This window comes from Girardinichthys multiradiatus, chromosome 2 (genome assembly GCF_021462225.1).
Source record: "Girardinichthys multiradiatus isolate DD_20200921_A chromosome 2, DD_fGirMul_XY1, whole genome shotgun sequence".
Lineage (NCBI taxonomy): Eukaryota > Metazoa > Chordata > Actinopteri > Cyprinodontiformes > Goodeidae > Girardinichthys > Girardinichthys multiradiatus.
This window is the reverse complement of record NC_061795.1, coordinates 44,686,643-44,795,480: the sequence shown is the minus strand read 5'-3', so window position 1 is coordinate 44,795,480 and position 108,838 is coordinate 44,686,643. Positions and strand designations below refer to the sequence as shown.

Here is a 108,838-nt window from a genome sequence, read left to right as displayed (position 1 = left end):
CTGCCTATCAATTTTCTAACCCTCACTCATCTTCACGAGTTATGGATCAGGAATGAAAAAACCTAGATCCTGTATACAGGCTGTTAAAATGAGCTTCCTTTGTAGACTCGCAAGGTTCTGTATTGAAGATAAGCGGAGGGGCTCCATCATCAGGTGGAGCTCAGAGTAGAGCTGCTGCTCCGCCACATCAGGAGTCAGGTGAGGTGGTTCATCGACGAATCAGGGCTGGTGATCATAATGTTATGCCTGATTGGTGTATTGTCTTGCTGTTCTGAGAATGTCTTGGGAACCTGAAGGAGGAGCTGGGAGCGCTGATGGAGGGAGAGATGTCTGGATTTCCTTCCTGGATCTGTTACCTCTGCAGCTCAGTCTCAGAGAGGTGGAAGACAATGAACTGAAGGATGATGAAAACCACAGCAACTCACAGTAATTACAGAATAACATCTATAGTTTTCAGAAATCCAATTCTGAGCTTCTGAACTCTCAGAGGTGAAGTTCTTCATTCTGACTTCTCCGGATTTCCTCAGAAATCCCCCTGAAAACCTGAGAGTCAGAAGGTTTTTGTTACTTTGTGTTTTCGCCTGCGTTTCCTCACTTTATATCACTTCTTCACATTACATCTCAGTTTTTAGAGATGCATTTAAAGGGCTGTTTCCACTAAATAAAACCAAAATGTTTGCATTTGAAGTGAAAAGTGAGTCTGGCTCCTGCTTCTGCATAAAAGCTGACAGCTCATCCTTAAGTCACTGAACTATTCTCCTCTGAGGTGTGCCGAGTTGTTGTGTTTTTTCTATATTTATAAGGATGATTTTCTTCACTGATGATTCTCTATTGCTGCTTTTACACCAGAATAAATCTGGGCCAAAGACCAGGAACTAGGAACCAGTGTTGGGCATGTTACTTTAAAAAGGTAATTAGTTATAGTTACTAGTTACTTCTCCCAAAATGTAACTGAGATGCTCTACTATAAAAGTAACTAGTTAACAGGGAAAGTAACTATTGCATTACTTTTTTAAGTTTAAATATGTCAATGAATTTAGATGTTTTTCTAAGGTTTCACAAGCCAGTTGTATAAAGTGGAATTACATAAACACATACTTACACCGAACTTTTAATATTTACTTCACATGTACAGTCTTGCTTTTTACCTCAACGACAATTAAGTAGTGTTTGTACTTCCACTTTGAAAACGCAATCTTTCTCTCCAGACCCACCATTGTTGCAGCTTACAATGCAGGGCTTCCGTGTTCGTTTGTGGTTTCTATGTAAACTGAACACTGCCTCGGATTGGCTTACAATGAAAGCTTACCCTACCTTAGCCAATCATCATCACTTATGTGATTGTCTAGCTCCTCCCTTCTCCAAAGAAAAAAAGCTTAGCTCCTGTGGCTGTGAGCCACGAGGGATAACAAGAGGTTCAATGAGTAGGTTTAGTTTATAATGCGTCCCATTTAGTTGTCGGTAACGACGTTGTAACACGAAAAAGTAATTTGTTTGATTACTCGTTACAGAAAAAAGTACCGCCATTAGTAACGTCGTTTATTTTAACGCCGTTGCTCCCATCACTGCTAGGAACCTACAATCACGGTTCCTCCCTGCGAACTGTCTCAAAGGGAACGTTCTTGTAGTGCTGCCCTCTGGTGGCCTCATTAGGAATTGCAAATTTAACAACCGGAGTTGAAAACCTTTGGAGTTGCGTTTGGCTCAATTTGAGCAGATAAAGCCCGAGAAGATGAAGCACCAAACTGTTTTACCTACATGTGGGATAACCAGTGCCTGTTTGTCTTTTCTCTCTGCACTAACTGGCCCACTTCAGAGACACAGAACCGAACCTGAAAAAAGCGAACTGTGGGTCGTGTTCAGATCCTTTGGCTCGGTGCGACTGGTGCAGCTGAGGTGGTTGCCATGGAAGCGGTGTTTAGGCTGATCTGAAGAGCGCTGGGGTTAGGTCAGCTGTGGGTTAACCGGTGTGAGGAGCTTCTGGTTGTGTAGCCGACTCCGGCCCTGCAGGTTTTCCATGTTTCCTGCTCCAATTTAGTTTGATGGGTAACTTGTTTCTGCAGAAAGTTGATGAAAACCTGTTGAGGTAATTAAAAAAAGTGTTGGAGCTGGAAAACATCTATATGCAGAACATTGCCCACTGAATACATGAAATCTCTTTAAAATGTTTCATAAACTGTCTATAAAAACATGTAAATGATATCTAATTCATAGAAAAGAGAATAAAATCATGTTGATGTATGCTGTGTGTATTATTTTTAACTATCAGCTGATAAAATGGTGTTTAAGACTTTATATGAGATGAGGACAAAGGCATCTTCTCTGGAGTGGAAGGTCATTGTTGAAGAGGTAGGAGGGTAAAAATATAATCCATATTTTAATTATTGAAAACATTTTATGCTTTGTTTAAAGTAATATCCAGAACTAAGTGAAAAAGAAGCCAAAGTCCAAAGAAAAACACTGGTGATCAGCTCCACTTTAAAAGATCCTGAATTTAGCGGTCACGTCGGCCATTACAGAAAAATGTACACATGTCTCTAACTGTAGGTGTTCTTGTTTCCACGGCAACCACCTGAAGTGCACCCCTTTCAGCTGCTCCTTCAGAAAGTGTCCTTTCTTTGCATTCCAGCTCTGTGACTCTAACATTCACTGTACATACATCTTCATCATCATCACAGAGGTCTCCTGTATAAATCCTGTATGTATGTTTGTATAGGAGGTATTACCGTTTGCTGTTGCTGGGTGTAACGCCGCATGATATCTGTGTTGCAAAATGAAGAAGCTCAGACTGAAGCTGGGTTTTCTTGTCAATAAATCAAGTTTACGACAAAAATTGGAGTTCCTGGTATGCTTATTTCTTTAATTTTTTGGAGATTTATGGTCAATTTTGGTTTTTTGCTGTCTGAATGATGGCAGTTTGCCAAAAATAAGAATTTAATAGCTGTTGAAAATTTCAGAAAAAAAGGCCATTTAGTTCTGAACTTCATTTTAAATCTGGGATTTGTTTACTTGTCACACTGTAACACGGTTGTTTGAAAAATAATGTTCTGGCTTTGTGGATTTAAACAATTTTGTATTTTAATTATCAAAATAAGAATGTTAATATATTGGCTAGATTGGCTTTTGTTTGTTCAATCTGCAAAAATGAGGATTTGATTTCCAGGTCTGGTTAAGTTTGGAAAAAGAAAATATAAAAACATATTTGTATTGCTCGACTTTATTCCCTTAACTTTTCATTCTTCCTTCCATCCTTTCTTCTTTTGTTAATTTCTTTCCTTTTTCTACACTCTTCCCTCATTCCTTTCTTGCACCAACCTCCTTTGCTTTTTCATATTCTACCTCCATTCCCGTGTCCTTCTTTCTTGGTTCAACTACCCTCTCTTCCTTGTGCTCCACATTCATTCCTTATGTCCTTCCTTTCTTGTGTCCAACCCTTTTTTCTTCATGTTCTACCTACATTGTGTCCTTTTTTTCCCACCTTTTATTTCCTTCCTTGCTTCCCTTTCCTCCATCTGCAGTTCCCATAGTTCAAGTCTGCCTACTGTTCAAATATCTGACATAAATCCATACTCTTTATTGTTTCAAATTTAAAAATTAATGTTAAGGACTGTGAATTCTGGAAAGGTTAGTCTGGAAAAGCTCGGAAATTTTACAGGAATATAATTTAATAAAAGCAACAAACAAAAGCTTCTCGCAACTTCTGTATTTTCTGGACTAGAACCTTCAGCTGATGACGTCCATGGTTATATCTCTTAGAAGTGATTAAGTTATTATTATGTTATATCTCACCTTTTGGGCTGTTACATAGAAATAATAATTTCTAACCAACAATAAACCAGAAACCTGTAATTGAGGGCATTACGGCAAAAGATTTTATTATTCAGTGTGAGAGAAATTTTACATCTTTTTATAATAAAAATTCATGAATACATTGGCAGGTGAGTGATGCAGTGTTAGTGTCTTACTTTAACACCAAAGGTATAATGCAGTAGCAGATCAGAGAGGAAGAAGAGTAGCTTGTAACTACTGGCTATTTGGGATGGGACTGACCAAAAAAACCTGACATAAACATAAAAAAGCAAAGAGCATTTTCAAACATTTTACATTAATTCATATATATATCTATATAAGAACAGATAGGCTATATGTTTGTTTTATACATCCATTAAATGTTTGCTTTGTTTTCAACATTTCAATAGCGCTTGTGTTTTCCATAAATACTAGAGATGTAAAGATCTCCAGACACAAAATTAAAATAGATTTTTACATTGTAAATATTATAACTTCCAATAAAAATCCAAACAAAAGATGCCACCTCTGCATTTAAAGGTCAGCCGAAAACAGTTTGGCTGCAAATTCCAGAGTCATAGTTGGATTTTCTGCTAACATGAATATGTTCTTTTCTTTGGATTTTACTTCCAAACAGACTATTTAGTAATCTTTAACATTGTTCTACATGCTTTCTGAAGACCTTTGAAAGTTTTTATATGAATTTGGTAGCTTTTAAATTTCATTCTAGTCCGTTATGACCATGACAGCCAGCTAACATGCGGCTACATTGAAATTGCTCAATGCAATAAAAGATATACAAAATATACTCACTTATGCGCACTTTTACTTTGATGGGTTTAAATTTAAAACAGATGTAATGTTCATGAAGGCTGTGAATATGACAGCTGTTAGCTTAACACAAACACAACTGAAAAAATATTTGTAGAAATAAAAGATGATTATATTTAATAATGAATGTCTTCAAAGTTGGAAACATAGATTCTCCGGCTTTATGCTAAACTAAAATAGCGTAAATAGCCTAAGCATTAACAAGGTCACCCTAAGTAGTTTTAACCAAGCAAAGCTAAAATCTAATTAAAGTGAAGTAGGCTAATACATGCTAAATTAAACTAGCAAAGCAAATTTAGGACAGCTAAATAAGCTAGCCTAAGGTAAACTGGGGTTTGATGAACTAAGTTACACTAAGTTAAACTATACTGAGCTAATCTATTTGAAGCTGAGGCAAGGTAAATTAGGCTAAAAATTTAAACTCAGCTAAACAAAGCTAAGCTAAATTAAACTGGATGGAATTAAGTGAAGCTAAGGTACACTAAACTAAGCAAAACTAAGTTAAATTAAGTTATACTAATCTGAGCTAAATCAAGTGAGGCTAATCCTAAACTAAGTTAAACTCAAATGGTCTAAATTAAGTGAAGCTGAGAGGCTAAACTAAATCAAATTTATTCAAGCAAAGCTAAATTGGGCAGCTAGGCTAAAATTAGCTAAGCAAAAACAGATTAAACGAAGCTAAACTAAAATGAACTAAACTTAGTGAAGCTAAAGTATGCTAAACTCGGCTAACTAGTTTGAACTGAGCTAAGCTAAAATATGCTAAGCTAAATTCCTCTGAAAATGGTGAGCTACAAGATTCTGGAGTAAAAAAAAAAACGTTTAAAAAAACTTTAAAAGGCCTTCAGAAAGTCTGAGGAACCACTTATCAAGATCACTTTAACAGATCATGGAAAGCCAAGAACAGCTGAATAAGGAGCTTAGAACAAAACCGGAAAAGACAGAAAAACGTCTCTTTGGTGGCTTTGAAGTCAAGGTGGAGTCTGAACAATGTATTAGTCAGCCTGCCATCAGACTTAGATTGAGAGCTGAAACCAGTCCACAGCGTCTCACTTATGCTTGTTTATACTGCACAATAAAATGTAATGTTGATTTTGTTTGTTTTTTTAATTAGAGGGAATGCATTTATGTGCTAAAAGTAAAAGTAAACAATCCACATGTACTGAAAAATGGTTAATCTGCCCTTTAAGATAGATAGCTCTGCATCAACACACAGGTCGAGCATCAGTTTTCAGAGGAGTCCGTCTCCTCGGTGGAGCCGTCACTCTCCACCTCTATCTTCCTCCGGTGGTGGATGTTCCTGCGTGGGGAGGCCCTCCTCTGCACCTCTTTCAACCCCCCCACGGCGCTGCTGCTGCTGTTGCTGCTGGGACTCACAGAGATCTGAGCAATTCTGCATTTATTCAGACAGAAATACAAAACTCAAAACTACACCCCACAAGATGACTGGTGAGTATTTGACGTATTTATTTAGTAATTTCACCTTGGTAGATAGAGTTTATTCAATTTCACAGTCTTTTATTTTCCACGCAGTTAAAGCCAAACTGAAACAAACAGACCTGACAGACATCTTTCAGTTCTGGCTTTAATCAACATTAATCACAGTATTAATTACAGTATTTCAGTATTTTGCAACTTTTAGATGCATTCAAATCACCCGAAGAACATTTCCAGGATTAAAGGACTAATGTCCCAGCAGGATCTTAAAAAACTAATTCATGCATTTATCTTTAGTCAACTTGATTACTCCAACTGTGGCTTCACAGGTCTACCTAAAAAGTCAGTCAGACAGCTGCAGCTGATCCAGAACGCTGCTGCCCGCGTCCTCACTAGAACTAAGAAAGCAGAGCACATCACTCCAGTTCTGAAGTTCTTCCACTGGCTCCCTGAATCTCAGAGAACAGACTTTAAAATATGTCTTTTAGTTTATGAATCCCTTAATGGCTTACTATCATAATACATTAATGATTTGTAGTTGTATCAACCACTCAGGTGTTTTGGTTCAAGTCTACTCTGCATCCACAGAATCAGAACCAAACATAGCATTCAGTTCTTATGCTCCACTAATCTGGAACAAACTCCCAGAAGACTATAAAAATGTGTTTACTTTGACCATTCTATTTAAACTATTACCTGAAACATCATCAGTCTGTAGACAACTTTTCTTAACTTTCTTTTTTATGCCACTGCTATGTACTTTTTTGTTTCTTTTCTTATGTTTTCGTCATGTAAAGCACCTTGAACTGTCTTGTTGCTGAAATGCTCATTATAAATAAATTTGAATGAAATGAATGACTCATTATCAGGCCTCTGAAAATCTGAATGACTGCTGATGAGGGAATTCAGCCATTTGATTCAGGTGTGTTGGAGAAGGGATGCATCTAAAGGTTGCAGGATGGTAGCTTTTGAGGACTGGACTCGGGTACCTCTGGTTTAGTTTAAACTGGAGGATTTTGCCAACAGACAAATTCTGTCATGTTGTAGATTATCGGTAGCCTTAAAGCCTCCTCACTAACAAGGATGGTTTGTTCTTCTGTCTCCATTTTTGAGGATTATTTTCAGAGGTAGAGAACAAACTGGAATTCATATTAGTGTAAAATCTCTAATAAATACCAGTGATTACAGGCTAAATGTATGAAATTGTGTTCTGTGCATTTGTTCTCACAGTTTGTCGAGTTCCTGGTCCAACTCTGGATCAATGAGCAGCTCTTCCTTACTGGGTAACACTCCTGAGACAGTTCAGAGACAGTTTACATTTATCAGGACAGAAATGTGATAAAAAAAAAAAAGGTAATTAAAATATCCATGTTACTGTGTATGTGGGTAAATATCTATGTGAATTAAGTCAAGTTTAACTCCATAACTTAATCATAAAGGTACATCTAAAAACATTGATTATTGTGAAAAAGTTCAGCATTTTTTGTCATTCATTTCAGAAAGTGAAATTCATATATTATATAGAATAATTACATGTAGAGTGAAATATTTCAAGCCTAAAGTTTTGAAATTTTTATGATTATGGCTGACAGGTAATGAAAACCACAAATTTAGTGTCTCGGAAAATTTGAATATTACATAAACTCAATACAAAATGGATTTTTAAAACAGAAATGTCTGGGTTCTGAAAAGACTATTCATTTCTTTGCACTTAATTCTTGGTTGGGGCTCCTTTTGCATGAGTTACTGCATCAATGAAGCGTGGCATGGAGGAAATCAGCCTGTGGTTCTGCTGAGGTCTAGTGGAAGGCCAGGTTTCTTGATAGTGGCCTTCAGGTCATTTGCATTAATGGGTCTGGTGTCTCTCATCTTCCTCTTGACATCTTCCTCCATAGATCCTCTGTGGGGTTCCGGTAAGGCCAGTTTGCTGGCCAATCAAGCCCCTCAACACCATGATCATGGAACAAGGTTTTGGTACCATTGGCAGCGTGGACCGGTACCAAAATTGCCTGTTAGATGTCTGTGTTGACTTCAGAAAACCCAGGGGACCAGCACCAGCAGATGACATGGCTCTGATCATCACTGAAAGTGGTTACTTCACACTGGACTTCAAGCAACATGGATTATTTTCCTCTCCACTCTTTCTTCAGACCATGGGAACTTGATTTCCAAATGAAATTCAAACTTTACTTTTATCTGAAAAGTGGACTTTGGACCACTGAGCAACCATCCAGTTCTTTTTCTCCTTAGCCCATGCTTCTGATATTGTCTCTGGTTCAGGAGTGGCTTGACACAAGGAATACAACATTTGCAGTCCATGTGTAGGATTCGTCAGTGCATAGTAGCTCTTGACTCCAGGATCAATCCACTCCTTTTGAAGCTCCACCAAATTCTTGAATTGATTTTCCTTGACAATCATCTCAAGGCTGCGGTTATCCCCTTTACTTGTGCACCTTTTCCTACCACACTTTTTTCTTCCACTCAACTTTCTATGAATATGCTTGGATAAAGCACTCTGTGAACAACCAGCTACTTTAGCAATGACCTCTTGTGGGTTACCCTTCTACCCAGACTAAGAGACCATTTAGAGGTTTAGGAAACCTCTGCAGGTGCTTTGAGTTAATTAGCTGATCATGGCGTGACACCATGAGGTCCCAATACTTAACTTTTTCACAATATTCAAATTTGTTTTAGATTTACCTGTAATTCTGGTAAGTTCTAAACAAGACTCTTCTTTAGAGATCCATTCAGATCCACAAAATTATGTTCCACCTCTGAGAAGAACTGTCCAAATAATGGTTTAGTTTTTAGGTTTAGTCAGATAAAAGCAGACTCCTCCAGACTTCGCAGCAAGCTCTTGTGTGTTTATCTCCACCCAAATCCATCAAATCAAAATGTTTTTTTTCACCAGAATCTGACATGATTAAATCAAACCATGAGCGAAACATCACTCAGGTCAATTTTATTGGAACCAAAGTTCATGGGTCAATAGTACATCCCAGTATGAACCCTATATAAGGGGTGATTTTGACTACCAGTCATCAGCTGGTCGTTACATTACTTCAGCGCTCTTATCGCTAACCTGGAGCAGTACAGAGCATGAATGGTGGCCATCTCATTCCACAGAGGTGGATCAGAACCAATTGCCTGAACTGTGTAACTGGAAGGAAGAATGAAACTCAGTCGGGTGTTTTTCTCCCGGTTTATTGTGTTCTAGTCTGAGTTCTCAGGTTAGCTACTGTCTGTTCTAATATTAGATGAGAACCTGTCTAATGTCTCTAATGTTCTTGATCTCAGAAGAGGAACACCCTGAAGAAGAGGAGGGTAAAGACAGATCTGAAAGAAGAACTCATAGACTGAATTTTTAAGGGTCTTTTATCTATATGTGTTAAACATTTCTGGCCACTGGATCAGCTTTTAGAAGGTAATATATATTGTTTTTTAAAATCTCTGGGAAGAATCTGATGTCCCATTGTCTTTGTTTGTGGTGCAAAACCAAATCTTTAAGACTACTAATACCCTGAAGACTGATGCTCAGATGAGGGCCAAAATGTGGTTTCCGTTTATATGGTCTACACCCAAGTCAACCTGGTCCACTACACTTCTTAGATAATTGGAATATTTTTGGTTCTTAGGTAAAGTTGCGTCTGCTGAGTGAAAGCCTTTGTAAAAGCAGTGGTAGGGAAGAACATAAAGGTTTCGGTTTAACCCACCGATGGTTTGGTTGATGCTCTCATGTTTAGCTAGACTCATGAGGAAGCTGAAGTAAGAAACTTTGTCAGTCTGCTCCAGGGCTTCTCTCATGCAGGTCCTGGAGGGATAGCTTCTAGCAGAAGCACAAACATAAAACACATGAAACAGTCACAGAAGCAAACAAACACTGTAATGATCAGAAATTCTATTAAAACAAGAGGCTGGATGCCGGGGCCACTCTGGACTGTTTACCTGTGCTTGAACCTGTCACAAAATGCGTCCACACACTCAGCCAGTGTGGATGAATCCACACAGTCCTGCTCCTCCCTGTCGTTCTCCTCTGTGGCCACAGAGATGAGCTGCTCGACGGAGGAGGACGTTGGGACGATGACGGTGTTGGGACTCTTGCCGGCTAACAGATCCTGGTAGATCACCTGAACGCTCTCTAAGAACTCTACAGAAGCACAGGAGGCACTCGTCACATTCTGCTCATCGATTCTGACTAAATTACTGATCTATATGTCTATCCATCGCTCATCGAAGATAAGGCTGCAGATACAACAGCTTCAGAAGGCAAACCAAGACATCCCTATTCCCAGCCACACCCTCCAGTTCATATTAGGGGATCCAAAGGTGTTCCCATTCCAAAATGAATAAACAGTCGCTACAAGGAGTACTGGTTCTGTGTCTAGGTTTTCAGCTGTGTTCTTTCTCCCCTGCTCTCCCTGTACACATACAGCTGCACCTGTAGTCATCAGTCTAGGATGTACCTGCTGATAACACCACCCTCACTGGGCTTCTCTCAGCAGGTTATGGGTGGCAACCTTATGACCTGCTACATAAAAAACAAGCTGGAGCTCACTGCTGTAAAAACATTGGTGATTATGTGGAAGAACTCAAGCCCACCTGCTCCTATCCTCTGGAGGGACTCCCCAGTAGACACTAGAGAGTCATACTGCTTCCTGGAAACAATTATCGCCCAGGACCACCGATGGGAGCTTCACATGAGCAACAATGTAGCTGAAGAAATTCACCCTTTCAAATGTAAGGTTGGTGCACTTTTGTATATCCATGAGAGTCCATCCTCTCCCTCATCCATCTCTGCCTGGTACACTGCTGCCACTGTCAAGGACAAAGTGAGGCCCCAGCACATCATTTAATCTGCAGAGAACATCATTGGCTGTAATCGTCTCTCACTACAGGAACTGTATGTCTTAAGGAGATCAAACGATTCTGGCCGATCCATCCCACCCCGGACCTAAACTGTTGGAGCGTCTTCCCTTCTGGGAGGATGCTGCGGTCCATTAGAACCAAGACCTCGTGGCACAGGAACAGTTTCTTACCAACTGCAGCTGGATTGTTCAATGAATCTGAGCAGTCCCCCAAATCAAACAACAATGCACTTCACAAAAATGTTCCCTTAAGCTGCAGCACACAAGTAATCTTTAGCAGACTGTTTTGGACCCAGTGAATCCAAGATGTAATAAAATGCACAATGCTTTTAATTTTCTACGTAGCTTTTTATATCTGATATATATTTCTTTGTTGTTGTTCATGCTTGCTGTTTTTCTGCACCAATTTAAAAACAAATTCCTAGTTGTTGTAAGCTGAGGCACCTTGATTAGATGGAACACCCCAGCTGCCTCCTTTTGATGTGGAATGGCATAATTTTTACTCTAAGCTCCCACCGGACAACAGAGCTCCTCACTTTATCTCACTTCATCTAAGGCTAAACCCAGCCACCCTGCAGAGACAGCTAAAATCAGCTGGTTGCATCCAGGATCTGGTTCTTTCAGTCATGATCCATATCTCAAGATAATGGGTGAGGGTCGGAAAGTAAATGGACCAAGAAAACTAGAGCTTCACTTTCCTGTCTATGTGCTGCTCTGTCCCCGTTTATATTTCATCAATTAGAAGAAGATTTAATCATAAATGAGGGACATTTTGGCTGTGGTATTCAAGCTACTCAGAATGAACTCAGTGTCACCCTCAACATCTAGATAAAAAACAAAGAGACAATCTTGACATAAATGTTCTCCGACCATGAGTCGTATCAGCTGTACCGGTTGTGTTGGGTGCTGTACCTTGGTAGTAGAACTGCAGCTGGAAGGCATAAATAAAGTCAGAGAATGACATCAGACAATCAGCGGTGTCATCCATCAGAACAATTCTGCAGAATGACAGAAAGAATAAAGCTGAGTTAATGGGCTGCACATGGAAACAAGACATCAAGGATCAGAATCTTTGAAAACATCCAGAACTCTCATCTCAAATTTGTTTGGGGTCTTTTTCCTGCTGGAAGGTGAACCATCCATGTTCCTAACAGCATTCGCATTCCTGGTGGAAAAAAAGCATTCCCACAGCATAATGCTGCCACCACCATGTTTCATTATGGGGGGTGGTGTGTTCACAGTGAGATGTGAAGTCTTCTTTATTCTTTATATACATCTGATTTGATTTTAGGAAATTGAAGGCTTTATTTAATCAAAGTTTATAAATATCCTTACTGGGGTGGTAACATCTAAATATTCCCAATGCGGGATTTAGGCTGTATTCATTTGTATTTTAGATATAGATCCCCCTGAGTATTCTGCTCCGTAAGTGTTTATTTAAACGGTTAATATCTGATTTTCCTATTTCAAATTGAATATGGTTGTATTTGTTAATTTACGAATGTTTATGGGCTTTTCTATTCCCTCAACTGACTTCTGGGATTTTATTTTTCTTTCTTTTTTAACTCAATAAAGAAAATTGGACATCATAACTTTCTATCTAGTTTAGTTGTGTTGGTTTCAGCTGGAGCTTTCTTTCTGCTCTTTCTTTCTGCTCTCGGTGGAGGAGGACGCTTTTTCTCTGTCTCCCGCACCCCTCCCATATCTGCCCTGCTTCAGCTCTGTGTCTTGTCTTCTTTATGGAGCATCTTTTTGCATATCTTCCAAACTCTTAGTTATGGATTTGGTCAGCTGGTCTCTCAATGCAATTGATCAAATGTTCTCGACGAGAAGACAGGGTGAAGGAGAGCCCAACTTGTCCGGACGGGACGTTTTTCTCTGGATACACAATGGACTCCTGGCAGAAGTGGAGGATTGTGTGTTTGTCGATAATGTCAGTCGAGGATGTGGAAGATATGTATATAATTGGATGTTTGATATCAGGATTTCTGCTTTTTGGAGTCAGCGGTTACCTGGCATATCGAGAAATTCTGAGAATGTCAGCAGCTGTTCTGGCCATTGTGAGGCTGCCTGGCATGTATGATGGGATCTTCAAGGTGATCAGCACTCAGACTGAGATGTTACGTGAGCTGAATCGCAGACTGGATGTGATCCTTACACAGGATCGCAGGCAGGTTGTGGTTCCTGGACTCAGGGGTGAAGTTGGATAAATCTTGGAGAAAGTTGTTTGCTTGGATCTGGCAGAAAGACCAGAAATTTGGCTGTTTGGATTCGCCTTTGAGAAGCACCAGCGAGACTCTCAAGGCTGATGGAAAATTAAGAGTCAGCCTGACCCAAATAATTATTGTTTTTCTGAATCTGGCTCCCCTGCACGTCCTTGATGGCTGGCTATCTTCAACTTCTCCTGGAAGTTATGTAAACATGACGCTCTGTTCCCTCACTTCCCTGAGGACATCTGTGGACCTGCTCAGAACTTTGTGGCCGGTTGATGTACATTCCAACATACCATCAAGGACAATGGCCTCTGTGACAGTGCTTCATGGACTTACTTGCACACACACACATGCACAAGATAAACATATGCACCCCTCATACCACCTTCACTGTTCCCGGCATGATGTTGTTTTGTAAACTTGTTGCTTCTTTGTGTTGAGGTTTTTTGCAATCTCAAACTGTATCCTGCTAAGGATAAAGTGTGAAATATGATTTTTTTCCTCTACTTTCCAAATGTGGCCTCTTTTCTCATCTAGCAAGGGCAGCACCTGTGAGCGGGCAGCAAAGCCTCGGTGACCCGTCCCCCCCTTGTCTTGTGTCATGATGTATGTTTGGATGGGTTGTACTGGACTTCTAATGTACCCTCGGGGATCAATAAAGTATCTTTGAATTTGAATTGAATTTGAATTGAATTGAATATATAGAATATGTGTGAAAATTTGCAATTGAAAAGGACTGACTTAATGCAATAATTGGTAGTATGTAACATTTTAAGTGCTCGTACTCGTCGTCTTCCGCTTATCCAGGACCGGGTCGCGGGGGCAGCAGACTCAACAGAGACGCCCAGACGTCCCTCTCTCCAGACACCTCCTCCAGTTCCTCCAGGGGGAGCCCAAGGCGTTCCCAGGCCAGCCGAGAGACATAGTCCCTCCAGCATGTCCTGGGTCGTCCCCTGGGCCTCCTCCCGGTGGGACGTGCCTGGAACACCTCCCGAGGAAGGCGTCCAGGAGGCATCCGGTATAGAGGCATCGGTATAGAGGCATCGAGAGGAGCCACCTCAGCTGGCTCCTCTCGATGTGGAGGAGCAGCGGCTCTACTCCGAGCTCCTCCCGGATGGCCGAGCTCCTCACCCTATCTCTAAGGGAATGCCCGGCCACCCTACGGAGGAAGCTCATTTCAGCCGCTTGTATCCGGGATCTCGTTCTTTCGGTCATGACCCAAAGTTCATGGCCATAGATGAGGGTAGGAACGTAGACCGACCGGTAAATTGAGAGCTTTGCTTTTCGGCTCAGCTCTCTCTTCACCACAACCGACCGGCACAGCGCCCCCATTACTGTGGCAGCCGCACCGATCCGTCTGTCGATCTCCCGCTCCATTCTTCCCTCACTCGTGAACAAGACCCCGAGATACTTAAACTCCTCCACTTGAGGCAGGAACTCCCCTCCAACCTGAAGAGGACAAGCCACCCTTTTCCGGTCAAGAACCATGGCCTCGGACTTGGAGGAGCTGATCCTCATCCCAGCCGCTTCACACTCGGCTGCGAACCACCCCAGCGCATGCTGTAGGTCTTGGCTAGAGGGGGCCAGCAGGACCACGTAATCTGCAAAAAGAAGAGACGAAATCCACTGGTCCCCAAACCAGACCCCCTCCGGCCCTTGGCTGCGTCTAGAAATCCTGTCCATAAAAGTTATGAACAGGACCGGTGACAAAGGGCAGCCCTGCCGGAGTCCAACATGCACTGGGAACAGGTCCGACATAGTGCCGGCAATGCGGACCAAACTCCTGCTCCGCTCGTACAGGGACCGGATGGCCCCTAGTAAAGGGCCCCCGATTCCATACTCCTGGAGCACCCCCCAAAGGTCACCACGAGGGATACAGTTGAATGCTTTCTCCAGGTCCACAAAACACATGTGAACCGGTTGGGCAAACTCCCATGAACCCTCGAGTACCCTGTAGAGGGTATAGAGCTGGTCCAGTGTTCCACGGCCGGGACGAAAACCACACTGTTCCTCCTGAAGCTGAGGTTCAACTATCGGTCGGACTCTCCTCTCCAATACCCTGGCGTAGGCCTTACCAGGGAGGCTGAGGAGTGTGATCCCCCTGTAGTTGTAACACACCCTCCGGTCCCCCTTCTTTTAAGTGTCCGATGTTTAAACTCTGTATATCTATAACATATTTGGCCAGATGAACAGGCTCTAACGTCCAGATGTATTTCTTTAGTGTTTGAGATGCTAAAGATCATAGAGAGTGTTGGGGTCATTGGGAAAGAAAAGTGTCCAGAAAATTAGGGTCAATAGTAATAAATATTGTTAGCACTATTTTCAGCCGTTGTATTGCAATTGAATATCTTCCTGTAATCATGCAGATCTAGTTTCATAATTTTCTTTCTTCTGATATCTGCTTGAAGTTTCTCCTTCAGGCCCTTTCAATTCCAAATGAACATTCCTGAGTCCAACATATCTGCTGACCTGGCTACGCTCCGCACCAGCTCCAGGGGGAAGTCCGGGCACAGCAACTGCAGCAGAGACCTGTACTCCCACACGGACAGCAAGTCTGCAACACAAAAACACACACATCTTGCTTTAGCTGTATACAGTGATCCTATCTAACAATCAGCCACCTGTTCAGAGGACGTCACAGTCAGAGGTTTACAACTTTACGTAGGAACCCACATAAAACAGTCAATATTAACTATTAAATCTGACAGAGTGAACCTCATATTTTAGCATTAACCAATCTGCAGAAAAAAACGAAGGATATCAATGGGTAATTAAATATATATATATATATATATCCATCCATCAATTCAATTGTTACATTATTTATTTTAAAGAACTAATTAGTTAAATGTATTTATTACTTTTAAAATATTTTAATTGTATAAAACTACATAAATAATTATAGATAATTGATATTGAAGTTAATTTAATCTTAAAATCACATTTGATTATTACATAGTCTTGTGTTGCAGCACATCGAGAATGTATTCCATCTGTCAGCTTGTCTATCCAAGTCAGTTGATGGGGCTAACACAGTTACTTGGACTTTTCTGAATATGCGCTTGACCGTCTTGTCTGTGTGTAGCTGCTGTTGATGCGCTGACTCCAACCTTGCATCCTTGTGAAGTTCCCTACATTTTTTAATGGATTTTGCCCGACAAACCTTTCTGGAATGTGGTTATCCCTATTGCTGGTGCACCTTCCACACTTTTTCCTTCCACTAAACTTTCTATGAATATAACTTTTTCACAATATTCTAATTTTCTGAGACACAACTAATTTTTTCCTTATCTTTAAGACATAATCATCAAGGTTACATGAAATGAAAGATTGAAATATTTCATTTTATGCGTAATGAAGCTATATATGAGTCTCACTTTCTAAAATGAATGACAAAAAATACTGAACTTTTTCACCATATTCTTTGGTCTGCAGTTAAACTACTGTGCAGGTTAACCAATCAGATTTTAGGGGTTAACTGATGAGTCATAATGGAAGTTTCAGTCATTTCATTATCGATAGTAGCAAAGGAAATATGAAGCAATTAAATAAATACTGAAATATTTTATTTGGGATTTAGTCAAAAAACCATACTCAAACATATTTTGACAAATGAATATTATATAACAATTTTACCACTGAAAACTTTAAGTAACATAAATACTCAAAACAAAAAAAAAACAGACAAAGACCAGAAATAGTGAAGCTTTGTTCTTTGAACAGATGAGCTTAAAATTAAACTATCTGGACACCATAACAGAGGGCATGTTTGAATGTTTGACATAATCCAAATAAAACATTCTTGGACACAACTAGCGTCAGCTCTTACCTCCACTCTTGCCGATCTGTCTGAAGCATCTCCAGAAGACTCTGATGAAGGATGCTCTGTTGTGCTGAGTGGCTGTGATGTAGTTAAACTCCCTGAAGAGGACATGGTTGCTGTTCTTCACACTGCTGAAACTACAAACATACAAACACGTTTAGGGGTGCATGAGGGGTGAAGGTCATTCCACCCCTTTGTCATTTCATACTCTGACAGTTTTGGTCTTTATATACCCAACTTTTTCAGGTATGAAGTAGCTGTCTTCCCCTGACTATGCATCAATTTGTACCCAATTTAAAAATGGATCATTTAAAGCACTTTTCTATAATCTACTCACAGTCTATTGTAAATAATCACAGTGATATGACTCCTGTAAATAATATCTAGCAGCAGGAGGTCAATCAGAGTTATTTTGGTTTAATCAGGGATCATAATCTCTCACAGGGATCATAATCTTGTTTAATAGTTAACAAGCCCAAATGTGAATCAGAATCGATGCAAACAGGGTGTGATACAAAGTTTTCCCAAAACAATAAACTATTAAATCAAATTAAATTTGAGATTTGAATATGTCTACAATTATCGTTGTCCATAAATCATCAAAAAATAACTACCCAGACAGTTAAGCTGACATCCAGTGTTTAGGGAACCAGGTACAGACTGATTTGTTTACAAATAAAAATGGAAGGGCGTGTATAAAAATTGTTTCCCTGACCCAGACCTGAGCATGAACATAATATAAAATGAACATAGTATAACCTCTCAAAGAGAAACATATACAGACATATCAATACACCTACTAGAAACTTATTTTTTTATTTCAATCCCATGTAATCTTCAGGCTGGGACCTCTCCTCCTGAAATACATGCAGCTTTGATCTTCAGTCCTGTCTAAAAGTCCCAATCCAGCCGTCAAATATTCCTGTGTTGCTTTCTGTGATCCGATTTCTCTAAAACTTATAAAACAGGAACAGTCCTCGCGGCTTTCTAAAGTTCTTTCAGAGTGTTCCTTCGGCTGTATTTTTACTCAGTTTCAGTATCTGAGTATTTTCAGGAGAATGTTTTTGTTGTTTTTGTGTTAATAAGACTCATAATTTTGACCCTGAACCAATCAGACAGAAAGAGGACCCAAACTCCAGGGACATGAGCCAGTGTTATCTCTCCTTGTCAGCCAAGCTGAAATATCTCCAATATTATTTGTAAAATATATAAAGCAATGTGAAGAACTAAGAGAACAATATAAATTTCACTCGTGAAGCCTTCACCGTTAGAGCAAGGTGCGGCTGGTGACTCCATGTTACAATTTGTTTGGTAAATTAAATGTTCTTATCAGAGGCCAGTAACAAAAAAACAAAAACTGGTGATTATTGTATTTTCATTTTTGAACACAAAACATTACATTATAAAACAACTAGTTATCCTTTTTGTGTTCATATCTGGATGAGCTGTGTTTGAACTTGGTTTGATTTTCTTTTCAATAATAAAAACAAAATCAGCAAAGACAAAGAAAAAATATAGCCGTTTATTCATAATCCTAGACAGTGATTTTACCATGTGGGCCTATGGGTGGCGCTGTTTCTTCGGTTCGATTCAAAGTTTCCCTATTAATTTAGTAGTTAAAATAAACATAACCTAAACAGTTTTTCACATTAAATTAATACAAAGTACTTCTGTGTTTAAAGCAGCCAGGCAGTTCGGTTCTGCTGAATGTGGAACCTACTATTCTGCGAAGTATCGAACCAGGCCGAACTGGGTGTACTCCTCCTTGTGGTCCAGCAGCTGAGTCACAGCATCATTTAGGTAGAACAGAACCTGGCTGTCCGCTAGGGGGAAAAAAAACACAAACACAGTCATGTTCAGGAAAACAGAACCGAACCGACCCGAGCCAAAGGAGATGAGCAGCGGCAGCTCCCCTACCGAGGTACTGCTCAGCGGGTACGGCCGAACTCAGGCGGCTCATTCTGCTGTTTCTGTTGGGATAAACCCACTCAGATTATCATAAACTAACAGAACTTTATTAACAAACTGATTCAGTTCTGAAGACTCTGGATGGGTCCGGCTGTCATCTTTTCGGCTAACGGCGCTTTCATGTATGGATACAGGAAACAGACCGGATGTTGTGAGCTACATGAATTTGAACCCCCAGAAAAGACCCGCAAGTAAAGGTTCCGCTTCATAATAATAATAATAATAATAATAATAAGTGGAGGACCAATCTTGCCAATTTATGAAGAATACACATATAAATAAATAAATGACTCATTAAATACAACAAAAATAATAAAAAGAAGGAATTAATGCAAATATTAATAAATTAATCAGATATAAATATGTATTCTTGATTTCTATTTTCAATCATGCTTTTTTCTTAAACCTTTTAAACATATTTGTAATTTTTTAATTTAATACAAGGAGTTTATTGCTGTTTTATTTGTCCTATCCTTTCTCAAAGTTATTACCAACCAAATATATACAAAACAGTTTTGAAACAATAGCAGCTTTAGAACAACTTTCCCTGTTCTGACTCAATTTCAGCTGTAGCAATGTCTAAACAACAATAAAGCATAGGTTCATCTTGCTTGTGGATCCTGGTGGTGATGCAATAGTTTGAGGATATTTTCTTGGCACATTTTGGGCCCCCTTGTACCGATTGAGCATACCGCAACCCTCCTGAATATTGTTTCTTTTATTACCACAGTGTATCCGTCTTCTGATTCTTAATTCTTCAGGTTAATGCACCATGTCATAAAGCTCAAATCATCTCAAAATTGGTTTCTTAAACATGACAATTAGTTCAATGTACTCCAATGGCCTCCAGAGTTTCCATTATTTGAGATTCTCATCATAGATGTCCTGTCCACAAATCTGCTGCAGCTACTACGTCAATATGGCCCAAAATCTCCCACGAATTTACCTGGCACTTTGTTTAATTTATACCATTAAGAATTGATATAGTTCTAAAGAAAAAAAAAGGATTCCATCCTGGTACTTGCAAGGCATATCTAATAAATCACCCAGGGGGAGATGGACTGTTGTTGGTAAGAGAGGTGTCCATTTGATTAGCCCCGATTGAAACTTGTTTTACCCTTGTCAGTCAGTCAGTCAGTCATTTTCTATACCGCTTACTCCATAGTGGGCGCGGGGAAGCTGGTGCCTATCTCCAGCAGTCTACGGCCGAGAGGCGGGGTACACCCTGGACAGGTCACCAGTCCATCGCAGGGCAACACAGAAACAACCATGCACACACTCATTCATACACCTAACGGCAATTTAGAGTTACCAATTAACCTAACAGGCATGTCTTTGGACTGTGGGAGGAAGCCGGAGTACCCTGTGAGAGCCCACGCATGCACGGGGAGAACATGCGAACTCCATGCAGAAAGACCCCCGACCGGGAGTCGAAACCAGGACCTTCTCGCTGCAAGGCGTTTTGCCCTTGTTTTAATAAAAAAAATGTCCATAGGCTTGTTTTGAAAAAGCTGCTGGTCTGAATTGTAGTTGTCGTTTTCTTTTCAAGTTACGAAATTTGTAATAAAAACCGTTGTTCATAAAAAAAAAAACAATTTAAATGAACGTGAACAAGAAAATATCGAATCAGCCAGTCAAAAACACGGGTGTGTACACCATCAGTATGAAATAACCAATAGTAGATAAGCCTATTATAGGTAAGAGGTGGGCTTTATGTCGGAGCAGCCAATCAAGTCTCTACAAATTATGAGCAACATTTCTGTCATCAAATCCATTTGACAATGTGGGCGGGGCATTGTTTAAATGTAGCCAATCATTGGTCATGTCTTGTGACAAACAAGGAAACCTATTTGACAAATCGCAAACGACAGAAAAAAATAAAACTGCACAGTAAAAATTCCGCTTCATCTGGGATTTTCTGGTATTTTTGACTGTTTCGACTGCTCTTACGGTCACACTTAATGTAAGAAACGGATTCAGACAAGACGAAGACCCTGGTCTCCGCCCTCCCTGTCTCTCCGCCCTTGGACTCGTTTAAAAAAGGTGCGCCAAACTAGACATATACATCAGAGACCATACCGGATGTAATTGTTAAAAATAAAAGTAAATCAATTATATGCGATCCAAAAATTCCAAACGGATAAAAAACATTCCTTAAACTATAAGTAGAATGTGTGTTACAAAATAATTTTATATTTTAAGTCAATATTATGATTACATCAGCTTATTTAATAGATGCATGAGACGGTGAATCGGAGACCTTTACTTTTAGCGGAAGTTGTTTGTTGCTACGTGCATCCAGGCTTTAAAATTTGGCCAGACTTTACTGGGGTGATCTCATTATTGCTCTCATATCACTGAGTTGCCTGCATCTTTTTGTCTTACAGAGACGTCAACAGGTATTCATTTCATGTCAGTTTATTCCTCCATGTCGACCCGCAGCCCGTTTTTCCGTGTCATTGTGTTTGAGCTGCTGTGGCGGAGAAGTGCGTTGTTCGGCCTGGCTGTGTTGGCGCGGATGGACGGTTAGCTCCTAGCCGTCTCTAAGCAGCTAACGACCGTTAGAGCCACCAGCAGGCACTCATTGGGTACGCCTTCGCGGCATATAATTTTTTTATTCCGTACACAGCATTAGTAGAGCCAAATTGTTCATATTTGGTTAATTTTTCTGTTGAGGCGAATCGAATCAGAACCTCCGGGATGAGTATCGGAGCAACGACTGTTGCTAAGGTAGCTAGTCATGGCGCTGGTTGACTAGTCCTATATAAATAAAACGGCTTGGTATAATGCAGACCATTCTCAGTTTGGCGATATTAATAACAAGGATCACAGGTAACTAGAGACAGGGCTGCTGTTTGGTTTAAATGGGCGGATTTTTGGATGCAGCATTTTGTCTAGGTTAGCTTTGCTTTGCTTGGGCATTTGAATGAATTCCTTTTAAATTCAATGACGCTGAACCAAACAAGGAGACCAAACATCAACTTCAGTTGACTGTTTGTGCATCCTCCCTAACTCTAATCCGTCTGACCCGTATTGTTATGCCTTCCAGGCGGTTTCCTCTATGTTTGGTGGATGAACTGATAAAATATTATCCATGATGGTATTACTGATGCTGTTGTAATTTGTCTTTTACTGTTGTGGAGTGATGTCTGAATTAATAATGAGGTGCGTTAGAGCAGCAGTTCTCAACCGTGTTCGCCAGGATCCACTGTCTTGCATGTTTAATGTGTTTACCTTGCTGACACACCTGAGGATGCGGAGGAGATGCACTCGTTTGGAGTGGGTGGCAAAGAAGATTGATGGAAAATGTAGTCAATTGCAGTCGACTCGCTGCAATATTCAACAACAATGCTGCAGTTTAGTTTGATTTCTTTTAATAATGTACAACTCTAGTAGTTCTACTTTGAATGTGTGGATTCTCTCTGGGTACTCTGGAGAAAAGCACCAGGAACCTAAATCGAGGCTCTCAAGTTCCGAGGGTCGGGTTCCCGCAACTTTTATGTCTCTGCTTTCTTACATCTGACTCGAAGAATTAAGAATTAGCTCTCTAGCGGAACACTGTTGAGCTTGACTGCATGTTAAAGAGGCTTTTGTTTCAGTTCTGTAGGATCAGGGATCTACAAGAGCTAAATGTGCTCACAAAATTGGTGGATCTATCAGTATAATGTTTCTGTTGCTGTGGCATGTTTTCTATGTTCTGTGTTCTGCACGGTACGTCAAGGAATGGTTAAGACATGTTTGCTGTCCTAGAATTAACTTTGTTAAAATTGTTATAAAATGAGGCAAAACAGGTTTAGAATCTAATGCATGAAAGATTCCATGAATTAGAACTAGGTTATGCAAACACATGTTGCCATCTTGGTTTTAATGGGCTCTTTTTGTCATCTGATAATGTGTTTGCTTGCTCAGTTGTCGTCACATTACAAAACACAGCCAATTTTTATTGTCATCCACATTAATCCAGCGGTGATCAATGTATTCTCCATCGTATCTTTCTTCTGATTAACTTAAAACAACTAGAATTTCTAAACGATGAAAACTAATGATATAGTGTGGTATTTTGCTGTACGTTTGTGGTATATGTGTAAATACCTTGAAACCATGCTTGTTATACTCAGTTATACTATGAGGATCCTGCTGTGGCCTATTTGGTTATAACATGGGGCTGGGCTGTTTAGTGTAACAGACATTGACCATAAAACAAAAATGCTGCAGGTGCTTTGATAAAGTTACTAGTTTAGAATCCAACAGAAAATGAAGGAACTGCAAAATTGTCTACATTTTTGGATCAAAGAATGTGTCTTAAGCCTTAATCTGATTTTTACTCCGCTCCCCTCAAAGTGCATCATCTAACATCCTGTTTGTTGGTGTGTTAACAGACTGAAAAAAAAGGGGGAGTTTTGATGTATTTAGTAAATGGCCATAAACAAAAACTTTAGGTTAAGGATTTTACCCCGGTTCTCTGAAACATGAGTGAGGTATCTCACTATGGGACACGCCTCCAGCGCCTGTCCCCCAGAAGCTCTATTACATTACGCCAGTCTTGACTGGCAGGCGGAAGTGACGTCCGCTCCCATGGGAGGACTTCCTCCCAGTATAAAAGTCGACGTCACGTAGGTGATCTTCAGTTTAATAAGCACACCTCTTCCTCGCTCCCTGCAAGGAGGGTGATCTGGTGAGATACCTCACTCATGTTTCAGAGAACCGGGGTTAAATCCTGAACCTAAAGTTCTCTTTCAACATTCATTTCGGTATCTCACTATGGGATATTTCTGCTCCCGTTTTGCCAGATAAGCTCACTCGAAGACCAACAGATTGCATCTTGCATTCATGGCAATGTGGAACCCACACCCAGAACTGTGTGAGCCAGTGTGGGCCTGTTGACATCCAGTTTATAGAACCTAGTGAAGGTGTGAGGGGTCGCCCAGTTGGCAGCCTCACATATTTCCTCCACAGGTATACCCTGGAACAGTGCCCAGGATGATGCCACACCACGAGTGGAATGAGCCCGCAGACCTGCAGGGGGTGCAAGGCCTCTGCTCTCATAAGCCATAATAATAGCCCCCACTACCCAATGCGAAAGACGTTGCTTTGTGAGAGGCTTTCCTTTATGTGGTGAAGCCCATGACACAAACAGCTGCTCTGATTTATGAAAATCTGCTGTTTTTTTCACATATAACCGCAGAGCTCGTACTGGGCAGAGCGTATGCAGTCGTTCATGCTCCTGAGAGGAGAATGGTGGTGGGTAGAAAGCCATTAATTTAAGGGCACGGCATGGCAGAGCCGTAGCAACCTTAGGTATAAAGGCAGGATTAGGTTTCAGTAAAACCCTTGACTCACCCAGAAACTGCATGCAGGACGGGTTAACTGAGAGCGCTTGAATATCACTCACACGCTTAGCAGAAACCAGGGCAATCAATAAGACCGTTTTAAAGGAAAGCACTTTGAGCTCAACCTGCTGCAACGGTTCGAACGGTGCACGTGACAACGCATCGAGTACCATAGGTAAATCCCATGAAGGAGTGAGGCTCCTCGACACTGGACGGAGCCGTCGTGCACCTTTCATGAATTGACACACCAGGGGGTGCTGCCCCACTGTTTTGTCACCAAAGACAATGTGACAGGCTGAAATAGCAGCCAGGTACACCTTCACAGTGGAAAAAGCCAAGCCTTTATCCAACAGTGCCTGCAGAAAAGTTAAAACGTCCGACACAGGACTTTGCATTACGCTCACCATAGGTTTTGCGCACCAACCCACGAATGCCTGCCATTTACCCTCATACACGTTACGCGTGGAAACGGCCCTTGCATTTTGAATTGTGTCAATAACGTTCTGGGGAAGCCCACTGGCAGCCAGGTTTAACCCCTCACAGGCCAGGCCCATAGGGCCATGCGCTCTGGATGCGGATGAAATATTTCTCCGCGTGCCTGCGTCAGGAGATCTCTGCGGAGGGGAAGCCGCCATGGCTCGCCGTGTAGCATCTGAAAAATCTCCGCTAGCCAATGTTTCCCTGGCCAGCAGGGAGCTATCAGAATGAGTGAGTGTTTTCCCTCTCGCACCCTGGCGAGAGTAGGAATGATCAGTTCCAGCGGGGGAAAGGCGTACAGTAGGGCCGGCGGCCATTTGTGCGCTAGAGCATCCAGCCCATGCGGAGCTTGTTGCTCTGTCAGTGAGAAAAACATCGGACACTGAGCATTTTCCTCTGATGCGAAGAGGTCGACCTCCGCTCGGCCGTACCTCTTCCATATCTGGGTCATCACCTCGCTGTGGAGTTTCCACTCTTTGTAGCGGGGATTGCCCTTTGACAGCAGATCCACGCCTCTGTTCATTACCCCTGGCACGTGAGTCGCTCTTAGCGACAGCAAGTGTGAGCTGGTCCAGATTATCAGTCTGTATGCCAGCTCGTGTAAATGACGTGAGCGTAGACCCCCCTGTCTGTTGATGTAAGCAACCACTGTTGTGTTGTCCGCTCTGACCAAAACATGGTGCCCTTTGATAAAGGGCAGAAAGTGTCTCAGTGCCAGCATCACGGCCAGGAGTTCCAGACAATTTATGTGAGCTGTCTGTGTTTGTGGACTCCAAACGCCGTTTACCATCATCCCCTCGTGAGTGGCTCCCCAGCCTGTCAGCGAGGCATCTGTGTTAATTACCTTCCTCGTCAGGATGGTTCCCATGGTAACGCCGGTGTTGAGAAAACCGGGACGCTTCCACGGGCTCAGCGCGCGTGCACATATGAGAGAAACCAGGACGCTGCGGTGAGCATGGCGTGTGGGGCTCAAGCTGAGTGACGCCACCCACCTTTGAAACGGGCGCATGTGTAGGCGGCCGAGTGTGATGACCGCCAGCGCAGACGCCATCAGACCGAGCAGCCTGATGCATAACCTGAATTTCACCTGTGTGCCTCTGCGAAAGAGTGCCAGACAAGCCTGAAAGGCTTTTACTCGTTCCGCTGAGAGGCGCGCTCTGAACTCGACTGAATTCAGGGACAGGCCAATGAAGGTGATTGTTTGTACTGGGGTTAAAATGCTCTTTTCCCAGTTTATTGTGAATCCCAGGGCTGTCAGATGTAAAGTAAGCATCTCGGCATGCGTCCTGAGCTCCTCTAAAGACTGAGCTGCAATCAGCCAATCGTCTATATACGTCGCCAGACGCATCCCCCTTTCCCTCAGAGGCGTGATGGCTGCCTCGGTGCATTTCACGAACACACGTGGGCTCAGTGAGAGGCCAAAAGGAAGTACCAGGTACTCGTATATCTCTCCCTGAAACGCAAATCTGAGGTATTTTCTGTGAGGGGGGTATATAGGGATATGGAAATATGCATCTTTCAAGTCTATGGAGACAAACCAGTCTCCTTGACGCACAAACTTTATCAGAGCTGCGTGTGTTAGCATCCTGAACGAATACCGTCTCAGATATGTGTTCAGAGCCCGCAGATCCAATATCGGTCGCAGACCCCCGCCCCTTTTCGGCACGAGAAAGTATCTGCAGTAAAACCCGTCTCTTTTGTGCTGCAGGGAAATTATTTCCTCTTGCAGGACGCGAGTGGACTCTCCCCGAGCGTATGACTGTACTATGCCCTTGAAACGGGGTGGGGCTGTCACAAATTGGAGCCTGTATCCCTTTGATACAGTCTTTATCACCCAATCTGACGCTCCACACGCTCGCCACAGCTGAGTGTTGTTTGCTAGTGGACCTAAAGGTGCTTCCGTGTAAACACTGCGCAACACCGGCTGAGGGATCTGCTGTTCCGCTACAACTGCCAACTGCGCTCGTCCCAGGTCTGCTTCTTCCAAAGAAAAAACAGCCTGCTGTGTTAGAGGTAGGGTGAGAGCTCCCCCTTGAGGCCTCATGTGCAGCTGTGGCAAGGGTGGAGCGGGAGCTCCAGCCTGCCGCTGTGCCAAAGCTGGAGCGAGAGCTCCCCCTCGTGGCCTCATGTGCAGCTGCACGGCCATGTCCTGTCCTTGTGTTATTTTTAACATATTTTTCATGTTTTTTTGTTGGCTTGACTCTGTTCATGGTGAGAACGAGTGCAAGTTACACAACTTCGTAAGCTCCGTTAAGGTTGCAGCTAGTTTGGTGACCAGTTGCAGCGCTGCTGTTTGGCGACAGACCAGCGTTGAAAGGGACTCAGAACAGTCGAGCACAGTTATTGAGAAGCGCTCGGCGACCGAGTTGTTAGCTCGCTCTGTGAACAGTTAAGCTAGCTCAAGTTACTGTAATGACCGTCTGAGAGGTGCTTCTGGGAGCGAGAAGAGGTGTTAGACTGAAGATCACCTACGTGACGTCGACTTTTATACTGGGAGGAAGTCCTCCCATGGGAGCGGACGTCACTTCCGCCTGCCAGTCAAGACTGGCGTAATGTAATAGAGCTTCTGGGGGACAGGCGCTGGAGGCGTGTCCCATAGTGAGATACTGAAACGAATGTTGAAAGAGAACAACATTTTTTCAGTATTTGACCTGCTGATTAGGGGGAAAGGGACTGATTGGTGCACCACTGTATCTGATTTTTAGAAAATACTCTGTTCATGTTAAACATATTTAAAATGGTTTAATAATGTTCCACCAGTTGAAGCTTTAAATAATATTTGATAAATCAATGAAAATATGCTGACTCTCTTGTGCTCTGAGGCAAATCTGCTAGATTTTCCAAAACATTTTAGTTTTCAGTTCTGTCATTAAAACAGTCATGTTTTAGCTAAAAGTGTTAAAAGTGGTTAAACACAATTTAAAAAGGGGTACCATTTGTTTGAATTGATCTAAAGCCAAGGCTTACAAAATAAAGATAAAATATCCAGAATCATTTTGGTTTCTAATTCTTACTCACTCCATCGGGTTGGGTTGGGTCAGCGCTTCAGTGAAAATCCTCCTCAAATGTGTCGGATCCCATCTTTGCCTTACACTGACTCAGATTAACCTCTGGTCTAACTTAGAATGTCATTGTAAAAGCTGACTTTAATTGCTAAAGGGTTTTTGCAAAAGCTGATTTCTTTCTTTAAATTACATTTTATGTAATCTAAATCTTGAGAATATTGTAACTTGTAAGTGTAAAGATTTAGCCAGAGCTCAGTTTTGTGAAATTCTTGTCATATTTGTGGGATTTCTGTAAGACTGACTGAGCTGAAAGCATCTTCAGTCTGTTTGGATCAATGTGAAATATGAACCACCAGCTGTTCCTCTTTAATGTGCTTTGAACCATCCCATATCCTATGCTTTCACGTGGAAGCGAGCACTTATTTCCTTTTATGGAGCGCTCTTTATTGAGTCTCTTTGAAAAATGAAAATATATTCAGTTTTTTTTTTTCTGTTTGGTCTTTTGAATTTTCACAGTTTGGGTAATGTTACATTAAACTCTGAAATGAACATCTTGGACCTGAACTCTCAGCTCACAGTCATGAGGTGGAATCAGATCTTGACTGAAAACTAAAACTGGTAGCTTGTTTGTCACTAATGCTGAATGCTGTGCCTCCTAGATTACCTGTAGAAGTTACCCAACATTAACTAAACTTGCTGTATGAGAATGAAGATCTCTGCTGGAATATTATGGTACAACGAGGGCTTTCAGATAAATTTGGGAAGAGATGGATTTCTAAACTCTGAATTTATGCAGATGGAGACTCTGTCAGTAGAAATGTCTGATGCCCACCAGAATGTTGAACGGTGCTGATAAAACGGTTAAAGATTAAATGTATGATAATAATGCTATGTTTTACTTTGTTGTGTGCTTTCAGCTGAGTAACTCTAGGGGAAGCCCAGCCCCCGACCAGTAGCCATGGGGGATGATAGCGAATGGATGAAGCTTCCCATCGACCAGAAATGTGAACATAAGGTGAGAAATGGGCTGTTCTGAGTTGGGGCAAGACAGCAGTCACATTTTAATCTGTTTGAAACTTTATGTAAAAGAGACTTTAATTATTGTGACAAATTGTGCCAAGTATGTCTTTACAGTCAGACGTGATGTTTAAAATAATTAAATAAAACGAAGAGGTGGTCGAACCACATTTAGAAACACAGCTGAACTCTAACCTTCCTCCCAGTTCAGTCCTGCTGTAAAGTGATACTAGAATGCGTCTTAGGGCTGAAACTAACGATTATTTTGCTTGTCGACTTTTTTTCAATTAATCTATGAATAATCAGATGGCAAAAGGTGCTTAATAGGAGATTTATTTATTTTTTACAGAATTTGAACCAGGTGAAGTTAAAGCTGTGCTCCTTGAGGAGTTCTGGATACAGCATATTTACAGACAAATAATGTTTTTCCTACTTGAAAGCAAAATGTATAGATTTGTTTTGTACAGATTTGGTCTAATTACTGCTCTGAGTGGGTTGTTCTTTCATCAAATGGCATTAGTCAGTTTACAATGATTCATTTACTAAATTAGTTGACGATTATTTCAATAATAGATTAATTGTTTCAATCCTAATGTGTCTAAATCTGTTCACTATTGGAGACTGATGCTGGCCTGCTTGTTGGTGGGTTTTATGTCTTTATGTGTAATCATTGTCTTCACTGGCAGAGAATCCTCCTGTTTCCGTTGGTTTTGTTGGTCTACGGATGAAGCCGAACTCAGTAAAGTCACTTCGTGCTTTCTTTATGGAAGCTCCTCTCTGTGAGGAAGTTCTGTTTAACAGGGAGTAGCAGAACAATCCCGTGAAAGAATGTTTAGTCGATTAATGTATCTTGGCATGAAATTGGTGAATAATTGTCAAACATTTCCCAACATTGATCAGAATATTTCTGATTCTCATTGAAGCAATAATCCAGCGTCTCTGGTGTCTGAGGCCACCTGTGTATTGAATCCAAGTCATCGTAAAGAGAACTTTTAAACTTTTATCCGGTAGTGTGACTGTCTAACAAAACAACAGAGCTGGGTCTTTGACTGCAGCTCCACAAACGTTCCAAGTAAAGAAACAAAACCTGAAAATGAACTGGCAACAGATTTTGGGGAAGGGTTAAACTATTGGGATCAGAAGGGCTTAAAAACTAACCTGAGTCACATCCTGCAGACCTCAGGGATTTAGCTTCAGTCTCTCTGCATGATTAGATTCCTTTAGACTTGCTTACTCTGTTTGTTTGGATCCCAGTGAGGCTTTACATTCAGGATTAGACTAATACAGTTTTAGGGGGACCTGTAATCCATGGCAACAGACATCACATCAGTCCTAATATTGTGGTGTAAGTTCTACACGGGCAAGAACAATCGCAATGCCGCCAACCACTGGTTAACTAATGTTTAGCCTTATGTTGTTGGTTTTAGTTTAGAATGTTAAATGTAGTGTGGTGGGTCACCACCTTTTTGTATTTACAGGTAAATCCAAAATATTTTACTCTGTGACTGGAAAACAATATTGCACTTTTACGCAATATTCAATTTTTTTAAGGTTTTTATTCCTTGTAATTGTAAAGTTTATGGCTTACAGGTAAAGAAAACCCAAAATTCAGTGTCTCAGAAAATTAGAATGTCACATTAGACCAATCAAAGAAGGATGTTTTAAGTACAAATTTTGTCTATTCATTTATATGCTCTCAATACCTGGTAGGGGCTCCTCTTGTATGAATGACTGCATCAATGCGCCGTGGCATAAAGGCGATCAGCCTGTGGTTCTGCTGAGGTGTAATGGAAGCTCAAATTGCTTTGATAGCTGCCTTCAGGTCATCTGCCTTGTTTGGGTCTGGTGTCTCTCATCTTTTCTATGGGGTTCAGGTCAGGGCCAGTCAAGCACAGGAACACCATGGTCACTGAACCAGCTTTTGGTACCTTTTGATAGTGTGGGCCAGTACCAGGCCAGTGTGGGCCAGGCTTTTGATGCCCTGAATCCAGCCTCAGTCTACTCCTTGTGAAGCTCCCCCAAATCCTTTAATGGATTTTGCTTAAAAATCCACTCAAGGCTGCATTTCTCCCTGTTAATGGTGTACCTTTTCCTACCAGATTTCTTCCTTTCACTCAACTTTCTGATAATATGCTTGGATACAGAGCTCTCTAAACAATTAGCTTCTTCTGCAATTACCTTTTGTGGCTCACCCTCCTCATGAAGGGTGTCGATGATGGTGTTCTGGACATTTGTCCAGTCAGCAGTCTTCCCCGGGATTGTGAAGCCTATGACCCAGAGTGAGATAGTTTAAAGGCCCAGGAAATCTCTGCAGGTGTTTTGAGTTAATTATCTGATTAGGGTGTGACACCATGAGTGTCCAATAATGAACTTTTTCACAGTATTCAAATTTTCTGAGAATTGTGGGGATTCATTATCTGTAAGCCATAATCATCAAAATTATAAGAAACAAAGGCTTGGAATATATCCCTCTGTGTAATCATTCTATATAATATACGAGTTTTACTTTCTGAGATAACTGGCAAAAAATATTGCCCTTCACACACTATTAACATTTTTTGAGTTGTACCTGTATATGATATCAATTAGAAGTAAAGAAGTATATTTTACACCTTCCAGATCATGAGATTAACCCTTTTTACAGATTTGTTTTATGTATTTATATTTTTTAAGATTTTCCTGCACTAACGTGAAACGAGCTTAAAGTGGTTTTTATTTGGGGCTGTGATGGAAATAACTTGTGCAGACTGGACTGTTTCTGCTCGCTGATCATATGACTAATCTGTATCTTCCCAGACTTTGCATAATATCCCAAATATTTCCCGAAAAATCTTTTTGGGCCCTCACCCACATGCTGTAGGGCTACGCTGTTTTCTTTTTGTTTTTTTGGACAAGTCTCGAACCCTTTAGGAAAAACAGGATCCTCTAATATTTTCCACTGAATTAAAAAATACAAAATTCAGAATACTGCTAAAGCAGAACCAGAACCGCAATAATAAGCAGCCTCCTGGTATACAGACATTATTGGACAACAAGTTTTATCTTTATTATGACCTGTATAATGTTAAATGTGAGCAGGAATGTTGTGTAAGGATTAATCCTATGAGTTCTTTAGATTTTTAAACTCCACAAATAAACCTGGAAGTAAGAACGGCTGTTTGGCATCAGCTCACTGAAGCTAATGGAGGCTAATTGGGTTGAAATCGCCCTGTATAGATGCTAGATATCTGTTCTCCAGATGTAAAATTTTCCACCAAAACAGTGAAAAACCTTTTTTTTTTTCACTCATTGGATGTAAAACATCTTGGACTTTATTAACCCAACTGCCACCTGTCTTGTTCAGGTGTGGAAGGCCAGACTCAACGGCTATGAAGAAGCTCTGAAGTTGTTCCAAAAGCTAGAGGATGAGAAGAGTCCGGAGTGGGGGAAGTACCTGGGACTAATCAAGAAGTTTGTCACAGAGTCCAATGCTGTGGCTCAGCTCAAAGGCCTGGAAGCTGCCTTGGCCTTTATTGAGAATGCTCATGTGGCTGGCAAGTAAGTTCTGTTTAAAGCTGGAGATTTATCTGCAAGTTTAGGATTTGGACTTTTTTTTATAGCAGATATTCTCTAAAATGATGGAGGTGGTTTAAGATAAGTAGAGCTTTGAAACAAGGGATGTATAGTGAATCATCATTGCTCCACAAGGTTGACCTTCACGGTTAAGTTAATTCAGTCGACATAATTTCACAGTAAGACTCCAGGAACGTTTGGAGACTCTGAACTTCTCTGTCGCTCTGCTGCAGGACAACGGGTGAGGTGGTGTCGGGCGTCGTCACCAAAGTCTTCAACCAGCCGAAGGCCCGGGCCAAGGAGCTGGGCATGGACATCTGCCTCATGTATATCGAGATCGAGAAGGCCGAGGTGGTTCAGGATGAGCTGCTCAAAGGTCTGGACAACAAGAACCCCAAGATAGTGGTGGCGTGCATCGAGACGCTCAGGAAGGCTCTGAGGTTGGTTGCTTCCTCACAGCAATGAGTGGCTTCACATCTATTATCCTCTGAATGGACAGTGTTTCATTAGTTTCTGTTGTTAATGTCTGTGAAAGTATTTTTAATTTCCACCAAATTATATTTTTTACGATATCAACCTATAAAATAAATTATTTAGAAAAAAAGTTTTGGTATTTTCATTGGTCTTGAAAGATCTTTGCACATGTGGACTGAAAACAACCGTTTTACAGATGGATTTATAAAACGGAGATGAACCAGTCTATTTTTTGGCTGATTTATGATTCCCTGTTTGGACCAAACCAACAGATTTAAGATTTCTTTTGAAGAGTTGAAGTTTTGCGTAGATGTCAGAATAGCATTGGAAACATTTCTAACGTGTCCTGTGTGGGAGTAAAGACTACGCCATGTCATGCATAAGGGCAGTCGCTGTAAAACGTAAGTTTTACTAAGAGTTTAGCGCAACCTGATAGCGTTTTGTATGCTGCATTCACTGATTTACAGGTTTGGAAATTTAGGTTTCTGTTCGGCTGATTGCCGGTCAAGCCCAGAATCCTTCATGCTGTGTTTGTTTTTAATGGCTTTGCAGCTTTGATGGGTCATGGCCACAGCAACATTAAGCTGCTCACAAAAGCACTTCCTAAGTTATTGACAGACTATATTCAAGGGAAGCTTCTGTTGGGGTTAAATAGGGCAAATAAGGACCTTCTAGAGATGTCCTAAACTGATCAAGTATTGGGGTCAGATTATTCCTGCTGTGTACCTCTGATTCCTGTCATGCAACCTGACTGAACTACAGCTGCCTTGTTAGTCCAATGCTTCAACATGTTAAGGTCTCAGAGAATTAGGAGTAAGAAGCATAAAAACGTTTTGTGAAGTTTGCAGTAACTGATTTCTGTCTGAAGCGTTTTTCTCTAAAAAGCACAAAGAGGGATTGTTTCATTAAGATTGTTTTTTTTTTTTTTTTTTTTTTTATCTTCCTCACACAGTGAGTTTGGATCAAAAATAGTGACACTGAAGCCAGTAGTGAAGATTTTACCTAAACAGTTTGAGTCCAGAGAGAAGGCCGTGAGAGATGAGGCCAAGTTACTCGCTGTAGAAATCTACAAGTGGATCAGAGACGCTCTGAGGCCGCCGCTGCAGAATATCAACTCTGTACAGGTGGGAGATGTTCAGCATCACGTGTGGCTACAAACACAGGGCTGTTAAATTTACCTTGATACATGTTTGCTTTTGCTGTCCCTGCAGCTCAAAGAGCTCGAGGAGGAGTGGGTGAAGCTGCCTTCTTCTCCTCCCAAGCAGACCAGGTTCCTGCGCTCTCAGCAGGACCTCAAAGCAAAGTTTGAGCAGCAACAAGCTCAAGGAGATCAGTCTGATGGTAGGAATGACTGCTTTACAACCCGTTTTATTGTTTTCTGTTCATTATTAGATACCTACGGACTCTTCTGTCCTTCTTCCAGGAGATGAAGAGGAGGAAACTGCAGCAGCTGTGGACCCGTATGATCTCTTGGAACCTGTGGAGATTCTCTCAAAGATGCCCAAAGACTTTGACGAAAAAATAGTGAGTTTTTCAGAACACATACAGCACTTTAAAATATCTTTAAGGACAATCTGTGCAGTTTCTTTGCATATCTTTTACCTTTAGTCTATTATCAGGTTAACCAGGTATAGATGTTCGATTTATAAACTGGAGCTGCTTCCAGTTAACAAACCAGTTTAAACTGCAGCAGGACTGATGTGATGTGAACCAGGCTTCACACGACAGCGTTAAAATCACAGAAAGCAGGCCGTTTATTGAAGATTCTGAGGTTCCATTTAACGTCTCTAATGATGCGGCTTGTAATTAAAATGACAGGAATAATCTGTACATGCTGTGAGCATAATTATCTCTGGGATTTATCTCTGCAGGAAGCCAAAAAGTGGCAGGAGAGGAAAGAAGCTCTTGAGGCTATTGAAGCTCTGACAAAGAACCTCAAACTGGAGAACGGAGATTATGGAGACCTGGTCCGATCTCTGAAGAAGGTGAAGACCAGAAATCTAATTTCTATATTTTTTGCAGGAGGAAGGGGCTAAGCAAATTCAAGTTAGTTTATTTATATAGCGACATTCACAATTCCATTGAATCAGGTTCCAAGTCAAGAACATCCAGTCCGGTTGATCCTAGTTATCAAACAATGAGGTGAAATTCAGTTTATTGTTCAAACTGGTTAAAACGTTTTCTATCTAAGCAAATGCAGCAGATTGCATCGAGTCACTGACTTTAGTTGAGGGGAAAAATTTAAACTGCTTGTTTCAAAAGTAATAAAGATTAAATAATGTTTGTTAAATATTCCTAATGTTTTTTATCCAAGCTCATGATTAATCTCAGTTCAGCGACTGTTTCTGATGTTGCGCCGATCCAAAGTGTTAGATCTGGGTCTTGGTGAAAGCAGTTCTGAGTGGAATCAGTTTGTCCACTTTGCTCCTGATCTCTGATTGTAGTAGCAGATTTATAACTGGCCGGACTTCAGGCTGATGGCCGAGGACCTGGGAGTTAAAACGAGACCTTTTTATCAGATCCAAAATATTCGGCTCAAAAGCTTTACCATGCTAAGAGTCGCCAAGACTTGAAAATTTAACCCATCACCAGTACTATGAGGTGTTAAAGGAAGATTGTCTAGAAATGGTTTTGACACCAGCAATTTTATTCAGAAATATTTCCCGTCACATAAAAATAGATCTTCACCAACAATTCCGAATGGACGCTAGCTGGCCGAACCAGCTGGCCAAACAGAACTCCGAAGTTACTCGGACTTGGGTCGACTACGTCCTGACATTTAGATGCAGATTTGCCAGCTGTCTGAGCGGAGTGAAGGACCGTTCAGTCTTTCTGAACCCTGATTGAGGTTTTATCCAAGAAGGTGTCTTGTCAGAGCTGATGTGGGTTCTCTGTTGCAGGTTGTGGGTAAAGATGCAAACGTGATGCTGGTTTCATTGGCAGCCAAATGTCTGGCTGGACTGGCCTCTGGTCTCAGGAAGAAGTTTGGGACGTACGCAGGACAAGTAAGGGAGTCTTATCTTACCTCTCTCTGAGGTCTCAGGCTTTATTTGACTAATTCCCTCAAATGTTGTCCACATCCTTCTACTTTAAAATGAAGACAGTTTTCATGAACACCGACAACATTGGATTGGATCGTGTCCCTCACAGATTATTATTATTATTATTTTAGGTTGTTCCAACTATCCTGGAGAAGTTCAAAGAGAAGAAGCCGCAGGTTGTCCAGGCCCTGCAGGAGGCTATTGATGCCATCTTCCTTACTGTGAGTACAATATGCATTTTTCCATTATTATTTTAGACTATTTGATTCCACCAGAAATTTTAAGTAGCCCTGTGATGGACTGGCGACCGGTGCAGGGTGTACCCCGCCTCTCGCCCAATGACCGCTGGAGATAGGCACCAGAGCTGATTCCAACTAAAATCCAAACTTTTCCTGAAAAGACATTTCATGAGCAGTAAATATGGGAGAACCCTGCTTCAATGTGACCTCTGACTTCAAACAGTATAGATGTTCGTCCATAAAATCCAAGAAATTAGAAATTTCTTTTAGCTTTTCAACCATCCAGCTTCTCATTGCTCTGGATGAACATTTACATTCCGTCTAGACATGATGAAGCACTTTCTCTCCGGACTGATGTCTAATCAGTTTTTTACACTTACTGGGTTAAATGCACTTCCTGTTTATAAACTGACTGGTATCCACCAAGCACTTGGCTGACGCTGCAGCTCCTAATGTGTTTCAGATGGGATCCAATAAAGTAGCATGGAGATGATTGACTGATATTTTGCCTTTTCATTCAAGACGACTCTGCAAAACCTTTCAGAGGACATCCTGGGTGTGATGGACAATAAGAATCCGTCCATTAAGCAGCAGGCTTCCTTGTTTTTGGCCCGATCTTTCCGACACTGCACACAGGCCACGCTGCCAAAGAGCATCCTCAAACCGCTCTGTGCTGCCCTCGTCAAGGTGTGTATAGGACAATCGTCTTCTGGTACATCAACAAATTGAAGGCGTCACTGAAGACATCACTGTCGATCATTATGAAAAACTGATTGTTTTCTGTTTCCTCCTTTCTCCACCTTAGCAAGTGAACGACTCGGCCCCTGAGGTCCGTGATGCTGCCTTCGAAGCTCTGGGAACGGCCATGAAGGTGGTTGGAGAAAAAGCTGTGAACCCGTTCTTTGCAGACTTGGATAAACTCAAACTAGATAAGGTGAGGATCAGGACAGGAGGATCCTCCTCAGTTCCTCATGCCACCAATTTCTAACCTTACGTTTCTGTGTTTTCAAACAGATCAAGGAGTGTTCTGATAAAGTAGAGCTTTCTGGAGGTAAAAAAGGGGCGGCTGGAGGAGGAGCAGCTGTTGACAAGAAATCTGCAGCTAGAGCTCCCCCTGCAGCTGAAGCTCCTTCCAAATCCTCAGCCCCACCGAAGAAGACCCAAACCGCTGCAGCCAGCAAGGTAAGCACAGGATGATTTTACAGGAACTGCTGGCTTTAATATTCCCTAGTTGTTAAACGCCGTTTGTTTTCTGCAGCCGTCAGCTGGTCCTCCTAAAAAAGGGAAAGCTGCAGCTGGAGGAAAAACCAAGAAGACCTCAGACAGCAAAGAATTATCAGAGACCGAACTATCTGTAAGTTTACAGCCCAGATGATGTTGAAGCACCTCGTCACTGTGGCTGCAGAGTTTTACAGTCTCAGAAACTGCTCCAAAATGTGGGCTGAGTAGGAAGGTTAAAAACTGGCTTTATTTTGGAGGAACCCAGTTAATCACCAACATTGATTTTAACCTCAAAACATTACAGCTTTAAATTCCTATAATTGATGCTTTTTGTTCCCTGAGCAAAGTAAGAGGAAATGTGGAATCACTGTCAATCTGAAGTTGAAAGTTAAAAGAGAAGTTTTTAGCCTTTCCTTTCAGTTTATTGCAATAAATTCACTTTTAACAGCATTTTGTTAATTACAGCACACTATTGAAGTTAAGATGTTCTTACAAAACTGTAGAGATAATATCTATAAAAAAAAGTACATCCTCTCTGTGTATATTATACCATAGTCCCTCTTTTATTGTGGGTCAGAACAGTTGGCATTATTATGTTTTTGTTTCTGACAGTTTTTTTTGTTTTTTTTGCTGTTTCAGGCTGAAGTGTGTGAGGAGCTGGCAGCAGGGGTACTTCCTGCTTCCTGTCTGCAGCAGCTGGACTCAGCCAACTGGAAGGAGAGGCTGGCCAGTATGGAGGAATTCCAGAGGGTAATGTCTCCAAGTTTACCCTCTTAAACGTTTTAACTTGCAGCAGCCACAGGATTTCTTAAGGTTGAGCAGAAGATTTAGTTTGGATTCTTGTGTCTGTAGGCTGTGGAAACCATGGACAAGGCAGTGATGCCCTGCCAAGCATTAGTTCGGATGTTGGCGAAGAAACCGGGCTGGAAGGAGACAAACTTTCAGGTATGTCCCTGGGTAATGACCTAAAGCTCAGTCTCATTCTTGTCTCTCAACCTGGGAGATGGGGAGCCCAGATTTATTCTGCGCAGTAAAAGGATGGTGAAAGGGCATAGCCACATTCATCATGGCACATTATGAACCAAATAGATGGGAGGTTTGCTTGCAAACCCATGAATCTAAACAGCATATTTTTAGCACATTAACCACTGCAGACTAGTTTCCATAAACACAAAGATTCATAACGACTGATTTATTACCCAGGTCAGGGATAAATGTAGTATTTAAGCTTTGGTGTGCAGTCAGACTTCAGTACTTTATCCCCAATCGAAATTCCTTTTTAAATGCATTAAATTAGCAAAGTTTATTTTTCAGTTTGTGCAAAAATGAATGCTGACTGCTGTAGGCTTGAATATAAGGCGCACATGTTTACGTCTCAGAAACACGACCAATCATTTATTAGAAATATCGCATTTCACAGTCGGATGTTTTTACTGCTACCTAAATGTTCAGGGGTGGTGTATCTGGGACAAATGACATTTAGCCTAAATATGTTAACGTGTTGATGCTCTGCAGACTGACTCAGAGTTCAGCCTGTTTCCTTCTTAATGGGGTTCAGCAGCAACTTTAAATCTGAGTCCATTCAGAACAAATAGAGACGCCGGTCGCCTCATACATGTTTGAGGTACAATTAAGGCCTTTTCTCTGGCGTTGTTGGAAAAATAATTCCTTTAGTCAGTTTAATGGCTGACGTTTTGTTTTGCTTTGTTCTGCAGATGGAGGTCAGTGTTTTCATAGACTCTTTACTCAAGATGTATTTAACTGATCTGCTCCATAAAGCCACTCCCTACCATTTTAAACACAATTTAACTCTGTCTAACTTGATATATTGTATATATACAGTACAGACCAAATGTTTGGACACACCTTCTCATTCAAAGAGTTTTCTTTATTTTCATGACTATGAATATTGTAGCTTCACACTGAAGGCATCAAAACTATGAATTAACACATGTGGAATTATATACTGAACAAGAAAGTGTGAAACAACTGAAAATATGTCTTATATTCTAGGTTCTTCAAAGTAGCCACCTTTTGCTTTGATTACTGCTCCACACACTCTTGTTATTCTGTTGATGAGCTTCAAGAGGTAGTCACCTGAAATGGTTTTCACTTCACAGGTGTGCCCTGTCAGGTTTAATAAGTGGGATTTCAAGCCTTATAAATGGGGTTGGGACCATCAGTTGTGTTGTGCTGGAGGTGGATACAGTACACAGCTGATAGTCCTACTGAATAGACTGTTAGAATTTGTATTATGGCAAGAAAAAAGCAGCTAAGTAAAGAAAAACAAGTGGCCATCATTACTTTAAGAAATGAAGGTCAGTCAATCAACAATTGGGAAAACTTTGAAAGTGTCCCCAAGTGCAGTCGCAAAAATCATCAAGCGCTACAAAGAAACTGGCTCACATGAGGACCGCCCCAGGAAAGGAAGACCAAGAGTTACCTCTGCTGCGGACGATAAGTTCATCCGAGTCACCAGCCTCAGAAATCGCAGGTTAACAGCAGCTCAGATTAGAGAACAGGTCAATGCCACACAGAGTTCTAGCAGCAGACACATCTCTAGAACAACTGTTAAGAGGAGACTGTGTGAATCAGGCCTTCATGGTAAAATAGCTGCTAGGAAACCACTGCTGAGGACAGGCAACAAGCAGAAGAGACTTGTTTGGGCTAAAGAACACAATGAATGGACATTAGACCAGTGGAAATCTGTGCTTTGGTCTGATGAGTCCAAGTTTGAGATCTTTGGTTCCAACCACTGTGTCTTTGTGCGGCGCAGAAGAGGTGAACGGATGGACTCTACATGCCTGGTTCCCACCGTGAAGCATGGAGGAGGAGGTGTGATGGTGTGGGGGTGCTTTGCTGGTGACACTGTTGGGGATTTATTAAAAATTGAAGGCATACTGAACCAGTATGGCTACCACAGCATCTTGCAGCGGCATGCTATTCCATCCGGTTTGCGTTTAGTTGGACCATCATTTATTTTTCAACAGGGCAATGACCCCAAACACACCTCCAGGCTGTGTAAGGGCTATTTGACCAAGAAGGAGAGTGATGGGGTGCTGCGCCAGATGACCTGGCCTCCACAGTCACCGGACCTGAACCCAATCGAGATGGTCTGAGGTGAGCTGGGAACTCCTTCAAGACTGTTGGAAAACCATTTCAGGTGACTACCTCTTGAAGCTCATCAACAGAATACCAAGAGTGTGTGGAGCAGTAATCAAAGCAAAAGGTGGCTACTTTGAAGAACCTAGAATATAAGACATATTTTCAGTTGTTTCACACTTTTTTGTTCAGTATATAATTCCACATTCAATTCAATTCAAAAATACTTTATTAATCCCAAAGGGAAATTAAATGTCGTTGTAGCTCATATTATGAAGGTTTCTTCAAAGAGCCGTTGTAGATGCTGATGGCTGTGGGCAGGAAGGATCTCCTGTAGCGCTCCATCTTACAGCAGATCTGAAGAAGCCTCTGACTGAAGACACTCTGTTGTTGTACAACAGTCTGATGAAGAGGATGCTCAGGGTTCTCCATAATGTTCTTCATTTTATGAAGAATCCGTCTTTCCACAATGATCTCCAGAGGTTCCAGAGGAGTCCCCAGAACAGAACCAGACTTCTTTATCAGCTTGTTGAGCTTTTTTAAGTCCGTGGCTCTGATGCTGCTTCCCCAGCAGATGATGGTAGAAGAGATCACACTCTCCACTACAGACTTATAGAAGATATGCAGCATCTTGCTGCAAACACCAAAGGACCTAAGCTTCCTCAAGAAGTACAGTCTGCTCTGTCCCTTCTTGTAGATGGCTTCACAGTTGCATCTCCACTCTAGTCTGTTGTCCAGGTGAACACCAAGGTATTTATACTCCTCCACCACCTCCACCTCTTCTCTCATGATAGAAATAGTGTCTGACTTATTCCTGTTTCTCTTAAAATCTACAATCATCTCCTTTGTTTTAGTCACGTTCAAAATGAGATGATTGTTTCCACACCATGCCACAAAGTGGTCCACCACCTTCCTGTACTCAGCTTCTTGTCCATCTCTGATCCACCAACGACTGCAGAATCATCCGAGTACAGGTCCTTCTCAAAATATTAGCATATTGTGATAAAGTTCATTATTTTCCATAATATCATGATGAAAATTTAACATTCATATATTTTAGATTCATTGCACACTAACTGAAATATTTCAGGTCTTTTATTGTCTTAATACGGATGATTTTGGCATACAGCTCATGAAAACCCAAAATTCCTATCTCACAAAATTAGCATATCATTAAAAGGGTCTCTAAACGAGGCTATGAACCTCATCATCTGAATCAACGAGTTAACTCTAAACACCTGCAAAAGATTCCTGAGGCCTTTAAAACTCCCAGCCTGGTTCATCACTCAAAACCCCAATCATGGGTAAGACGGCCGACCTGACTGCTGTCCAGAAGGCCACTATTGACACCCTCAAGCAAGAGGGTAAGACACAGCAAGACATTTCTGAACGAATAGGCTGTTCCCAGAGTGCTGTATCAAGGCACCTCAGTGGGAAGTCTGTGGGAAGGAAAAAGTGTGGCAGAAAACGCTGCACAACGAGAAGAGGTGACCGGACCCTGAGGAAGATTGTGGAGAAGGGCCGATTCCAGACCTTGGGGGACCTGCGGAAGCAGTGGACTGAGTCTGGAGTAGAAACATCCAGAGCCACCGTGCACAGGCGTGTGCAGGAAATGGGCTACAGGTGCCTGCATTCCCCAGGTCAAGCCACTTTTGAACCAGAAACAGCGGCAGAAGCGCCTGACCTGGGCTACAGAGAAGCAGCACTGGACTGTTGCTCAGTGGTCCAAAGTACTTTTTTCAGATGAAAGCAAATTCTGCATGTCATTCAGAAATCAAGGTGCCAGAGTCTGGAGGAAGACTGGGGAGAAGGAAATGCCAAAATGCCAGAAGTCCAGTGTCAAGTACCCACAGTCAGTGATGGTCTGGGGTGCCGTGTCAGCTGCTGGTGTTGGTCCACTGTGTTTTATCAAGGGCAGGGTCAATGCAGCTAGCTATCAGGAGATTTTGGAGCACTTCATGCTTCCATCTGCTGAAAAGCTTTATGGAGATGAAGATTTCATTTTTCAGCACGACCTGGCACCTGCTCACAGTGCCAAAACCACTGGTAAATGGTTTACTGACCATGGTATCACTGTGCTCAATTGGCCTGCCAACTCTCCTGACCTGAACCCCATAGAGAATCTGTGGGATATTGTGAAGAGAACGTTGAGAGACTCAAGACCCAACACTCTGGATGAGCTAAAGGCCGCTATCGAAGCATCCTGGGCCTCCATAAGACCTCAGCAGTGCCACAGGCTGATTGCCTCCATGCCACGCCGCATTGAAGCAGTCATTTCTGCCAAAGGATTCCCGACCAAGTATTGAGTGCATAACTGTACATGATTATTTGAAGGTTGACGTTTTTTGTATTAAAAACACTTTTCTTTTATTGGTCGGATGAAATATGCTAATTTTGTGAGATAGGAATTTTGGGTTTTCATGAGCTGTATGCCAAAATCATCCGTATTAAGACAATAAAAGACCTGAAATATTTCAGTTAGTGTGCAATGAATCTAAAATATATGAATGTTAAATTTTCATCATTACATTATGGAAAATAATGAACTTTATCACAATATGCTAATATTTTGAGAAGGACCTGTACTTCTGCAGATGACAGCAGTCTGTCTTGTACTGGATGTCTGACGTGTACAGAGTGAAAAGGAATGGTGAGAGTACGAGTACAGTCCCCTGTGGTGCTGCTGACTACCTGGTTAGACTCACAAAATGTGTTAATTCATAGTTTTGATGCCTTCAGTGTGAAGCTACAATATTCATAGTCATGAAAATAAAGAAAACTCTTTGAATGAGAAGGTGTGTCCAAACCTTTGGTCTGTACTGTAAGTCAAAACAAAATGAAATGTTTTAATTTAAGGTTGCCTTGCCTTGAGGTTCAAACTAAAAGTAATCACCGTCCTCTAAAGCCGCTCCACACATCTGAGCTTCAGTGTCAGTTTTCACTATTGGGGTTTGGTTCTTCCGTAGCTTTGACAGAACAGGGCCTGTAGGGGGCGTACTAACCACGTGGTAACCTTTCTAATCATGTGACCTTCTGCAGGTGATGCAGATGAAGCTGCACATTGTGGCTCTCGTGGCTCAGAGAGGACAGTTCTCAAAGATGTCAGCCTCTGTGGTTTTAGACGGCTTGGTGGATAAGATCGGAGACGTCAAGTGCGGCGGGAACGCCAAAACGGCTCTGATGGCGATTGGAGAGGTGTGCTCGCTGCCGTGGACAGCAGAGCAGGTAAACATCTCCCTGACCAACAGAAGCTCACAGATGTAGAGTCTGCAATATAGATTTTTAACACAATTTGTTTGTACATCAGGTCGTCTCCTTGGCATTTGCACAGAAGAACCCCAAAAACCAGGCGGAGTCGCTCAACTGGCTCGCTAATGCCATGAAGGAGTTTGGATTTGCTGGGTAATTTCAACACCTTTCCTAGTTAAATCCTGCCAGATTAAGTATAGTAGACATGAAATGCTGTGAAATGATTGTGAAAACTATGCAGGGTAAAACTTAGAAAGCAATGTTACAGCAGCATGTAAAACGAATCCCTGTTGGGGAAAAAATAAAGGTTTAAAAGCTGAGATAAGCTTATCCTAATGGTGGCGCACCTTAATGAAGGTTGAAACAATTAAACCTTTGTGTCACTGCTTTGCAGCATTAATGTGAAAGGCTTCATCAATAACGTGAAAACTGCTCTGGGAGCGACCAACCCAGCCGTGCGGACGGCAGCCATCACTCTGCTGGGAGTCATGTACCTGTACATGGGGCAACCGCTGCGGATGTTCTTCGAAGACGAGAAGCCTGCTCTCCTTGCACAAATAGATGCCGAGTTTGAGAAGGTACCTCCCTATAGACCTGATCAGATACCTGTAGATCTTGTCTGGAAACAACCAGGAGACTTGGTTTTTCTACCAACCCCTTATGTTCAGAACAGTGACGATGGAAAATGGTTCTTTCCCTCACAGATGCAGGGTCAGTCTCCTCCAGCTCCAATCAGATCCACCAAGAAGGCTGCAGCAGAGGAGCAAGGAGAGGAGGCCACAGAGCAGGATGAAGATGGAGGGGGAGCAGGACAGGACATAATGGACCTGCTTCCCCGAACTGATATCAGGTAACAAAGTTCTGCAGCTTCATAATGAAACAAGTTGATAAAAGCCTGGAAATCACACCTGATGTATTCTAAAAGTCAAAAGGTCTCTGATTCTTCGTCTACTTTCAATGATGGTTGGTGATCATACTTTAAGTGTGAAGAAAATAAAAGGTGCACATTTCTAGTCTTAACTTTATTATTCTTTCTACTTTAAAGAGCAAACGTAATTTCTACAACGTCTGAGTTTAGGCTTGTGATAGTTTCATTCATTTCCACGTAAAACGGATGAAGGAGGATAAACATGAGCACAGGGCACCTGAGAACATAGATGAAAATGTCATCCAAGTAATGTTGAACCTTAATTTTAATACATACAGGAAAGACTTTCAGGGCAGTTAGGAGGGAGAGGAAGTCAGGATAAATGTTTTCTGGAAGCAGCAGCTCAGCAAAACAAAATTACCCAGAAAACAAAGTAATCTGAGGCCTGTCTACCTGTAAGTTACCACAGTAGGGATGACCAACTGTAACTAAAACTGTTGACTGTTATTTCTGCTCCTACTCGTTTTTTTTGTGTGGTTTTTTTCACATCTTCGGGCCAGATTTTCAATCATGAGAGTTTTACTGCACCACACACTAAAGTGGTGAAGTAAAAATGCTGATTTACAATCAGTACGGTACAGTTTAATAACATAATATTGGAACATTGAAGGTGTATAGTGACCTGATAACACTTGACTGTGTCAGTTATTTAAAAAAAAAAGTAATTTTTGTTTTGTCTTTGTGTCAATTTCTTTTCAAAGTGACAAGATCACATCTGACCTGGTGTCTAAGATTGGAGACAAGAACTGGAAGATCAGGAAGGAGGGTCTGGATGAGGCTGCCGCCATCATCTCAGAGGCTAAATTTGTCACAGCCAGCATTGGAGACCTTCCTTTGGCCTTGAAAGAGCGACTCTGCGACTCCAACAAGATCCTGGTAAGGGGGATCATTCTGAGACTGTGAGTCTCATCTGGAAGCTGCATCACATCCTGTTTCAGCAATACTTTCAACATTTTTGTGTTTATGACAAGAAATGAACTGGGGTATTTTCACTTATGCTTCTCAATGGTTTCACTGCTTTTCCTGTTTTGGTTTTTGCTGAGGAGATCATTTTTGATCTGTTGACTTTTAATTGGATAGAGTCTTAAATCATTAATATTTCATTAGATCTCAGATCCTAGACAGAATTTAACAATGTTTTCAAAAGCTGAATTCTTAATTTTCTTCCCAAATTTCTTAACACTGATTAAACTGTCAGAGGTTGGCCTCTGAGTCCAAAGTTACCTCAGGACAAGATGTCTTTCAGAAGTGATGCCCGTCTTGTTCACGGTCCGCAGGTCCAACAGACCCTGAGTATTCTGCAGCAGTTGGCTACAGCCATGGGACCTGGACTCAAACAGCATGTAAAAGCTCTGGGATTTCCTGTCATCACCGTTCTGGGAGACAGCAAGGTATTCCCCCGCTAGCAGCGGGCAGCTGCCACTGTTTATTGGTTTCCACCAACAAATGCCTTGGGTCCTGTCAGAGTTACAGCAGTTTACTTGTAATATGAGTTATAACTGTGCTCTTGTCCATCTGCAGTCCAACCTGAGGACAGCTGCCATGGCAACCCTGCAGGCGTGGGTGGAGCAGACTGGGATGAGGGACTGGTTGGAAGGAGAAGATCTGTCTGAGGAGCTGAAGCGGGAGAATCCCTTCCTGCGACAGGAGGTGCTCTCACTCCTTCCTTTCTCCTGAAAGTTGAGATGAAGCAGATCGGACTCTAACTTGCTCTTCATCCTCAGGTGCTTGGCTGGCTGGCAGAAAAGCTTCCCAGTCTCAGGACGGTCCCTGGGGACCTGATGCTGTGTCTCCCTCAGCTATTCGCCTGCCTGGAGGACCGAAATGCAGATGTGAGGAAGAAGGCTCAGGATGCCCTGCCATCCTTCATGATGCATCTGGGCTACGACAAGATGAACAAAGCAACAGGAAAACTCAAAGTACAGAGCTGTAGAAAACCTGCAGATAATCATTGTTTGAGTGCAGATGGTTGGTTGTAACATGTTTTTCACGTCCTCATCAGCCTGCCTCAAAGGATCAGGTGGTAGCCATGTTGGAAAAGGCCAGAGCAGTGATGCCAGCTAAACCTGCAGCACCAGCCAAAACAGGAGGAAAAGGTTCTGCAGAACCAAGCAGAGCTCCTTCAGGTAGGGTCACAGAAAGCTATTGATAAAAAAGACCTTTCTAGAAAATACAGCAGTCATTGGGATGTGATATTTATCCAAGGTGGAAAAACCAAACTTTTAAGGACTACAAAGAGAAGTTAAGAGCTTTAACACAATGGTTTGCTTGGAAGCTGTAGATAGTTAGATGTTTATATCTATGTGCAGCTTCTAGGTCTGCAGCAGTCAGCGACCACTTGGACAGCAAACCTGAAGCTAAGAAAGTGAGAGGAGGTGGAGGAGCTGCTGCTAAGAAGGTACTCCAATTAATAAAACCTTTTCCCTCCTATTTATTTGATAAAAGAACCAATAAAATGTCTCTTTTCCTTGTGCAATCATGTTTCTTAAATTAATGTTCAGATTTTAATCATTCAGTCAATTTATTTGTGACCTGTTGATGTTTTCTGACCACCTGTGTACATCTGCCCTCCTCCCTTGTATGTTTTTGGTCATGCCACCTTCATGAAGTATGTTTTGATGTCTTTTATTTTTACTCACCCAGCCTCCCTCTCCCTCTGATGAGGCTCCCCCTCTCTCCAAAGAAAAGGAGTGTAATGGTAGCAAAAAGCCCCCCGTCAAAGGGAAGGCTGCTGCTGGCAGCCAACAGGTAGATGAATGCTTCTTAGTGGACACCTCAGTGGACTGCCTGTCAGCTTGGCAGATGTTAACCTCTGTCTAGCTTCTCTCACTCTAATCCTGCGGCTTCAGTCACTAATGCAGCCTCGGAGCGTTCACTCAGTTGTGTTTTAAACCTGGAGATGTCAAATCTCAGAATGTTTACAGCTGTAAAACTGAGGTCATGTGGCAGCTTTACAATATTAATGTTTGTCTGCACCGTCTGTTAACCTGCACGAAAAATCTTTCCATAATAACTCTCCTTATAGCTCCTGTTTCTTCTTTCTCCCACCTTTCTGTCCAGTTCTCATTAAAACCTCTTCTAGAGAATTAAACTTCCACGGATCTCGCATCTGTTCACTCACTGCTTCTTTCTGTTTGTTTCCATCAGGGTCCAGCTGGCAAGAAACCTGCAGCTAAAGGCCTGAAGGATGATGAGGATAAGTCTGGGCCGATCTTCATCCTCATCCCCAGCGCCAAGGAGCAAAGAATCAAAGAGGAGAAGCAGCTGAAGGTAGCCTGGTTGTTCTGGTGGTTATTGGCATATATATAAACAAACTGTCCAAACCCAGCCAGCCATGTCGAATGTCGCTGTTTACTTCTTACGGTCAGGTATAAGACTAAAGTTGGCTGACCTTACTGAAAACAATGTATCTCAATTCTATATATGCATACAACAAGGATCTGCTTAGACAGCAATAAATGTTCATCAGTTAAGTGCCTTGCCTTCAGGCTCTGTATGCCTGTGATGTTTGGTTGCAGCAGCTGTTTGCTGATCTGAAACGTACTTAGAAGATAAAGAGGTGATGAGTTTGTAAATTCATGAAGAATCTACGACTAAGTTGTAATGTGAAAACAAAAGAAAAACAGTATTTTTGACAATTATCTACTTCTTATCTGAGGTCTATGTTTACTTCGAACCTGAAGCAGAATTACATTAAAACTATTTTAACAGAAGTCATGTTATGGCCACATTTATGAAAACTATTGAACATCGCGTTTTTTCCTTAATATCGTGCAGCCCTGATTTTTAATGAGGGAAAACCGCGTTGAATCTTCTGAGATACTAATTAAAACAATCATGTCCACAAGGATTGTGCATCATAATAGATTTCATGTTTGAAACAAGGCAACAGCTACGGCATCTGTGTTGTTTGCGTTCTCTGGAGAAATGATCCTTTAAAAATCTTTGCTTCAAAGCTGACTTAAGTGATTATAATTCAGTTTTCAGTGTCACCACTTTGAATTAATCACAAGTTATGGCTGTAGGACACTGAGTTTTATTCCCGATCCAAGCTCTTCATGGGTGAACATAACTGCATCTTCTTCCTGTCGAGTAGGTTGTGACTTTATATGTGAAAGACTCATCCTTTAGTTTTATTGCTGTAAATCACGTTGTTGAAGCTCTTTTATCCCACACTCTCTGAGGCTCTCAAAGGTATCGCTTTCATTCCGTTTCCAAAGCAGTAAAGGTTCTGCAGTAAGGAGATCCATCTCACTGTTCATGTCAGCAGAGTAGTTTACCTTAAATGCACGGTAATGACAAAAGGTCAGGGTAATGTAAAAAGGTTTAGATTCCAGGATCAGAAGATTTAGGGTAGCACCTGTTTAGATGATCCTGGATGTGTGTTATGTTGGCATCGCTTTCTGTGGTCTCAGGTTAGCCTGGTCAGGTGCAGATGGCGCTCTGAGTGAAAACAGATCACGGCGTCAGTGACGATGATCTAACAGCAAATGTTTGTGCCACAGATCCTGAAGTGGAACTTCATCACACCTCGGGACGAATACGTGGAGCAGCTGAAAGCTCAGATGGCCACCTGTTTTGCCAAGTGGCTGCTGGATGAGCTGTTTCACTTTGACTTCCAGAGACACGTGAAGGCCATCGGAGTCATGATTGAGGTAGGAGGCTGCTGGACCCGCTACTGCAGGCTGGGCTGCTTTTAGGAGACCAGGTTCTGCAACTAACTAATGAAATCTATCTGACAGAGGTTGAATAGTGAGAGCGATGCAACCATTGGCTGTCTGGACCTGATCCTGAAGTGGGTCACGCTCCGCTTCTTCGAGACAAACACCACGATCCTGATGAAAGTGCTGGAGTATCTGAAGCTGCTGTTCACAATGCTCAACACAGAGGGCTACCACCTCACAGAGTACGAAGCAAACTCCTTCGTCCCCTACCTGATACTGAAGGTACGCATACATGGATCTCTTTAATGAGGAATACTTTCTGAGGGTTCTTTCATCAAAGCAGTTTCAGGTCCTAATCAACGCTTGGAGAACCAGAACCAAGTCTGAGTCACGTTCTGCCTGTAAAGCAACTACCTAAACTAGGTGAGGCTTCCTGTAGCGCTGTTGTCATCCAAGTAAGCCAGTCCTGGGGTGGACCACACACAGAATGTGTCTGACGGGACATGGCAAGCCCAACTAAACCATGTCTGCAACAACCTATACTATATACTATTATAACTGTTTATTTTCTGTGAATCCTCAGCTAGAGTTGTGCAATGATTAAAAACATGACATGCATGTTATGCTCAGCCTGCTGTACAGATGAGATTCTTTCAATTCTGATTTATAAGCTTTTTATTTTTAAACATGACGTTTCTGAACACTTCTCAACCCTGTGCAGCTGATCCCTGGTCAGTGTTTATAAATGAGTGTTCCCAGTGTTGTGATTATGAATATATTATTTTATATTGAATATTAATATTTTATCTAATAATATTTGGGTCTGTTAAGGGTTGTCCTGTGAATACCAGCCCAGTAAGGCGATGGTATTAGGACAAAATAGAAAGGTGTGAGACGAGCTCAGGCATTATTAAACAGCATAAACTCTGTACATCTATGGAATGAATTCACACAATTTCTTAAAATACAAGAATTTATTAACAAAAATAAGTCAACTCAAAGTCAAACATATTTCAATCAACAAACTCTTTACTATGCTAAAATAATCCAACTAAACTACCAATCAGAATTAAAGAATAACGAAGACTAATGGGCTATGTACAATATAAATAAGTTGATTAAAGATGATTGAAAATTATGACCAAAAGAGTGATGCAACATTACCAAGCAATGTTTATGTTTGAGAACCAAGGATTATCTTGAAGAATCTGGAATTTAAGTTAAGCAATAATTGATATACCTTCAAACAACCATTCACAATGCAAAATCAGATAAAATATTACTTTAATAAAATAATATTTTAAAGAATGCTGAATAAAACCAACCTTCTGGATGACCAGTTCTCAACGGTGTTTAATTAGCTGTCTTTATATATTAAAATCATATTTAAAGAAATATTATTTTGAATAAGAACCACATCTTTGAGAAATGGGCTTAATTGTGTTGCTTAGTTATGAAGTTTAATAAAATATTTAGGGAAATATTATTTTACTAGATTGAAAACTAAGCCTTTTTGGGTAAAAGATCTTAAGCAGGCAAGCAGGTGTTCTTTGCTGTCAGCGGTTGGAGTTAACAAAAGATGCTTATAGCTTATCATCAGAATCAAACAAATACCTTTTAAAATTCCACTAATAAAAGTGTTAAAATGCATAAGCGCGGACGGCGCGTTATGGCCGATCTTCTGTGTTTAAAATCACCCTTTTAAATAAAGTTTGTCTTAACTTAAAAAAAAAAACAGAACATGTGCTGAGCAGATAATCTGCTAGCACTAAGATGGTTGAGTTTTCAACACAAACAAAACCAAACGTCATAAAACCAAAAATGTTTAGATTATTTCATTCTAAACTACTTCTCTCTCTGCCCAAAAACACAACCTCTACGTGAACCTTGCTGAGGAAAAGTTGTCCGGGCGACGAAGTTGAAGAAAGCATCCACAGTGAGCAAAGGGTTACCTTGCTAACCTCCGTAGCTGTGGGGTGGGGCGCCTTGTTCTGTCGGCCGGCCAAACTGCACGTTACTGCTGTAACCACGGTGATGCGATCCCGTTGTCCTTCCTTCAGACCGGGAAAACTGCTCCACTCGGCGTCATAGAGACAGCGTCTCTGCTGGGAACTCTCTATAACACACTTTGCTTCTGTAGATCTCAGAGAGAAAGTCAAGCAACCCCGTTCATGAATGAATACCGGAAACACAAACAGTAATTCATTCCTTCTTAACTTGGTGCAAATGACCCATGATCATATGACACTCTTGGATCCAGTTTGAAGAGTTATGTCTATTTGCCAGCAAAGAGACATTGTCCAGTTCCTCTGGGGACCTGCGTGGAAGAGGTCAGTTTGTTGTCAAAACAGGGTTTTTATTCGGACAGTGACGTCACGGGAAGTCCGCTGTTATTCCCTGTTTCTGGCTGTCCTGGAAGTAGGTTAATGCGATTTATTTTGAAAGTTCCAGAAAAGCTCGTACTGGCCCTTCATGTTGTAACCCATGGCTGTGGTCCCAACATCAGGTAACGTGAATAGTGTCCACTGGGAGCATTTGCTGCTGGGAGACTTGGCCCAACTGGCTAAATATTACATTAGGATGTGAAATGGAAATTCTCAATACCTAGAATATATTGGCCAACAGTTATTGTGCTCCAAACAGTCCTCTGCAATATGTATATTGCTTGTACTGCTATTAGGATGATAATATATTCATGAGATATTGTGCAGCCTTTGTTTTTATCAGATATTTTTGCCTGTTTTTCTATTTTCCTTTTAAAGTGGTTTTATTGTTGCCATTTACTGTTCAGCTTGTCATTTAGAATGAGGTGCTGAGATTTGTTTGTTTTCCTAAGGTGGGAGAATCGAAAGATGTCGTTCGTAAAGACGTCCGGGCCATCCTCGCCATGCTGTGCAAAGTCTATCCAGCTTCAAAGCTCTTCCCTTTCCTAATGGATGGGACAAAGTCCAAGAACTCCAAGCAGAGAGCAGGTAGGTCTGAACTTGGTTCTGAGATGGTGTCTCAAGCTTCAAACTCGTGGGGGGGGCGAAACAAACACTAGTTGGTTTGGACTTAAATCTGCTTACCAATTTATTTCATGCAATCAGGAGTGAAAGCAAGACTGTATATAAGGCACAGAATACAGCTCTGCCAGCTGATTGGTTGTCCTGTAAAATGTTAGGCGTGGCTTATTAGCCATTGATGATCGTGGTCTGTGGGCCGTTAATGGATTAACCATCTGTTCATGCTGGTTTTAGACTAGGAAAGGACTCGTGAACATCGTAAAGGTCATGATGGGGAGCGTCTTGACTTTAAAGGGGACATATCATGCTTTTAAATCCTTCCTTTTCACCCTAAATCATTCAGTTGTGGTTTATATAAAGTGGAACTGCAATGCTTAGGTTCTTGTAGCTCTACAGGCTCCAATTGTCCTCCTGTTCTGAGGTGCGTCTGAGAGCAACTCGTTTTGGTTTAAATGCTGCTGAGGCACTTCACAACCCGCCCCCCTCCAGGTCAAAGAGCGCTGCACTTTAACCCGTTCGGCCATTTTTGTAGTTTGATAACAATTATCTAGCGCCGCAGAAACGAGACCAAAACGGCAAAAACAATGAAAATTGTTTATATAATAATATTGAAAACGCGCAGAACATATCGCTAACATAAGCAGAAGGCACGATGCTACTGCTATTAGAACAATGGCCAGGACGTCATATCAACACACAATAAATTCATGTCTAAAATAAAGTTTGTTATTTACAGCTTATCGCTTTGCTGTGTTGTCTTTGCCATAGACAGAAGGAACTGAGCCCTTAATCAGATGAAGCCTTTCTTGGTACCGGAGGTGGTTGATGAAGAACCAGTTCTTGAACACAGCATCTCCTAACCAGTGCTTCATGCAGAGGAAGAGGAATTTCTCCTCTGATGTGGGAACATTTCCATGAAAAATAACATTTAACCAGGCACTTCAAAGAGGTTCTGATGCTGGGGGACGGTGTAATGAACTGCGTGGGTTAAAAGACCCAACAACGGAACCGAACTTATCTTCTTTCAGCGTAGGCATACTTGAGATTGGACCAAAAAAATCACAGCGAGAAATAAAAATAAAGGATATGCGAAATTTATCAGCTGCAAGTCCATGAACTTATTTAGCTGTTCTGGAGCAAATGCTGTGACGTAACGGTTGGAAAAACCTAACGAATAATAGAGAAAACTAAAGGCACTGAAAAATATGACCCGAACAGAATATAAGGATTTCTCCGCAACACCTGGAGAGACTAAATTCAACTTTTCTGCACTTCTACAGACTCCAAGTAAACAACAAAATGTATTTAAAGGCTAAAAAAGTGTGTTTTGCATGAAATGTCCCCTTTTTAAAAGACAAACACAGATCAATGTTAACGGTGAAGTCTTCAGATATTCATCTGTCATTTTTTTAGGTCTTATTTTTACAGCGCTGCCTTGAAAAAGACGCTGAAACATTTGAGCGTCCGCTCAAAACGTGTTCAGATAAATGTAAACGTGAAACTCTGATTGGAGGACAGGAGCTAACCTTTGTATTGATTTATTTTTGCTCCATACTGAATGTGTTTCTTCCTCAGAGTGTTTGGAGGAGTTGGGCTGTCTAATTGAGGGTTATGGGATGAATGTGTGCCAGCCGACTCCGGCCAAATGCCTGAAGGAAATTGCTGTTCACATCGGAGACAGGGATACATCAGTCCGAAACGCAGCCCTGAACACGGTGGTGGCCGTCTACAACGTCTGCGGGGAACAAGTCTACAAACTCATTGGAAATGTAAGAGAAAAAAGACACAAACCTCTGAGACAGAAATGCACTCCACAGCTTCGCTCTGAGGCTGATTTCTTTTATTTTTATTTATTTTTTTCAGCTATCTGAGAAGGACATGAGCATGCTGGAGGAGAGGATCAAACGATCGGCAAAGAAGACGCCTGCAGCTCCGGCTAAGCAGAGCGCCCCCGAGAAGACGCAGAGGGAACACCCGACAAACCCCAACGCCACCTTCCTCCGAAAACCGGTGCAGGAGGACCCTGCCAAGCTCAAGTAGGTCCCTGCTTATTACAGGAGAACAGTAAAACATGCTCACTGTAAATTTTATCCACGTTAATATAAATTTTCTTTAGGATACTGGCTTCAGATAATATCCATGACTTTACTCACACATTTTTTATTTGTCAAACACTGACCTTCAACGTGAATCTGTGCGACATAAATGACCAATATTTATGAAGCTCTGCCTTTAACCAATGGAAACTCATTGATTGCTGTAACTTTATGGCTTTAATAAGTTTGATTGGGTAATATATGGACCAAAGCTTGGTCGGATAAAAGCCTTTTCATTTTGATTTTATCTTTATGATAAATTCTTGGGTGCATCAAAGCAGTGTTTAAAACGGTAAGATCAGAGTCTAATCCTAGTTATAAGCAACGACTAAGAAATAAACTACAAAGACCTTGTAGCAGTAGTGGTTCCAGAGTGAACTGACACTTGGTGCTTGCTTTAGAACCGTTAAACAGTTAAATATCTGGTTAAGGTAGCAAATATGGGCCCCATCTGGAGGGAAATGAGGTAAACTAGACGCGGAGTTCTTGTTTCAATCTTAAAATATAGATCGATCTGTGTCCAGTATCACCACCTGCAGGTTAGATTTGCAGCTCCTGGCCGGAGTTTGTGAAACGGGTATTACCGAAGAGAATATTTTAATGACATTCTATGAGGAAACAAACAGATTTTTACACCAGGTTTTGTTGTAGCTTAAAACAGCACCCTTGAGGGCCAGTTAATACAGTATCTGCAAAATGATTTGATTTGGGGTAAACAGAAACCACCACTATGCTCTGAGAATAAAATAGTCTAACATTCATTAATACTGATACTGCTCTTGTTTATGCATTGACTTTTTATTTTTTATTTTCCAACCTAAAATATAAATTAAACTATAAATTACAAGTTTAAAAAACAGAGATGGTGGTTAAAATAAATCTGTGTGGCAAGATAAAAAAGAGCCCAACTTTTCTGTTAGGTGCTACATAAAATATGACAAAGTTCATATTTTTCTCTCTAAGCTTTGTAGTGTCTCTGTTTAGAAGTTTGTTCTGAAACTCTACACGTTTCTGACCTTTCCAGCTGTTTACCACCAGCATGCTGACCAGCCTCCTCTTTCTTTGTTTGCCTGAAACTAATCTCTCCTCATCCTGATTTCTGAGCCGTTGCATGCTGGGTTGCTCTCACAGGTGCTCGTTCAGCCTGCACATTAAATCATGTGCAGTGTGTCTGTGAAACCAACCTGCCTCTGGTTGTCTGTCTGTCTCCTAACCCTTCATCTTTCTTCCTGTGTGATCTGCTCTGCCTTCCTTCCTCTCTGGAGCAGAATAATGTATCGCACGTATAGAATGTGAGTACAAGTCCTCCTCCTCTCTGCTGTGTGTCATCGCTGTGAAAAAAACCCTGAGTTCACCCTAATGCTCGTCATACGTGGCTTTAACGAACAAAAACCCGCTGTGGGCTTTGAGTTTTAGTCGTGCTGACACAGGACGGCAGGTGAAGCACCAGACTAATGTTCAAAACGCTCAGCTGTCACTTTCCATCATTCCTCCTCTTCCTCAGTCGCTGTTTGTGTTTGAGAAGACCTGAGAATCGGATCAGACCAGCTACTGGGTTGTCTGGGTAAAGATTATTCTGGGCTTTTATTGTGGTTCTTGTTTCTCAGACTGTTTCAACAAGCAATAAGGTCTATTTTACTGCTTGTTTTTGATCCAGTTTCTGCAGGCTACATGAAAACCTTTTTGTCAGTGTTCCTCATCCAAATCGGTGAAGATGTGGAGGACTGATTTTGCTGCTTTGAATCACAAATGTCCTGCAGAATCTGCCTGGCGGCACCGTTTTCACATATGGTCTGTAGGCATTTTGTTTTCTTCATGTGGCTCAGTGAGAACTGATCGCTGGTGGTGTACCAGATGTTTTTGGGGCCTTCAGAGAAATGCCTTTATTGGGTCTCCATTGATTGATCTCAGTGTTGTTGTGACTGCTCTTCTCCTCCGTTGTGTATCACAGAGACTGATTCTCAGAGCTGGAAATGCTCTGCAGCTGCTCTTCACAGCATGCAACTCTTTAAGGTCTCTGATAAGCTGCTCCTTGCATAGTAATGATTTAAAGGGCCAGAGTGTAATGATCAGTGACCTGGCAGACAAGTTACTAATGCCTCTATTCCATTCACGGTTCCAGCATCGCACGGCTCCCCTCTGCTCAGTCTCTTTCTGCTCCGCATGAAACCTGTTGTTTCCATTGATTCGCTGACGGCTTGCGTTATGGCGTGAAGCCCCGCCTCCAGCCGTCAGCGTCTCTATTAACCCTTACTGACTTATGGCTCGGTGTCGACCAAACATGAGAAGTTCCAAGTAAAAACATGCAAAGTAAAAGTAACACTTTGTCCTTCAACAGTGATTTCCAGCCACAACTTTCAGTTTGACTCGTTTCGGCCGTGGTGGTCCTTAATATTTTTCTAGTCCATCTTGGTTTTTTCTTGGCACTGCGGTGTGCAGTAAAATCCGTGACTTGTCCTTCTCTACCTTGGCGAACACCTCATGTCGCTGACCGCCAGCTGATCACAGTCATGCCCAATCAATGAACAGCAGTCTGTTCACATTTGGGACCTGCTCCTGCTGCCAAGGAGGGACCAAGAATCCAGTACCGGGCTGGAAAAGCCTGTAATGGAAATGGTCGCAGAATGGTCCGAGTGGAGATTTTTTTTTTTTCTTTTTAACATATCTGAATTTTTGATTTACTTATTTATTTTGCTGTTCTGTAACTTTGAGCTGAGCTCAGATATAGATCTTTATTCTTACACACTGGATCTGGGGTTTGACTCTTGTCAAAACGGGAGACAGAACCAGAACTTCATTTCTAAGTGTATTAATTTTTACCCTTATTAAGCCTGCAGTTATCTTCAGGTTCAGCAGATGTTTTTTGTTTCATTAAATCCTAGCTGGTTTTTATGGAAGCAAACAGATGATCCAGTTTTAGGAAACGCTTCACTGCTTATTGTGTTCATGTTCCCTTTGTGGTCTTTGTAGCGCATAACCTCTTGTAATCGATTCAACCACGTTGTTTTCTGAGATCAGTGCTGATCGGCTCCAGTTCAGACGGACCAGCCCAACCGTAGCCTGGTTAATGATGACCTTTCCACACATCTTCACTTTGAAACAACTTCTTATGATTATGAACTGCAGGGTTTCTACCCCTAAGTTTCTTTTGCCGCTTTCCAGAAAAGCAAAACTGAATTCTTCCTAAAACTTCAAAAGCAGTTTCAGATTTAGCATTCAGATTCAGAGAAGATGCAGTTGGCCGCTTTAGTGTTTGCAGGCTCCTGCAGCATCTCCGTTGTCATGGCCGGCTGTGTCTCAGATGACAATTAAGGACGATTCCTTATCGTTTTGAACACACACATTAACCTCGGACATCCCATAACTTGGTTCCTCTTAGATGCCAGAAAGAACCATAACCAGCAGAGAGGTGATTCTTTATGAATGTGTTGATGTCTGGTAGTCCAGACTGGAGCTAAAACAGCACTGATCATCAAATAACTGAACTAACTGGGTTCCTGTCCACCTTCCTCTGCTCCCTTCATCCATCCAGTCAATCCCGTCAGAACGCCCAGCACAGCGACCATCCCTCCATCCCCAAGGAGTTCCAGTTGGACCTGGACATGATTGAGCAGGATCAGAACAGTGTGTGCGAGCTGCCGGATCTGGTCCAACACAAGCTGGACGAGCTGCTGGAGCCCCTTATGATCCCGGAACCAAAGTAAACTCCCCCACTGATCCTATGTGACCCCATTATCTCAGAAAGAAACTTTAACTGGTTTAATATTCCTGTTCATGTTTTCCCTCCAAGGATCCGCTCGGTCTCTCCACACTTTGACGACCTTCACAGCAGCACCGCCTCCACCATCAACTTCGTCATCTCTCAGGTGGCGAGCGGTGACATCGGCACCAGCATCCAGGCGCTGGCTCAGGTACCGTTTCTGGATAAATATAAAAAATGACTGAGGACAATATTTGTAACTCCAGATTTGTTTCCTGGACCCTTCGTCCAAATGTTGCGGCTGTCCTTCATTCCTCCCTTTCTTCTACGTCATGGTAAACTTTAGCATTTTATTCTGTAAAATGAACACAATGGGCTGAAATCTCTGGAAGGTTTAGTCTGAAGAAAGTCTATCTTTATAGCCTTTATATGTGAAAATGAGTAGAAACCCTGGTTGGTTCTGTTCTCTGGATCAATGGATGGTGCATCTTTAACAGAAAATCCTAAAGATAATAAGGATATTTTGTAAAACTGTTGGATGTTTGGCTTCAGACTAAATATTCACTTGGATCTTCTGTCATTGGACCTCTCCATCATGACCTCCTCTTCAAGCAGTTTTTCTCTCCTGCCTTCGTCTTTCCACAGATCGATGAGGTTCTGCGTCAGGAGGACAAGGCCGACGTCATGTCTGGACACATCGACCAGCTGCTCATCGCCACCATCATGCAGCTGAGGCTCATTAACAGCACGCACCTAGCAGACGACCGCGTGGACAAGAAGGACCTGATCAAGCTGTACAGCTGCATCATGGGAAACATGCTGTCTGTGAGTGCACATGTGGAGCGATGCCCTGCAGCTTGGCTGACAGGCGAGCGGTCACGGTGAGGCTCTAACCTGCTTCTCCTCCCGTCAGCTCTTCTCCATGGAGACTCTGGCCAAGGAGGCATCCATGGGCGTGCTGAAGGACCTGATGCACAGCCTGATCACGCTGATGCTGGACAGCAGAGTGGAGGATGTGGAGGATGGAACCCAGGTCATCCGGTCCGTCAATCTTCTGGTGATCAGAGTTCTGGAGCACTCTGATCAGACCAACATGTTCAGGTTGGTAAAAACAGATCCTTGGTGATCTGTAGTGAAGGTCGTGCTCCACTCAGCAGGGATGGGTACCTTTCACATTTGAATCGATGTGGTACCGATGCTCGGTACCTGGGAATTGATACTGGTATTCAAAGGTACCAATTTGTAGTACTTTTGTGTGTGTTTGTGGTAATTTGTTATTTCCTTTTAAAAATGAAATCTTAAAATTTTTCAATTTAACATTTATTTCTCAATATATAAACTTGAATGAATATATCAAAACAACATCCAGCTGTTTGTAGTGTAACATCTCAGTTGTTTCAAACATTTCTTCTCCCATGTTGCTGGCTGCAGACGAGTCGCTAAAGGCTGCAGGCGTGCTAATGGCGCCGAATGCAGGAGTTGTAGCCGTAGATCGGAGGCCAACAAAAATTGCTCTTCAGCCTTGAGAAAAATCTTGTGGTTAACCAGGTGCTTCCTCCAATTAGAAGTTTTCCCGCCGCTGGCCTTGCACTTTGCATTACAAATGATGCAGCGAGTGTAATCTGCATGTTGAAAAGTGGAGCCATACTTTGGAGCGCTTTTTACCAGCTATGCTTTGTTGACGGTACCAGTGGCTCCTGACGTCCTTACGTTACTGTGGTGCAATGCTGTGTTCATGGAAAATCGCCCACTCTTCCACTCCCTCAGTGTCACAATGATGCGTTTAGGTGCCGAAACATGGTACCGTTTGATTTTACGTGAATAGGTAATCAGTAGTATCGACGGAATTCGGTCAGTACCTATAAAAGTACTGAATTCGGTACCCATCCCTAATTGTTAACCTGGAGCCATCCGCTAAAGAGGTGCCGACCCAAACTTGTCACAATGTGTTTTAAACGTTCAGTTTGACCCATTCCTTCCTGCATCCACAGCGCTCTGCTGGTTCTGCTCCAGGACACGTTGGTCTCGACGGCTGGTTCTCCTAAAGTCTCCGAACTCGTAATGAAGGTGAGCTCCAGAGCCAGTACCACTGCTGATCCAGCTGATTGGTCATTCCTCTATAACCGTTTGTGTCCCCTCAGTGTCTGTGGAGGATGATCCGCTTCCTTCCAGAGAACATCAACAGCCTCAACCTGGACCGGATCCTGCTGGATGTCCACAACTTCATGAAGGTTTTCCCGAAAGAGAAACTGAAACAGCTAAAGACCGATGTTCCACACCGGACCCTGAAGACCCTCTGTCACACGCTTTGCAAGCTCACCGGGGCCAAGGTAACCCTGAAACAGGCTTTTGAAGCAGGAGTTTGGGAGGAGAAGTTATGGAAAACCATCATGTCCTGAATTGTGACATCCAGGTGAATGTATTATTCCTGCAGGTATTTTATTGATTTTCCATTCTTTACTGGGTTTCCGAACAGATTCTGGACCATCTGTCCATGATAGAAAACCGGAACGAGTCGGAGTTGGAGGCCTACTTGAGACGAGCTGTCAAACACTCAGGAAACCTGTCGGGAATGAAGAACGACCGTGGCAATGAGAAGGCCACCCATGGCATGGTGAGCGACACACAACAAACCTCAGAGTCCACGTGGAACAGGCTGTCCTGAATCCTGCCCAGAACTCTTAATCCACCCTCTGGTCCTCAGATTCTTCTTCCTGATTTCCAGGTCCAACTCTGGACTTATTGATTTTTTAGCGTTTATTAACTCTCCTTTTTAAGAACCTGTCTTTATCACTAGATCAATAGAAGACCTCAGAAGGCTAAAACTTGGTCCTTGAGAAGGTCTGTCTGTCACTCTGCTTGTAATTTACATAAAACTGTCTCAAAAATGGCCACAGCAAGGATCATGTCTCCACCTTACGTCAGTGGACCAGCCTGGACCTCAGGACAACTAGACGCGAAAGATCAGTAGATCAGAGGTCTGGAAGGCTCATAGGGCTGCAGGAGGTCAGACAGGTAAACAGGAGCCCGACCATTCAGGGCCTTATAGGTGATCAATAAAACCGATCCAGTGAAGGGAGGCAAGGAGTTGGGAGATATTTTCACGCTTTTTTGTTGGTGTTAAGAGACGAGCTGCAGTGTTCTGAACTAACTGCAGTGGTGAGAGGCCGGTCCAATTAACACCAACATGCAGAGTTCCAGTTATCCAGTTGGGAGCCGACGAAGGTGTAATTCACCTGAGAATCATTAAATAATAAAAATGTGTTTTATTTGTAGATAAAAGTCTCAGTTTGAAAAATTATCTTTTTACTACAGAATTAAACAATTTCTCAAAGTTAACATTCAAATCATGGATCACCCTAAAATAATTTTATGTTTCAAACTGCTCCAGGCTAATGGAGCATAGAAATGGAAAATAATGGGTCCAAGAACTGATCCTTGGGGAACTCCACATGCGAGAGGAGCTGAGGGGGAAAAAGATTCCAGGAGGCTTAAGGAGGAACTTCCACTGGACAAATGAGACCTAAACTAGTCCACTGCTGGACTTGAGTGGTACCAACACAGATGGATGTAGTGACGTCATGCTGGTGTCACTGACCCATAATTCCTGTTCAAGAGATAACTGGGCTTTCAGTTCACAGAACATTTGTTTAATGTGTACATGCAGAGATTAAAATAAAATGTCTTGATATTCCTGTTTAAAGCCCTGGCATGTTTGTCCTGTAGAGGTTTAATGTGTTGACTAACTGGTGTCTGCTGGGTTACAGGATGACCGCATGTCCAAGGCGAAGGTCAGCGACATCCTGTCTGAGATCTTTAAGAAGATCGGATCCAAGGAGAACACCAAAGAGGTCGGCTGCTGGCTCAATGTTTTGTTTTTGCAGTTTAAAAGTCGGACTCCAGACCTGATTTATTTTAATCTGGGGAAACTGGTTTCCTTCTCAGGGACTGACTGAGCTGTACGAGTACAAACAGAAGTACTCTGATGCAGATCTGGAGCCTTTCCTGAAAAACACGTCACAGTTCTTCCAGAGCTACGTGGAGAGGGGCCTCCGGGTGATCGAGTCCGAGCGGGAGGGCAAACCTCGGATCCCGAGCACCACAGGTCTTTATTCATTTAAACGTTGAGCTGCAGTCGGTCAGCCAGGAGAGTGTTTAACGTCGCTTTGTGTTTGCAGTGATCCCCCAGCACGGCATTGACTCCAGCATCAGCAGCAGCAATAACGAGGAGTTGAAACCTGCCGTTTACTACGAGAGGCTGAAAATCCTCCGGCAGAGGCAAGGCCTGGAAAACACCTCCAGGGTCAGTCCAAACATCTGTCTCATGGTTCTGATTTCATGATGCTACATGGTTCATACACAGCCCGGAGCAATTCCTATTCTCTCTTTCTGAAAGTGGCATCCTTTCCTCCACCCAGCTCTTCATCCTTTCACCTGTTCCTCCATTGATCCATATTCTGTCCTATCATCTCTGTCCATTCGTCCATCATTCTTCTGTTGTCCATCCTTCTCAATCTGTCATTCATCTTCTATTGTCTTCAGTCCTTTCATTCATCTGTTCTGTCCATCTGCACATTATCCATCCTTCTCTCATCCTATCTGTTCATTCAGTCTTTTGTCTGTTATCTGTCCCCCAGCCTGTCCATCCATTATTCACCCTTGTTGTCCATCCATCTGTCCTCTTTTCAGGGTTTTTTTGCAGCTTTTGTATGTAAAACCAGACCCCTGTCGAAAAATCTTCCTTAAAGTAACTGAGATATTTGTAGATTTAAGTCTGGGGACATTTAACATATTGACCTGAAGAATGATGTTACATGAATCCTCAGGACTAATAAATCATCTGAATCTGAGCAAATCTGACATTAACTCCATTCTTAAACGGGTCTGAAATGATTGAAATGTTTTTCTGGCTGCTGCCGTTAATCTCATCTTCCCTCTGACGGACCAGGGTCTCGGAGGCAGCGAGGACGAGCCTCCGCAGCGGCCGGCCATCTCCTCCCTGCTGTCCTCAAAGCCGCCTGTGGCCTCGTCCACGGACATGCTCCACAGCAAGCTGTCGCAGCTCAAGGAGTCCCGGGAGCTGTACCAGCAGGAGCACAACACATATTCCAGCTCGCCCAGTCGCTCACACACCCGCTCCGCCTCGCCCGCCGCCAACCTTGACGACCTGAAGAAACGTCTGGAGCGGATTAAAAGCAAGAGGCAATGAGGCGGCTCCCTGGTTGACCCGCTGCCCTTTCCGTTCCCTCTGCACAGACTGAAGGAAGGCGACGTCCTCCACTCCTCATCCTCACATGCAGCCTGGCTCCGCCCACTGTGCCTGTGTGATGAAAACATTTAACGAACACGTCCAGAAACCCTTCAGCTCATCTGTTCATCAGGTTGAGAGTCTGTATTATAATCATGATGTTTCTAACCTGCCATAAGTCTGTAAATATTTAACCTTCATCTCTCACAGCACCCTCTGCAGGTGGGTTTAGGTTGCATCGGGCTGTAGATACTTTTAGAGTCCTCATTAACACATCATCTGTTCAGCAGGAGTGCAGAGCCAACCCGCAGGTCGATTCTGGTTCCGACTCGCTCGGCTCTCCATCCTCCGTCTTTGTGGCTTGAAGAGCATGACATGTCTGTGGCTGTTTTTATGTTGGTGTAAATAAAGTTTGTTTTAATAAAACTGCAGTTTCCCTTCCTCACCATTTGACGACGGCGAGCCTGTGACTCAGCTGTTCGGTGACAGGATCCAATAACCTGTTTTTGTATTTAATTCAGACCTCCGAACTGCAGCCATCTTTTTGTTGCGGTCACTGTATAATCCATCGTGGAAAACCTTAAATAAAATCTTTTTTAACAACATTTGATCAGGTTTCTATTTTTCAGTCACTGCTAAAAGCTTTTCAGCTCATTCTTGACTGTCAAAAGCTAAATTTAAAGGTCTGACTGTAAACATTTAAAATTAGGGAGGTTTGGGTTCGCAGCCCTGGAAACGGAAGTTACGTATGTAACTACGGTTCTATGAATCCCGGATGACCGCCAGAGGGCGGTGCTGAAAGTATTGAATGTTCCCTCCGTGCACGCGCAGTTCGAGTAATTATACCAACAGAGTCACACCTGTGACACCGGATGACCACAGAGGCTATATATGCCTACGTAATCCGAGGCTCTGTTCCTACAGAATCTTCTCGCGGAAGCAAGGACTCTGAGTGATTCTCTGGCGGTCATCCAGGATTCATAGAACCGTAGTCGCATACGTAACTTTTGTTCTATTTCATCCCTACTGATCGCCAGAGGGCGGTGCTGAAAGCACTGAATGACTAATATCAACCATGTTACGAGGAATCCTGAACACATACCTCACTGAGAGGGCCCAGCGGAGCCTCACAAAAGAACTTGGATGAGGGGCAGACACATTAACATTGTAGAACCTGGCAAAAGTGCTTGGGGAAGCCCATAATGCAGCAGCACATATGGCCTCCAGTGGAACCCCCCTCATAGCAGCCCAGAAAGCAGAGACGCTCCTGGTAGAGTGGGCCTTCACACGGACCAGTAGCGGACGGCGTCCTGCACTGTAGGGGTGGCAGATGACATTCACATTCCAGTGGGAGAGACGTCTAGAAAAAGGGCAACCCAGCCTGGGACCGCCATAGCACAAGAAAGGCTGGTCTGAGCGTCTAACAGCTTCAGTTGCTGCAACGTATGCCTCCAGCCCCCGTACTGGGCACAATAGCTCAGACCCATCCGCCGTTGAACCTGACTGAGGCCAAAACCAAGCTAATCTCAATGGTTGGTTACGGTTCGAACACCTTAGGCACAAACGCAGTGTTAGGCCACAAGGCAACACCAGAATCATCTGGACCCCATCGGAGACATGAGATACTGACAAAAAGAGCATGCAGCTCGCCAACCCTCTTAGCCGAAACAATAGCTGACAAGGCAGTCTTATATGAGAGCCACTTGAGGTCCGCCTGCACCAAAGGCTCGAAAGTGGAGTAGCACAAAGCTTCGAGAACCAAGGGCAGATCCCAATTTGGCACTCTCTGAACCAGCGGCGGGTGCAACCTACGTGCACCGTGCAGAAAAAGAGACCATATCATGGTTCCCCACCGTTCGGTTGTCAACTGATGCATGATGACATGAAATTACTGCGACATACACCTTGAGGGTTGAAGGAGAGTGGCCCTTATCAAGCAGAGACTGGAGAAACTCCGGATTAGTGGGCACCGGACAAAAAAACGGATTTTCATTGTGGGCAGGACACCACTGAGAAAAAAGACGCCATCTGTTGACATACTGCTGACGAGTAGAGGGAGCCCCAGCACTCAATAGTGCGCCTGACAGGGTCCGAACACCCAGTCAGCCTCCCAGTGGCCATGACCACAGCTGGAGACATTGAGGGTCGGGGTGCCATATCCGTCCCCCCAACTGGGACAGCAGATCCCTCCTGGTTGGAAGACACCATGGGGTGCCGTGACGCAGACTCCGTAGCCGCAGGAACCATGGCCGCGCTGGCCATGAACGGGACCACCAGCAACAACCTGTGGCCCTCTCTGAGAACACTCCATAGAGTAGGCCAAATCAGCGAGAGGGGCGGAAAAGCGTACAGGAGAACTCGAGGCCAGGGATGGGCTAGCGCGTCCTGGCCCAGTGCGCATGATGCCCCTGTTAGGGAATACCAGAGGGGGCAATGAGATGACTCCTCTGTGGCAAACAGATCCACCTCCGCCTGACCAAAACGGCCCCAGATCATGCACACCACATTGCAGTGAAGGGACCACTCTCCCGGAGCAGGGGCCTGGCGAGAGAGAGAATCCGCGACCTGATTGCGCTCCCCAGGTAAATACATCGCCCGTAGGGTGGACAGATGAAGAGAGGCCCACTTCAGAAGATCCCTGGACACCTCTAGAAGGCGCGCCAATCTGGTGCCTCCCTGATTGTTGATGTGGTAAACGACAGAGGTGTTGTCTGTTCGAACTAGCACATGCCGTCCCTCTAGGTGGGGCAGAAAGCACCTGAAGACCATGTGTACAGCTTGCAGCTCCAGCACGTTTGTGTTCGGAGCGCTCCCGCTGCCGCCAGAGACCCTGCACCGCTCTCTGTTGCCACACAGCACCCCAGCCCATGGGGCTGGCATCTGTTGTGACCACCTCCCTGCGACACACCACTAACTCCATAGGGACGCCCTTGGACAAATAAGTCTCGTCTCACCATGGAGCTAGGGCACAATGGCAAGTCTAGGTCACCGTGAGCCTGCGACGCCTGTGCAGCTTGGCGTACAGGCGTAAGCTGTTGAGCCACCTCTGCAAAGGACACAGAAGGAGCAAACCCAAGGGCACAACATGGGTGACTGAAGGTGATGTAGGGAAACCGCCTGCCCAGCCTGAATTGACTGACCAACTGGAGTACGTCGGCCACCCTGAGAACAGATGGACAAGCCCTCATAGTAATCGAGTCCAAAAGCATCCCAAGAAAAGTGGTCGCCTGGAACGGAGCCAGGCAACCCCAGGTTAACCTTGAGGCCCAACTGCGACACATGAGCAAGAAGGCGGCACGTATCTTGGGAGGCACCTGCCTGAGAGGAGGCGCAAAGGAGCCAGTTGTCCAGGCATGGAAAAGTTCTGACTCCGGAGGCCTGCAGAGGAGAGAGGGCTGCTTTCATGCACCGAGTAAACACCCTTGGGGAAAGAGAGAGGCCAAAAGAGAGCACTTGGAATTGCCAATGGCGACCCCGATAAGCAATCCTGAGAAAACAGATGTTCTGTCGCAATAGGCACATGAAAGTAGGCATCCATCAGATCTATTGACGTAAACCAGTCTCCCTTCACAACAGCCTCGATTGCACCCTTGGCCGGGAGGGTGGAAAGATCCTGGTCCAGTGCTTGGGATTTCACCGGGTCCGCAATAAGTCATTTTGACCCAGCGTGAAAAGGGGGGCCACCGTCGGAACTGTAGCCTGTAACCGTGAGTCAAAGTGGCAACCACCCACGGATCGACATTATGAGCAGCCCAGAAACTGAGCTGCTGATGGTAAAAATGTCCGACGGCTGGCCTGGTGGCAGGATTCCGGGTCTATCTAACTGGGTGGCGGACTGGCTGACGAAAGTCCTAGCCGGATCTCTGCCGCACCTCTCGGGGATAGAAACCCCCAGATCTATCACCATGCTTAGGTGGCGGCCGAGCACTCGGGTTAACGGAAGGACAGCTTGAGCGCTGAGGAGGGGGCATACTCCTGCGGTGGCTAGTCTGGCACGCCTGAACAGTTCTTTCCAGCGCTGCTGATCCAAACAACTCTCCCGGCACAACTGGGACACCCCTGAGGGTCCGACGGCATGCTTTGGTCAGAGGAGACTGCACCAGCCAGACCTATTGACAAGCTTGGATGAGAAAAGACATGACACTGCCGAGCTCTCTCGTCATCAGCGCAAAGGCCTGCAATGCTGCGTCGCTACACCCCACTGCCGCAGTTGCACCACCAGCGTCCTGAAGGGATGCAGAGAGGGCAAACATGGGATGTGCCATGGAATTGCCAAGGCGACCAGCACACGCTCCTCCATTGTATGCTTTACACAGGAGATCATCCGTAACCCAACATTGAGTACGTGGGCATCAGACATCAGGACGCAGGGCTTCATCTGGTGACACGATCAGAGAAGCAACAGTGGGTTCAACTGCTGGCATACGGTCCAGGCGTGCCTTGACTGACTTGTGCAGTTCAGCCAACACTCGGCTGTCTGTGGAGAGACGTGACAACGCTCTTGGGTCCCGCCAACAGACGTGCAACTCCCTCAGGTACTCCTCTGACGGAGGGACAGAAAAGGGAGTAGGAGCCTGTCCACGCCCAACTGCACTTGGCGAAGAAAATGAACCAGTCTCAGAGGCTTGGGAGGACTGCGCTTCCTCCTCGTCTCTAAATTGAGAGGCCGACGCGGCCAGAGACAAAACATCCTCCTCCACAGACAAATCAGGCATAGGTGGGGAAGAGAGCCCAGCGGTTGGAAGTGAGGCATCGGAATGATGCGTTTGCAACGACTTCATCTCGGCAACTGCTCAACCCTTGTAGCCAGGCCCTGGTCAGACCTTGCCCACTTCCTCCTAGAGGGGGCCTCAGATACTGTGGTCTCACCACGGCGCTTTGAATGCCTGAGGGGGGCCACCTGCTCAGAGGGCAGGAGGTCAGCATCATCCTGAGGGCACCACTGGGCCAACCGAGCCACCCTCGACACACGGGTCATGAAACTACAATTTATGCAGGGATTCTCAGACAGCGCCTCCACCAGGTGATCACGTCCAAGGCAGGTAGGACACAGGTCATGGCCATCGTCTGCCTGAAGCACAGCGCCACAGTCCATGCAGCAGTGGGAGCCATCCATGTCCAAGATTGAAAACAAGACTCACCCCAATTCAGATGGGAAAATAAATATGCTAAAATCGGGACAGGGGGCGCTAACGCTGCTGTCACCAATTACAGGTCCTTCTCAAAAAATTAGCATATTGTGATAAAGTTCATTATTTTCCATAATGTCATGATGAAAATTTAACATTCATATATTTTAGATTCATTGCACACTAACTGAAATATTTCAGGTCTTTTATTGTCTTAATACGGATGATTTTGGCATACAGCTCATGAAAACCCAAAATTCCTATCTCACAAAATTAGCATATCATTAAAAGGGTCTCTAAACGAGCTATGAACCTAATCATCTGAATCAACGAGTTAACTCTAAACACCTGCAAAAGATTCCTGAGGCCTTTAAAACTCCCAGCCTGGTTCATCACTCAAAACCCCAATCATGGGTAAGACTGCCGACCTGACTGCTGTCCAGAAGGCCACTATTGACACCCTCAAGCAAGAGGGTAAGACACAGAAAGAAATTTCTGAACGAATAGGCTGTTCCCAGAGTGCTGTATCAAGGCACCTCAGTGGGAAGTCTGTGGGAAGGAAAAAGTGTGGCAGAAAACGCTGCACAACGAGAAGAGGTGACCGGACCCTGAGGAAGATTGTGGAGAAGGGCCGATTCCAGACCTTGGGGGACCTGCGGAAGCAGTGGACTGAGTCTGGAGTAGAAACATCCAGAGCCACCGTGCACAGGCGTGTGCAGGAAATGGGCTACAGGTGCTGCATTCCCCAGACCTGGGCTACAGAGAAGCAGCACTGGACTGTTGCTCAGTGGTCCAAAGTACTTTTTTCAGATGAAAGCAAATTCTGCATGTCATTCGGAAATCAAGGTGCCAGAGTCTGGAGGAAGACTGGGGAGAAGGAAATGCCAAAATGCCAGAAGTCCAGTGCCAAGTACCCACAGTCAGTGATGGTCTGGGGTGCCGTGTCAGCTGCTGGTGTTGGTCCACTGTGTTTTATCAAGGGCAGGGTCAAAGCAGCTAGCTATCAGGAGATTTTGGAGCACTTCATGCTTCCATCTGCTGAAAAGCTTTATGGAGATGAAGATTTCATTTTTCAGCACGACCTGGCACCTGCTCACAGTGCCAAAACCACTGGTAAATGGTTTACTGACCATGGTATCACTGTGCTCAATTGGCCTGCCAACTCTCCTGACCTGAACCCCATAGAGAATCTGTGGGATATTGTGAAGAGAACGTTGAGAGACTCAAGACCCAACACTCTGGATGAGCTAAAGGCCGCTATCGAAGCATCCTGGGCCTCCATAAGACCTCAGCAGTGCCACAGGCTGATTGCCTCCATGCCACGCCGCATTGAAGCAGTCATTTCTGCAAAAGGATTCCTGACCAAGTATTGAGTGCATAACTGTACATGATTATTTGAAGGTTGACGTTTTTTGTATTAAAAACACTTTTCTTTTATTGGTCGGATGAAATATGCTAATTTTGTGAGATAGGAATTTTGGGTTTTCATGAGCTGTATGCCAAAATCATCCGTTTTAAGACAATAAAAGACCTGAAATATTTCAGTTAGTGTGCAATGAATCTAAAATATATGAATGTTAAATTTTCATCATTACATTATGGAAAATAATGAACTTTATCACAATATGCTAATATTTTGAGAAGGACCTGTATAGCAGAGCAGGCAAACCAAAAGAGCAACAGGGAAGCAAAGCTCATACGAACAGCACCCGAGAAGAAATAAGGAGCAGAGCCTCGGATGACGTAGGCATATACAGGTCCTTCTCAAAATATTAGCATATTGTGATAAAGTTCATTATTTTCCATAATGTCATGATGAAAATTTAACATTAATATATTTTAGATTCATTGCACACTAACTGAAATATTTCAGGTCTTTTATTGTCTTAATACGGATGATTGTGGCATACAGCTCATGAAAACCCAAAATTCCTATCTCACAAAATTAGCATATTTCATCCAACCAATAAAAGAAAAGTGTTTTTAATACAAAAAACGTCAACCTTCAAATAATCATGTAGTTATGCACTCAATACTTGGTCGGGAATCCTTTGGCAGAAATGACTGCTTCAATGCGGCGTGGCATGGAGGCAATCAGCCTGTGGCACTGCTGAGGTCTTATGGAGGCCCAGGATGCTTCGATAGCGGCCTTTAGCTCATCCAGAGTGTTGGGTCTTGAGTCTCTCAATGTTCTCTTCACAATATCCCGCAGATTCTCTATGGGGTTCAGGTCAGGAGAGTTGGCAGGCCAATTGAGCACAGTGATACCATGGTCAGTAAACCATTTACCAGTGGTTTTGGCACTGTGAGCAGGTGCCAGGTCGTGCTGAAAAATGAAATCTTCATCTCCATAAAGCTTTTCAGCAGATGGAAGCATGAAGTGCTCCACAATCTCCTGATAGCTAGCTGCATTGACCCTGCCCTTGATAAAACACAGTGGACCAACACCAGCAGCTGACACAGCACCCCAGACCATCACTGACTGTGGGTACTTGACACTGGACTTCTGGCATTTTGGCATTTCCTTCTCCCCAGTCTTCCTCCAGACTCTGGCACCTTGATTTCCGAATGACATGCAGAATTTGCTTTTGTTGTGGAATTTTCTTATCAAAGTGGGTAGAAGTTGACTCATAACAAGAGAAAATCCGGACTTTGTCTTAATAAGTTTTATTCAAAGGCATTCAGCGTTTGAAGACCCTGACACTGAGGTTAGTCAGTGAAACAGAGCCCCGATCAACATTTACACACAGTATTTATACCAGAACATGACAGTGTTATCTCAACACTTCAAAGAGTCTGTGTTTTATGACCCCAGACCCTTCTCGGGTTCAGAGGTGACTAGGTTACCTAGGAACAACCATCTACTCTCCCTGAGGCATCACCCTAACAAATGCCCTTAACCATTAAACTTCTGATAATGGCTTTTACAGCTTCCTCCTCTAACACAGATGTTCACTGGAGTGAGGTAAACCAAAGGTCATACACTGTGGAATGCTTACTGCAAGAATTTTCATCACACTTTCATCTGAAAAAAGTACTTTGGACCACTGAGCAACAGTCCAGTGCTGCTTCTCTGTAGCCCAGGTCTGGGGAATGCGGCACCTGTAGCCCATTTCCTGCACACACCTGTGCACGGTGGCTCTGGGTGTTTCTACTCCAGACTCAGTCCACTGCTTCCGCAGGTCCCCCAAGGTCTGGAATCGGCCCTTCTCCACAATCTTCCTCAGGGTCCGGTCACCTCTTCTCGTTGTGCAGCGTTTTCTGCCACACCTTTTCCTTCCCACAGACTTCCCACTGAGGTGCCTTGATACAGCACTCTGGGAACAGCCTATTCAGTTCAGAAATTTCTTTCTGTGTCTTACCCTCTTGCTTGAGGGTGTCAATAGTGGCCTTCTGGACAGCAGTCAGGTCAGCAGTCTTACCCATGATTGGGGTTTTGAGTGATGAACCAGGCTGGGAGTTTTAAAGGCCTCAGGAATCTTTTGCAGGTGTTTAGAGTTAACTCGTTGATTCAGATGATTAGGTTCATAGCTCGTTTAGAGACCCTTTTAATGATATGCTAATTTTGAGAGATAGGAATTTTGGGTTTTCATGAGCTGTATGCCAAAATCATCCGTATTAAGACAATAAAAGACCTGAAATATTTCAGTTAGTGTGCAATGAATCTAAAATATATGAATGTTAAATTTTCATCATGATATTATGGAAAATAATTAACTTTATCACAATATGCTAATATTTTGAGAAGGACCTGTATAGCCTCTGTGGTCATCCGGTGTCAGATAGCCAACCTATTGACCCAAACGTACCAGAACTGCATGCTTTAAAAAATTCTTTGGCTGAGTTTGGACCACACGCTTCTTATTGGACGTCCAGAAGTGATGCAATAGCAATAAATTGTAATTGGTACATAAATTGTTCCACTGCAATCTGAGGCACCTCAGAACTGAACTGAATTATCATTTTCAATCATTTGAATCATTTTTAAATGCAGGATTTATTTCAACATGTCATTCCTTACATTTCTGAGCAAATCTATAGGGTTTTCTTTAAAACTGCAGAGAATGTGATGTGTTGCTTCATCTCTGAGTGTTTGAAATACGATGAGAGACAAGGAGCTGTTCCTTTTGTTTAAAACAGAATAAAATGGACCATCCAGCTGTAGTGTCACGTTTGTGGGTTTTCTCTTCTCTCAGCTTGACGTTACTTCTCCAGCAGTGGGAGCTGTTGGGGTCCTTCTTGGAAAATCAGGATATTTTGCTCTCTGGATAAAAAAAAACTAATTCATGATTTAATCATCAGAAGAGGCTCTGTGGAGTTGTTTCCAGGCCACAGATTAGGATGCACTTGGCCAATGATGCTGAGATGACATCGGTGTCATTATGACTGTTTAAACCTCTATAGACAACATAATCCCCACTAGAATACTGAGATGCTTCACCGATGATCTGGGGACTGCTGTGGGGCTTTTAGAGATGATTGTTCAAAGAAGGATGCTTCATATAAGAAACATAACAGACAACCTGGAACATCCTTTAATTCAGCAACAGATTGAAGAGAGTTTTGGATCAGTTGTAATACAGGACGTTACAGGAGATTTTTCCTGCCCGTAGCCATCAAGTTTGGGTAAATACCATTACATTTTACAATAATTTAGTATTTTTGAATTGAACATGACTGAACTGAATGGAATACCTAAGACAGAACCTGGCCACCATACAGAGGAAGCTCATTTCAGCGGCTTGTATCCAGGATCTCTGATTAAATCAATGCCTTCCTGACCTAAGGGAAGATTTTGTTCCTGTTGAAAACCATAATGTCAGACTTTGACCTCGTCGGGAAGGAGAATAAAACGGGTGGAATACCATCCTAGGTAATGGGAGTAAGAGCTTTGATGGTTGCAGTCTGCAATGTTGCCTCTAGATGTCACCAAACTCCACAAACTGAGCCATCGACGTGCTCAGAGGACTAGGTTTTTGGGTCTGACATTGGATCAGCCCTGTCAGAAGTAGGTTTACCTTCTCACCTCTGAGCCTTAGTTCCATACAGAGTCTCAGGTAGAGGTTACAAAGCTCAGATGGATGAGAAGAAGAAAACAAAGCACTGTTTGTCTTGTGTATGTATGGTTTAATTTTTAAATGTCTTCATTTATATCTGATTTGTTTCCTCTTTGTTCCAGGTGTATACGATTTTTACTCTGAGCCAATCAACCATTGGTTCCTCATTCTACAGGGGTTCTGACAGAACCCATCATAGCAGGTGTTGGTTTGTCAGTAAGAAGGAAGTAACCAGACGTTTCCTGAAGAAAGGCTGATGGTGCCTTCATCAGAGTCCCCTTTTCTTGCTGCTGCTTCAGGCTCTTTATTAGAAAGATGCACTGATCCAGTTCCTGTCAGGCGTTCAAGATACTCAGAATCTGGACTTTTTACATACAGGGGTTGGACAATGAAACTGAAACACCTGGTTTTAGACCACAAGAATTTATTAGTTGGTGCAGGGCCTCCTTTTGCGGCCAATACAGCGTCAATTCATCTTGGGAATGACATATACAAGTCCTGCACAGTGGTCAGAGGGATTTTAAGCCATTCTTCTTGCAGGATAGTGGCCAGGTCACTACGTGATACTGGTGGAGGAAAACGTTTCCTGACTCGCTCCTCCAAAACACCCCAAAGTGGCTCAATAATATTTAGATCTGGTGACTGTGCAGGCCATGGGAGATGTTCAACTTCACTTTCATGTTCATCAAACCAATCTTTCACCAGTCTTGCTGTGTGTATTGGTGCATTGTCATCCTGATGCACGGCACCGCCTTCAGGATACAATGTTTGAACCATTGGATGCACATGGTCCTCAAGAATGGTTTGGTAGTCCTTGGCAGTGACGCGCCAGCAAGATGTGCACCAACAATTTGTCCTCTTTTGAACTCTGGTATGTCACCCATAATGTTGTGTTCATTTTTCAATATTTTGAGCAAAACTGTGCTCTTACCCTGCCAATTGAACCTTCACACTCTGCTCTTACTGGTGCAATGTGCAATCAATGAAGACTGGCTACCAGACTGGTCCAATTTAACCATGAAACCTCCCACACTAAAGTGACAGGTGTTTCAGTTTCATTGTCCAACCCCTGTAGTTACTAAACATTCACTCAGATTAAATCTCCAAAGCCTAAGTTTCTAATTTGAATCACAACCCTGCAGGACTTCAGATGTGAGCCCAAAGTTTCTGGTTCTGTTGTGATTTTTCTATCAAATTTTTGTTTGAGACATTGCAGGTTTAATCAGCTCAGGTTATTTTTATAACATCAATTCACAACAAACATCTCAAATGGACGGAGAGAGACTTTATTCATCTGGAGTAAAATAAAGAAAGGATTAATCTTAAAATAATCTTAACCATTAAATCTGAATTTTAATTTATAAATGTTTTATATTTATTAAATAAATTATTCTGGATTTTGATTTACAAAATGTACACAACACTACTTTTAATTTTCCTTTAATTATTTGAATTTAAAGTTTTTTAGGGCACCGCTGATTTTCCACATCCCGGGGTCTGGAGCTCTGTTCGGGTTTGCTGTTGATCTGCTGGTTCTGTCCCCATTCCTTTAACATGACATAATGCAAAATCTTGACTCAAAGAAGCTTCATCTGCCAATCTCAGCAGCTCAGAGCTCCATTCCTGCCAACACTGTGAGAGCAGCAGTGAAGGAGCACTTGAAGACCTCGACCACACACCCTGCCGTCTGTCAGAAAACCTGCAAATGCAGCACAAAGCCGCTTTCTTTGCTCCTCTTCCACTAATTTTTAGTTTTTCTCTAATCTCCTGATCAAATGTGCCAAACGCTTCCCAAAGGATCCAAACTGCTAAAAAATCAGCATGAAGAGAATGGAGTCATTAGGAGTCCTTTGATTTGCAGAGGAGCTGCATTATTTGAGCTCCTCAACAACGTTTCTGAACATTTGAGAAGATAAACAGAATTCCAGCGAGGAGACATGAGCCTGGAGGCTCAAGTGCTGTTATAAAAGATTAATGTGAGGGTTTGGAAACAGACCACATAAAAGCACATGATGATTACCTTTTATTCTGACAGGAGTCTCGTTTTGGGATCAGATTCATGCATTTGTTGTTGAAGATCATTTTAAAAACTGAACAGGTGGAGACACAAATCAATGTTCCATTTGTCTGCCAGTTGATCCAAGAGATGTTGGTTTAACCAGCAGAGACACAATCTCATTAAAATGAGACTAAAACCAAAATATGGCAAAAAATGTTTGCAGTAAAATCAGCTGGGAAATTAATAAAAATAAACAAGCATAAAACAAACTTCAGATGAAGAAATGTCAAAAAGACACAAAACTTTGATTGAAAGAAACTCAAGACATAAAAAACTCTAAAGCCTTAAAACATACTGATGATTAGTATATGAACAAACAAATAATTACATAAATAAAGAAATAATATGACACCAAATAAAAACAGTCTAAATGTCTAAGACTGAATATTCCAGCTGGATTTGTTTTTATATTTTATTTTTAAAACTAATAATCTGCTCAGTGAGAGCTGTTTCAAATAATATACAGTCATGGTCACTGAATTAGAATATTAGTAAAATGTTTGTATATTTCAGTAACATATGGATTAATTACACACAGGTGGGTGTTTTTAAGCCTTTATTGCTGTTAATTATGATGAGTTTTTGCTTGCAGCTAATATAGACATTTCAGATCAGAATATTACGTCAGGCCAGTAAAATAGCATTTTATTACAGGAATCTGGGCTCAATAAAATGTTTAATGTCTGCTTGAAGGTTGTTATTTTTAAAGAACCTTTAACCTGACATACGGGCCTCAGCTGAACACATATTCCAATTTATTGAGACATACCTGTATAATATCATGTTTTACTATCTTAAAAATTACTTTTAATGCATCCTGGAAATAGCTGAGTTCAGTTTCTTGGTGTTTAAAGAAATCAAATAGATGATCTCATCAATTTATCAGTAGATCAAACAGAATAAAGTTTTCTTTCCATGTTGAGCTGCAAAGAGAAACATTCCTGTCCTGTCTCAATAACTTATAGACAGAAACACATTCCTAGGGAAAATCAAGCAAAGATTATCAAAGTTTAGCAATAAAGAGGTAAAAAAATTGAATATTCAACAGATGATTGTAACCCTGATTTAGTCTTTGAGGAGTAATGTTTATTTGATGTCTAAATTGAGAAAATTACTGAACTAATTGGAAGATCTCCAGGGAAACATGGAAAGGGGGTTGCAGATCTCTCCCTCTACAGGGCAAAATCTCATGAAACCGTTCAAGGAATCTGGAGGAATCTGAGAGAGCAACCTAAGAAAACCAGACATGAGCTCCAATCCCTCTGCATACTAACAACTGAACATGGCTGTATCGTTTCATAGATCATACAAAATATGTTGTACTCTAATTTATGCCTGTTCTGTGTATGTATGTATGCATGCATGTGTGTGTGTGTGTGTGTGTGTGTGTGTGGCCGTATCACTCTCACTATTTTTTAACTGTGTGTTTGATTGGCAGTTGGCCGGCCCTCCTCGCTGGGAGCTGTGGCCGGCTGACCAGTGCCATATGGACTCCTTTATCTGTGCACGCTGACCAGGACACACACTGGTGCCTCCAGGACAGCACTTTTTAACCCGTTTAACACGCTGGGACAAAAGGTTTGGACCCCCATGTATGCAGCGTGGAATTTAACCAGCTCTCTGCGTCACCCTGAAACTCCGCTGGTCTGAAAGCAGAAATGTGATTCAACTTTTTCTCCCTATTAGTCTGGATCTTATTCTGTTCATCCCACATATGTACATTTATTTAATTTAAACTTCCCTCTGTGTCTCTGAGCTTCAGTTCGAGGAGCTGAACTCCTCCCTGCAGCTGTTTGGATCTTTTTTCCACCTTACTTTACATTCCTGGATGTTAGGTTCAATAAGACAAGCAAGTTTATTTATATAGCACATTTCAATAACAAGACAATTCAAAGTGCTTTATATGAATAGAACATAAGAAAACAAAAACATAGAGAAAAGTACATAGCAATGGCATAATTAAGGCAGGTAAAGAAAACTTGGACAACAGACTGAAATTAATCATGTATCAGATGATAGTTTAAACGGAACAGTCAAAACGACTATAGATAAATGGGTTTTTACCTTGAATTAAAAGAAGTCATGGTTTCAAAATTTTTACAGTCTTCTGGAAGTTTGTTCCAGATTAAGTGGAGCATATGACCTGAATGCTGCTTCTCCATGTCTGGTTCTGGTTCTGGGGATGCAGAGTAGATTTGAACCAGAAGTCCAGAGTGGTCTGGAAGGTTGAAACAACAACACATCTTTAAGGTGTTTTGGTGCCAAGCCATTCAGTGATTTATAAACTAACAGAAATATTTTAAAGTCTATTCTCTGAGGTCCAGAGAAGCAGTGGAAGGACTTTAGAGCTGGGGTGATGTTCTCTACTTTCTTAGTTCTAGTGCAGCCGTCTGACTCAGTTAAATCTGTGAAGACTCCATTGCAGTGATCAATTCCACTAAAGATAAATGCATGGATGAGTTTTTTCAGATCCTGCTGGGATATTAGTCCTTAAATCCTAGAAATGTTCTTCAGGTGATAGAAGGCCAACTTAGTGATTGTATTCATGTGCCTCAGGAAGTTCAGGTCTGAGTCCATCACTACACCCAGATTTTGGGCTTGATCTGTGGTTTCTAGCTTTAGTAATAGAAGATGTGTGCTCACTCTTGATCGCTCCTCCTTTGGTCCAAAAATAGTTACTTCAGTTTTGTTTTTATTCAACTGAAGAAAATTATGGTCCATCCACACATTGATTTGTTCTACTCATCTCCCCAACGGTTGAATAAGTTCGTAGTCACCTGGTGACATTGAAATGGAGAGCTGTGTGTCATCTTTGTGCTTACTGTAACTTATCTTGTTGTTTGTTATGATCTGAGCCAGGGGGGGCATGTAGATATTAAATAGGAGGGGTCCCAGGCTGGAACCTTGAGGAACCCCGCATGTGATTTTTGTCAAATCTAAAGTTACCTTTTGACACAGTAAGACTGAAACCAGCCAAGTGCTGTACCAGAAAACCGACCCAGTTTTCCAGGCACTTAGTGTTAGAGTGGAGATCGGATGCTACAGACACAGGAGGGTGTAATAACCTGTGGACAGTAGCCAACAAGGCAGCATTATTGTATTTGCTGAAGATTTCAGAAAACATAGATTATCTTGCATTCATCAGCTGTAGGTTATACATATGAAGTCTCTCTTTCTAGATGTCATAGTGAACCTTAAGTCTGGTCTTTCGCCACCTCCATTCGGCTTTTCAACGCTTCCTTTTTTCACTTCTCACAGGTGGAGCATTTCTCCATGGAGATTTCTTCTTTACCAGAGACAAATTTTACCTCATTGGGAGCAATAGAATCAATTGTGTTAAAGAAGTTCTCTATCAGCTCATCTACTGAGTTACAAGACAAAGTGGAAAAGGAAGAGTAAACCTGGTTAAAGGTTTTAGTTGCACTGCCCTTAAAATGCATTGTCTTATATCTGTTATGTTAATTGAGTCAGTATAAATGATGCTTTCAAAGATAACAAAACTGGTCAGATAGGGTAACATCAGTTACAAAGGCCTTGGAAATGTTCACACTCTTACTCATGATTAAGTCCAAACTATCCCCTATAGTGGGTTGGCTGTTTAACATGCTGAGCCAAACCAAAGTTTTTAAGTGTATCACATAGTTCTTTTTGCCCCCTCTGTCTTGAGGGTTGTCAACATGGATGTTGAAGTCTCCCACAATGATTAAACATTCAACACTTTTTATCCAATTTGAATAAATAACTAACTCTGACTGCACTGTTCAATGGTTAGGATTAATTGGAATGTATGTACCTGACTGTTGTGAAGAACCTTGAGACAACACGTGTTTATATAAATAAAACTGAATTGAATTGAACACATACCACGGATAGAAGGTCATTAAAATCATTGAAAAAGGTTGTTTTGGCCTGTAAACATTCAGAAACATGGCTCGAGCAGGGCCCTTTGCCTGGATATTCAAAAGAGTTGATTTCTCCCAGGAACACATTTTTACATTTTAGTGAATCGGGTACTTTCATAGAACTTTCTAGGTGCTTACCAAATACTTTCATGGAATTTACCTGGGACTTTTCTGGAACTTTCATGGAACTTATCAGGCAATTTCATGTAACTTTCGTGAAATTAACCTGTACTTTCATGGAACTTACCAGGTATTTTCCCAGAGTTTCCTGAAACTTTAAGGTATTTTTTGTGGAACTTTCCTAGAACTAATGAGGTAATTTAGTAGAGCTTACCTGATACATTAATTAAACCTCATTTAAGTATGCAAGCAATCTTGATGCAACCCACCGATGTTTTTTTCTTGCTGCTTTCCTTGCCAACCAGAAATGATTGGTACTACAAGGGGCATTTCCTATACATATATGAGGTTTCTGCACTTCTATCATCAGTTTCAACTTTACTGTCAGACCTTTGTATTTTTTATCAGCTTATTATGAGAGGATGCCAACCCCCATAGACCATGAAAAGCTTTAATAAAGGTCCAGGAATGTTTAATGTAGGAGTAGAAAGTAATTGGTACATTTCTGGAAAGTTCCTAGAATGTGACCTCTAACTTCTTCAAACGTACAGGCATTATAATGCAACCAATTTTGTTAGGCCACCTTTTTATTGCTTTAATTAATTTGTAGGGCAACATTTTTATGAGAGTTTGGATTAAAGGGCAGACAGTTTAAAGCAGAAACCAATTTTGATCTTGAGCAGGGGGTTTTATTTGTCATGAAGTTTAATTCTCCTATTCTTGCCCAGTACAATCTTGAGAACCATGGAAAAGACTGCTGTGTTTCTGCCATTGTCAACAGATCTTTGAAAATAAATTAAATTGCCTTTAGATGCATATGTCAGAGAAGCCACAGCTAGCGTTCTGTTTTTTTGGCTTTTCTCTGAGATGTGCACCGTCCTTCCGCCTTCCTTTCTCCTTCTCCTCCTCCTTCTCTGCCCAGCTGAATACCCACTAAAGGTAATTAGATCATAATGACCTCGCAGCATCCATATAAAACCTGATTATCCACGCCACCGTCTGCCTAATGAGCTGAAAAACTGCTGTGTGAGTGTGTGTCAGTGTGTGTGGGAAATGTCTGTATTTTGCTCCTTTCGTCACAGCTCTGTGTGGTATCTTATAACACACACCAACGCTGGCCTCCGCGGAAACAGAGACCACGAGCTGTAGGACGAGGGTCCAGGATTGAGTGTTGAAACGTCCTGATTGTCCTTAAAGAGACAAGATAGGCAACACAGACTAACTGAATTCATTTTGAAACACAAATTCTCAGTCCATTGAGATTTCAAGGGAACCTTTAAATACTAAATGTTTATCTGAGTTATAAATATGCACAGAAACAAAATCTGACATTTGTAGAATCACAGCAAAAAATATGTTTAATTGAAGGTTGTGATGAAGATGAAACTCAGCATCATCCACAGACCTTATCCCTAACATCTGGAGTAATTTCAATTCAAAGATCCTTTCTTTGATACAAAACATTTTTCTACCCAGAAAATCTGTGGAAAACGTGGATGTTAAGAACAAAGAAGAAGAAATACTTAAAATGTCCAACGTGGATAAAATTTGAGTTGAAACTGTGAACCGAAAACCTTTTGTGCCCCTTAGTGCAAGACTTTACACCTTATCATTTTCAGAGGAATGATTTATGTTTGTTGAGCCTTTTAAAGGCAAATTCATTTTACTTTAGTTAGCCTTTACTTTGGTTAAGGCTAACTAAAACAATCTTATTGTATTTATCTTATTTTAGCCTGCCTTCGTTCAGGTTGGTGTATCATACCTTGCCTTAGCTGGTGTTAGCTGATTTTAGCCTAATTTACTTCAGATTAATTAATGTTGGATTATTTTAGATCAGCTCATTTTAGTTAAGCCTGTCATAGTTTAGCTTGGTTTATTTTAATTTAACTTTGCTTATTTTAGATTTTATTGGTATTTGTATTAGTTTCGCCTGCCTTAATTTAGCTTAATTTATTATTACTTGGTTTGTTTTAGATTTTCATTGTTTATTTTAAAGTGCCTGTGACTCGCTTTTCACTCAAATGCAGATACTGAAAGGAAATATCTCTATATTTAAAAAATTGGGCAGCAATTGACATCATATTACCATTAAAGACATGATTAAAGACAATTTTGTGACAAAATAGGCATATTTCGTTGTTAAATTTTGTAAGTCCAAAGTCACCTGGAAGTGACTTCAGAGGGGGAGTCTCCAGTCATTCATTGCGTGAGCGTCAATAAGAAAACTGGTCAGGTAGAAGCCAAGTTGCCTTATAAACTGTGTTAATATGGTGAAACGGTGGTGGCAGCAATACTACTACTACTATTTTTTATTATTATTATTATTAATAATAATGTGAAATGATGATATTATTAAAATAAGATAAATTACACGCACATATGATACATAAATATGTCTCTAAAGATTCTAATATGAAGTAAAAAAAATTACCCACTAGGTAATGTCTTCAGATCTTGAATCATCCCTTGTGTCTGCTGCGGCTGCTCCATGCTGCTCAGCTATATATTGTAACCCTGCACTGTATCTGCTCCGGTCCAATCCGGCCCTCTTCGAAGCCCGAAGGAGCTCCAAGAACCATACACAGATTGTGCAATAAAAGCCAGTGATAAATGTGGTAGCAAGTCCAAAACAACTCATTCTGTGGAAGTTAAACCAGTTAAACTGCTTCATTTTTCGTTTTATGCATCTAAATATTTTCATGTGTTTTGTTCTACAATAGGTGAGTTCACTGAGGGCAGCGAAGCTATATTTGTTGCTTAATTTGGTGCTTTTAATGTTTAATTACTTGGTTTATAATATCTTAGTTAACCCAGTAACTGAACTAATTAAACTAATGTTAACAATTGCTAATACAAACACGTGTATAAATAAATATATGTGTGTATTTATTAATATAGCGAGATCTAGTCTGTCTTTAGTGAATTATTTTGAAAATCCAGATGCATGTCTGCTCTGCCATCTGCTGAAAGCTGACTTTCTTCTCCTGACTCTGCTGCGTCTCTCTCCGATAGTGACTGAAAAATATCTACAGAAACATCTGATTCTACGCTGCTGTTTGTGTTGCTGCCATTGCAGCAGCAGTCAGTTTACCTGCAGGGGTTCCCCTCTGACGTCATAAAAGAGCACAACAAAATCATAAAGGAGTAGACCACTCCTTTATGATTTTGTTGTGCTCTGGAAATGCCTTTTTAGTGAATTTATGACATTTTAAAATTTATTTTCCATAAATGTAATTAGATTTATCATGAAAATTCATTGTCACAGGCACTTTAAACAGCCTTAGATTATTTTAGCGTTATTTATTTTAATTTACCTCGTCTTATTTTCTTTGTTTAGCTTAGTTTTATCTTCACTTACATTGTCTTAGTTTGGCATTTCTCATCTCATTTAGCTTGCCTTAGGTTAGCTTGTCATATTAGCTTTCCCTATCTTAAAGGTCTTCAAAAGCCTGAGAACTTTGAATCAAGAAACTTTTTTTAAAGGATACAGCAAAGTCTGACTGGTTGAGGATGAAATATGAAAAATGAGGACAGGATTAAGGAAATAGTATTTCTACAATGAACACAACAAGTTTGCAGACTTAAAGGAACATTTTCAGAGAATGATGCAGGGAGAACAAGACAAAAGCAAAAAGCAGGTCAATAGTGTCTCATCCCAAACTTGCTGACATCACCACAGAGGGGGTCTTCTGTCAGATGTCGAAAAGTTAAACAGATTTAAAAACATTGCGGTTGAGATTGATCATTTTTGAAGCTTCACATTTAAATGAAATATTCTTCTTAGGAAAAAAATCCCTAAACCACTCAAACCATTACGAAGAAGATTAGAAATGGACGAGACAAGGAACTGCAGCCTAAGGAGAGAAGAATATTTTCTAGTTGTTGTTTTAAACTTTGAACCTCCAGACTAGCTCCCACTGATGTTTTAAATGTTCAAATATGTGTATTAGTTTCTGAGCTCTACCCTACATGCATACCTGCTCCCTGCTCTGCTTATTGTTTCTTGAAGCTGATTCAGTTTTAATTCTCTGTGGAAGCCTATTTCCACCTCCTGACTCCTCCTTCTCCCCTCTGTGATAAAGAACCGCCTGTCCTGGCCTTGTGAGTCTGTTCAGAGAGTGTGTGAATGATAGACTAACCCTTTTCTGAATTATAGACTCCCAGGGGTCACACTGCAGCCCTGGGGGCCCATTGTTACTGCCCCTCTGCTGCCCCTCTCAGCTGCACTTGACGGCTCTTTGGTACGATGTGTGTTTGCTCTCAGGTAGAAGAAGCAGCAGATCGTTCGTTGCCCTCCACTTCGCCTCACTGCTTCTTTTATAAAGTCTCAATTCTGGTCTCAAAAGAGGTTGGATCCTCAAATCCAACGGCAACAAACTCCCACTAACTTCCTTCCAGTGGATTTTTGCAGGGATGTGTGCAAAAACATCTGCAAATGCAAGCAGAAACTTTACTGTATAGAAAAGAAGAACTACACAAGAATAACCTTAAACAACACAGAACCTGCAGAGAGAACAGTTTTACAAAAAAAAAAGATTTTCTGAAAACAACTAAACCAGAAGCTTGGAAATAAAAAATGGAAAAACACAGTAACAGTAGAAACGTTTTAAAAATACTATAAAATTCAACGGAATAAATAAATACATATAAACGTATTTAACAATACATAAAAAGAGCAGAAAACGAATCCTGAAAGCACATCTGGCAAATAAAGCAACAACAATAAAAAACAATAAAGCAAAAAATAAAGAAATTATGATTAAATAATAAAACCAAAAATGCTAAATTTGAAAAGAAAAATTTCATTTGAGGAAAAAAAGGAAGAAACCCCTCCAAAAAGCACCTCGAACTCAACCAGATCAAGTAAAATCAGTAAACTTAGAAAAAATTATATATTTTAGAAAACAAATAAAAAAAAAATATATATATATAAATAAAATGAACTATAAAAAAGAACAAAGAAATAATAACTAAATACTAAATACTAAAGCAAATATTAAAAGCAGGTAAGAAATTCTAATGAACAAAATACATTTTAAAACATTTTAAAAACTTGAAAACCAAAACACAATAAAAATTAAAAATCTAAAATATTCCAGAGAACCTCAAACAGAAATAATGAAACTATGAAAAAAACTTTTTTGTAGAAAATAAAATGAAAACAGCATTAAACAAAGCTAAAATAAAACATTTTCAAATATAACAAAATAAAAAAAAAACCAATAAAAACAATTGCAGAAAAGAGCAACAACGTTTTACAATAAACAAAGATAAATAAATATTTTAGAAAACTAAACAAAAGGAAAAAAAACTCAACATTGTAGATTAACAGCTCCTAGCTGTATTTCTAAGTGTTTATTTTTTACATTTATGCTTAAATATTTAATTTATATTCCACGGCATCAGAGGCAAATATTAAAATGAATCCAACCTTGTTCATATAATATTTGACTCTTGCTGCATTAGTTTTGTCCCTGATTTTGTGCTAATTCTGTTTTATGCTTTGTGGGGGTTTATCTCTCCTTAACAGTACATTTAAATAATTGCTGTGAATATTATGAGTGTCTCTTGCATATTTTCCAAATAATATCCAGATCAAATGTAAAATATTACCCTTCTTTAGCACCACTGTCCTGTCAAGTCTAAAGAAGGAGCACATTAAGGACCTGAAGCAGTGAAATTGTTTGAAAAAGGCTGACAGCTCTCAGCAGAGCTCCCATGGCCCTTTAACCAGGAGTTAATTAGTCTTTTTATTCACCATGAATGAGTTAATTGATTAATGGGAACTGTTAATGGATTTATCTGTAAACAGCCTCTCTGCAGCTCCTCTCTCATCACAGTTTTCCAGTTCTGAGCTCCGAAGGAGGAGACGAGAGCCTTGTTCAGATTCCTCTGTTCGTTTTAATTAAAAACTCAAGATTCGGCCTCTCACATCTACTCCTGAGCCTCTTCTCCTCTGCAGAGAGGCAGAGGGATCGGCCTTCACAGCTCCTCAGTGCTCTGGTGCTCTTACAATAAGACCCATTAAATACAATGAGGAAGAAAGACGGCGCTGTAATTTAAATCCCCTCCTCCTCTGCCTCTTTACATCATCAGGGTTTTAGCTGCGAGCGGGACGGAGACACTGATGGAGGAGAAAGAGATGGATGAATGTAGAACTTCAAAGTGCGGTGGCCCTTCAGGAAAATAATCAGCCGGCTCAGGGTGGCTTAGCAGGGCTTCCAACGCTTTCTATAAAAACCTTCATCAAACCTTCATCAAACCAGAGGCGAGAGTGCAGCAGAAAAGACAGAGAGATGGAGATGTGAATTTCTTTGCAGGCCTTAGACTGAGTTCAGTAAATCCTCCACCTTCATTCAGCTTTGACCTCCGTGACAAAGAAGTGGGCTCACCATCTGAGGTGTGTGTTTGGCTGTGGGTGTTGCTCTGTTTTTATGTGACTCAGATCATACAGCGAAGAGGTCTTAAAGTGTCTGCAGAAACTGTATCTCATAGTAAAACAGACGCCATGCAATGACAACTGAATTCACAGATTCATAGACACTGAAATAACTAATAGGTCCAATCATTCTGCAGAACTTGTAAACAATGTTGGCTGGCATTAATTACAAAACAGAGTCTTTAATATTAGGTCAGAGGGCATGGCTGACAATAAAGGAGCTCAAGTCCCAACCACTATCCTTACAAAGCTACTTTAACTTTTAAGATGTTTTAACAGTTTTCGTACAAACTTCTTCCTTTTCTTTCTTCTTTTTCATTCAGGCTTTCCCTTTCAGGGGTTGCCACAGCGATTCATCTGTCTCCATCGAACCATACCTTCTGCATCTTCTTCTATCACACCCAATACCTTCATGTCCTCTTTCCCTCCATGCAGTTCCAGCCTCAGCATCCTTCCCGCGATGAACTCACTATCCCTTCTCTTTACATGTCCAAACCATCTCAGTCTGGCCTCCCTGGCCTTATCTCCATCACATCTAACATGAACTCTCCCTCCGATGTACTCATTCCTGATCCTGTCCATCCTCGTCTACCCCAAAGAGAACCTCATCATCCCTATCTCTGCTACCTAGTTTTTTTAAAAAGGATTTTTGTATTTTGTGTGGGGACTGAGATAGCCGTGTAAAAAAGGTTAATTTTGTGCCTGTTGAACCACATCTCTGTTGATTTGACCATATGTTGCGGATCATCGGCACCAGATTTTTACCAGTATGGCCCTCTTCCTGCATCTGCCCACACACAGGTTCAGCAAGGACTGTTGGTGTGGGGACAACCTTGGTGGCTCTGGCAGGGTTATGCAGGGGGTGCTGGTGGGGTGGTGTTTGCGTGGGCCCTTGGACTTTATTGCTTCATGGTGGGTTCCTGGCTGACATCCTATGGATCTCGATCCAGGCTGGTTGTGGGCTGTGGGGAATGAGCTGGGCCCTGGTGGCTTTGCTGATATCTGCCCAAAGGGCAGATTGCTTTGTATTCCAATATAAAGACATTTTCCAGTTTGCATTATCAAATTTTAAATTATTATTACTATTTTAATTTGTGTGTCTTTGCGCATGTATTTGCCTTTCTTCTTGCTCCTGTACACTGGAAATGTTGTGTTCTATTTAGTCGTTTTTACATCAGTCCTAATTTTGTATTAATTCTAGACCAGAACAAATTTATTATTCTCAATGAGAAAATGAGCCTGCAAAAACTCTCCTATGAAAAAAATACCAACAGATGGCCACCTTGATTAACAGCTCAAAATGTGGCTAATGAAACTTTTAAAATGTCCTTAAGCATTTAACAAAACACTCTTGACATCACAGGGCTTAGACTCTCTGGGGAAAATTTAGATAAGGATGTTAAAAATGCTGTTGGTCACGTAGGATTGTTTTCTGTTGTTTTCATGAGAAAAGCAGCAATTATAACAAGACAAAAAGAACGTGAATGGAGGGAGAAACGACGTGATGAGGGCGGCTCTTAAATAAATGATGTGAATGATAATCTGAGGAGAAAGCATCTCTATTGGACATATGGCCGAGTGCCGCAGGGTGGAGGGTCTTTCATGGTCTTCACTCTATTACAAGGATTAGAGATGCTGGGAGGCCGACATACACACACACACACACACACACCGAGGTGACTCAGTCATGTATTCCTCGGGCCTAAATGTTAAAGATTCAGAGTTTATTTCACTCCCATAAAACCTATTATTCTAAAGCTATACTAAGATGTGTATTTTCATCCACAGCTGTCATGATGATGCAAATGTGGAGTCATTTCTGTTTATTTATAAGAGCAGCAATTCACAGCAAGTGTCATCTCAAAGCACTTTACAAGAAAATTAATTTCCCATTTATTTCAACCCAATCATATAGACAGATTAGATCCAGTTCAGTTTGGTTCTGAATGTAATACAAGAAAACGTAATTCAGATGCTAAAGGGAGCAGCTAAAAACATATCTGTAAGGAAACAAAGAAAATGGCATCAAGTTTGCTTTGCAGCAGTTACTCATACAGAGCCAGCAACAGCAGGTCCATCCTGGGTCAACCTGAAAAAATCCCAATGCATAGAGGTAGAGGTTTATAACAAAAGTTTTACAACTTGGCCCACTCTGACTCAATGTCCCCCGCCTCAGCCGGGATGCTGTTGAAGCTCTGCTGGAGGTGGGAGTTGAAGATCTTGAGATGAGATCAGAACAGGTGAATCCTTCCTACATACATTTGGGTTCACCTGGTCTGTCTGGCATCTTCTCCCACCATCTGATCCAAATCACCACCAGGTGTTGATGAGTTGATGGCTCTGCTCCTCTCTGTGCCTCTCTGGCGCATAGGCACAAACAACAGTTAGATTTATCACTAATTACTGATTACTAAATTACTAATTACTAAGGAGCAGGGAAACTACCCTCTCATCTGCCTGGGAAAACTACAACACACAGGCTCCAAGCCAAAGGGCCATAAGTAACCCCACACCAGCGCTACAGCTCTCACAATGGGCAACTCCAGAGTGAAATAAGGTCCAGCCTCTCTCAAGGAGATTGGTTTCAGAACAAACACTGTGCAATGAAGTGAGCCTGACTATATCTAGTCGGTACCTCTCAACCTCACGCAGAAGCTCAGGCTTCTTCCCCACCAGAGGGGTGACATTCCATTTGCCATGAGCCAGCTTCGGTAAACCAGGGTCAGAGCGTCAAGGCCGGGGCCTTTGGCTGCCCCCCATGAGTCTTTGCATCTGACTCATATGGCCCCTGCTGCAGGTTGTGGGCCCACAGGAAGGTGAACCCATGTTGCTTATTCGGACAGAACCCAAACAGGCCCCATGGGTAGAGGCCTGGTCATCAGGCACTCGCCGACGAGCCCTTCCCCCAGGCCTGGCTCCAGGGTGGGGCCCCGGTAAACCATGTCTGGATAAGTGACATTGAGATCCTTGAATGTTTCTTTCTGTGAGAGTGTTTTGAATTTTTATGTCTGGCATGTCGCCTGGGACCTGGGACCAGTCTGCTGTGGGAGACCCCACCAGGGGCAATAGCTCTCAACAGCATAGCCCCAGGATCATTCAGGCACACAAACTCTTCCACCATAATAAGGTAGCGAGCTTGTTCACAGGCTCTTGTTCACAAGCGATGGACGAAGGGAGCGTGCGATTGACAGATGGATCGATTCTGCTTCCACAGTATTGCATATTCTGTACTGTTCTGATGTGGTGAAGAAGAAGATGAGCTGAAAGGCAAAGCTCTCTGTTTGCCGGTCGATCTACATTCATATCCTTACAAATGTTCACAAACTTTGGGTAGTGACCGAAAGAATGAGATCGCAGATACAAGTGGTCAAAATAAGTTTTCTTCACAGGGTAGCTCAGCTCTCCCTTAGAGATAAGGTGAGAAGTTTGGCTATTTGGAAGGGATTCAGAGTAAAGTTGCTGCTCCTCCACATTAAGAAGAGCCAGTTAAGGTGGTTCGGGCATCTGGTAAGGATGCTCCCTGGACGCCTCGCTAGGGAGATCTTCCAGGCATGTCTGACCGAGAGGAGACCCCAAAGAAGATCCAGGACACATTGGAGAGACTATGTCTCTCGGCTGGCCTGGGAATGCCTTGGAATTCTCCTGGAAGAGCTTGAAGAGGTGGCTGTGGAAAGATATGTCTGTGCTTCTTAGCTCAAGCTGCTGCACATGCGACCAGACAAGTGGAAGATAATGGATGCATGAATCATCGTGTAGAATCCACTGCCCATTTGGCCAGAGCCAAAAATTATTACTAAAAATCATAATTTAGAAGAAATAAATTCCAACCAAAAATAATTTCTTACAAATAAAGATCAGAGATACACTCTGGTGGTGTGATTATTGAGCTCACAGTACTTAATAATTACCATTAGTTAATTATCATTAATAATTAATAATTATTAAACAAAACCATGCCAAATGTCACTGTGTTATCAACCATTTTACCAAATGGTGGGATTCTAACCTTCGCTTGACAGATAATCACTCCTACACAAAATAAACACAAAGGCTATCTCTTTATCCATGTGAAAATTTAATAAACCAATAGTCCCTCTTTAAATCAAACTATTCTGGTCCAACAACATTCACCTAACTAAGCATACACAAATAATCAAAAATAAGGATATGTGTTGGAGGGTAGGTGGTAATAAAAACAGTTGTTTATGGATAAATGTGGAAGATGATCAAAAAACAATTACGCTGTGAAGTCTTTCTCTATGTGTGTGTTTCTGGACCGTGACTATCAGCTGGTAGAATAGTAGGGCCATGCCCCTTAGCCACTAGCAGCTAATAGCCCCAAATCTCCAACAAAGGGTCATAAAACTCTAAAGCGGGAGCTCGGTGGAAAAACCCCAAGGGTAAAAAATGATGGAACGAACAATAGAGTGGCCAGGCCATGAGATCCAGACTGCAGTATGTTTCAAATGAAAAACTTCCTAAGTTCAGCTTTAACTCCTGACCAATTGACAATCAGTAGGACGAACGCACCCAACTTGAGTACAACAGCTTGTTGTGCTTCCACAGTATCAGCTTTGATGCCCCTTACTGCGGCGAATGCTGGACTGCGCATGTCAAACTGCGCAGCCCAGTCAGTCCGTCCAACCAAAAAATGGACACCTGAATTAAATGGTTTGGGTTGGTGAATGAATACTTGGTAATATAGTGTATTCTATGAATGTGTAACCCTATTTGTCTGTTCCCTTTGCCTCTACTGCCCTTTGTATACATCATGAGCACCTTCCTGTCAAATATAATAGAATAACTCTTGGACTGCATCGGGATGCACTAGGAAATCATGCAGTGGTAGCATGATGCTACCATCATGATGATGCTGTAGACTTAACACAGGATGGCCTGCTCTTCCTTCAACTTTTCAACAGCCAAGCTACGTAGCTGTGCACTGGTCCCATGTCATGGGTTAACCACCTTCCTGGCAAAAACTCAGCCCTGATCTGCTGCAGCAGTAATAATGAAGCACCTCCATGGTCCCTATTTCTATCTGGTTTAGGAATTGTAGTGCTACAGAGAGAAAGGTGTTGGGACCCACAGCCATGGATTGCAACAAGAAAACTCCGGTACAGACCTTTCTGGAACTTTCTAAATAAATTGCATTTAACCGACTTCCAGCACAACTTCAGAAGGGGAAGGGGGATGACAGCGGACTTCCCATGATGCCACTGCCCATATAAAACCCCCACCTTCCCAATGGTCTGATCTCTTCCACCCAGACTCCGTGCGAGGCTGGCTGGAGAGACTGCGCGCTAATGTCTCTTTGCTGGCAAACAGACATAAACTCTTCAAACTGGATCCAAGGGTGTCATAAGATTACGTGATCATATGCACAAGTTAAGTACGAATGAATCACTGTTTGTGTATCCGGTATTCATTCATAAAAAGGGGAAATTATGGTATAAGCATTGCTTGACTTTCTCTCTGAGGCCTGCAGAAGCAAACTGTGTTCCAGAGAATTCCCTGCCGAGACGCGGTGTCTATGAAGCCGAGTGGAGCGGTTTTCCCAGTCTGGAAAGAGGACAACAGAGACCACATCACCGTGGTAATGTGCAGTTTGGTCGGCCAGACAGAGGTTAGCTGGAAGCTAACCCTTTGTTCACAGAGCTTTGTTCAAAGGTCGTCGTCGCCTGGACAACTCCACCTCAACACATTTCAAACGAGGTTAGGGTTTGGGCAGAGATATTTAGGATGAAATGATCTGAACGTGGGCTGCACGGTGGTGCAGTTGGTAGCACTGTTGCCTTGCAGCAAGAAGGTCCTGGGTTCAATTCCTGGCCTGGGGTCTTTCTGCATGGAGTTTGCATGTTCTCCCCGTGCGTGCGTGGGTTCTCACCGGGTACTCCGGCTTTCTCCCACAGTCCAAAGACATGCCTGTTAGGTTAATTGGTAACTCTAAATTGCCCTTAGGTGTATGAATGAGTGTGTGCATGGTTGTTTGTGTGTTGCCCTGCGATGGACTGGCGACCTGTCCAGGGTGAACCCTGCCTCTCGCCCATAGACTGCTAGAGATAGGCACCAGCCCCCCCGCGACCCACTATGGAATAAGTGGTAGAAAATGACTGACTGACTGACTGATCTGAACGTTTTCATTATGAAGTTTGGTTTTGTTTGTGTCAAACTCAGCTATCTTGGTGCTAGCAGGCTATCTGCAGCACACGTGCTCAGTTTTGTGTTCTGTGTTTGTGTGTTTTTAAAGTTAAGACAAACTTTATTTAAAGGGGTGATTTTAACACAGAAGATTGATCATAACGCGCCGTGCGCTCTTATGCATTTTAACCCTTTTATTGACGGTTTTTTAAAGGTGTGTTTGATTCTGGTGCTAAGCTATTAGCTTCTTTGTTAGCTTCAACTGCTAACAGGTAAGAACATGTGCTTGCCTGCTAGGGAATATTTAACAGAAAAGTTAGTTTTCAATCCAGTAAATAATATTTCACTAACATTATTTACTAAATTTGATAACTAATTAAACACCATTAAGTCCCATTTCCCCAGAAAGATTTGGTTCTTTTCCAAAATATTTCCTTAAATATTTTACCATTTCCTTAATAATATTTCTTTAAACATTATTTTTAATAAATAAAGGCAGCTAATGAGACATCTTTGAGAATTAGTCATCCAGAAGGTTGGTTTTATTCAGTAGATCATTATTTAAAACATTATTTTATTAAAACAATATTTTATCTGATCTTGCATTGTGATTGGTTGTCTAAACGTTGCTGATTTATTGCCTAAGTTGGTTCCAAGACAAACTTAACTTCATTTCCAGATTCTTCAAGATAATCCTTGGTTCTCAAACATAAATAACATTGCATGGTAATGTTGCATCACTCTTTCGGTCATAATTTCCAATCATCTTTAATCAACTTGTTTATATTGTACATAGCCTATTAGTCTTCGTTATTCTTTAATTCTGCTCGGTAGTTTAGTTGGATTATTTTAGCATAGTAAAGAGTTGGTTGATTGAAATATGTTTGACTTTGAGTTGACTTATTTTGTTAATAATTCTTGTATTTTAAGAAATTGTGTGAATTCATTACATATATGTGCAGAGTTTATGATGTTCAATAATGTCAGAGCTTGGCTCACCCTTTTGATTTTGTCCTGATGCCACCGCCTTGATAGGCTGGTATTCACAGGACAACCCTTAACAGACCGAAATATTATTTGATAAAATATTAAATTATTAATATTGAATAATATTTTCAGGTTCATAGTCACAACAAAGGGTTAGGTTTAGGTTATGGTTGAGCAGAGAGGTGAAGGTAGCTGAGCGGATAATTGGGACTACTCTGCCGACCACTCAGGAACTGGCCCAGAAAAGATGCTTGTCAAAGGAAAAGGGCATCATCAGACACCCCCCTTACCCTGGTCACAGATCGTTTTTCCTCCCCCCCTCTGGCTGAAGGTACCACAGTCTACGAACCAAGACTGCAATGTTCAAAAAAAGCTTCTTCCCCACTGCTGTCAGACTGTTGAACACTACAACCCACTAAAATAAATAAAATATCTGTTTTGAGTGCACCTTATTCTTCAACTACATTATTTTAAATATGTATACTCTACCTGTATATATCCAGAAATTTATATTTTTTCAGTTTATTGATATTTATCACTCTACATTCGATCGTGTGCGAGTGAACCCGTAATAATGGCCCATATTTTCTAGGACATGCAAATTTGCAGTTTATGGTATAGTTTTGTCTTTATGCATTGAGTAATGTGGGACCTGTATTATAACAGCCCTGTGGGCATGTATTAAAGAAATAAGAACCTGCAGAATTATCGGTCATGTTTCTGGAATCGACGCAATAAAAACCAACAGGTGGAACCTCAGAAATAAAATCCTCGTGTTGGACTTGACGAGCGGTGGAGCGAAGAAGCACCTGGACCGGGGAGGGAGGCAGGGATTTCCACATTAGCTTCCCCTCTTTCTTCGGACGGACCCCCATGAAATCACTCCTTAAGTGAAGGATCACTCACCATGAGTGTGTGTCCATGCTGGTAAAGCCCATGGTAAATCGAAACCATTACTGTCTAGTGCTGAAAAGGCAGAACTAAAGACCGTCCTGTGTCCCACCACTCGCTGCTGGCTTTCTAATACGACAGCTGTGTGTGTGTCTAAGTGTGTGTTCACACAGCGAAAGTGTGGACCTCCTTCATCATATTGTGAACATACTGCAGGGAACTGTCCATTATAAATAAGAAACTTTAAAGCGGAGAATATGAATCAGAGAAATAAAAATAAATGCACGCTTGGAGAAAAATGTGTACAAAGATGCATTTCCTGTTGTAGTGGGTTAAAAGGTTAATTACATTTGATTTCTATCTTAGTGATTTAGCAGCACTTAAACAACAAAACAACCTTGTTTTACTCATTAAACATAGCAATATCAACAAAAATGTGTTATCTAACAAAGGAAAAGTTAGGACACCCTACCCGGTAATAGCTAGTCTTTACCATCTTTAGCTGGAATAGATTCAGTGAGACTCTTCTTGAATCCATACCAGTCTACCAGGACTTTCCATTTCTTCATTCTCAGCTAGAACCTGGATTTACCAGTATGTTTTGAATCATTGTCATGTTGCAGGGTCGAGTTCTGCTTCTGCTTTAATTGTTTTTCCTCAGGAACCCTCTGGGACGCAGTACAATTCATAGTGGATTCTATGATGGTGATCTGGCCAGGTCCTGCTGCAGCAGAGTATTCCCAAACCATGACACTTCCACCTCCATGGTCTCTTCCTAAAATGCCATATTTGGCTTATGCCAAACATGTCCTCTGTTCTGGTGTTCAAATAATTCAATTTTAGACTCATTTGTCCAAAAACGTGACTCGAAGTGTCCTGTTCTTTGTCTACGTTGTCTCTGGCTTCAGCCTGGCGTTCATGTTTTTCGTAGAGAGCAAAGTGTTTCTCCTTGCACACCTCCCATACAAGTTAAACTTCATGTTAATAGTAGCAAAAGCCTGCTGTAGATCCTGTCATGAAATATTAGGGGTTTGGAGACTACTTTTAGCATCTTGTGATTTGTCTTAATGGGAAACCTGTTTGGACTACCAGATCTGGGCATGCTGGCAGTTGTTTTGAATGTCCTCCAGTTGCAGACTACTTTCTCTACAGTAAACTAGCTTTTTTCAAACTCTTCTGAGACCTCTTTAAATCCCTTACCAGACACATGAGCTGCAACAATCTTCTTCATGAAGTCTTCAGACCACTCTTGTGCATCCGGTGTGATTCACCTGTGTGTGAAATTAGCTTTGTTTTTTTCAAATTTGTGTTAATCTTTTAGATACACATCTGACCAAAATATACACAAAAAATGTGCATACAAAGATAAGGGAGAAATGTCCTGGCAAGAGGCTCACAGGTTCAAATCCCAGCTGAGGTCTTTCAGTGTGAAGTTTACATTTTCTCTGTGTCATCCCACAGTCCAGAAACACACATGACAGATATATGGACCTTTCTAAATTGTAGATTTCTTTATTGCGTGTGGGGAAAAATGCAGGCTGGGAAAGGCTCAGACAAGCAGCCCACAGTGACTTTGAAAGAGCTGCAGAGGTCCACAGCTCAGGTAGAAGAATCTGTCGTACAGAACAATTATTACTTTTCCACTTCACAAATCCAGCCTTCATGCTGTGGGGGTGCTTTTTTTCAGTGGGAACGGGGAAGCTGGTCAGAGTTGATAAGAAGATAGGTTGAGCTAAATACAGGACAATCCTGGAAGAAACCTGTTTCAGCTGCAAAAGACTTGAGATTTGGATGGAGGTTCATCTTTCAGTAGGACAAAGACCCTGGTAATGAGTCGTACATTTGATTCAGGTATGTAGAACTAGGGGAACACCTTCTTAAACAGAGGTGGCAACTTCAGTCCTCTAAGGGTTGGTGTTCTGCAAGTTTTAGATGCTTGAACACACATGAATCAAATGTATGGATCATTACCAGGCCTGTGCAGAACTTGGCTAAATACTGAGGGGGACGTTTACTCATTGGATTCAGGTATGTTGGACCAAGGACACATCTAAGAGGTTCAGGACAGCGGCCCTTGAAGACTGGAGTTGCCCACCCCTGGTTTAGATAGGGTAGGCATTCGATAGAATGACCCAGTCAAAGTCCATACCTATATTGATTTGATAGCCTGTGACAAGACTTGAAATTAATGTTCACAGGTGCACTTTATCCACCCTGACTGACCTTGAGCTATTTTACAAAGGAAAATAGGAAAGAATAACTCATTTTCTTGATGAGCCAAGCCAGTTTTGTAGTGAAAGGCTGTTAGTATTCATTCAGGGGAACTGAATACAGATGTAAGCCACTGATTTCCAACTTCTTATTTGTAAAAAAAACATTGAATCCCATGTAGCATTTTCTTTACACTTCAGTTATTCACATAAAATCCCAATAAAACCTTTTGAAGTTTGTGGTTGTAACATGACTATATTTTTAAATAATTTAAAAGTTTGAAAGGTTTTATAAGGCATTTTAGAGATGTGAGATTTAAGCATATCTAGTACAATATCACAACCTTGAGCAACACTTGCAAAGGGATCCCATCATACAGACTTTTAGGACATTTAGGTTGTTATGAAAAATATTACAAATGTTTCTCTTCCACAGAGTTTATTTGACTGTCGTTTTATTCCTAATTTTGACCTGTTTTAACACCTGCCTGGCCCACGCTGTCTTTCTGTTGTTGTTATGTTCTCTCTTTGATTTCTTCCCCCTCAACCTCCCATCCGGGCTCTCCGGCCCAGCCATGTATGACAGATATGGTTGATTGTGAGCAGATCATTGAGGTGAATGGATTCAGTGGAACCTCCTATTCAGCTCTTAGTGGAAACTTTCAAAGGAGCCCTGATATGGAAGAAATGGGGAAATCCTCCTGACTGCTCCTTTATTCTCCAGGCTGTGTGTGAGCTGCTGACTTTAGTCCATCTGAAATTATCAAGTAAAGCTGGAATAGGAAGTAGCATGAATGGCCCTCCTGGTGGGCACCATGACCATAATCTGTTGTGTCCATGCACGCTCACTGTTTGAGAGGACGGCGGCTCAAACGTTTGAAAACAGGAAATGAAAATGTCCTTTTAAATCTTTCTTCAAAGATAATGAACACGATCCTGAGTTTGTAACATCAACGCTGATTTCCTCCAAAGAACGTCGGCCTGCTTGTAATATGAAAGTGTTTTCTGTATGAATGGACATTTAAATGAGTCATTTGAGCGATTTGAATATCTTAATATTGAGTTCTGCCCACAGCAGTTAGTGTTAGAAACTGTCACAGTGGGACTCCATGTCATCTTTATGTTTGGCACTTTCCAATACAATGTCACACCAATTTATTCAACATTTTCAGTTACTAATGAAACAAAGTGACTCATACTTCGAACATAAATCTTCCTGAAAAATCGGTAAAGTTACATTTGTGGTCAGAGGTTCCCATCCACCCACCATATTGTTTCTGGACATTTAATCATTTATTTGAGCTGTTCTTTTTTTGAGGTGGAGTGATTATAGAACAAACAACTACAATACGTTTTTCAAACCATACAGCAGATAAAATAAGTATTGAACACCTAAATGATTTTCTCCATTTAAATATTTTTAATGGGGCCTCTGACATGAAATTCACCCCAGATGTCAACAGCAACCCAAGTAATCCACACATGCAAAAGAAAAATCCAAGCAAATTAGATCACAAAGGAAGTTATGAATGAACACAGAGACACGGGGGACAAGTATTGAACAGACGTACGGAAATTTATTAAATACTGTGTGGAAACTAGTTTTTTTGGTAAGGAAAACCTCAAAGGGGTCCCCTGTGTGGAGAAACTATTCACATGCATCACTCATGTAGGATTTTGACCCATCCTTTGACACAAACTGTCTTCGAATCTTGAAGGTTCTGGAGATCCCTTCTTTGCACTTGGTCTTCAGGTCTGTCCACAGATATACACTTGGATACAAGTCAGGTGACTGACTGGATCCTCCTAGAAGTGTTACTTTTTTCTTTGAAGAGTTTCCTTTGCTGTGTTTTTGGAACTATTGTATTGCTTAGAAATTCACACTTCTGGTACATTTATCTGTTTAATTCTCCTTCATTTATATAAAGTCTGCCACAACCATGCATTGTAGGAAGCCCACACCATGATGTTCCTGCCAGCAAACTTCACTTCTGCCATGGTGTTTTTGGGGTGATGTGCAGAACCAGTCTTCCTCCAAACATGATGTGTGCAATAAAATCCAAAGGGTTCTGCTTTGACCTCATCTGAAGTATGTTCTCCCAGTATTTCACTCACTTCTGTAAATATTCTGCAGCAAACTTTACATTTCCTGTCTGCCTATGTTCAGATAAAACCCCAAAATAATGGCCACTAGTGCCACAAAACAAAACAAAAAGCAATAAATATGCAGGTTTGGTCGATTATTTCTTTGCAGTGACAATGCTTCTTAGCAATAATGGAAAGCCTGGACTCCCTTAAATACAGAAAGGCATTTTTGTAAGGAAAGTTGAGCAGCAGAGTTGAGAATGTGGGTTAAGCCGAACAACCCAGTTTGATTATTGCAAAAATAAAGGTGTTGCAATGGCCCAGTCCTCAACCTGATTGAAATGTTGTGGTGGGACTTTGAAATACCTGTCCAGAAATTAATATCTGTGAACCTGAAGAAACTGAAGGAGAGAAGAGAGGACCAAAATTCATCCACAATGCTGTGAGAGACTGACAGAAAACCACAGCTGAGAGTTGTTGTTGCTGAATCAGGGAGTTTACTTAGTTATTCACACACAGCATTTCCATCCTGGCATAATAGTTGTTCAACAGTGTGGAATCTGTTATGTTTTTGTGCACTTGGGGATATTTTATGACCTACATTTCTGTAAGGTTTACATGTTAAAATGTAAAATATTACATAAAGGTTTACTAAACTGGGTCTAAAGACCAAACTTGTTGTTTTTGTTTGACGTACACTAGATTTAAATGACTTCAGGACAGTTCACATGAATCGATCTCTTCTGAACCATAATCACAGGAGTCAGACAGCTCTCAGCCGGCTGAATTGCCCCCATTTTAAATGTGTATCTCAGTTTCTTCATCCTCCTGAGAACGGTGACAGAAGCAGATGCTGGTGATGTGATGGATAGATTTCTGTTTCCCACCGCGGAGCTCCTGCCAGTCAGACTATATGAACAGCAGAACCCTGGCTGGGTTGGATCTGACTGGATTAGCTGTTTCCTGCCCAGACACAATAGACTACAGCAGGAACCCAGATCAAACCACACACGCACAGCTACATGTGCAGACCGTGTATATCATAACATGTGCATGTGCACATTGGTGTGTGTGCATGTCGGGAGCACAGAGCTGGGCTAAAGGGCTGAAAGCCAACAAAGAACAAGGAGAGGGAAGCAGCAGGAAGCTGACTAGTCACTTTATCCGCCTCACACTCTCTGTGCTCGCGCTGACGGCGGGATCAAAAGGCAGAGATGAAGTTAAAATCAAAGGTTGCAGCTTGGGATTAATCCAGAGTGAGACAGGCAGGGGGGGTAGGAGGTCGGTTCAGGTTTAAAGAGAAGCAAAATCAAAGGTGATAATTTTCAATTCTCAGATTAGATAGTCATCCTGCTTCCAAGTCCTTGCATTTCAGACCGAAATAACTATATATCTAAATGTTTTTTAAAGGTTGAGATTAACAGAAATTTATCATGTGGCTCATAGCGTCTATCATCAATTCTACCATCTATCAGAAGGAGCTTGAGAAAAATGTGAGACACTCTGATAAACAATTAAAGCTGAAGCACAACTGGACCCTGCAACGTGACAATGACCCAAAATATACTAGTAAATCCACCAAGGACTGAGAGTGAAGAAATGGAAAGTCCTGGGCCAAGTCAAGCCCCAGATTATGGTCTCATTGAGATGCTGTGTTGACTTGAAGCAGGCTAATCATGTAAGAAACCCCTGAAACATCTCAGAGCTCAAAGTGAGGAGTGGTGCAAACTTTGTTCAGACTGATAGCAGAGATGGTAGATGGCTCCAAAAGCATCTCACTGAGATTATTTTAGCGATTGGGGGGAACACTTTGATCTTTAGTTTAATGAGGAAAACAAGCATTTTGGTGTTTACCTATAATTTATTCACTTTCATTGCCAGAGATAAACTGTCACGGAGTGACATTTTTGGACTTTGTTTGTGGCTTTGTGTTTATTTACCTTTTGCTTAGATTTTTCTATTTTGGTTTTTGTATCATGTTTTCTTTTCGCCCTCTTCCAACTCCTAGTGTTTACTTCTTAAGTTATTTTATGGTTGTTTTCTTATTACTTGGTATGGTTTATTATTATTATTATTATTATTGTAATTATTATAATTCTTGGTCTTCCCTGAATTCTCTAGTTTTATTTCTCTTTAGTATCTTTGCGTTTAATTGTGTTTTATTATTTGTTCCTTTGCACTCTTCTTGTTTACTAGTTTATTTTCTGTTTCCTTTCCAGTTATTTCAGTCAGTGTGGTTAGATTTGTTTACTTTGTATTCAGGTTTTCTTTATGGGTTCTTTGTTCTCAGGTTGTTATTGTTGTTCCTATGTTCCCTCTAGTTTCTCTGTTTACTTTAGTCATGATTATTCTAGTTTTCTTATTCCCCATTTGATTATTTATCTTTGTCTATAGGTTTGCTTGGTCTGTGTTTCTGTTTATTAGTTACTTTGCCCATCCTCAGTCTTTGTATTTGTTTCACCTGTTCCTTCTGCTTCCCTGCCTCCTTGTCACACCTGTTCCCTGTTTTCTCTGATTACCTGCCCTTTCTTATCCCTCAGTATATTAGTTGGTTTTGTGTCATTGCTGGTTCCTTGTGTTTGTCATACCCTGTTCTCAACCCACGTATTTTGCTGAGTTTTTTTCCATGTGCCTGCAGAACCTCTTGTAAGTTTTTGGATCAGGACTTTGTTTGAATCTGCAGTGCCTTGTTTGGTTTCTTTTGAAAACCTCTGGAAATAAAGCTAAAACCTTTTACAACATGCTGCTGCCCAGCTCTTGTCTGCACTTTGGTCTGCCCTCAAAGCCTTTCATGACATAAACAGGAAAAAATATTTTAAAATAACATAACATTCAATAAGATGTTCTTTTTTTTGCATGCCTGTATATTAAGACTTTAAAATAAAAAGGATATGGTGTTCCTCTGGTCTGAAAGAAGTAGTTTCTTCCTTCAGATGTCAGGACAGCTGCAACTGTCACATTTCTTGACATCCAACCAACAGGAGGGAGTTGGTGTCCTTCGTGATCTGTGCGACTCCTCTGTATCTAATATCTAATCAACCCAAATGCAGAGAGGAGGCAGACATTCTTGTATTTTGGCAGGAACACTGGAAAGAAAACAACAGGACAAATGGTGCAATACAGGGAGAATAACTCAAATAGAAAGGCTTAAATACTGGGAAGGGTGGTTACTAGGATGAAAAACAGGCAAGAGGATTATTAGATGAATAACAACTGGGAGAACCGAGGAGAACTGAGGAAAAACTGATAAAAGGAGTAACTAATAAGCAAAACAATAACTAAACAGAGTGTGACCTGAGAAAATGGTAACTAGATTCAACAGACCAAAACACAAAGAAAGACAAAAAGAGGACACTCAAGATCAGCTGAGGCAAAAGAAGAATTCGAACAGAACTCACATAAGTAGTAACTAAGAAAAATAAAACCAGAACTAAAACAGTATGAGCATGAAGTCTTATTTTTCCCAATCGCTCACTGCAAATGTGCGAGCATAATTTTCAAACACGTCTAGTGCACTGCTGGAGAGTATTCTCCCTGCTTATGGTGCAATGTAATGCGTATGTGGTTGGATAGTACTGGGAAGGGTCTGATAACATACCAAGCATGTAGAGGAGAAGTGAGGATGTGGGCAATAGGAGGGAAAGACCTTCCCTGAGTATTAAGAGCTTGATCCATGTTTGCTAAGCTGTAACTGAAGAGAATAGCAAAGTGTTGGTTTGGCGTGAAGGCACCTTACTTTACAACATACCCCCACATACCCACTACCGCCATCACCACCACCCAAAACACATGGAGAGACATGGACACAGGCTTCATCAACACATGAAGACTGGTTGGCCAAACAGCTGCAAAGATATCAGTGCAAGATGAAAAGTTGCTTTCTTAACAAGGATAAAAACTACTTTACTCCTGAATCTGAAACTTGACCATCAGGTGAACCAACTGTAGACTTCACCAAAAATGGCAGTAAAGGTTTTATTTGAACACTCTAATGTAGATTTTTACAACACATCAGTTTTCACATGTTGGATGAAAAGAAAAAGTAAGAAAATGTATCTTTTATTTTAAAATAACAGATTTTAACATGTGTTCAAATAAAATCAATTTTAAATATAAAGGTTGTAAATTAAAGCACTGCGTCAGCTCTACTTCCAGTAATATACAGAGACAATGAACACTGATACAATCAAACTAAATGTTTTGCACAAAATGTGGCACAAAAATATAATTGTTAGATTTAATAAATGGAGGTAAACCTACTAATGAACTTTAGGCTAGAATATCTGCAGGGTTGTCTTGGTTCTGACTCATTCAGGTCCTCGCAGGCGGACAAAGACGTGTCTGATTTTGACCCAGAGACAGGTTATATTTTTTCAACCTTTTGTACCACTTCTGATGAGGATTCAAACCCCAGACCTAATTTTCAACGTTTCTCTGAAGATTATTATGATCAAAGGTTCTGTAACATTTTAAAAACCTTTTCCCAAAATAAAATTTTTCGTGGATTAAAAGTCCATTTCAGCTGCAGGTTTTGTGAAAGACTTTCTGTGTTGTAACAGGGTTTTATTTGCTCTTTGTCTAACGACTGTGTCACGCTGTGTGGAAATGCCATCACAGAAGTGATCTGAATGTGTGGAAAAACGGCGGTATGCGTGAGTGTTCTGCTCCAGAATCCCTCAGTCTGCTGATCCGTGTGAGAACGCTTGTCCCTCAGCGTATGCATATATAAGCCTAGCAAACACTTTCAATTACAACACTGTTCCTGTTCCTTCTCTCACACACAGGCACCCTGAAAAGGCAGAGTCCCTTTTTCCCTGTTATGCAAATAACAGCAGCCTTAAAACGATTTGAGTGAGAATTAAACGTGAATTAAATGAGGCTTGGTTCTTTTCTCTCCTTTCTGTCTGAATAAGGCAAAGTCCCGTCACCATGGGAGATCCCCACGCCGCTTCCATGCCTGTTATGGGATTGACAAGACGAGAAGTGACATAAATACCATGGCCAGCGTTCAATCCAATTATGTGGCGTGGCCCGCCTCAATACCTGCTGGCCACGCAGCGCTGCGCTGGCGTCAGCGTCCTTGTATTCAGAAATGAGACGAGCTGTATTCATCTCCACACCTCACACTAACCTTGGGCTCCTAACCTCGGTGAGATCTGAGTCTGTGCCCCTGTCCTACTCTCAGCCCATCAACCCGACTTAATACAGGCCTTTGGACAAGGTGCTTTAAGCAACCCCCCCACAGAATAAAACACAATCCGCTCTGAAATCCCCAGAGGGCCACAAATGAACAACTTTTATAGATTAATATGCAGGCAGATCTGCAACAGGAAGTATTTGAAGATAAACACTGTAGGCTCCTTTTGATTTATACAATGGTCATTTCCCAGTTTATTTCTTTAAGAAACATCGTTTTCAATAGGAAGAACTGACTACTTGAAATACGTACATCCAAAAAACAAAAACATCTATACGCAAAAAGGTTGGTACAGCGTCAACATTTTAAAACTAATTAGATAAAGAAGTGGAGACCACTTAGGACATGGAAACCATGAAACATCTGCAAGTCTAAAAGTTTCTGTTTGAGTAATACTAGACTTCCTGCTGAAGCTGCAGCAAACCCCTGCAGGTGTCAGAAAAACGTCTGTCTGAAAGGTGATAATAATGTGTTTAATGCAGGGGTCTGATGGAATGAGTGGAGAATCAGTTCTTCAGCCCAAGAGAAGGCAATCCAGACGGAAGGATGATTTAAGGGTGGCTACAAGAAGCTGGACCAAGCATTTTTAGGAGGAGGTCCGAAGTCACCATTATGGGTAGGGTGAGGAGCTCAGAGTTGCTGCATCTCCACAAAGAAAGGACTAAGTTGAGGTGGTCTGAGCATCTATAAACAATACCTTCTGAACACGCAACGTTGGGGATGCTTCAGCCGATGTCCCTCTAGGGGGTGCTCAGCGCAACGTTGGGGATGCTTCAGCCGATGTCCCTCTAGGGGGTGCTCAGAGGAGACCCAGAACTGTCTGGTGACATTATATTTTAGGGCTGGCTGGGGAGTGTCTTGGAGCAGTGGGACTGGAGGACATAGCTGAGGAGAGGAAGGGTTGAGGACCTCTGCTGAATATCTTGCTGAATGGACAGCCGATGGACAGATGGATGGATTAAACTGTTGAAACTTTTTATTTACTAGTAAATTTATATTTCAACCTTATGCCCTGTGGATAACGACCAAACTAATGAGATCATGACTGCAAAAAGCTGGACCTGCTATTCCTGAATAAAATAATTTATTTCTGTTCAGGATTTCTCCACAATCTGTGACAACCCAGTGAGATGTAGTTAATGGAGATGTTGTGAAACTAACTTTCTGTTAAATAAGGTTCATGTTTTTGCCCGGCCTACCTATCTGAGGTCCACAGGCCTGTGTAACGGCTCGGTCATTTTCTGTTTCCCCTCTCTGACAATCCAGAAATGTAAACTCGACTTGACAACCACATCGCTCCCCCTCCCAAGTTCCCCAGTTCCCCGGTTCCCCGGCAGTGCTTGGCTTGTGTTTGGGCCCTGCAGCCCATTTTAACCACAGGCATTTACAAGCTTCCCTCTAAACAACCTGCCAGGTGCTTCAAGCCTCCTGCTGAAGGCCACAGAACGTTATGAGACTCCAATACTATTAAAGCAGAATAGGCTGTGAATGGAAGAAAAGAAGTGCACATAAAGGGAAAGATTGTTAGCACAGCGATGTGCTGCTCTGAGCTCCCATGACCAATCTTCAGCTAATGAGCATTCAACGAGCGTGCTCTATGGCACAAGTGTCCTGAGGCTGTGATGGGGACACGAAGGCGAACCATTTCTCATATTTGTCAGCGACACGGGCTAATCGCTTCGGTCAAGTTTTACCTTTATTGTATGAATTCAAAACGCAGAGGATGTTCTCACACTCTGGCTCTGCTTGATGAAAATTCATGGGGCTGCACGCTGCCTGCAGAGTGATTCATCCTGAGGTAGTTCATTTTGGAGGCGAGAGATTCTGCTGCTCGCTTCACATGGTGCAACTGAAAAAAACAATAAATTCAATGTACTGTCACTAAAATCATTTTTGTCTTTCTGTTTATTTAAATAGTATATACATGATCATTCTAATGGAATTAAGCTCTTTAGGGCCCCTGAGGCCCTTGTTTTATTGCAGGGTCCATCATACACCTTACATTTTGTCAAGTTACAACCACTAACTTTGATGTATTTTATTAGGATTTTATTTATTAAACAAACACAGAGTAATTCATAATTATCTGCAATTACAGCTAAATTTCCTTTTGGGTAAATCTCTACCAGCGTTGCAAACTGCAAACATGACTTTCTTCTTTCCACTTTTCCATAAAAACAGATTGGTGGAGTGCAGAGCTCAGGTAGGAGTTGTCCTCCTACCTGAGCTCTGGATCTCAGCTCCTCCAGAGACACTGTGGGCCATCATGTCTGCTTCTCTTATTAATGCTCTCTTTGCCAGCCTTCCAGTTTAGGTGGAGGGCCGTGGCTCAGTAGGCTTACTGTTGGTCCATACTGTTTTCATTTTAGATGATAGATTGAACAGTCCTCTGTGAAAAGTTTGGATATTGTTTTATTACTTAGTCTTGTCTTAAATGTTTCCACAACTTTATACCGAGCAGTTGCGTTTATACTCAGATAAACTTGAACAGAAGTCAACTCTATTTATTAATTAGCTGCATTTTAAAAGCATTTGATTGAACTGGGTTTCATTCAGAGGTGTCAGATTAAAGGGGGCTTAATACATAAGCATGCTGTCCTTTTCAAATTTTTAATCATTAAAAGTTTATGTTAAAGGGGTTGAAGATATTCAGCTCTCCACGTGTGGATGGATAGTAAACGAATACTCGGACTTCTCTTTAGGCAATTGTCGCCATACGTTATTATTGAACTTCCTAGCTCAGTTTTTCTCCGAACTGAAAACAAGTTAGAACAGCAGCATACGTAACGGAAACGGAAATACACCCGCTACCAAAATAAAAGTATAAGAGCGTTAAACAGGACACTTAACAGTTGGAAAACCATTAATTATTTTCCTTCCACCTCACAGAAAACCCCAGTAGAATCCTTAGTTTGAATTTTAATGTGACCAAATATGGAAAAGTTTAAATTGTACATACAGTACATTTGATTCTTATTATAATACAGTGCAATTAAAGTCAGTTGATTTATGATGCCCTGTCCAGGGTGTACCCCGCCTCTCGCCTGTAGACCACTGGAGATAGCCAACAGCGGGTAAGAGACAAAGCTAAACACCCAAACCACTGAGACAAGTGTATCATCCATTCAATTTAATTTCAGTTTTATTTATGTTGAGCCCATTTACAACACATCCTCTCAAGGCACTATACAAAGTCAATTCAACTGAATTATAAAGATTGCAAGTCGGGTACATACATTCCAATTAATCCTATTAAACAATGCAGTCAGAGTCAATTAATTATTTAAATTGGTTAAAAATGTTTCTATCTAAGGGAACCCAGCAGATTGCATCGAGTCAGTGACTTGCAGCTTTCACTCCTCCTGGATGAGCATGTAGAGACAGTGGAGAGGAAAACTCGCTTTTAAGAGGGAGAAACCTGCAGCAGAACTAGACTGGGGGTTTGAGAGAACAGAGCAGAGACACAAAAAGAACACAGAAGCACAGATCCAGGAGTACTTTCTATAGAAAATACAGTGAAACATTATATAGCTCCTATAGAGGCTTCATCTATGAGAGAAAAGTAGCTAAGCAGATGAACTCTTAGCACAGTTTTCAACTCTAGAGGATGAAAGAGAGCACATAAAGTTGGTCACAGTAAAAGCTCAGCCAATAGCTATTTCTAGGAGAGAGACAGGGTTACACACTGAAAGACAGGGCCAAGTGTATCATTGGTAGAAGGTGAGCATTAAGTTGTTGGCACCAGAAGCTCGGACAATGCCTCCCTCCAGAATGGAGTCACAGGTAGACATAGAGTCAGGCCAGGTGTAGCTTCTAGGAAGAAAAAAGAGAGAGAACATAAAGTTAAAAGCTGAAATAACAGCAAATAATGTATAATTGGAGAGTAGTGTGAGAATGTAGCGAAGAGGGTGAAAGTGGTCATTATGTCCACCAGCAGCCTAAACCTATAGCAGCATAACTACAGAGATAGCTCAGGATAACCTAAGCCACTCTAACTATAAGCTTTATCAAAAAGGAAAGTTTTAAGCCTAGACTTAAAGGTAGACAGGGTGTCTGCCTCACAGACTAAAACTGGGAGCTGGTCCCACAGGAGAGGAGTCTGATAACTAAAGGATCTGCCTCCCATTCTACTTCTAAAGACTCTAGGAACCACCAGTAAACCTGCAGTCTGAGAACAAAGTGCTCTGTTAGGAACATATGGACCAATCGGATCTCTGATGTATGATGGAGCTAGATCATTAAGGGCTTTATATGTGAGGAGGAGAATTTTAAATTCTATTCTGGATTTAACAGGGAGCCAATGAAGGGAAGCTAAAATAGGAGAAATATGATCTCTCTTTTTAATTTTCATCAGAACTCTTGCTGCAGCATTTTGAATCAGCTGAAGGCTTTTAACTGCATTTTGTGGACATCCTGATAGTAACAAATTACAATAGTCCAGCCTTGAAGTAACAAATGCATGGACTAGTTTTTCAGCGTCTCTCCTGGACAGAATATTTCTAATTTTGGCAATGTTCCGGAGGTGAAAGAAGAAAATCCTAGAACTTGTTTAATATGGGATTTAAATGACATGTCCTGTTCAAAAATAACACCAAGGTTTTTTACTTTATTACTGGAGGGTCAATTTAATGCCATCCAGGTTAAGTGATTGACTAAGCAGTTTCTTTTTCAAAGATTCCAGTCCAAAGACGACTTCTGTCTTGTCAGAATTTAGAAGCAGAAAAAACCTCAGAGAAAATAAAGTCATTGACAGCAATAACTACAAGTACTGTATACAGGTCCTTCTCAAAATATTAGCATATTGTGATAAAGTTCATTATTTTCCATAATGTCATGATGAAAATTTAACATTCATATATTTTAGATTCATTGCACACTAACTGAAATATTTCAGGTCTTTTATTGTCTTAATACGGATGATTTTGGCATACAGCTCATGAAAACCCAAAATTCCTATCTCACAAAATTAGCATATCATTAAAAGGGTCTCTAAACGAGCTATGAACCTAATCATCTGAATCAACGAGTTAACTCTAAACACCTGCAAAAGATTCCTGAGGCCTTTAAAACTCCCAGCCTGGTTCATCACTCAAAACCCCAATCATGGGTAAGACTGCCGACCTGACTGCTGTCCAGAAGGCCACTATTGACACCCTCAAGCAAGAGGGTAAGACACAGAAAGACATTTCTGAATGAATAGGCTGTTCCCAGAGTGCTGTATCAAGGCACCTCAGTGGGAAGTCTGTGGGAAGGAAAAAGTGTGGCAGAAAACGCTGCACAACGAGAAGAGGTGACCGGACCCTGAGGAAGATTGTGGAGAAGGGCCGATTCCAGACCTTGGGGGACC

The 108,838-nt window shown here is 41.9% G+C and overlaps 3 protein-coding genes across 10 annotated transcripts; 1 reads left to right on the top strand and 2 right to left on the bottom strand.

Annotated features, from left to right (window-relative positions):
• Positions 1 to 3,849: 3,849 nt before the first annotated feature.
• On the bottom strand, positions 3,850 to 19,099 carry cstpp1 (centriolar satellite-associated tubulin polyglutamylase complex regulator 1). 3 transcript variants are annotated; one of them, XM_047344881.1, is made up of 10 exons: positions 18,876 to 19,099; positions 18,679 to 18,781; positions 16,965 to 17,095; positions 15,605 to 15,689; positions 11,835 to 11,920; positions 10,003 to 10,204; positions 9,771 to 9,883; positions 7,286 to 7,349; positions 6,104 to 6,179; positions 5,881 to 6,013 (listed from the first exon to the last, which is right to left on the bottom strand). In XM_047344881.1, the coding sequence occupies exons 1-9, from the start codon at positions 18,916 to 18,918 to the stop codon at positions 6,119 to 6,121; spliced, it is 888 nt and encodes a 295-aa protein (XP_047200837.1). In that variant the 5' UTR covers positions 18,919 to 19,099; the 3' UTR covers positions 5,881 to 6,013; positions 6,104 to 6,118. The 3 variants fall into 3 exon arrangements, with proteins under 3 accessions (XP_047200828.1, XP_047200819.1, XP_047200837.1); XM_047344872.1 differs by lacking the exon at positions 6,104 to 6,179 and having other exon boundaries at positions 3,850 to 6,013; positions 9,771 to 9,880; positions 18,876 to 19,098; XM_047344863.1 differs by lacking the exon at positions 6,104 to 6,179 and having other exon boundaries at positions 3,850 to 6,013; positions 18,876 to 19,097.
• A 1,716-nt stretch (positions 19,100 to 20,815) lies between these two features.
• Positions 20,816 to 63,879, top strand: ckap5 (cytoskeleton associated protein 5). 6 transcript variants are annotated; one of them, XR_007035016.1, is made up of 46 exons: positions 21,207 to 21,325; positions 28,656 to 28,753; positions 32,099 to 32,292; positions 32,541 to 32,747; positions 33,734 to 33,905; positions 33,993 to 34,122; positions 34,205 to 34,305; positions 34,653 to 34,766; positions 35,682 to 35,786; positions 35,954 to 36,043; positions 36,584 to 36,748; positions 36,867 to 36,995; positions 37,076 to 37,243; positions 37,320 to 37,415; positions 37,922 to 38,032; positions 38,135 to 38,227; positions 43,424 to 43,609; positions 43,692 to 43,786; positions 44,028 to 44,211; positions 44,338 to 44,483; positions 45,263 to 45,437; positions 45,839 to 45,952; positions 46,083 to 46,211; positions 46,286 to 46,480; positions 46,564 to 46,687; positions 46,871 to 46,959; positions 47,205 to 47,309; positions 47,709 to 47,831; positions 49,067 to 49,216; positions 49,304 to 49,507; positions 52,062 to 52,197; positions 53,806 to 53,999; positions 54,094 to 54,266; positions 55,595 to 55,618; positions 57,859 to 58,026; positions 58,117 to 58,237; positions 58,672 to 58,851; positions 58,940 to 59,127; positions 60,018 to 60,093; positions 60,168 to 60,356; positions 60,503 to 60,640; positions 61,794 to 61,877; positions 61,972 to 62,131; positions 62,205 to 62,329; positions 62,975 to 63,407; positions 63,565 to 63,879. XR_007035016.1 is itself a non-coding variant. In XM_047344674.1 (45 exons), the coding sequence occupies exons 2-45, from the start codon at positions 28,697 to 28,699 to the stop codon at positions 63,233 to 63,235; spliced, it is 6,168 nt and encodes a 2,055-aa protein (XP_047200630.1). In that variant the 5' UTR covers positions 20,816 to 20,969; positions 28,656 to 28,696; the 3' UTR covers positions 63,236 to 63,879. The 6 variants fall into 6 exon arrangements, 5 of the variants coding, with proteins under 5 accessions (XP_047200630.1, XP_047200626.1, XP_047200661.1 ...); XM_047344674.1 differs by lacking the exon at positions 21,207 to 21,325 and adding an exon at positions 20,816 to 20,969 and having other exon boundaries at positions 62,975 to 63,879; XM_047344670.1 differs by having other exon boundaries at positions 62,975 to 63,879.
• Positions 24,347 to 26,879, bottom strand: LOC124857922. Its single transcript, XM_047349513.1, has one exon. The coding sequence runs from the start codon at positions 26,877 to 26,879 to the stop codon at positions 24,786 to 24,788; it is 2,094 nt and encodes a 697-aa protein (XP_047205469.1). The 3' UTR covers positions 24,347 to 24,785.
• Positions 63,880 to 108,838: the final 44,959 nt, after the last annotated feature.

What these genes read in the sequence shown, in the direction of transcription:
- cstpp1 (XM_047344863.1), bottom strand. Translation starts at nt 18,918, where the DNA reads ATGAGCCGCCTGAGTTCGGCCGTACCCGCTGAGCAGTACCTCG. An exon ending in GCTGCAGTTCTACTACCAAG is followed by an intron (nt 10,205 to 11,834) that starts GTACAGCACCCA and finishes GTGCTTCTGTAG; the next exon opens with AGTTCTTAGAGAGCGTTCAG. An exon ending in GAGCATCAACCAAACCATCG is followed by an intron (nt 7,350 to 9,770) that starts GTGGGTTAAACC and finishes GAACTGTCTCAG; the next exon opens with GAGTGTTACCCAGTAAGGAA.
- LOC124857922 (XM_047349513.1), bottom strand. Translation starts at nt 26,879, where the DNA reads ATGGCCGTGCAGCTGCACATGAGGCCACGAGGGGGAGCTCTCGCTCCA.
- ckap5 (XM_047344674.1), top strand. Translation starts at nt 28,697, where the DNA reads ATGGGGGATGATAGCGAATGGATGAAGCTTCCCATCGACCAGAAATGT. An exon ending in GTATGGAGGAATTCCAGAGG is followed by an intron (nt 38,033 to 38,134) that starts GTAATGTCTCCA and finishes TTGTGTCTGTAG; the next exon opens with GCTGTGGAAACCATGGACAA. An exon ending in TCATGGGAAACATGCTGTCT is followed by an intron (nt 58,852 to 58,939) that starts GTGAGTGCACAT and finishes TCCTCCCGTCAG; the next exon opens with CTCTTCTCCATGGAGACTCT.